Source organism: Pholis gunnellus, assembly GCF_910591455.1.
Source record: "Pholis gunnellus genome assembly, chromosome: 8".
Classification (NCBI taxonomy): domain Eukaryota; kingdom Metazoa; phylum Chordata; class Actinopteri; order Perciformes; family Pholidae; genus Pholis; species Pholis gunnellus.
The window spans coordinates 17,569,901-17,708,498 of record NC_136534.1 but is presented as its reverse complement, the minus strand read 5'-3'; the positions used below and the strand labels follow the sequence as shown (position 1 = coordinate 17,708,498).

Sequence of the window (138,598 nt, the reverse complement as noted above, 5' to 3'; positions counted from 1 at the left end):
AAGTTTGTTTTTGTTAGTTTAACACCCAAAGCCTTAAAATACTATGTATTGTGACACTATGTTCTTAGTGTGTACATAAGTGTAGAAGAATGTAAATTGTTGTATATGTGCTTTTGTGTATTATGTTGTTTTTTTACAATATAATGTAGATTACTTTACCAACTTTATCACTATAATTTTTTCATTCCTAATTTAGTATTTGTTACAGTATTGACTATTTATTTAAGTAACTTGGTGGAACTATTTATTTCGTGCTGCAGTGGAGCAAGTCTCCTATGTTTTTGTACTTTTATACAGTTTTTATTCTTATTTACTATTATTATACTATCGTGTTTAAATTATTGTTGTTACATCAAGATGCCTCTTCCACACACTGATTGGCCTCAATGTGAAATATGTGCCTTGGTGAAATAAATACTAAAGAATGTGCACAATGGATTTGAGTACATGTTATTTGATAACCTACCCTGCAATGGTAACTGTGACAGATGGAAGTCAGGGCAGACACACACACAAACTACATTACCCAGAACTCTGTGCGCCAGAGTCAGAACATAACAGATACATATGTATTGTAAATGAAGCTTTATAAATTATATTTACGATATTTAAGACGTGGGAGTGTGGATGCATCACTGATAAAGTGCTTTCCGACAAATTTGGAGGTCCGACATAATTCAAAGTGAGGTTTAAAAACGTCAATCTGTCTGTTGAAGCTCTTAGCCAATGGGAGTAGCGCATCTATAGTAGCCAACAGCCAATCGACGTCGCTGTTCTTAGAAGGCGGAATCGGGTGGAGAACTGCTGTTAGTCTGCGCTGTGTTTATTGTTAAGGTTGTGTGGATTAGCACTGCGGTACCCAGTACCTTTTCATAATATCAACAATATAGCTTTAAGATGAGTTAAAGATGCGCGGTGAGTACTGGTTCAGCCTGCATTCACTCGCATCCGTATCGAACAGTTTAACGGAGATTGTCGGCGTAGACGGCTGCTAGATTAGCTTTAAATTCAGGCCAGTAGCTGATTTTGTTGATACTGTGAAAACTGATATTTTCTGTGCGTGTGGTCTGTCTGCTTGCACAGCTAATCGGCCGCAATTAGGATACACTTATAAAGTAGCTTCATGTGTAACATAGCTGTAACCTTCTGCGTGTGTTTTGCTAGTACGCACCGCAGTGCGGGGACGGACAGAAACGGACTGACTGCCAGAGGATAGACAGCAGGGGGGATGGGGGGGGGGGGGGCTAGCTTCATTGACAGGAGGAGGGAGAGAAGGGTATGATTTAAAGGGGACATTCACACCTGGAGTTACCAAGTTATAATACTGTATTTATTTCCATTTCCCTTCATCTCAGACCTGTCCTGAGCTGTCTACTTGGCACGACAGCTGGTGTTTCCAGTGGCTGACAGGGCAAGAATTTATGAAAGACACAGAAGAAAACATGAAGAAAAGGTGAAAGAAAGACCATGATACTGCACCACAACTGATCCACGCCTGCTGCCAAGGAACACCCATCATCTGCTACCAGTTTGCGCTGGTAATGGCTAACTCAGTGGCCTTAGTGGTCCAAGCAGAACTCTTACCGCCTCAGTCCACCTCCTCCCTCTCTCATTTCCCGTCCCTTCTTGGTTCGGGAGAGGACGCTGAGGACGATGGGGACAGAGGGGAGCTGGTGGAGGGAGACAAGGGAGTGGAAGAGGGCGGGGAAGAGGTGGTTCTGGACATGGTGACGTCGTCGGTGTCGGGTCAACCCCAGCAGCCCGAGCAGTCGGACCATCCCTTCCAGTGTATGGACTGTGGGAAGAGCTTCAGGTGGTCGTCCAGGCTGACCCACCACCAGCGGAGCCACAACAATGAGAGACCATACCGCTGCAACCTCTGCCCCAAGGCCTTCAAGGGCTCCTCTGCTCTGCTCTACCATCAACGGTGCCCAGAATTAAAAATCTCTTTACCTTTTTATAATTGCAACATTGGTATAATAAAGTCCTGAAGCTGTCATTGTGATTTTATAGATTGAAGTGAATAGAAGGGAGAGACAGAAGTGTCCAGGAAACTCTAAGTAGTGTGAATCATGTAAAATGTATGATCCATACCTTTATTTAAAACATCTATGGTGCCAGTGTATAACTCAACATATCACAAGAGAAGGTCTAGCAATGTATTTGTATATTTATTATGTGTCAAAGTTATGTCTCACACCATATTTATGTATAATGAATTGTGTTATCCTACTGAATAGTTGCGTTTCTTTTGCAGGTCTCACTCAGGGGAGAAGCCTTACAAATGTCAGGAGTGTGGCAAAGCCTTCAAACGCTCCTCTCTGCTCCAGGTGAGGTGTCAAACAAAATCCATTTTATAAACATCAGGGAAAAGGAAATGCTTTCAAATGAGCAAGAGATTTCACATCTGTACCTCTGTCTGTCTCCAGGTCCATCAGAGTGTCCACACTGGGGTGCGTACCTTCTTGTGCCCCTATTGCCCTCTGACCTTTAAATGGAGCTCTCATTACCAGTATCACCTGCGCCAGCATACTGGAGAGTGTCCCTACCCCTGTGACACTTGCCCCAAGGCCTTCAAGAACTCAAGCAGCCTGCGGCGACACAAGAATGTCCACCTGGGCCTCAAGCCTTACACCTGCTCAGTGTGTAACAAGTCCTTCACTCAGTCTACCAACCTGAGGCAGCACATGAGGATACATACAGGTGAGAGGCCCTACATCTGCGGTGAGTGTGGACGAAGCTTCACACACTCGTCAAACTTGGCGCTGCACAAGAACTCGCACTCCAACCTCAATGCGGGAGGGAGGGAGGGAAAGAGGGGAGAGACCGCGAGGAAGGGACATGAGGTAGTGGAGGTAGTGGAGGTGGTGGTCGGGGCAGAGGAAGTGACATCGTCCATGTTGACGGACATGGTGGGGTTTGTGAGCCAAGAGGGAACTGATGGAGTAGGGGTGGGGATGGAAGAGGTGTTCCTGTCAACCACCCCGTCCGGGCAGAATCCGAGCCTTCTCCCCCAGCTCACCCTCACCTCCTCTGGGGAGAGCATGGGTGCTTCTAGGGCCATCGGGACAGAGGTTCACCTGAGCACACACACCGGGGCCAGTTTGCTGCTGTACAGCTGCGGCAGCTGCAGCCACACCTTTGGCACACGAATAGATCTAGAGGACCACCAGGTCATCCATATGGCTCCAGAGGGACACGGGGCCGGAGGAGAGGCCGGGCCTGGAGCAGGGATGGAGGTTGGGGACGGGCTGGTGGGAGCTGGTCACCTGCTGGCTGATTTTGAGGAGGTGGTGGAGACTACCACGGTGGCTGAAAATGGACACTCGACAGAGGTGCTCCTTGGTCTGACGGAGGGAGCAGAAGGCAGCAATACAGTAAGTGATTGGATCAAACAAAGAGAAAGTAAACAAATGGAAACAAAATGGCAATTCAGACTGATGATTAGACGAAGTTGTATGTTGTACAGTGTATCTACTGTTTGTAATGTGGTATGGAACAGAAGACAAGAGACAAGCACTCATTTGTCTGCTTAATCTAATATAAATCAATCTAAAAACCCTTACCCACCCTACACAGTGCTCGAGTCTGATCTGAAGATACATTTTATTTATATGTCGAACTTCCTTTGGTTTGTCCTCAGAATGTGGGAACCACCCAGGCCCAGTTTGACCTGCTGCAGAGCTTCACCGAGGTGACTCAGAGCTCTGAGACCGTTCAGCCAGAGGCCAGAACCACATGGGCAGGGCTGTCATGTGGCTACTGCAATAAGACCTTCAAGACCAGTGGAGGCCTCAATAGACATGTGTCACTGGTGAGAATGACTGTTACAATTGCTCTTCTACTGACACTGGTATGCAAATTTCAGCGCAGCACTGTATATTGAGCACCGGGATTCATTTATTGCATTTGGAATGCGTCTATCCTAGAATAATATTAGCCTCTTGTGTTCCGCTTTTGTTTGTCCAGATGCACTCTCTCTTAACACAGTCCCGCTCCCAGTTCAGCTGCTCCGCCTGCGACCGCTCCTTCCCCCTTCTGTCCTCACTCCTCACCCACCAACACTCCCACACGCCTGAGCAGCGGCTCCTGGCCGAGGCAGAGGCTGAGATAGTGTGCCCCGCCTCCCTCTCCCTGTCTCTCCCCCTCCCCTCCTCTCCCAGCCAGGCCGACAAGCAGCAGGACCAGAGGGAGATCCACATCAACATCATCACCGTCGGGGAGGAACAACCGGCCAAACCGACCAAAGCCCCCAAAAGGACAGCAGCCAGCAAGAGCACTGCTGCTGGAGGTAAAGACGTTTGCAGTGGAGATTTGACTCTACAATAGAGAATATGAGCCGAGCTATCTGTTCATGTGTTTTGGTTTGATATGCTCTCTCCCTGCACAGCTAATTATCTCACTGCAAAGTTAGCCATGCAGTATCCAATATCAAAGAGGTTGATTGATACATTCATACCAGCCAGGGAAATATGACTTTATCCTTTTTTCGCTAAATTCTACTAGTCAATCAACAGTTTTTAATGTATTATATGTTATTTTTCGTTTTTAATTTTCAAAAATGTGACACTCTGTTTCCTGCACTTTGAAACAGAGAGGCCGTACCGCTGTTCAGAGTGCGGAAAAGCCTTCAAAGGTTCATCTGGGCTAAAGTATCACATGAGGGACCACACCGGGGAAAGGCCCTACCGCTGCACCGAGTGTGGAAAGAGCTTCAAGAGGTCGTCTCTGCTTTCAATCCATCAGAGGGTAAGGCTTCTCTTCCAAGAAACTGAAACACAAGGAGAGTTTCCAAACGAGAGATGCATCATTTGGGAGCTAAATTTGATAATTTATGTCCCCCCACAAATGAAGATTTATCTAGTGAACAGGGAGGTGTCGAGTATGGTTCACATCCCAGCAGATAAATGCAATATATACGACAGACGATTAGAAGTTCAATTAACAATCCCTTTGATGAAATAACACACTGCAGTTCAAACTTTCTTGTGACAAAGTGGCTGTTATCACACAACACTTCAGTTGTAACTGCTGATTGCGTGCGTCACACGTTTTTCTTGGGTTGCATTTAGACTTTATTGGAATAGACAATGAAATGGTAACACTGGATTTCATTCAGTATTCGGTATTCAATTTATTTAGTTTAGCCCAAAATCACAAATTTGCCTCAGAGGACTTTACAATCTGTACACATGCGACATCCTCTGTCCCAGGACCCTCACATCAGAACAGGAAACCCCCCCCCACCCCCCCCCAAAAAAGGAAGAAACCTTAGAGAGAGCAACATTGCATTCTTTAAGTTTTACTGACTAGAATTAACACTTAAAAACGGTATTTATATGTGTAATAATAATAATACAAACTGTCCAGCGAGTACTTCTAGATTTTTGTATGGCAAATACGTCTAGAGATTCTTATTTTTTATTTTTTTTAAACATCCACCAAAAGGTGTACATTAACATTTTTTCCACTTTACCCAGGTACATACAGGCGTTCGGGCATTCCAGTGCCCTCACTGCCCTCTCACTTTCAAATGGAGCTCTCACTATCAGTACCACTTGCGGCACCACACAGGTGAGAGGCCATATGTGTGTAAGGAGTGTGGCAAGTCCTTCAAGAACACCAGCTGCCTGCGTAGACACAGTCAGATGCACTCTGGACTGCGGCCTCATACCTGCTCCATCTGCTCAAAGTCTTTCTCCCAGACGTCGAACCTCAAACAGGTCAGCACCGTCCGTTCACATTCAGCCGTGATCTCGTGTAGATTGTTAGCTTCTTTGCATGGAATAGATCTTTTTTTTTCATCTCATCAACTGTTCTTCACTTGTCTCCCCTTCTTCTTTTGTTATTTCTTCGTGAGCAGCATGAACGCACCCATTCTGGCGAGAGACCCTTCCAGTGCACGCACTGCAATAAAAGCTTTACACACTCCTCCAACCTCCAGCTCCACCTTCGCACGCACTCCTCAAGCAAGGACTTCAAATGCCCGTACTGCTCCAAGGAGTTTGTCATGCACTCCTACTTGCAGAGGCACATCCGTACCCATGGCAGTGGCGTTCCACTGCCCTGCCCCGGTGGTGGAGGTAACGACGGAGTGGCTGTGAAGGCCAGTGTTGGGGGAGTAACGACCACCACGACCCTGCTCAACCCAATCACCTTGGAAACCTCAGGAAACCAAGGCAGCCTGATTGTGTCCCAGCCGGCGCTTAATATCCCCCTCAACACCTCCCAGAACTACTTTATGATTCAGACAGCCAGCGGCCTGCAGCTCATTCCTCTGTCGTCCCCTCCACCAGCTCCTCCACCTCCACCACCGCCGCCACCGCCACCTTTGTCCCAGCCCCAAAACTTCTTCATTCTACAGTGCCCCTCCAATAATGGCAGCCAGTCCAGCTTGATCCTCGTCCCCACCGCAAACAACCCTCCAACAGCTCCGGAGCCTCAGACCCTCCCCGTGCTTCAGACTATCCAAGCGCTCCAGCCCGTCCTAAACCAAACACAGACTCAGATGTCCCACTTTCCGGCCATATCACAGCAGCAACAGCAGCAGACCAGGTTCATCATCACCAACAATAATAACAGCAACAATGCAAACACTCCTGTGGTCATGTCAACGCGCGCTCTCTCGGCCAACTCCCTGCTGACCAAGCCCATATTAGGGAAAAGCACGCGGACTGCTCGGGGCAGACGGGGCCGCAAACCAAAAGCTAGTCTTCAGATGTCTGCAGCAGCTCCGGTCAGCCAGACGGCAGGTGGAGCTCCGTCAGTAACGAACTGTAATGTGACCAGAACCACAGAGTCATTCCCATCTTCTGTAACCACTGTACCTTGCACTGCTGTCCCAATTCTTTCATCTTCCACCACAGTGGACACCTCAGGACCCTCATCAGCTGTTACGATGGTTACACCAGCCACGACCGTGTCGTCGGTTTCTACTCCGGCTACTCTGGAACCTCACACCACAGTGGGGCAAATAAGGACGGGGGATACCATGACAGGGAAACAGTTTGTGTTGTGTTTTGATAGTGAAGGACGGGCAAAGGAGGGGATGAATGTCGAGGAGGGTGGGCATTCGTACGTGTTACAGTTCGAAGGGGATGCATCAGAAGAGGCGGGGGATGGAGGAGTGGGCGGGGAGGGGAAATCACTTGTGTTGCAGTTCAAGACCGATGAGCAAGGTGAAGGAGCAAAAGGTGGGGATAAGGGAGGGATGATGTCCCTTCTGCATGAATGGGAGGGAGAAAAGCTGGGGCAGAGAGAGATTGGAGAGGAAGGAAGCCAGGGAGAGTCTTACGTCCTCCATTTCCACACCGAGGCACAGGACAGCGGTCCATCCGGTGCTACCTTCAGCCAAGGGCAAGAAACCAGCCTGCAGCTTTCCTGCACGCCGACCCAAAGTTTGGTGCCACTTGACGGACAGGAGGTGGTGTTTGAACTCGGGGGTGAGACCAAGATGGAGCAGGACACCGAGGAAGGTATGCAGATGATAGCCCTGATAGGCGAAGGGGGAATGATGGGAGAAGAAGGGGCCGGTTGCAATTCTGCAAGCGGGAGGGTGGAGGAGGGTGGAGGCGCCATGGGAGGCCTATTTCAGCTGGAAAATGGAGAGGAAATTGTCATCATTGAGGTCAGCACCAGTAGTTTAAGAGAAGGAAGAATGGACAGAGGAGGGGATGGAGAGATCTCACAAAGTAGCGAGGTGAAATACGAAAGTGTAACAGTTGAGGCAAATGAAAAGTCTGCGAAGGAACACAGCTCTGCAGCCGATACAGAGGCACAGACGTCAACCGAGGACACAATGAGGAATGGACCTATACCCAACTCTAAAGAGATGCAGTTCTGAGAGTGTGCATGTTGGAGAAGAAGAAAGAGTGTGTGTGTGTGTGTGTGTGTGTGCGAGTGGATGCCTCACTATCTGCGGGCTCAGTGTGTTAGCACTTTAGTGTGCGTTCTCCTGGGGCTGAGGGAGAACATGCAGTTAGATGAGTACTGTGTCGTAATCCCATGGTGCCACATGCTAGAAATGTTATACATTCAAATAGGCTGTACATGGACCTCGGAATATTCTGAAATATATTAGATTAAATGATACTGTCATTGGCAGTTTGTTTATTAAGTAAATACGTTTTTTTGTGAATAAATGTTGTACATGGCCCACTTTCTTTATAATGTCAATAGTAAATAGAAGTTCATTATTAATAAAACTGTCAATACCTTTCATCATTTGTTTCTTTTTGTGTCGCTTTGTAGTTTGAGTTTGTCCTTTTTTTTTTTTAAACACACAAAGGTCATTTACGCTGTTACGTTGCGGTAGCCTTTTACGTAGCCTTTACGCTGGTGCGGGTTGCGCTTACGCAAATGGCGTAGATCGACACATTGAAGACGTGAAACGGGACCTCAAATAGAGTACGTGTGTATTCAGAATACCTCCTCTGCACAAGAAGCGACTCTTGTCAACCGACCAAACGTGCAAACCCTGCAAGGACTCCACAACAACACCGAGGGATACGTGCAGTGTTTCCCCGTTTTCAGTTTGATTTGAGCCGCGTGACGGAGAAGGTAAGCGGAAACGGGGATTCACCGCACGAGCAGGGGTCTAAATGTGTCAGCAGTTCGCAACAACCATATAAGGGTTTGAACAAGGTCTTATCGCTTTCGACTGTAACGTTGCCTTTTGGTGATCACCGTTAAACGTGCAGATAAATACGAGCTAGAATGAGTGATGGTGACACATGCATGCTATAAATCCTCCATAATCCCCCTCTGGCTTTGTTGTTTTGAGCCAACGTGGGTGTGATGTATTGCAACTACTGGCTCATTGTAAGCATAGTAGCAGATTTCACCCATTTCAGTATAGATAACCCTATCAGGTCTACAGCAGTATCCATTATCTGCCTGATTTTAGGATCAAACATCCCCAAATTGCATTTTGCCGACAACCTTCTGTCCATGTACTCTGATTTATGTGTGTTTCTGTAGGGTCCCTGTGTGTAGAAACATTAGTAGCACCAGTCCTGCAGTTAGAGCTCAAAGCCTAAACATGGTGAGGCTGGAGCTGGATCAGGTGGTGATGAGGAGGATGAAGGAAGACGACATAGAGATGGTCAAAGCCCTCATCAAGGTTGGTACGAGTTTTAAATGGCTTTCATCACGGTGGGAATTCACTCCTTGTGATGCTTGTGCTGATTTGTTTTAACTTGCATCCCTCCAGGAGGGCTGCGAGGGCACAGAAAACCGTCTCATCCTCCACGTCCTCACTCGTCCGCTCTGCCTCTTCATCCTGGCTGTTTTCTCCTCAATGCTGCGCTGCCTCGTGCATTCCTTTATCCTGGCCCTTGCTATTCCTGTCTTCCTGCTAATTATTTTTCTCAAAATCACCATGCCACGGTCCACGGGGGTTCTGGGCAGCAGCCGGCCCTACTGGGACTATGTGGGTAGCAGCTACAGAGGGACACAGGATGAGACACTGGTGAATCCTTACTGCAGGATCAGTGGCAAGACACCAGGGACTAGAAAGGTCAGTCTACTGGTGTGCTCAACTGTGTTTTGCGTAGTTTTCACTTCATTCTGCGTGACCTAATGTTGCAGCCAAATAATCATATTTTTATTGCACAGCCAAGGCGCAGAATCACACCCAAAGACAAGGACAAAGATGTGTCAACAGAGAATGTCACCCCAGAGAGGGAGCAGGAAGCAGGGCACGTCTGGGTGGCAGAATGCGATGGCGAGATCCTCGGCTGCATCTTCAAGGAAAGCGAGAAGCGAGCGGACGTCACGAGGATCTGCAGGGTGGTGACGGGATGCTGGTACCGCAGGGAGGGTCTGGGCCGGCTGCTTGTCCAGAGTCTGGAGCAGAGAGAGGGGCAGGCCGGCGCTCACAGAGTGTACGCTCACGTCCCTTACCCGTCCAAACTGGGGGAAGTCATCTTCAGGAAGCTGGGCTATCAGCAATTTGGGGAGGGGGCTGATGAAATAGAAGATGATGAGGAGGAGAGGAAGCTTGAGCCTCCAGAGAGAGGCTTTCTGGGATACCCCCTCACTAAAGTGTTTTACAAAGACCTGTGACTGAGTGATGATGGACTCATGGAGAAGAAAAGGAGGCACTGGAATTGCTAAAGGTGAAGAAGCCATATCACAAGTTGTCATTGCTGCAACATGTTTGGATATTTGTTTAAGCTGATCATTTATTGAATATTTGTGTTATTTATGTGAGTATTTATTTACTGTATGTGTTGCTGTTCTGTTTATTTTCTTTTTTTAAAATATCATCTCTCCATTCTTTAAAAAAAAAAATGGTTATGTAAAAATGTAATATTAACACCATGAAGCCACAGTCATGCTGTTCTCTCATTTATACTGAAATAAAATATTTATGTAAAATGTGTTTTTCCTTGATATTTGTTTGCGTGGTTCTTTTCTCAAAAACGTCCACACAGTAAATGATGTGTGATTGCACACGTTTGTTTGTGTGTGAAAGTGTACAGATGTGTAGGAGGAAGTACGGTTACTGTATAGGAAGTATGTGTGGTTTATGTGAATCTGCAGAACTCATGTCGTTCACCGTCACGTACAGTATGTTGGTACATGAGTCTGCTAGAACAGCACTCCCTCCCTTTTTTCAGCTTTTCTGTCATTTCGTTTTCTTTGTTGAATAAAAAAGAATTGGTTATTGTAGTTGTTAAATACATATTTTAGGGCTATACTTCATAAATTTGAGTTTTTAACTACTCTAAGCAATTTTAGGGCTTCACTTTGGGCAGTGGTAACGTCATCAAATCAACCTATTACGAATATAGATTAATTTATATTGAAAATAACTTTAGCTGCAGCCTTAAAATATTGATCAAAACCACACAAATTTAATTCTACTTGGATATCTGTTTCCAAAATTTGTATTGCAGATTGAAACGGCACATTTAATACACTATATGCGTAGGTAATCTGACACGAATACGTGTGGTTTGCAGGTGACTGGCAGTTTTATGTGACAAAGTGGGGAAATACACAGCCCCAGTCTGAGGCTAACCTTAATATGGTTAGCAGCTCTCACACTCGCATTGCGTATCTACCTTCTGCAGACCTCAGGCGAAGTCAGTATAGCATCAATGCGCCACAGATAAACACCACAGGATGTTTGTACAGTTTGAATGTGTGAGAAGGAGCCATATCACACCTGATGTGCAGACAAAGATAGGCCTACTGTTCACTCAGTGCAAACTCAATCATGCAAGCTGTAGTGGAAAATCACTGTCCTTTAATTAACTTTGATGAAAAAGCTGAGACACCCAGTAACATAACAGTGCTGTTACATGCATGAGTAAGTGTGTGGTCAGGCCTTTTCACCTTGTGAAAGCTGTACTTTACTTGTGCCACTTCTTTGGTCATCATCGGAGTTGTTTCTTCATGACTGTCAAAGAGCAGACACCTGTTAGCTGGGCCTCTACCCGCCCGATCTGTAGCTATTATTGTTGTCAGGAAACAGATGTGAGTTCACACACTGGAAAGAAAGTCTGTTTGTGACTGTGGTCTTGTGCGTCTGCACGGTATGGCTGTGTGTGAGTGTTTGTGTGCGCGTGTGCAGGGTGTGGGCGGGTGGGTTTTGGAAAGTATGACTTGGCATTTCCTACACCCGGTTTCTGCCCCTGACTATGGGTTAAATGCACAGTCGTGTCTGGCCATACTGTACTACTACACCACATACACACACACACACACTCATCAGAGGGGTGGTAGTGCATGTGAGCGTTCATGTGTGACTATGAGATGACCTTGGTCAACTGTGGTCAAACCCAGTGAGCTGGGTGGGAAGTGGTTACATATAGTTTGGCATTTGATCAGCCTCTTGAAGTCGAGAAAAGACACATGCACACCAGCTCAAATGTGCAGAGACATTAGGCTTAATGCACCGTCAGAGTAATGCAATATGATGTGAGGTCGCTCAGAGCATGCAGACACACACACACACACATGAATCACTCTAAATGTTGGGGCACCACACAATCATAGGATAAATTAGATAAATTAGTTCCAGATGATGTATAACATATAGACTGTGTTAATGACATTCTCATACAGATGGCTAACACACACATATGTGCGCACATACACACACACACAGAGGAGCTCCAAAAACAGCCACCCTGGGAAACGGTGAATTCCCCAAACCACAGAGTGCATGAGAGGGTGAGGGGAGTCATGGGAAAGCAGGATGCCTGCATGCAGTGCCACTGAGTGAGCAGACTGGGCCAGAGCTAAAACAGACAGAGCAAAGAAAAGACGGGAGCAAAATAATACACATCCTGATTTGGCAAGGACGGATGACAGCGTCTGACGGTTCAAAGGCTCGTGAGTGAGATTTATCCACACACTGTGGTCGGTCAGCTGGCCAGCCGTTCTAGCACACACGTAGGGTGAGGGAGGTCGATTACAGTTCTGCTCCCAGCCTGACACAGTTTGGGAAAACCCAGATCAGAGGACGAAGTAGGTGTCAGGGCCTTTCGAGGTCAGGAGACGCCTATGGCTCCACTAAATCTTGGGGCCCCGAGGAGGTGGGGGAGACTAGCTCCGCTGGAAAGGCTGAATAGCAGGACGGGACTGTGGATCAAGGTGAGATGGTATCTGGAGGTTTTTACTTAATGATCTGGGAAAGTTAAAGTGGAGAGGCCCGAGACTGGATGAGTCTTAAGTGTTTGGAAAGTTCCAGCCAGTTGGCTCAGTTTACTGACGTCTATGAAAAACTCCAAAGGTTACACATCACGTCAAACAGTCCTCCTCTCATGTGTGGTCACTCAGATTGTTTAGTAAAATCTTTGTAGTGTAATCTGCCTCCCCAATTAAATCCCTTTATGGCCTTGTACCAAAAGAAGGGTTTCACTTCAATCACCATGTGAACTAATGTTAAAATGTTTTTAAAAAAACACAGGAAAACCATGATGTCATTAAATAGAATTTGGAAATTGAGAACTTTATTTATAGCTTTAACTGTTTTTGCAGCAAAACAATTCTGTCCATCCAACTCTTTAGTATCACGCCTCCTGAACTTACTTTGAAAAATCTGTCCGTCCAACCAGAAGCTGCCTCTGTATGCAGGATGTTTATGTTTAGATGTATATGTTCTCAGTTCCCTCCATTTAACCCCCCCAACAAACACACACACACACACACACACACACACTTTCGCTCTTTGTCATTTACCTCCATTTATTGCCCACGCCCGCCGAGTGACAAAGCGCTTCTTTCGAAATGATTGCAAAGCTAGACAGGTGAGCAAAAATGGATACATTCTATTTATATATGTCTTTCTATTTGACAAAGACTTCTTTAGATTAAACACACTTGCTATCAAATGAAGTGACGTTTTTTTGACAAGTGCTGATACTTTGATACCAATAGAAAATATTCCTCAGTGAAATTGTTTTAAATAACTATGGCACTGTATCACCTTTGAGTGTTATCGATTGAGGTTTCCGTATTAATTAGTGATGAACAACTGTCCTAGTTTCGCTAAAAGTTGTGAAACTGAGAGTGAGAAGAAAAAAAGCAGTGAATGTTAGTCGTCTTCTGACTGTCCATCACTCACATATGGTTAACCACAGGTTTTACATGAGTTTATTGTGCTAACTTATTGGGGTGAGTCATCTGACTAATAATACGTTAAATTGTAATTTCATGAGTTTCTTAACAGACTTCACAGACTTTCCTGGCATAACATTTCTGAATACTACTAAGATTATTTGTCACTAAAGATGTTAATTCACAGAACAGCAACACTTTTGAGAATTGCATTATTACTGGTGAAATGTTGACTGGTAAAATCAGAGCACCAAGTTTTTGTAAATGGATCTGGTCTTTCGATAATCTCTAGGTAAGCTGCCCACATGTCAGATAAAAAATTAACCCTTTCTCCCTTTGTCTCAGTGTGCTTTTGCCCCGAAAAAAGTTCATCTACCATTACAAGAACATGCGCTGGGCAAGGGGCCGACACGAGACTTACCTCTGCTTTGTAGTGAAGAGGCGAGTGGGGCCAGACTCCTTATCCTTTGACTTTGGACACCTCCGCAACCGCAGTGGCTGCCATGTAGAGGTAAGTTATGTGGGTCAAGATGGGGAAGCATGTGGGAAGGGCCTGTTCAGGGGAGTAAGTATAAGATTGTATCCCTGTTCTCCTATGTCTCTATAGCTGTTGTTCCTACGCTACCTGGGGGCCTTGTGCCCTGGTTTGTGGGGTTACGGAGGCACTGGAGAGAAGAGGCTCAGTTACTCCATTACCTGGTTCTGCTCCTGGTCTCCCTGCATAAACTGCTCCATCAGTTTGTCCCAGTTCCTCAGCCGGACGCCCAACCTTCGCCTCAGGATCTTCGTCTCTCGCCTTTACTTCTGTGACATGGAGAACAGCCGGGAAAGAGACGGCCTGAGAATGCTGAAAGAAGCTGGCGTGCAGATCACAGTCATGAGTTACAAAGGTGGAGGCATGAATTGGTGTACATGTGGTAGAGATGTAAAGAGAGAGAGTGTAATTATAGAGTCAGAAACTACTGGAAAGTTAAGCAAGCCAAATTCCACATAAAAATCCATTGTTTTACTTATCATGGTTGCTCTCTGGATGTCAAATATTTTAACTGTTTCCTCTCTCTTCAGACTTCTTCTATTGCTGGCAGACCTTTGTGGATCGCAAGCAAAGCAACTTCAAGGCCTGGGATGAGCTGCACCGAAACTCTGTTCGCCTAGCCAGAAAACTCAACCGCATCCTCCATGTAGAACATTTACCATACTACATGTTTGTTGTTTTCAATCAACAGGTGTAAGTCAAATTAAAAGTAATTATATGTTTTCTCTCTTTCTTTCTCAGCCTAGTGAAACAGAAGATTTAAGGGATGCCTTCCTGCTTCTTGGACTGTGAAAAATACCTCTGACCTCCTCAGGTGTTAGCATTAAGTCTATTATTAAGTCTGCAGAGAAAAAGACATGTTGGCATTGGTCCATCACTACAACTGCTAAAACTGAGAATGAGAAAACCTGAGAAAAAATAGCTTAAGTTGTGGCAAGGCTTGTAACGTTAGCTGCTGCTTGCTTATTCTGTTGCAATATGGATATATGAAATAAAAGAATAAGATACATTTTTTTTTGTGTTGTTGATGTATATATATATATATATATATATGTATGCGAGTTTGGGAATTTAGGCCATCGCCCGCTTGTTTTCTTTGCAACCAGAAGTGACAAGAGAGGGTGAAGCTAAGTACAATCAAACTCTGAATAAAACATGTTTTGGGACCAAAATTGTTGCAATTAACTTTCATGAACTAAAAGTTCTGAGACAAAACCGTGGAAGCGACCAGTCAATCACAAAGTTGCCATGCCCTAAAGCACCTGGCTTTATGGGCCCATAATTTACTAAATTAACATCATGCTGTATTGAAGAAGACTGAGGTTTACTGAGGTAATAAATCAAGTGAGAAGTGAGGTCCTTTTCTCAGAGACTTCTATACCATCTGAATTATTATTTGTGCAACAAGAGGAGTCGCCCGCTGATGGCTATCAGAACATTTAAAGCACTTCAGCATTGGTTTCACTTTTCAGTCCCAGAGATTGCCATCTGGGTCAAATTATTGGTATACATAGGTATTGTACATTGCAGCTCCTTATACAAGTCAACACTTTGTGTTACTCTTTGTTACTGTCAGGTAAATGTATGCTTACTTCTTTCAAACTCCACGCCCCTCTTGGTAATATACGTTGTTTTACAAAACCCAAACTACTCATTTGATGTCACTTGAGTAATTTTCCTTGACTTGACACAGGCTACTCCTCATGATGAGTAAAGCAACCTTTGTGCCTAAAATCCGTGGAATACCCCTTTAAGGGCATCACTGAAAGAGCAGCAGTGAGAGGCTGGGTCGACAGTTTGTGCGCAAGTACACCGTCTATTACGGTCAACGTAGCCGTAAATGCCGCACGGACACGCCACTCACCGTCACTACCACCACCGCCACCACCACCACCGCCGGCGTGCACCGACTGAGTAAAAGTCAAGATGGCGACCGAGGGTCAGGCTGAGTACGAGTCGGTCCTCTGTGTCAAACCCGAAGTCAGCGTTTACCGAATCCCACCGAGAACATCTAACCGGGCTATCAGGTGAGTGAGGAGGAGCGGCGGCCCGACGGAGACATTCCTGACCCAGCATCCACGAGCCGCAGCCGTTGGGAGCCGTTGCATTGGCGACCTACAGTACCAACCGTGCTCATCCCATAATCTCGCAACAACAGCGTTTTTTGGGGCTGTTTTTTTTTTTCGCGTGTGGTGTATTAACAAGGTCATCATGGTAAATAACGGTTGTGCTTTATACCTGCACTGCGTTAGCCCACTAAACAGGAAGTGGGATGGATTGGCTACATCCCTGTGTCCGTGTGTTTATGTGTGCTGTCGACCAATGGCACAGAGGATAGATGCTGCTTACGCTGCGTGAAGTGTTTTTATAGCTAGAACTAGCTCAGTAATGACACCTTATCGCCACACAGAATCTCAGCTTGTTTCCCTGACAGTATAAGCAAGTGCAGCGTCCCTGGAGCTGTGAAGAAGTCTTGCTCGAGGACACTTCAGTAGGGTCGATGCTGTATGGTGACTAGGCGCTTTAACGTGGTTAATCAACCTGAAAGACAGCGTTGTCCTGTCAGACATCTCTTGCTTGCAAGTGGCCATGCAGGAGATGTTGTGTTGTGTTGTTGAAAAGCTCGAACGTTGAATTGTTTACCCCACATCTCATTGGCTGGTGCTCCAGCTGCATCTTGAGTGGACATCACACCAACCAAACAGTAGCACACGCCTGAGTCTCACGAGACACATGATTGGTTAACCAGTGACCATATGTACAGTGAGTGAGGGTGATGATGTAATATATCAGCCTTAGGTTGGCGTTAGTCACGTTCTGTTTACATAGAAAATAGCCGAAATAGAACTACAGTGTGTCTTAAGCGTTGGGACGAACCGCAACACACGCGTGCACACCGAAACACGAATCTCCAGTTGCTTCTGCTCTTACTCTGTGTCAACATCAGTCTCAATAAACCGCTGTCACCACATCACCTGCATCACAATGCATCTCCCTGTGTGTGTGTGTGTGTGTGTGCGTGTGTGTGTGTGTGTGTCCCAGGGCTGCCGATTGGAAGCTGGATGCTCCCGACTGGACGGGACGCATGCGTGTGACGGCCCGGGGGAAGCTAGCCAGCATCAAATTGGAAGACAAAGTCTCTGGTGAGCAAAGAAGCAGACAGAACAGTGCCATTGTTCACTGGCCCCGTCGCTGTTGTAAATCACTTCAGTGTGTTCGCCATTCCCCCTTCTCTGTTACTCATCTATTCCAAGGTGACCCAGCCCACGTCCAAGCATGCAGTTTATTTTGAAGGGTGATAATCTCTTTCTGTCTGTGCCAGTGGTATTGGCATGCTTGTTGTCCTCAGATTATACTTTTTATTGCCCCATTTATAATCAATATAATCTGAATCTCGGAAGTTACATCCATCCTTAAAAGCTTCGGCTTCTGTCCCTGTTTTAAATCCCAAAATATCTTTGCTGAGTTTTGGCTTGGTAAATGTGAAATATGTATTTTTCTTTTTGCGTCTCTTCATGATCCAAATTCCCACCGGACCATTTTGGCCAAAAAGACGGTGAACATATTTCTTTTGATCTAACCTACAGGGGAGCTGTTTGCCCAAGCACCAGTGGACGAGTACCCCGGCACCACAGTGGAAACAGTCAGTGACTCAAGCCGTTACTTTGTGCTCCGCATCCAGGATGACAACGGTGGGTAAACAGTTTGTTGCTAAGACATAAATATTTGGTAAATGTGCTCATGATTTAGAACACGTTTTGAACGCCTACTGAAACTGTTAAACTGTAGTGTAGAGGGTATCGTGAGAAACTGTCAGGTTTAGTGTGTGTTTTGTTTGTAATACCTTACACGCCCCGTACTCATCTCTATCCTTTTGTTTGTTGTGTTCGTTCCTCTCACAGGCCGCAGTGCGTTCATAGGCATCGGGTTTGGAGACAGAGGCGATGCCTTTGACTTCAATGTTGCACTTCAGGACCACTTCAAGTATGCAGCTGCTTCATAGATTCTCATGAATCATAACCAATTCATTAGGGAATTTATTTATTATAGTTTGATAAACTATCTTGTAATCCTTTTGCCTCGTCCTCTCCAGGTGGGTGAAACAGGAAGATGAGTTTAAGAAGCAGGCGCAGACTCCAGACACCACCCCTAAACTGGACCTGGGCTTCAAAGAAGGACAGACTATCACTCTCAATATAGGGGTAGCCCTATTTTCATTCAATTTAATTGGTAGAGGGTTAGAACATTTGTGGAACAGCAAAATTGCTTACAGTTTGACGATTGAACCTCCCAAAAGTATACAACTATTTATCTCCTTTGATGTGTTTTCTCTACAGTCTACACACACACACTCACTCTGACTTTGTACCTTTTCCAGCAATCAAAAAAGAAGGACCGGTCTCGCCCGCAGAGTTCCGGTGGATTTGGGCTTCTTCCGCCTCCTCCTGGGGGCAAGTTAGCCCCACCTCCTTCATCCAGATCTACCAATCATAACACACAGCCATCTGCAGGAGGAAGTGACACCGGTAGGTAGTTCATAAAAACACTACAGTATGGATAGCCGGCGAGGTCATACACCCAGGCCCGCCCTGTGTGTCTTGCCTGTGCCCGGGACAAGGTGATTACCAATGTAACACGAGTAAACATGTGGATTGCACTTAAACCCAGCATCGGTCATTTTTATACGCCAGCAATGCAACAGAGGCAGTGACACAGAGAGGGGCCGAGATGCGGTGAACATCGAGTTTAACAACAAATGTATCTTTGTAATCCTTCTGACGGATTTCTTGGTAAACACAATTTAAGTTAATGAAGACTAATTGTTGTTCCTGCTCAGCCTGCTTTAGTGTCGTGTAGTCCATTTCATATTCCACAAATTCAGAATGAAATCATCGGAACAGGTAGAAGAAGGGAGCACCCCATCTTAATTTGATCAAAACAAGGCTTCGTACTTAAATATTGTAGCCCCCATTTCCCATCATGCCTAGTGCTGCACCGAGTGGTTTGTTAAGTTTGCTGTTTTAAGTGTTTTGGTCTGTTCAGAACCAAGTTGGTTTGGTAATTGCCAAATCTGTGCCGGGTTTCTAGAGTTAACCATTAGTTGTTGTGGCTATTAAATATCTGGACTCCAGGTAGCTCGTTTCCACTCCTACATCTGTTGCAGTGTTGCTTGATTGAGCCGTTTCTTTTCAGTTGTGCTACTTTTGATTAAGTTTCTCAGTTAAAATAGTGTCATGTAGAGAAACCTGGGGTAGTTTTGGTCAGTTGGGGAGGTGATTGTCATTAAGTTATCAATCAATCATCGTTAGGGGGAAGGGAGGACTTACTCACCTCGACTTCACCATCTTGACATTGACGTGGCAATTTGTGTCCCAAAAAATCCATTGCATTGCAGCTTTGCTTCCACGGTCAACCTGCAGGTTGCTGTAGATCGGTGCAGCTGTTTGATTTAGACGCAGAGTGTAACCTCAGAAGTCATACAGAATGAAGGGTCACGTTAAAGGTCGGAGGAAAGTTATTTCGATGTTGAAAGCTTGTATTTCCTTTGGGGACCGTTGTAAAGCTGTTTCCAGTGGAGCGCGTGCATCCACAGTCTTCACAGTGAAAGTGGTGAGTGCAATGTTATGCTGACCTGTAGGAATTATGACCGATAGAGTTTCCTTTAAAAGATATCGTCCGTCCCCCCACGTCCTGTCTGGCCCTCTGTAGTATGGACGCTTCTGCCCTGATCACTGAAATCACACTGATGGATTTGGGTGTTCAAAGCACGTTGAGGTTGATTATCCATTGCCGGCTGTTGAAAGACTCATTACAACTGTAACCTTCTAATGGTTTTAGTTGCACAAATGAAATCCCATTCGTCTCCATTGTCTTTGGTGGTGGCAGAGGTTTCAGAGGTCGATATATCAAAACCTCAGCATAAAATAGTGAAACCTTTAGATACCGTTAGCTGAAGTAGGAGAGCGCTGTTTATTTATTCGTCTTCCCCTTTAGCAAAACACTATTCCAGACTTCATACTGGGTCGAATTACTCTTAAGCTAGAAATAGTCTTGTTTACAAACAAACCATCATATCAGACATCTATATTTCTGTTACTATTTCAGAGATGCATTATGTTTCTGTTTTGATCTTTTAACCACCAGGTTTTTTGCTAGATCTGGACGCCAGTAACTCAAACTCAGCGGCTCCATCAGACACCACCACAGCCAGCTCTGACCTGTGGGGAGACTTTGACTCTGTATCCCCGAAGTGAGAAGGGGTACACTTTGCTTTTTCTCCCTCTTATATCGCTCTCTGTAAATGTATGCAGCACTTTTTTTTGCATTTTTTTTCCCCCCCGTTGTGGGGTCCCGTTTCTCTCCCTGCCAAGCAGGGTAACCTGTACCCTGTACTAGTTTGTTCTATTTGTGTTCAGACCCTCGTGGCTTTTGGTCTTAGCCGGAGAGACACCCAGACCTCACGGTCCAGTCTTAATTGAGGCCGTCACGCTCTCCATCCGTCTCTCTCCTGTTTGAATTCTGCTTTTGCCCATTTTCTCCTCTTCTCAACGTTTTATTTGCTGATTTCTATCGTGGAGTATACACAATAGAAATACGAGCCAGGGAGACATAATCTGAAACATCTGATGATAAAATCTAATTAAATATGATAATGAATGAATTTTCTGTACAGAGAATATTTATTTTAAATGTATATATTGTCGGTAGTTTGTAATTATTGTCAATGGTGTTGTCACCTTTATGTTCTGTAGCTTATTTAGTCTCCAAGTCCCCAGCAGTGGGACTGACTATATGCACTGACTGGCAGTCTACTGTCTATGTAGTTAGTAATGCATACAGTCTGCATTTAATGCAGGGGTTGTTTAAATAGACCTACACTGCTGTTCAAAAGTATGACGTCAGCTATTATGTTGATGTGTTTCTTCTTACCTTCAATAATGTAATAATAATAATTCAGACACCAAACGTATTGTTTACATTTGAAATAGTTTGGCTCGCAAAAGAAGTTTGATAAGAATTAAATGATTAAAACTTAAACGATTCAAATGTTTAGTCGATGTCCCCACGTTTTTTCATGCCAGGGGGAGAATACTGTTGAAACCATTTTTCCCCCAAATATCCTTTTGATTTTGAATTAGTGTTTCAGTCCATAAAAGCATAAGTGACCCTCGATCATTACTAAACCACAACGGTGCTTGCGTTTGGGCTCTAATTATTTTGGGGAGCCGTATTTCTTTGGGCCCGCTGCAGTCAACTCAGTGGAAGAGGTTTCAACTGGGATTTGTCCGGCCATAGTATGTTCATCTGATATTCCAATAGAGCTAAACCCAGACTAACCTTCTATTTCTATTGCCACGTTTTAAGAAGAGCTTTGCTGAATCAACATAACTGTTTGTATTCCAGCTTGTTATAGGCTTTGTTGTGCACTAGACACTGAAACAGGAACATGTTGATGCTAAGCTTCCAGTTTCTTTAGCTTATGGCGGGTCATTTCAACTGTTGCTCAGATGGATCTTTGTCTCTTTCTGCCCTTTCAGTTGTCAGTCTTGTTGAACAATTGTTTTCCATGTACAAAAAAATGATCATTCTTTGCAAACCTTTCATTCAAAATAACATCTATTTGAAAAGAGGACTTTCTCCAACCTAAAAGCATGAATTTATTTATCGAGCTTTTTCGACAGGCGATCTCTAACTTTTGAACAGCACTGTAGGCTAAGAGTTTACCACACAATGATTTTACTTGAAAGAAGCTGATTTACAGATTAGTTGTGCTCTCTAGCGCGCTCTAGTGGCTCTACGGCATCATTTTTGAGATGAGATGTCAAATTGAGCTGCAGCTGTTGAACACATATTTCACTGGGGATGGGTCCTTGGCACTGTGTGCATTGTTTGAACTGGGAAGTAGAAAAGTTTAAAGTGATAGGGTGCTGGCGAAAGAAATAGAGGCATCAAGCGCTTTTATCTTTGCCTCAAGGGGAAACTGAAAAGATTTAGTCCTCGTTATGTCATCTCTGCTCAGCCCAGCTGTTAAAGCTGCGACTGGTGAGTCATTTAGGTCACGACCTCTCTCCTCCTCGATGAATAGGTCTGTGTTTTTGCACCGTCCCGTCTGTCTTGGGGGGGCAGCTTCATCTCCTTGATTCTTCATGAGAAGGTGGTCAGGACCTCAAACACAGCATGTTGTACTGTACAAACTGAGTTTTTAACTGTGAACTTAAATTCCACGCTAAGATGTAACGTCGTCGATGGTATTCTGATCCAGACGAATGCAACCTGGGACCAAGCCAGTCTGTGTTTGATGCAGTGTGTTGTTGTGATATAGTCATGTACAGAGAGATAATTATGTTGCAGTGATATCACATGTGGTGTGGTGTGGTGATGATGATGATGATGATGATGATGATGATGATGATGGATATTGATTGGAACACACATAGATCGTGTGAGTGTAAAGCTCTAACCAATGTTTGTCAGTGTTTGTTTACTGTTTTAAATTATATGCATCTCTCCCAAATGTGACTTGTTATTCAAACTGTATATGTGTATGTAAATGTATATGCAAAGAAAAAAACATAAAGATATCACTCAGTGACCATAACTTTAATTTGTTTGTTTTTTTTCTCCTGAATAAACAGAGTGAAAAATAACAAATCAATAAACAAATGACTCATGAACAAATGTAGTTAAATGTGTATTTTTGGATACGTTAGTGCACATAATACTGGATTGTCAAGGAGTACACAGAGCGGGTTGTTCTTTGTACAATGAAATGACTCAGTGCTGCTAAAAGCCCTTTACTACAGTACCTCAAATGGATCGTAAACGGTAGAAGACATGATGTGTGTCCAAAAACACACGAATGAAATGAGCTTCAATGTTCACACACAAAAGACTTAATACATAAACATGGCTGTGACTCAGCACACATGTGTGAAAGAGAAAGAGACTCCTGGGTGTTGAGTGGTGGATTTTACGGTGTTATGGGCTGTTTTTATGACGACGTCCCTGGTTTGTGTCTCTAAGAGAGGCTCCATCCTCACAGGTGGTCACACCGCCATCCTGGGGCCCCATCAGGCCTTGTTTGCCCAGGTTTTGGGGTTGCCACGGCGATTGCGACAGCGTTTCCTATTAGATGACCTCTGGACACGCCTGGGCCACCCGGACAACTCCCTGCACAGTTCGGCTGTAACGTGCCAAAAGACAGATAAGTTATGATCGCGTCTCCACAAGCTTGTTTTTCACTTGCAGAGTGTCTCACCTTTCAGGTACTCGTCCTGCTGGCACACTGTCCTCACACAGATCTCGTTGTTGATCACGTAGACACGAAGAAGGCTGCGTCAGAAACGGGAGATCATGATTGTAGTAAGAGAGCTGCAGTGGTTGAGGTGTACATTTTGCTGATAATGCTAATATGCTTGGACGTAAAGGCCCTGACTTGATTTATTCAATCGGCTTCTTATTATGAGCAATTTTACAACTTTACACTGTTTTAACTACAGCTGAGTCAAAATCTGATGACATTTGAGGGTTGCATACCTTAGCCGAGCGGGTCGCTGAGTATCAAATTTGATTAAACTTATTCCGCACAGTCCTGATAATATATATATATATAAACACTAAACAGTTTACTTTACTTTTTTAGGACTCCATGACTTTAACTCTTCATGGTGTATTTTAACACCATTTTACTTATGTCACTACTTTTACTTTAGTAAAGAGTTCTTTTTCCACTTCTGATTTCCGTACTACTTCATGTGTGTCTAAGAAACAGTCGGATGATGCTAGAATACGACACATTCACTGCTAACTGATAAAAGTCATTCTGCAGGTAGGCTAAATTGCTAAATTAGAATTGGTATTTGGTAGAAAGATCGCAGACACACCTGTAGAGACAAAGGGCACCAATAACTCTCTTGACGGGCCGGTGAACCGAGTACATCCTGGTGCAAGGATACATCTCATCCCTACAGTCTGCAGAGACAGGAGAGACGAGCCGTGTTTAAATTGGATGAACCACTTATCGCGAGATGAAGCATGCAAAACTTTCGGTTTCACGTGGCCTCCTGAGAGGCAGTTCGGAGGTCATCTCCAATCTGCTGTCACTCACTGGCTGGCAAGGTGCCTCCAGGTGCATTAGTGCTCTCTGCAAAGAAGGAGACAAACAAGATCAGATTGGGAAAACACCAGTGACCCATTGCAATGACTCACAGACTGACGGACGTCATGCAACATAACCCGTCCGGAGCTGAAAGTGTGACTTATGAGGAGAAGAGCATTACCGGTCAGCTGGTCTTGGGCTACAGCTGCGAGCGCTGTGGAACAGAAACCACATGAGGGGAGTGTTTCGCAGCACAAAAACAAACACACGGCGACTCAACCGTAATTAAACAAGATGATTTGTGTGTCCTGTTTGGCAGCGTTACCGTGGAAACTGCAGAGGAGCAGGACCACTGGAAGTCGGCCCATTCCTTCAACTTGTAAGAGTTTGAGCTTTACGAGGCTGGAGGGAACCGAAGAGGAAAAGAGTCGGAATGATTTCACAGAGTGGAACTGTTCAATATCCTCACTCGAGATTTTTGTTGCTGTTTATGTTTCCTTTAATCTCATTGCATATAAATGCTCCCAGGTCACTGTAATGTTTTCCCTCAGGTCTTTTTTTCCAGCCAAAAACACAGAGAGCAGTGCTGTGTTTTGGATAAGTTGTCATCGTTATAGAGGAGTGCTCTGATGTCATTTTGCTGTGGAATAATCTGTTCTAAAGTTTATTTCTGTAGACTGCCGGACTGCTTGTGAACCGCTCGACAAAGTAGCAGAGGAGCAACTGTAAGAGAGAGTTTTAAGTTACACTTTAAAGACATTTTTCTCCCTGCCTTCTCTCCTTCTCTTACTCTTTCTCCTTCCCTCTCCCGCCCTGCATCATTCCTCTCGTGATGTGTCAATGTGACTTTGCAGTCCAAGACGTGAGTTCTCTCAAAAGAATGTGTTTTTTTTGTGCCCTATTTGAGCGCCCCTCCGCCCCTCCTCTGATACAGTTGCACATTCTTCTCCAGCTTTCTTTTCATTGAACATAATACTGCTCTCCAACTGTTTATATACGATCATCACAAAGCCCCTCTGAGCAATCGACAGTTTTGTCACAAGTTGTGCCTTTTCCTGCTCTGATAAACCCAGAGTCACACATTTGCAATTACTGAATTGAGAACTCTGGATTGTCTTGTTTAACTCAGTGCATGCCTCTGTTGATCTGTTTGTGAGAGTGCCATGTTTTTCATTGCTTTTACTCACTGAACTATGCATGCAAGCGCAAATCACGTCACAATGAAATATAGATTCTAAAGTAAATCAGACAAGCCCTCACTCTTCACATTTCATGTTTACATCTCATCAATAGGAAATATCCTTCCATTGATATCTTTGGATGTGAGATATCCTGCATGTGCCGATGCTCCTCTGTGCATTTCCTACGGTATGAGATGAAAATAGGTCAAATAATGAACTCATACTTACAACCTTTGCTGTCGTCCACAACTGCTTTAGTTTTATGAACCTTTTGTCTTCTCTTCTTTCCCCTCCTTCCCTCTCCTCCCTCCTCCTCCCCCCTCCTCCTCCTCCCCCTGTCTTCCAAACCATCACAGTTTTTTTGTTTTTTACTTTTTTGTCCTGCCCCAATTTGGTAAAAAAACAATGTAGCATGCAGCTACAATCTAATGAGTTTGTCCTCTTTGGATCACACACAGGTCTTTATATTGATCTTTGGATAGATATACATACCCACTGTTTTGTATCTTAGTGTCTTGGTGTCTCATCACCACACAAAGCTAAATATTTAGTCATCCTCCACAAAAAGTAGAGGCAGTTTCTGTTGTTCATTAAACGGGCTCCATTGCATTTGTGAAGACATTTTAAATCTTTATACCCAAAGTTTTGTAAACACTAACTGTTCTAATTTCAGATGATAACGTCAGAGATGCAGGCTTGTCTGAATACAAATGCTACTAATTTATTACTTTCTCCTGGAATCTGCTTGAGAAAATGCAATAATGACGCAATTGAAAGAAACAAATGCCCACGAGGCATTCAAACACAGCGGGCCTCAAATTTGACTTTTGCACTACTTAATGTAACCAGCAGGTGAAGCCGTGCACATAGAATATGATCTTTGGCCTAAACATACACTCTAATGCAGGGATCAGTCAAAAACAATGACAGAAATGATAGAACAGCTAATGCTATTAAGTGGGCCAAAGCCTATAAGATTAGCCATCCTGACCCAGGTCTCTCTGCAGTAATGATCAGCGACAGTCATCCATGACTCGAATTCTCCATGGTAACTACAGTTTGTTTGGTGTTCATTTAGTGCTTAAATGATTGGTGATTGGTTGACAATTCCTAAAAACATTAAACTGATTCATTTTTTATGTCACTGATTAAGCAAAAGCACAAAATATTCTGTTTTATATCGATGTAAACTGATACTGTTGCTCAAACAAAAAGAGACATTTGAACAGGAAGTGGTGAGGGGTGTTTTTTTTACAGAATAAACTACCAATTAATTAATGCAAAATACAAATACAAACAATTGTTTTATAAGTTGCAGCTTTAATTTATTGCCACTGGAATAAATCTTGCTCAGCTTGTTCTGTTTTCGAGAATGCATATCTTCGAGGGAAGTGTCCAAAACACAAAATAATGTGAAAGGTATCATGTCTGCATAGTAATGTTATTTATACTTCATTTATTCTTGTGAGTGGTTTTGGAATGTTGTGCATTAACAGGTGATGCCTTTATTTGTAAAATAAGCACTAAAACTTAGTTATAACTTTTTTCTGCAAACATAATTGCTCAGTTGACCTCATTAGAAAAAGTATCACATAATGTCAAAGACTTATTATCCATGATAAGAAGTCCAGGGTACTCAGCTACTCATCTGCTCTTCTTTGTTGTCTCTTGACACTATTTTTAACGAACAACTAAAGAGAAGTGTATTAAATCTAGCACAATTTAATTCATTCATGAACTTCAACCATTAAAAGATTCAAACAAATCTTGCAGACAGTTTATGTTTGCATGTGTGTAATTAAACATTTGTCATATCTGACCCACAATTCCTTACCGGTGTACTTAAGCTATCCTTCCAATATCCCAAGTGGTATCTGTGCGAAGATGAAAGTGACTATCAAGGCTATATGGTTCCTGACCCTTTTGTCTCAGAGGCTCTTTGTGTTGAAAAGTTGTTTTTCATTGTGACTGTTATAGCTGCATTGGAAGGGAAACTTGACTCTGCACGGACTTGGCTAATATAAATATTGCTACACATTCCTTTGAAGTCGCAACTCTCACTGGCTCCCACCCTACGGTAGATCATGTCATTTCAAGAGGGAGACACTCTTCATCCCCTTGACATATCGGGGCTACACGGACTCCAGGGTGAGTGCATGTGGGGGCGGCCCTAACAAGGTCGACTGGGCGAGTCCGATGACAGCTTGACAGATGAAGGCCATGTAAGCAAAAGAGAGGAGCCAAGAGGGGTGATCAGTCCTTTGAACACATCATCCTGCCTCTCTTCCTTCACGCTGCTCAGGTTGTGAGGGGATCAAAAAAAGAAATGGTTTAGGAAAACATGCCAGATAGTAAACACATGATAATCTTTAGACTTGTTTATTAGCTAGACAGAATTTCTAGAGGCATGCCAGCTCTGCAATACTCTACCACCGACCTCCTTTTCACCCCAACACTCCTCCCTCCCTCTCTCTTCTCTCTTACAGTCTAGCTGGTAGCTACTGCTGCATTTTCTATGCTTGACAATACACACACACACACACACACACACACACACACACACACACACACACACACACACACTGCAGCAAGTGAACTCTCCCATTAACACTTTGTGATCCTTTGTAAATGCTCACTCATGACGCACGACTAACTGGATCCAGTGTCGCTCATCAGTGCTTCTCACGCTGCTAATGTGACGATTTGAGGCTCTTCTGGTGAATCAGTATCATCACTCTCGATCCTCTTTAAGCATTTAAAGTAGTTGAACCTTAACAAGGAGCCAGGTGACAGAAAGTTGGAGGTGTAGGGGGAAAATGACGCTGTGATGTCCCAAGTGTTTTGCTTCACTGCGGGGATACATTTCAGACATTCGGCCATAAATCTTTATTTGCTACACTCTGCCCATTAATCTGTCTCTTATATCGGTGTCTGTTTTTGCTATAACCCTCACGACATGTGGCATCTTTTATCAGATATCTGTCTAAATATCTGTTACAGCTAACAGCATTTTCCAGCTGCTTGTCTCCACATCCTTCACCCATGCCACCATGTGGTGATTTATGTTGCTTAAAGAGAAAAACATTTCTAAAGACAGATGCAAGGGAACTCACTTTATATCAAATATGGAATAAACATGTTGAAGATCATTTATAGGAGGTTGAATGTGACACCATGCCTTTACGAAGTGTAAACTTTGTGCCAAGGTGAGCTTCATTCGATACTGGCAGTATGAAATCTGAATTTTGCTGAGATTACAAATCTAAATCTGATGATCTCGGGTTTCCACATTTGTGAGGTTGTTTTTCATCTTCACAAATGTCTAAAGGTCCGTCGTGGCTTTAAAGTACAAACATGACTTAAAGTAAAATGAGCTACATCCCTCTGACATTGTGGTTGGATTTTAGTGAGGACCTGCATGTTTATAGCGTGTCCTTGTTTCTCCTGTTTTCATCATCCCTGTGATCCGTCCTCATGGACCTCGAACAGATTTGCACCTCGATCAGCATCTTTCTGTTGGCACTCTATTGTCTCTGTGGTCCGCACCATGTGTTTCCATTTGTCAGGCTGTGGTCCTCCATTGATCCCACCAGAGTGTCACATGAGCCTTGTGTCCTCTGTTTCCTCGTAAACAGCGCATCCCAAACAGCGGTTGCTAAAGGAGATAGCGGTTTTAATGTAAGCATACTTTACTTTGGGACACGGCTAAAGAAGCTGTACTTGCTTGTTACCAGAAAAGAGAAAGTTCAAGGAAGGGACTGAATAAAAGTGAGACAGCTGTCACGGTTGGACAAAGTAGATGTGACTACAGAAGCGAAGATGAAAGCGAAAAACAAGGCCAAGTGGCATGAGAGGAGAAACACAGGAGGAAAAGTAATCAGAAAGAGGGCCAGGGATGAAAAGAGAGGAGAGACGAGGGAGTTAACAGGTCACAGTGTTCCACCAGATTGTGCTGTTGCAGGCCCGCAGGCGCCAATGGCAGCCGGACTTTTGCATTTCTGTAAAGTGCGGATAGTCAGAGGGAGGTGATGATGTGCATGGTGTGTAAATAGATGGGTCTGGGATCTATTTTTAAGTCCATCTGGAGTGGCCCTTAGCAGGGGTTGGCACAAGTCCTACTGACATACACACACAACCAGACTGTACATTAGCAGCTTGCTACCAAGCCGGGATACAATCCAACTTGAAACTGAGACATTGGGCACATTGCAATTTGAAATACATTTTCTATGATGCATTTTAGTGTTACTTATGGCAGTGGTAGTAAATACAACTCCCTCCGTTGTGAAATATAAGTCACTTCAAAGTTGTATTTTCCTGCTCCCAAGTTCTTTGCATCTACAGTGGTAGACGGTTGTTAACATCAAAAGCATAATTCAGCGGTGCCAGAAGTGTGCAAAGTGGCTGTAAGCAATACTCACGCATTCTTTTGGAAGCACTGCTTCAGGAATGCGGGTGATTTTTCAACGGGTAATTTTCCTGTGACAGATGTAGGACAAATGTCCCCACGGAGATCAACCCGTCACGCATAAAGATTTCACGAGAGGTTTGTTTTACCGTCAACATGTCAACAAGTATCCAAGTTCAGTACAATAAAATATGCTATAATAGAGGTGTTTTTAGCTTCAGTGGGGAACAATTTTTTTTTATAAATTGTTTAAACATACATATTTTCTGTATACATTTCTTCTTGACTGTTTGCAGTACTTTTTACATTTTATCTTGTATTTTTTCTACATTGTTGTGCACTAACCCGCAAGACAAATTCCTTGTATGTAAAGACCTACTTTGCAATAAACTTGTTTCTGAGCTCTGTTTCTGACATCAGGTTTTCTCGTTGCAGGTCGTACTCTGCCCTGGATTTGCATCACTTAAACTTGGAAGAAGATCATGCTGGTATCACTATCAGGTTGTATTGTTCAGTCCTATTTTAGATGTGCTTCGTCTGCAGCACCTGTTGCTTCACCACGTCAGAGATGTCACTTCTTTCCATATGTACACTTTCTATAGTCTCTTGTAAAGGTTTCATAAGTTATCAATGATTATTTAAAAAACATTTGTGTGCGATGTGTTATGTTTTAAAATTGTTGCCTTGTTTATAGCTCACATTGTTGTATTACTAAATTATTATTATTATTAAAACATTACACAATTATTTACAGGGGAAAGAGCCTACTACGTTAACCATGTAACATACAGCTTAATCTTATAGCTTATTTTATCTGGTCACTTGCATTAATCATATCAAATTGTTACTTTATTTTGTATTGCTACGTTTACCATTACGTTTATTTTTAATTCATAATACATCATTTATAAACCCTTTTTTGTCTTCTGATCCCTTCCTGTCCTGCATCACAAACATTTATATTTCAGTCAAAAAGATCAGCGAGCTCAGGTTGTTGGGGGCTTGAAGTGACAATAGAAGCAGTAGAGTGTGCTCACAGTGCGGTGTTTTGGTGTTCAGAGGTTCAACTCCAGATTTACAATTGTATATGAACCATGAAGTATTATTCTAAAATGCTAATTATCTCAATCGTGTAATTAGATACATCATTGTTATTGCGCGTGATCTATATAATTTACTTGATACGACACTGTATGTGTAACTCATGAACTGCTTCTCATGAGAAGTTATTACAGGGAGTTTATTTTACAAAATGCCGATACAGATGTTTAAAGGCACCATAATACAACTTTTAGTTTCAAACTTTTCTTATATTTTCTATACTTTCTAGACTCTTTTCATTCTAAACACATATATTCACATATATACACAGTAGAATACACAACTACAATGAAAGTGGTAAAAAGAAGGATATGAAAATATAGCACCTTATAGAATATACGTTTTCACTAGATTTAAATCTTTAACCATACACAAAAATACATTGCTGCAATGTTTTTCAAACATGTTACATTAATTAAAAACCTAAAACTGTTTTATAAATTCAAAGCTTATCTCTCCCCTCTTCCCTCCCTCACTAGCTCTTCTTGTATACCGCCTTCCTCTCTTATTTTTCTGGCCTCCTTCTCTGCCTCGTCTACCTTCCTCTTCTCCTCGATCTCTGTCTCCATCAGCCACGGCCCTCCCAGGTAGCTCAGGATCTCCTCGGGGCTCCCTCTGTGTTTGGGTTCAGGGTGGAGCAGCTCCTTTAAAAGAGTCATCACTAGTGGGCTGAGGCCCTCAAACTGTGAGGGAGGAGGGTTGTCCCTTTGGTTCTCCTCCATGATTGTATAACTGCCTATTTCCTCCTCACCCCTCCACTCACCATCCCTCATCTTCTCCTCCTTTTCAGTCTCACGCTCGAACCACTCCTTGAATCTACGATAGCCGTGGTCGTCGTGGGTGCTCTCCTCCCAGGGGAAGCAGCCGGTTAAGAGGCAATAGACGAGTACACCGAGGGCCCAGCTGTCAATGCATGGCTCCACCGTTATCCAAATGTCCTCCAGCTCCTCCTCAGTCCCATCACACTCCCTCTCCTTCTGAGCCTCCTTGCCAGGTTCCACCTCAGGAGTGCAGAAGGGAGACTCGTACCAGACGGCACGAACAGTGCAGCCAATGGCCCGGGCGAGGCCAAAGTCACCCAGTTTGACCCAGCGACAGGAACTGTCACACAGGAAGATGTTCTCAGGTTTGATGTCGCGGTGGACGAAGCCCAGGGAGTGGAGATGTGTAACGGCACCGCTCAGCTGGGACATCACCCTCTGGACACACTCTTCATCCACCCCGACCTAAAAGAGAAAGACAGACTGGGTCAGTTGCATTCTCAACATCAGAAAACATACTCTCCGTCACGTATTACAGCGTTACATATTTGATAATTTGATGGTGAGGTGCGATCAGAACATCGTTGGCGCAAAGATGAACAAAATCTACGTCACAAAAATGGTTGCTGACGCTCTTGGAAACCCTCGCTTTACTTAGTTCACTTCCATGAGAGCAGGGTGCCCTTCTTCTTATCAGTACTCTATTATGTTACTGGCAGTGACACAAACACAGAGGAGGGCGAGCTGGAAACCTTTATCAAGCATGTCTCAAGTTTTTGCTGACATAAATGAGAGCTCAAAAGGGCAAGGTCAGCAACTACATTTTCCATAAAATCCCTACGAGAAAGCCACACTGCAGACATTAAGTGTAAGCCTTTTGACAAGCTACTATAGCTAATGGATGGATGGGAATTAGTAGGATATAGATGTAGTGGTTGCAACCCAACATTTTAGCTTTTGTTTTGCTGAAACTAGAGGAAACACCCTTCATTATACAAGAAAACAGTATGTTAGGCTGGACACGCCATGCAGGGCATTAACAGCACATTTCATGCCACAAATCAGCCACACTGACCTCTGACACTATCACACTGTAGAGGTCACCGTATAGACCAGCTTGCTGGGCAAAGACATAGTAGGACGGCGTGGAAAAGAAGATGCCAAGGGCCCGTGTCAGAGAAGGATGGGTGCAGTAGGAAAGTGAGAGATTGTATTCACGCAGGAAAGAGCTGAGCGAGGTGGACTGACGGGGGAAGAACTTCAGAGCCATAGGGGTTCCTGAAGGGGGTGAAGCAAGACAACATGTGTTACAACATCTAGCTTTGGTCAAAAAGCTGTCATCAGCGATGATATGCGAGTGTTTTCCATCATTGACACTGTGAACAAATATAACTTCCCCTTTAGGGCGACTCTGTTACGCAGCTAAGCCCCAGGTGCAGCAACCTAATCTCAGAGAACGTCCCAAAGCGCTTCATTACAGCAACAGAAGTGCAAAAGGTTAAGTGAACACTATCAAAAGACAGATCTCTCCTCACGTTACTGCGCCGCTTACCCCACCTGACATGTGTCATTTAAAGAAATCTGAAGTGGAGATTTACCATTTCACCCATATTAGATTTGGCAGTAGAAGTTTAAATTAATTAATCAGTCTTAATTTAAAATATTAGGATTGGGAAATTTGAATGGCAATTTCTTACACTCTTGCAGACTGACTGAAATGAGATGGTCATGACCTTCGAACTTGAATTTTGCACTAACCTCTCTTTCTGTGTACGGCTAACATGACCTTTCCATAGGTTCCCTCTCCCAGGAGCTTTACCACCTGGAAGTGATCGGATACCTTCAGATTGACCATGGACTGCGCCGACAGGTAACATCGCTCGTCAAGTTCCTGAGCTGCTGCAGCCTGGACACACACACACACACACACACACACACACACAGACGCACAAATAAATCCATATTCATGGTACTGATGATTGGTTCAGTGGCGTCAAAGAGGAAGAAGATCCACTGCTTGACAGAATGAAGTCTGAATCCGTCACCTGAACCTTCTACAACTGTAAATCTCAAATATATCATTGGTTACAATAATACTATGTCACTAATAGTATTCTCGTGAGGTTTGTTGTTTTCTTTAAGTTCTTTGCTTGCATAATCAGATTTAAATAACCATCCACATGCCATCCCAGCAGAGATTAGTGGAACATTTATTTTGTTATGTTATGACTTTCTGCAGAGCTGACATGATCTCCATTGTCCTATAGAGGGGATATTCATTTTGAATAAATTACGCCTGTTTCTCTGTCTCTGCAAACAAATGTAACATTTCTGGTGATTATTGCAGTAACATCGATGAGTTTTTCTGAGCATTGACATTTTCCAATCACCAATAAATCTCTGATGGTGACACGAGATCAAATGGTGCCATATGACTCTTTAGGTTTTATATGAGTTATTTAAATATATACAGTATAGATGACAGCCACTTCAAAACTGGATCTCATTTATGAGTTAACTGCTCCACAAATAAATGGATCTGATGTGCAGCCATAAATAAGACAGCAGGTTTCAGCCAGTCTGAGAGTGCTGCTTGGCACAGAGCCAATGATGGGCCGCTTGAGGATCAATGTTATATAGAGTGATGTATCTGTATTGCTTTGGATAAAAGCATCTGCTAAATGACTGTAATGTAATGTAATCTGTGCACCAATAAGACATTTAAAGAAAACAGTGCATTTGAGACAATTTTCAAATGCAAAAAGAGTCAAATTTCCAAACATGAGTTCTCTGTAGGTAGCCTCATGGTAAAAGTAACGCATAGACTTAAATGCACTTTAATTTAACTTCTAACATGGACAAATAGAATTATATTATTATCTCATTCTTTATTGTCATATAAACAACAATAACAGAGACGCAGTTGTTGGCAATCTAAATCTTAGATCTCAGCTCTCTCAGGCTCCCTCCACCAATGCTCATATATATATATATATATATATAACAAGAAAAACACAAATAAAAATGGCACTATAGACATAGAATAGTGCAGAAGTTAAATTATAGTGATAAGATATAAGATGTATAAAATATAGCCATGTTTATGTCCATTCATCTTCACAGTTTTGAACTCAAAGCACAGTGTTAAATTCCAAAATTCTAATCTCAGTTGAGTTTCGTCTACAGAGTTGTTAACACTTGTCCGGGTTATCACATTATTACATTCTTCGTCAGCTCTTCATTCCTCTCATGACACATTTAAAATGAATGTAGTTTATTATGTTTGGAGGCTCTGATACATTAACCGTCACAGATGCATTTGCTGCACCAGGTGCAGCCTGATATTTGCTGTGTCCTTGTGAACTGAGGTGATTATTTATCAAACCCTATTAGTTAATGGCCCTTGGTATCAAGCGACAAGTGATCTGAGATTTTAAAAGGGGCTCTGCATGAGCTAAAGCCATTAACAAATTTGAAGTCCAGTACAAGTGCTCAACATTACAAGCTGAAAATCCTCTCAACGACATTGTATTTCAAACCTTTGCAGCCTCACGGTAATTTTGCAATAAAAAAGGTTCCAATGCATTTGTGCCATTGCTGCATGTCATCTCAACATATAGCTGCACAAATACACACTTGTAATATGATACATAAAACCCCAACGGTTTGCACACACAGGAAATAATTGCATGCTTTAGTTGCCATTGTTTCTGTTTGATTTTTTGCCGCACACTGTGATGTTTTTATGAACTTGTCATATAGGTTTTGCATGAAACATTTTGCAGCTAGATTCACGCTCACAGGAACAAAGTGCAATACTTACTGTCATTTTCTGTTCAGTTGGTTGATCTCTGCTCACTTTCTCTCGACTCTTTTCAGCATCTAAAGACTTAAACTCCTGGCAAGCTGCTGCCACTGCAACGAGCTAATACTGTTCTGTGCTGGAGCTCAACTGTGTGCCCCTTGCTAGGCTGTTAATTAAACTGGAATTGAAGCTGATATTTTCCCCTGTGCTCCGTGGGTCCTTTCAGAAGCACAGCAGCTTTATAGAGGAGGCTCATAGAAGTTTGCAGGAGACCTGGATATTGACTATGCTTCTCCCCAGGAGACACACACTGGACTCCCTCCCTCTGTTTTCCTTCTCTTGTGCCAGCTCTCTCTATCTCGGCCACTCTCCTGTTATGCTGGCAAATACGAGTGAACCAGCTACAAGGCATTTCAAACCTCTCTCTCTTTGCCATGTGCCCCCCTCACCCCCGCCTCCCTCCAACTACACAGCAGTGTTAATATACCACCATTTCCAAACTGTCAGTCAGCCTGACCACATTAACCCATTGCTCTTCTTCCTCCCCTCTCCTCAACTGTCACTCACTTTCTGCAAATCCAAATACACCCCCCTCCTCCTCCTCCTCCTCCTCCTCCTCCTCTTCCACGTATCTCAGTCTTTCTCACCCTCTCAGCCAGTCTGAGTCAGGAATTCCCCACACAGTATAGGATCTCATTTAATCAACAGGTATGCTGGAACGATCGGAATAGGCCAAAAGGCTGTACCCGTGATCCCTAAATGTTACTGGGATTACTGGGTACAGTTAAGCATGCCACTTTATTGTCCAATATCACCTTTCTTTCCTCCTGTACTATAGTCTGACTCTGCAGGAGGATGTTTATTAAATTTCCCAATGACATCCTTTATTCTTTCGAGTCTACATGAAGAACATCTTCAAGGTTTTTATGTGCAAGTTCTTTTTACATCATCAGGCGACAATTTCCCCTCATCTTCAACTCTCTTGTCAGAAAAGCCATCTTGCTTGATCTCTTTCCAAATGCATACCATTGCCTACTATCAGACACTTAGCAGCGAACAGTTAACAGCTGAAACCATGCCTTGCAAAACACCTCCGTTCTGTGTTATGCTGTCTACATGCCAGCTCTGTTTTCTACAGCTGCAGGTCAGGCCTCATCTCCAGCTCCCATAGCCTCGACACCCTCCTCCTCTTTCTGTCCACTCAGATAGATTTCCCTTGGTACTACAGGACTATTCTTTCCACTGGCTCAATGGCTGTTTGTTATGTAACACAAACATTGGCTGCCATCACGACGGCGGGTCCCCGCTCAGGTTACTACCCCTGCTGTGGTCATGTGGCTGGCCGTGACCAACGTGTACTTCCATGTTTGTGCTCGCACCATAGGGTCCTTTGGCCCCTGCTATGACAACCTTACCACCACCCGGACTTAACTTTCATCACTTTCAATAAAGTTGCTGCCAAGAGAGTGTCACTTTCATTCACAAATGCAGGGCTTAAAACACATTCATGTAAAGCTTAGACGCACACAAACGTATACTACGTGAATGTAGCACATGAATGAATGTGGAGTCTTGCACACATGCACAAGAGCACACACTCAGGACAGCTTTGTTGACAGTTACTGTCAAGTTATATAATCTACGTCTTTGCTATTTGGTTACACGTTCGTATTTTTGAGTTCTTTTGAGTTCTAAAAAAGGAAGTTGTTTTTGCTTACTGGACAGATGAGATGGTCTTATCTTTCAACTCTTGCACTTTAGATATATAGTGTGCGAGTACAACGCACATGATATATTAACTGAGAGGAGACTGCAAGATTTTGTCCTATATTTTGTTATATATTATGTCCTAAATTGACATAATATGTAACTTTAGAAAATCGTAATTGTTAGCGATTTACTAGTTGAACAGGTAACGTAATGTTTCAATTTCCTGGTAAGTGTTGTGAGACCAGTGCAATAAAATAAATAACATAGTTTGGAAAATATGGAAAAAAATCTCATGGAGAATTGGTTTTATAATAACTATATTCTAGTGTTTTTCTTCTTATGTAATTCATGACATCTCCTATAAATAACAATGTCATGGTACAATGATTAGATCCAACCCCAAATCTTTCATTCATTCTCAGTGAAGACAACATGACATATAAAAAGCACACTTTTGAGGAACATCATGCTGTGGGTCATGTGTTGGTTAAAATGATAAAGTAAAGCTGCAGATACAGAAGCACAAAGATCTATGAGCATCATCTGGACCAGATTTGACTGCTGAATTACATTAGTTTCTTAAGATGTTCTCATTAGTTCATTTGGGAATCATTCTGTTTCGCTAACATGTGCATCCAATTTTCATCGTGAGGCAAACTAATGAATCTCACTTACATCCACAAACGGATGATCTGAATGATTAGAATAACATATATATTCATAGATTTACATGGAGATTTAGATTTTTGATTTGATATCACACTGCAGAACATTGATTTTGTTTCCTCGGATCAACCATGCCGTCTAAAACTACTCAGTGAACATAAAGGAAATATAAAGTTTCTCTGTGACATAACAGTGGAGCAACACATGTCAAAATAGCTTTTAAGCCTGATCTTATTGCCTGCGTTTGTTTGTTTGTCTTCATGAGATTAGTGTTTCCAAAGCAGATCAACAGTACATTGCAGTTATATAGTTTGCTTGAGTCATGCTGCAATGATTCCTTCAGTCCCCTCATCCCTGGAGAGAAGGCAAAGATGAAAGGATAAAGAGTTGGAAGATAAAAGGGGAGCTTGTAACACACATGCACCACAGCTGTTACTGTGTTGTTCTGATCTATGGGGCTTACCATGTTATATTTATGGATCCACTTAAAAGGCAACTCTGAGGGACGTTGTTCTGGTTTCACTTGATGTTAGAATTAGTTCAACGATGCCTCTTTGTGGACGGTGTGTGCTATTACATTACTGAGGAGAAACCACACACAGTGTCATGCCTTCCTAATGAAGTTCAGAGAGTGATTTTGGATCGAGGTTGGTCTGAATTTAATCAAGGCTGTGTAAGATTGAACTTAAAAGTGAAATACATGTTGCTCAGTTTTGTATGACTCAATATGATGTGACCGGCTGCAGATTAGTTTCAAACCACTGAGGATAATCAATCAGCCTGCTTATGAGTCTCCAACAAAAAGGCTTTTGTTTGATGAGCAGTCATAGTAACTGAATAAACATGATGTGTTTATAACTATTTGTGCAAAGACAAAGTGTGTAACTTACAGCTCCATTGCCTGAATAGCAAACATGAATTCAAGAAATAGCCTTGTGTGTGAAAGGATGATTTTTAAGCTGTATGGCTGCTCACTCAAAGGACAGTTTAAGTACAGCTGGCATATAACTTACACACATTTTAACAAGGGCAATACTGATTGTGACAATGGTGATAATGTCTCATTTTGACTTAGGGCACCATTTTAACAATGTCTAAAGTTTAGATAAGTTTAGATCATAATGAATCACAGGCAATGAGTTATGGCTACTAAATCAGAAATAATGGAAGGGCAATTTTAAGGCTTTTAATATATTATCACATATATTATCACAAATGAATACAGAAATAATGTTTATGTTTTGGTTTTAAAATGAAGTTATATAACTATAAAATATCTCAACACTCACAATGATGTCTTTCATGGGTTTTTGGCCCAATTAAGGCCAGTCATTTTACCTCTGATAGGCCTGTATGAAAGTACACCAAAATTAACAATTTAAAATTTTACAAAAATACACAAGAGCGTGAACGAGGGTGTGATGTCTTCCCCCTACATAGACAGTGGGTGGATTTTGAATAAATAAGGAATTTAGGCCAGACAATTAATCAAACGTTGCGTCCCTCTTTCTCTCTTTTGAAGGCTTCAACCATCTTTTCATTTGGGACTTTTTTTAATTTTGACTGTTAAAATGGTCATTAATTATTCATGAGTCTTTTACTACCATCACAGCAAAACAAAGCTACAGGGGGTGCGGTCTTTCCTGTAGTCGAGAACGGAAGCGGAAATTCGGCCATCTCCTCGTACATTCAAGCTACAACAGGGTCAGTACACACTTGATTGGATTTTTTTATTATGGTGTGTCGTCAGTATTTATTGACATTTTGGCTTTTGATTTAAATGTGTACATCCAACTCTGTCCTAAAGCAGGACGTGTCCTTGTTAAAGCGTGTACAGTTTAGCAGTCCTGGTGCGAACTAACTAGCAGGAGCTAGCTAGCTATCTGCTAGCTTGCTAGCTAATCTTTTCTAGCAGCAACAAGAGAGCAGCAAGTGATTTCTTTTATCAGTCAAACTGGCAGGTAAACCTTAACGTCCGTTTGTAAGAGGTGTGATTCGATGTTGTGACGAGAATATTAGATTTCATTTGACGTTAGTTTGTCTGCCAGTTCGTACCCAGCTACACCCTCCTGTACGTCTCTTCATACTTCACCCAGACTTTACTCCAAACCTCTGGTGTCAAAGTGTTAGCCAACTGTTTCGATTAGCTTATGTGAGAATGGTAGAGTTCTATTGCTAAGTGGCTAATGTAGGCTAACAGTACCAGATGATAACGTTTGATGGCTAATTAGTTTTTTAGTAATTGCTCGTAAACACTTGTCTTTCCGCATACACATTTTCTGACAGCTGTGTATAATGTCAGGGTACCCATTGGCTCTGTGTGTGTGACACCCAACGTACGTTACCGGGTTGCTGGTTAGCTAGCATAACGTCAGTACTCTGATTTCTTAATGTTACATTACGTTAGCTAACTTGGTAACGTTGGGTGTGACAGGGAACGCTAACGGTTGTTGTCGGTTGTTAACGTTATCTGTTTGTGCAAACAGGGCGTGGGTAACTTCTTCGTGGGGCTGTTCAACATCAACTGCATGCAAGTGATAGGGGGGATACGTTAGCTTAGCTTTAGTGACAACTCTTAGCCTTGTTGTTTGTCTATGCAAAGCTGCACATAATAACACAGGCGTGTCTGTGATTTCTTGGTACTTAATAATCTAGTTAGCGGTCTGTTGATCTAAGTGAGGCCTCTGTCAGTCACACTACACGATAAAGTGATTGTGTACTTTTTGTCCCTCAGGTGTTTCAGAGTAGCAGAAATTGAACTTATTTAATTAAACCACCTGATGTTTGTCACAGATTGTGTAGATATTTGAGACAACCTGAGATACAAAAGGCACGGTATGTTCCTTTATCAAGGGTTAGTTGATGTGTTTGAACTTTGATACAGAGCTCCAGGAGTCTCTGGACTGACTTTTGCAATAGTTGCCTTATGTTCAGTTATGTAACATGGTCTCCTATTTGTCAGACCTGCAAATCTAAACACTGACATGCTATGCTGTATGTGTCGGCTTTCATTAAAACACTTTAAAAGTATACAGCACCGTTGTAGTAGTACAGCATATTTGTCATATGTCTGGTTCACCAAAGTATATTTACAAACTGAACCAATAGTAATTTCCAAATGCATAGATTCTCTAAACATTTTCGTTCTTGTTATTGAATTAATTAACTTTTTGAAATTGAAAACAGTACACAGGCATAAAGTAAGTTAGTTTATTTAAAACTATGAGAAACGGGTATAAAGCACGTTGCTTTTTACATTGCTACGACCAGAATGAATTCAAGTTTTAAAAGAATTATAAACAATTATTTTGGTGAGAAAATTCAAATTGTTGTCAGTGAAAGGATGCATGTGGTCAGCAACAATGTGTAAGCCTGCTGCGTAAGCAATCAAATACAAACAATGCCCACGGAGGGATCCAATATTGTGCCACGAAATCATTCTCCGCATGCCGTTACACTGCTACCAGCAGCACACAGGACTCCATGATGTTAATGTCACATTAAAATCCTGCTAACAGAATCCATCGTTCATTGCACAAGACAATGTTTCTTTCCCCACTTGTTTATCATCCAGTCTTTGCTTATAACATGCTCACTCTACACACAAGCTCTTGTTGAAAGCTAAGTAATGTAGCAGTAACGGGAGCTTGAACTGTATGTTCTGAGATGCGTTTGCACGTCTTGTCTTGTTAAGTTCATATTTGCATAATATCTATTGGCATAAAAAGTCTGTACTGTTATGACCCGTGTCTTTATCCACACTGTTGGAGTAATTCATCCTATGCAAACTCTCAATCAACTGGATGCTAGAGCCAGGTCATATGAGTTCAAGATGTGTTATCAATCTAATTATAAGAGATTTTATCATCTGAAATGAAGTAAATGGTTACATGTTTATATCTTATTCCTAAAACATGCTGCTCCTTGTGAGTCCCGCTGGTATGAGTGTGAGAAACGACACAATTATTACTAGTTCAGGAAGAGTCTTAACTCTTTTTCTTAAGAGAATAAAAAGGGCTTCATGACTTTACTTTGATAAGTAAGATGAAGTATATAACTAATATGTTGTATCTGAGACTATTAGGCATGTGGATCAGCAACAGGTCATGTGATTTTGTTGCTGAATATCTGCTTTGTCCTTATTTTCTAATGCTTGTGTTAGAATTAGACCTAGTATTAAGTTTGAGCCCGTTGTTGTCTGTTTGTTGTGATTTGGCAGTGATCTCTCAGTGCGTTTCGGGGTTCTTTGTTAATGTTCATCTCAATCTTGCTCCGTAGTTTTCATCTCCCTGCGCCTGAGGGTTTTGGGACCCAATGTTGCCACTGGAAGAAACAGACAAACTGAGAACTAGCACTCCGTGAATGAGTGGCACACAAGCCAGACAAACCACAAGACACCGAGAGGAGCGACCCGTATTCTGCATCGTTCTTGTGTAACAGGTGTTTGTGACGCCGTCTCCCTTCCCCTGTTCATTGCAGCAGTCACATTTCACAATGATCTCTTTCACACTCTGATTGTTCTTCTCAAGGTCTCTCATCCAGACTCTTACCCTTGCATACATCTTCTCTAGTCTTTGGAGCTTTTTATGGTCGTTTTGAGTCTTTTTAAGAGTCTTTTTTTCATTTGTCTTTGTTTAAAATACCGATGTTCTGTGCCTCGTGTCGCTGTTTGTTTTGCCCTAACTATATTTTACTTCTTCTTCTTCTTCTGTTCAGATTGCAACAGAAACCGACGGCCAGACCGTTGCCATGTCGACCTCATCGCTACGGCGACAAGTAAAGAACATCGTCCACAACTATTCAGAGGCTGAAATCAAGGTTGTGTTTCCTTCTGCTGATCTGGCTTTTCTCCTTCTTCTTCTCTTTTTCTTTTCTTACACCCACACACCCCATATGGCTTAAATGTAGCCCATGTATCTGCTTGGCATGTACTATATTACACAACGTAGCTGCTGATAATCTAATATTAATTGGAAGCCACCTCCTCACTCTTTCCCCTGGTTAAACATAATGAGCTAAATCGAATCATTATCTGTTCATTAGGGTTGCCTCTCTCTCCGGCTTGTGTCATTATTGAGTTTGCATGGCTACTCGGAACATCTCGGACCATTTAAAATGTCACAAAGTATCGTCCCGAAATTATTCTCATCACAGACAGGTTGGATGGAGGATGATTTGAAGTTTGTCCCTTCCCCGTGTTGTCGTCCAGGTTAGAGAGGCGACATCCAATGACCCGTGGGGTCCCAGCAGCTCTCTGATGTCAGAGATCGCTGATCTGACATACAATGTTGTGGCCTTCTCGGAAATCATGAGCATGGTGTGGAAGCGCCTCAATGACCACGGCAAGAACTGGAGACACGTGTACAAGGTTTGTGTTTGTGAAGTTGGGAATAAATGTTGTGCAACACTTCACCCGTCGCTGAGGATGCAGGATGACGATGATGATGCTCCAGAAGTATCTTAAATGTCGCTTTACTGCCAACTACAGAGTAAACTACTGAGTGTTTGATGTATAGGTGTAGGAAATGAGATGGATGTGGAATCTAACAGCCCACAAACTGCTTTAATATTTGCATTTCTACTACTTGATTTTCCAGACCTTTTCTACAGTTGGTCATTGGTTGTGATCTATATTCCCACCAGGCTATGACTCTTATGGAGTACCTGATCAAGACCGGTTCAGAACGTGTTGCCCAACAGTGTCGAGAGAACATATACGCAGTCCAGACGCTCAAGGATTTTCAGTTCATAGACAGGGACGGCAAAGACCAGGTACAAAAAAACACACCCAATGTCCACAAAGCTGCACAGAAAATTGAAAGTGATTAGCGAGTAAGGTCCACTTTTGTGGAATGCAGGCGCGCTTTGTCAAACATGCCACATCTGAGTCATTCAAGGACATTTTACAACGAGTTTATGACCTCTGGTGCAAACAAAGCCAGCCGGTAAAGCTTTTATCGGCTGTTAACTGTTAACAAACTGTTAGACTAACAATATGGTGTGCAGGGTAAAAGCAGCCCTGGTAATTTAAATAAATTATGTCTGTTAATATAATATTTACTTTTAAAAAAACTGCTGCATGTGATTGTGTGCCTGTGTGTTTTTTTCAGGGGGTGAACGTGCGAGAGAAAGCCAAACAGCTGGTGACGCTGCTGAAAGATGAAGAGAGACTAAGAGAGGAGAGGATCCACGCCCTCAAAACCAAAGAGAAGATGGCACAGACCTCCAGCGGTGAGATTGGTACTTAAAATAGATGTTTTAAAAGATTCAACCAATGCCCAAAGTTACATTATTACACCCTGAGAGAAAGGTGGGCTCACAGTAGCATTAAAAGGCCATTAGCTCCAAGTGGCTGATGGCCTAATACAAGCTCTCATCTGTGCATATGCTTTTTTCTGTTTCTGCCCCAGCCTCCTCAGCTCCCTCAGCACCCAGCCTGGGGGGCAGCCTGTCAGTGGGCTCCCACTCTGGAGGGGCAGACCCTGAGCAGGCCTGGCCACAGAGCACTGGGGAGGAAGACCTGCAGCTCCAGCTGGCCTTAGCCATGAGTAAAGAGGAGGCAGAGCAGGTAACACAAAGCAGCATATTCAAGACAAGCACGGCTACATTAATGCTTTCCTAAGATAAGCTTTAAAGCACAACTGTAACTAACTACCGCTAAGTTTGCAGTTTGTACAGTCATGTGGGACCGCCTGTGTACACGGAGGGATATTACTGATATTATTCTCGACATACATCTAGCTTTGCTCTCACCATGTGATGCCTGACCTCCCCCAGACTAGCAAGGACCCTCTGGAGGACGCAGAGTTCAGCTATGCGATCACACTCAGCAAAGAGATGCAACAAAAGGTCAGGGGCAGAGAGTGTGCCCTGCTGACTGGCCATCCAGTCATCAACTATCTGTCTTTCTGTCAATTGGAATTTCTCAAACACACATCAAGCATCGATCAATCAATTAATCTACGCTCATATTTGTCATGTGTTTAGTCTTTCAAGATACAAATTTGCATCAGACTGCAGTAACTTGTTTTGAGATCATTTAGTTTGGTGTAGTGTCACTTTCCATGATGGAGTTTTCACTCATAAAACATGTCGAAAGTGAACACCCAAAGAATTGATTAACGCTAATTGAATTTGAGATTGCATGGCATTGGCAAATATTTATCCTAATTGACTAAATTCCACACTGATTGGTTTGTAAGCATTGATTCTTCTTTGCTTCCTGTCCTCCTCCTCTGATAGCATGCATTCAACTGTAGTCTTGATTTCAACATGCTCTCTTTCCTTCCACCCGTCTCCTGCTGTTGTCACTTCCTCGTACCGGGTTCACCGAGTGCAAACCGTGTTAGCCTGTTGTATGCAAGTGATCAACTACTCCTGCACATACTCCACTTTAAAGGTTGATGTTATTGTTGCTTAGTGGCACAATGCGTAAGACTTGATTCCTGTAGCAGAGAGGGCCGTCTCCTCATGGATAAGTCGGTGTTTTGCTGTTTTCATACTCAATCCTCCTTATGAGAGGTAGGATAAAAGGTGGTATTTGGTAGGGATGTCCTGGGGCGATCTGCAAGGGGTGATAGAGGCCTTTTTCTTTTCTTGGATTCAATTCCACTCCTTTTCTTTATTGTAACTTTCTGTGCTTGACTGGGCTTAGCTAAGTGACTGGTACTTTTTCCTAACCCACAGTATTATGAGCAAGTGAACCACGAGGAGCACAAACAGATTAAGATCAGCCAATAGCATGTCAGCAAGTGAACTGACCACACCTCAGTTTGTGATGGTTCAGATCATATCCATTTCTAAACCTCGCCACAACGCTTCTACAGCTCTGTTTTATTTTGGGTAGCCATGTCACCGCAGTCCTGGATGAGCTTATTTTCTTTGTGAAGTCGAGCATCATCTGATTTGTGGAAAACGGAACATTTCAAACTCATAAATAATGCCGTGATTGGTTGATTTCTCTTCATTTTCTGTTGACTGAAGACGATGATTTAAAGATCAGGTTTTCAGTTTCCCCTCCCAGCAATTCAGACTTAAATCGTGGAGTTGTAAACTGATCCTAAATCTGTACCTGTGGTGTGCTTTCCGAGGTTGTGTGTCTCAGGTTGCTGACATCAGTATCTCTGATTGGCAGGAAGAGCGACTGCGTAGAGGCGATGACCTGAGACTGCAGATGGCCCTCGAGGAGAGCAGGAGGGCGAAAGCTAAGCCTGAGGAGGTATGTGTGAAATAACAATGACGTCTGTGGTAATATTCATAACTACAGCATGTTCAGTTGAATAGATCAAGGAGCACACGTACCCAACGGGTGAGGTATATTCTGATTGCCTGTATCCTTTTTGGGGTTTGATACTGATTTCAACTTTTTGTTTTAAATTTGGTCAAACTTTAAGATTCTTGAACTGGCATGATAGACTAGCTTAGTTCAGTCTCAATCTAACAAACAAATGTCTCTGTGCTGATTGCAGATTGCCCTCAAACCTTAAAAATGAGTGTTTGTGACTGTAAGCACAATAAAATCATAGAAATCTTGTGGCAGTTTTGTCAACATTGACGCCGCACAGACAAGGAACCAAGACTGTATTGTCACAAGTTCAATCTTATTTCTTTCACTATCTATTTGAAGTATGCATGTCTGGTCTGCAATTCTCTGTCTCCTTCTAATTCTCTGATTTGTGAATTTCCTAAATACCGCTGTAGGAACAGTAGTCCATAATATATTCTCTTGCACAGGGGGCTCTAATGGAACTGAGTGCCGCGGACCCCTGGGGGGCCGCCGGTGCCACCGCCGCCACTGTGTGCTCTGCCGGCCCTTCGCCTCCCCCAACAGTTCCTGCCCCTGCTGCCTCAGGTCCGTGGGGCGCAGCCCCCGCAGACCCGTGGGGCGTAGCGTCACCCACATCCCCTACAAGTTCTGACCCCTGGGGTGGGGGGGCCCCACCCACTATAGCCCCACCTCCGGACCCCTGGGGAGAGACGTCCAACCGGGTTAACAACGTCGACCCCTGGGGCAGCTCGGGTAAGCCGCTACAACACTGGTCGCATATCAACCCTGTAGCCGGGCAGGTTTGTGGGAATCAAAGCAGAAGCGTGTCCTGCTCTGATGATCAAAGAGGATGTGAAGACCTCGACCTTTACTCCTCTTCACTCCACCGTTCCATTTCCTGTCATGTTCCATTTTCTCTCATGTCACCATGCTGTCGTATCTTACACACTCGCATGCTTTCAGTTTGTGACGAGGAAAGCAAGCATGCTAAATCCATTCTCCCTCTGTGTCTAAAGCAGGGATTTGTATCCTCTTGTTTCTACTCAGGACTGACTGGCTGTGTCTCAACCAGAGCTGTCTCTTCTCTCACCCTTTTGTGCCTTTTTCATGAATGGGGTAGCTGCTTATCATCTCTCCTTTACCTCCACTGAGCTTCAGATATTGAGTGGGGTGAAAGTAACATGGTGGACAGCTACAGAACTATCTGCTCTCACCTGTCCTTGTCAAGTTAGTGGGACCGCAGAGGTCGAGGAGAGAAACACCAGTGTTGGAACCCAGCCCTGCTCCCTACTTTGTTGTGGATTGTAAATGTACGGTGTGGTGTTAACCCTCCCCTTCCCCTGCGTCTCCTCCTCCCCTCCCCTGTAGCTGTGACCCCCCCCAGTGCCGACCCCTGGGGTCCCCCAGTACCACCCAGCACGTCCTCCTCGGGGGGGCCAGTAGACCCCTGGGCAAGGGACGGGCCTGTCCTTGTCTCTGACCCTGTCACCTCCGACATCTGGAGTGGCACCGCCAAACACACAAATGGCACAGGTACATTCACACCTAAAGCTACACAGACCCACAAACACTGAGGTACTGGTACACACTTTAAAAAAAGGGATTTTACATCTCACACACTTGCATGCACACAACAGTTGTCTTGTCCTACATTTCACCCTCGTCTGTTGTAATGCAGTTCTATATTGTGTTATTTTGTAATACGATTTACGGTTTCTATTCACCCTCCTCTTCCTCCTCAGGAGACCCAGAGCGACGAGGGTCCCCAGCAACAGGCTATGACAGCACAGGCTCCCCGGTGCCCTTTGACCTCTCATCTCTTGGTCCTTCACTTCCTGTTCGTAAGACTCCCGAGTCCTTCCTCGGCCCCAACGCAGCGCTGGTGGATCTGGATTCCCTGTTGTCGTCTAAACCCAAACCCAAACAGCCGCCGCCTCCTTCCATCATCTCTTCCTCTTCTGCACACAACCCCTTCCTCCAGAACACAGGTTAGTGACAGCTGTCGTGAAGATCTAATTAAATGTCTCGTACCACAATGCACTGCCATTAACTCACAAGTATGGAGAGAGTTTGGCTAAAACAAACGGGGTTCTTCCGAACACCCCAAATCAAAAGCAAACGATTAACAGACGAACTATTCTCACATTTTCTGGAGTTGCTCCAAGCTAAAGCTTTTTGGGGGAAATGTCAATGCAACTATAAAAGACGTACAATACGAGATATGCTGTACAAGAAACCTTTAAAAGCTTAAACAAGAAATGAGTGTAAAGCTGATCCTCTCGGGAAAGAGCAGTGACTTGATGTTCAGGAAATGTTTTCAATGATCAAGTAAGGAAATATTGTTGAAGGGAAAGTAAATAATTTACAGGAAAGTGTTGCAGAATTAATAGTTGGTAACTTTAAATTGAATGTTCTGTATGAGTATCCCATTGCAACAGTTTGGTGCCGGTCTGCAACTATCAATTATTTTTATTATCGACTAATTTGCCAATTATTTTCTAGATTATTCACTTGGTCTATAAAAGAATATGTTTTTAAATATACTTTTTATGTGTTGATTTTCTCACCAGTGTCCGTCACTTCCAATAAGTTTTTATCACAAATTTAAAAGAAACAGTCGCACGATGTTGTCTGAGCACAGTCAGAATGTGCTTCTATTCGATCAGCAACACTGATTACTGGCATGACCTTAAAAGTCATGTGACTGTCCTCGGCCTGTACCATACACCACGAGGCATATTTCACTCAAACACAAATCAAATTCATGGCTCCTTCAGTCATATTCAGCTTAGAGTCGCAAAAGACCGAGAAAAGTGGAAAATATTCACACTTTAGAAGCGTAAACTAATGAATGTTTAGCATTTTGATTATCAGAATATTTTGTGATTTCATTTTCAGTTTATTAACGAATCAATTAACTGACATTGTTTCCAGATCTGAAAACATTGATGGAGAGAAATAAAATAAGTAAATTCTGTTGAATATAATGTACTGGCAGATATCAAAAGACTCTGTTGTGTTGCCTAACTGTCACCTCTGACTCTCAGGCTCTTCTCCTGCTCCCGGCATGGCAGTGACTCCAGGCAGCACCATTTCCAGTCGGGGGGTTTCTCCAACACCGGCCTCCTCCAACCCTTTCGGCGTGGCTCCACCCATGACCTCCATCTCACCTCAGCCCTCATCACTTGGCCTGAGCGGCCTCCGCTCCAGTCCCGTGCCTCCCAACCCCATGCTGGGCATGGTGCAACCAGGAATGGGCCTGGGGGCAATGAGTGTGGGAATGGGGGCTCCGGGTATGGGCCTGGGCATGATGCAGTCCAGCCCCATGGGCATGCCCTTCAGCGGGCTCTCGCCAATGGCCCCCCCAGGTTCAGCTCTGTTGGGGCCCGCAGCACCTCCTCAGCTGATTTTGGGTGGGCCCACTGGAACAGGAGTGATGGGAGCAGGAGGATCAATGGGAGGTGGAGGAACGACGGGAGCGAGCACCAACCCTTTTCTCCTTTGAGGAAGTGTCACCACTACTCTGCTCACCCGTTTCAACCTCCTCTGTCGTACCTGCTGCCCCCCTCATTCACTCCCATCAACACAATTTGTGTCCAAAAAGAAATAAAATGTGTACATCTCTATATTTAAAGAAAAAAAGAAAAAAGAAAAAATTCAGTTTATCTTTTCCTTAAAAAGCACTATTTTATTTCAGAATAATTTACCACATTTAGTTCCTTTCATTTCAGTATGGGTTGTTTGTGGGCGGGAAATAGAAATCTATTTATTTTGTTTTAATCCTGTTCTGTATCGTATCTTCATGTTGTGTTTGTTTCAGTCCTATCTTGAGATGAAGGTAAGTCCGTGAGAGCAGGAGGCTTCTTTAATAGTGTCACTCTACTCTGTTGTAATATTACTGCACTGAGAGAGAGGTGGAGGGAGACGGGACATAGCCACTAACAAACTGAACAGAGAAACTGTACCCGCCTCTTCCTCTTCTCCGCCTCTAGAATGAAGACAAACACTGAATCACTGAAATGAAACGAGAGCATGAAGGATCATTTTGAATGAACTCCAGACGGACTGAAAAACCTGCATTAACATTTCAGGCACCATGTGGTCAAATCGTTTCAACTATTTCACTTTTAATTTAATTTAATGTTGAAATGAATTTATTTTTTCCCAAATTTTTTTGGGAACAAATAAACAAGGAAAATCACACGATGATGCCATTTAAATCAAATGCTTATTTGTTTTCCCTTATTATTGTAGAAAACTAAAAAGAGAGCTCTGACGTGTGTGGTCTGTGTGTGTGTTGAATGTGTGTGTGTGTGTTGAATGTGTGTGTTTGCAGCAATGTGTGAATGTGAATATGAATGCTTATTTGTGAGAATGCAATAGTGCAAATGCCTGTTTCTGTGTAAATCTATCAATATGTCTCCAATTTTCTCCCGTGTCAGACCTTATTTCAGTGACTCAGAAAGGAAGAAATGACATCATTATTTTTGTTTTTAAAAATTGTCACTTGTATAAATACTATGTCATGTTGGGATTTCAAATGAGGTATTATAAGGGTCACACATTTCTCTGCCAATCATGTTTCACAATATTTTTGTTTTGTTAATCAGAAGCATTAGTTTTTTTCCAATCACATTTCAAATGGGATCCCTGGTGTCCAGGTGTCCCAGAGCACCACTGTCCACATGTTTCATCTCTCGTTCCTTCAGGGAGGAGAAAAAAAGACAATTGTTTCAACAAATGAAAGGAAGAAAAAAAAAATGGGACTTGACGACGTGCTCCATGCTGTTCTTTTAATTTAGTTTGATGAATTTATTGTTATTTTATATCAACAAGAAAAAATATCTCTTTTATTGGGTAAGGTTGAATTTTGTGTGGTGATGACTGTGAACATTCACATTTGAGAAGTAAAATGGAAAAAAAATCAAAAGGAATTTATGAAATAAAACAAAAACACAGGGTTTGGCTTGTTTCATGCTTGCTCTGTAGTTAATGTCTAAATCACATATGTTTATTTTTTTCTGTTATTGTGACACAAATCATTTTACATGTTCATGAATCTAAAATCCAAAAGAAAAACACCCTACCAATTACCCGCAGAAGAAAAGCTAAACGTTATTACAGCGTATGAATTTGAATAAAGGCGAACAATTTTACAACTTTTTCCACCCTGTAATACAGCGTTCAGTCATTTGTGACAAACTTGATCCCAAACTGTCTCTCTGAGAAGCTCCGAGTGATGCAGCCGCCGCATAGAGTTTAGTGAAGACGCCACATTTCTCTGAAAAGTTCTGTCGTAATCGTTTCTCCACGCAGGCGGCGCGGCTCAGCCGAGCAGAGAATCCCAGTCAAAGTCATCCTGGATCTCCTCACTGTTGCTGTGCAGACTCACTAATGGAGGACGCTGTCGTGGTGTCATAGACTGATGCTGCATCCCAGCTGAGACAGAAAGAGAAACGTTGACTGAGGTAGCACACAACAAAAAGGAAGTGAGGAACTGATGTCTATTTAAATAACTTCTCCTTTACATTCTGAAAGTAAAAAAAACAAACAACTAAAATCATGTTTTTGAAGATGAGGGTTTGGGTCTTACCGGCTGTGTTTGCGGGCTGTGGTCTCTGAAGGCCCTGTCCCTGCATGTGCAGAGCCCTCCGGGGCGGCTGCACTCCACTGGCGGGGTGAACTATGGGAGAGTAAGGGAGGGGTGAAGGGTGAGTGAGGCTGGCGAGGGTAGGAGGGGGATTGGACGTGAACGGTGGGACCTGTACGGAGTGAGGTGCACCGAGGGCTAGTGGGGAGTTATTCCCGGATGTGATCATGCCTCTGTGAGTGAAGAAGCGATTCAGAGAGTCGCAGAGGGAGGTGAAGAGCGCCGGGTCCAGGGCCCAATCGCTGAGCTCCGCCTGCCGCATGCTCTCCAGCAGGTCTAGTGACAGAAAGTGAGGGCCTTTTAGTACAAAGAAAGGGAAATATTTAAAAAAATACAGATGTTTGTACCCAACATTCCTATCCTTTTGCAAAGATCTCAATAATCACGTTATTCATTATGTCATTATCTGCCACCAACTACACGTTCTGGCTCATAAAATGTGTGTAAAAGTTGTTACTTTAGCTGCAAATGACAAAACATGTTGTTAAAGTGACATCTAGCTGTGAAGCTGTCTTCATTTTCATCTGTTGAGGTTTGAGTTCTCCCTGTAACTGTGGCACTCACAGCGTTTAACAGATGTTTGACATTATTGAATGATCTGCACATTATTTTCTCAATGAATCAGTCAATCGTGTTTGCTATAGAATTCCCAATATCATTTCCCAGAGCCCATGGGGGAATCTTCTTGATTTATTTGACCCATCAGTCCGAAGATGTTCCGTTTGCTATCACATAAGACACAATCAAAGCATCTTCAGATTTCAGAAGAAAATGTTTGCTGTTTTTACTATAAAAATGATGAATCAATGATTAAAAAATAACTTTAATTTTGCCTGATGGACTTCACATTTCAGCTCTTGTATTCATGAGTCTAATATTCACAGTCTTAAGAGTGTTCTGTATAACCATATAAAAAAATATATCTCAAAACCTCAGCAGATAAAACCCAAACAACCCCCAGAGGTGAGAGAATATGTGATTTTGTGAACCGACCCTTTGAACAAGACTCTGGTAAACGACACAGACCTGGGTGACCAGAGAGGTCAATGTTTGCCCAGTCTAGATTGCTGGCAATGCGGAAGCTCTCCTTCAGAGAATCTGGGTTAATGAACCAGTCAGCTGGCACCGCTAAAGTGGAGGAGAGGAAGGCAACTTTAGAAAGCAGTGATAGTTCCTGTGTTGTGTTGCTGCTTTTAACTCAAATACAAGCTTTTCTGGGCTTGATAAGGTAATATGAGACTCACTGTATTGTGGAATGCGCTCTGTCTGAGGAGGGTGTCCAGCTGTTGGAGGTGGTGCAGGTGGTGCAGGTGGTGCTGATGGTGCTGATGGTGCAGGTGGTGCAGGGTGAGGAGACATTGGGAGCAGAGTCGGAGTGTGGAGTGTAGTGTCATTGTTCAGAATAGCCAGAGGAGCAGCATCCGCTGGAAAGAGCATAAAAGAAAAGTATTTCATCCAAACCGTCCACGTGTTTAATGTATACTTTATAGAGTCAATGGACACACAAAGTACTTACACTGTGAGCCTCCCCTCTCCCGCATGGTCTTGAAGAGAGACTTGAAAGACGCATACAAGTCCGGTAAGTTCATCTCATCGAAGGTGAAACGCAGCAGAGGATCAGTGGAGGGGTTTACAGAGACAACAGGAGGGGCAGCAACAGACGGAGGCGAAAGAGTCGGTCCTGACCCGGTGCAAACAGACACCGGCACCGAGTTAGGAGCGCAGGAGAAAGTGGGAACAGATACTGAATTAGGAAAGGACAGAGTGGCGTCGGAGAAAGAGGGAGCCGCTGGAGAGCACATGTTGGCAGCAGACAGAGGCGTAGCAGAGGCAGCGGGAATAGAAAAAGTGGGGCCGGATGGATGGCGAGGAGGGAAGGAATTGATGGAATACGTGGAGGCAGCGGGATTGAGCCCAGCCGAAGGAGAGACAGATTGATGATGGACGGGGGGAGTGGACACGGGGCTCGGCATGTAGGGGGACGCTTGCTGTGAAGATAACACACTAGATTAGATGCTGCAGCCCAGCTGCACTGTGATGAGGAGGGGAGAACGTGACTCTACCTTGCATGGGGGAGGAGAGAGGGAGGCAGGGCGGGAGGGCTGCTGCTGCTGGAGGGCTCCCAGCTGCTCTGTGTGAAGAAGTTGGTGGTCTGTGTGGGAGGCTGGTTGGTGAGGAGGAGCTCTTCGCTCGGCTTGCGTCGCCGGTGTTTGAGGAACCTGGAACAGCAAAGCGTAAAGGTAGAAAAGGTATTAAAATCCAATAGCAAAGCATTACTTTAGAAGTGTTGGTCCACCCAAAATTATGATTATTAAAATACAGAAATCTTTTTTTTCATGTAGCCATGCTTTTATATGCCTGGTTTTTAGATTTCTGCCTCCAACCCAATGCAATGTAAGTGAATACTGACTTATCCCCAAAAATGTATGTCCACCATTTTTTTTATGTTAACAATTTCTTCATAGAAAGTAGCTCTTACTAAAACTTCTGACTGCACATTATCAAGATTAACCAGGACATTATTTTCTGGAAAATGTATCATTTTACTGCACTGGATGCACAAAATCTCATGTACTCAAAGTACCCTTTAAAGTAAATAGGTATCAGGAAAAACTGTGGTACCGAAAACTGGTTATGTTAAGAGTTTTGTTTCAGTCATTATAGCACGTTTTTAGTTTAAAATGAATTAAAGGAGACTACTAATTACAGCTGTCAGGTGAATGTAGTGCAGTAAAAAGTTAAATATGGGGATAAAATGCCAGAATGTATTTTTGTGGTTTCTCTACACTTTGGGGTATTTTACGCTTGAAGAATATAGTTTTGCTAGTTAATGAGTCATATCAAACCACATACATCCTCCTCTGGATAGGGACGCTTCAGTGCCCTCACTTGATTCGCCTCTGCTGGTCCATCCATCGTCCAATAGGAACCCTACAAATACAGTACAAGTGTCCAGCTTTACTCTCTTTTAAGCAATCCATCTCACATGATGCAAGCAGCACATATATGCTTACAATGCCACAAAATAAAAAGTTTATAAAAAAGTAGTTCACCTTGCCGGGGTCACTCTGTGGCCGAGGAACTTTCCTGAAGCATTTATTGAGGGACAGATTGTGTCGAATGGAGTTCTGTTAAGGACACAAAGTGTTATAAAGTGTAATAAGTCAGTCGTGCACCAGCCAATATTACAAATTACCAAACCAAGAACTCCAAACTTATACTTTAGTAACTGTAGTACTTACTTTCCATCCGCGGCCAGCTCGGCTGTAGTAGGGAAACGTGTCACTGATCCAGGTGTAGATGTCATTCAAACTCAACTTCCCTTCAGGTGCAGCTGCTATTGCCATGGCAATGAGAGTGGCATAGCTGTGGGGGGGTTTCCCTTTGTAGTTGGAATGGGAGGGGTCCGGTAGAGAGGGTAGGAAGTCTCCTCTCTCCCTCCCTCTGTCTTTTTTCTTGTCCCTCTCGCCGCCGCCGCCTCCTCCTCCTCCTCCTCTCTCTTTCCCCGAGCGCAGGCTGCTGATTCCCAGCTGAGGCAGCCAGTCAATACTGGTGAGACTGGAGTTCAGTTCAGAGGACATGGTCGCTCCTTTTCTCTCTCTGAGGAATCCGGAGAGGAAGCTCTGGAGCAACACGTCCGTTTACTTTGGACACACACACACACACACACACACACACACACACACAGAAAGGCTTTAGTAGATTCCCCCTCTGCCTGTAATGTAACACTGTCAACCATTGGGTTCCTGTACTTCCACTCAACAAGTTCAGACACTGTGCTGCTGTGGAAACTATCCGCTCACAAGCAAAGACATTGGATGAACGTGACAGCATCTATGTGACTTTTTCACCCACACTTTCTATTTTACGAGGAAGAAGAGTGACTTGCTTACCTTTTTTGTAGTCTGTCGAGGCCCAAGGCCTTCAAAACTGTAAATATTTGATGTCATCAGCTGTGCTCAACTGCTGACGAACTGGTGTCCGTCCTTCCCTTCAGCTCTCGCTCTTCGGCATGTTGATCCCCACGCAAGGCCTCCAGTCACACCTTTGGTTTGTGAAACTTTGTGTTCTTTTGGATAAATGCATACAAAAACTTACCGGAGAGCTTCCTTTTCCTCTCCCTCTCTCCTTCCCCTCCCTTTCAGACTTTACCAGAATTACGTCACTCACCCCTCCCTCTTTGTGACATCACTCTCTGCTCCCGCCTCTGGGAGCTGGTCCCTCCTCTTCAGCCGGTCACAGCTGGAAGTAGAAGTTTCTGCAGCTGTGTGCTCGCCACGATATCAATAAAGAGGAACAACCTGTACGTTTTGACCCAGGACACCCTCACCCTATCAAACGAGGCACGAGGCACGTTTGATTCAGAAACATGAACACAGAAACAGTCCAGATTTATAGCAGCATCACTTTATTGAAGCAGTGAAATTCTGTACAGTACATCTGGGACAGAATGACAGGTGGTGATGATCGTCCTACAGAGAGCTGAAGAAGGAGAGGAGGCCGGTGTCGGGGGACGGGTGGGCCAAAAGCTTCTGGATCTGTTGATAAAGAACATATATGATTGTCACTTTCATAACTTATGCTGGAGCATTATCAGAAGCCAAGATGGCGGCTTTACAACTGAAAGAAGAGTCAACTTCGGGTTTCAGCACTGCAGTATGAAGTGTCACCTCAAACTAGTAAGGTCACCTGTAACTGGTCGACAGTGTCAGTAATAAAGTATGTAGGCTGTGTATTTTTGGCTGCAGTCGGAGGGTATCCTGCAGGACTTGTATGTTTATGACACGTCTAAACGAACAACAGTAACTCAGGAGTGCAGCTGTAGTAGGCACCTCCTTGAAGTTGGGGTGTCTGGCGTCTTGAACCAGCTGCAGCAGAACAGCCTCTGTGGTGGTGAGGTAAGCTCCGCTCTGCTTCAGTCGAGACAGAGCAAACAAACGGTCCGTCTGGCTGTGGAGGGAGACACCAAAGTAGTCAAGCACACACCTGTGCAGTTTCCAGACCCCCCCCACACACACACACGATTATGATGCTGTATAGCAGATAAAACAAAAAGTACAAGATACCTTCTGGATGAGACAGCATCAGCCACAATATGAACCTCTACTCCCTTTTCAAGCAGGTCATATGTTGTGCACTGTGGAGAAGACAAGAAGCTCAAGTCTTTCATTCATTAACTGAAGCTCTGTGGCACATAAATACATTACTTAATAACTGTATCATCTGTCACAACTGTTTTGGTCATTTTTAACTGCATTCATCACTGGAAGTAAGCTCCCCAGTTGTCTTTATGTTGTGTTTTATGATGTTGATGCTGCAATGATGTGATCTTACTGCAATACAGGCGTGTGCCTCTATTCCACACAGTATGGCCTGCTTGGGGTTCCCCAGGGCCTGCAGCTCCGCCTCCACCGCCTCTATCATCATGGTGAAGGAAGTTTTAGCATGAGCGGTCAGGTCTTCTGCGCCCAGCTCAGGTACTGTGGGACCCAAGCCTTTAGGGTACTGCTCTGTCAAAATGGAGGGGATGCCCAGAACGCGACTGGCCTGTGAGGAAAAACGGGGAGAAATAAGGAATACTTAAAAAAAACAACTAATGTCTGAGGCTGATAACTGGTATGACTGATAAGACACTGAGACAGCGGTGTGATGCAGAGTGTTTCCAACCTGGAGCAATCTGGACGCATTGCTGACGATGTTGGTGAACTGGAAGATGTTGGGTCTGAACTTCTCTTGCATGTCACACAGCAAGAGCACTGAATCCTTGGTGGAGAGCCGGCCTACCCGTGCCACTGCAGGAGCAAGGTCACAGAAAGGATGAACAAATGTGTTCACATACTTTAAGGGACAATTCCAGAGGTAGTGTTTAGTGATTGTATTGAAATAGCTCTGAAGCTTTTAACAATGACACCTGAAGAAATAAGCATTGAATGTCATGTTTTCAATGTGGTGGCTACTTTTGAGCTTTATTTGGAACTTCTGATTATGTGTATTGGTGCAATTTGTGTCTACTAAAGGAGGAAAGAGGTTATCTTCCTTGTACGAAATATTTCCTCCATTGTGTTGCATTGTCTTCATAACGATGAGATAACTATACTATCCTGGCTTAACTCAAATCAATTGGAGCAACATGGTGATGACTGCGATCCTAGGTCATTGTTATTTAAGCGTAAAACTTACTGTTGTCTGAATGGTCCGATTGTGAGGAGAGAGAGAGAGTGGTTGACCGGTTCAACAGGACCGTGAAGAGCTCAACAGTCAGGTTAAAGTACAACGTCCCAGGTGACGCCTGTGTAATCAGAAACCAACAGAAAATGTGACGTTAACTATTTGACTGCCAAGTAAAATAATGCATTCAATATAACACAAAAACGGCACAATATCAGTGGAACACTTACGTTATCTAGACATATGTGTCAAAATGAAAAACAATAACTACTCTAGCATGTAGCTACGAGGACGCACAACTTCAACAGCCATGCATGCATCGTCAGAAGGGTATTGACCAATAGAATTACTTGTATTGGTGATTGACGTTTCTGTGAACCAATAGCAGCTACTGTTCACCGCGAATCGCCTTGCTAGTTCAGGTGGGCGGGAACCATGAAGTAACCCAAAGTAGTCACATGAAGATGTCTGACAACGCAGAATCCCCAATAGAAACGCATAAAGAGGAGTCACAACCGCCGTCAGACGACTCGACGACAAACGATGATAAGAAAAAAAGTAAGAAAGTGTAATACATTAAAAAATCTACTCTATAAGCGAATAACAACTATCTGTTTACGAGTGTTGTTGATCGTGCGAGAGGAAGTATTTCCGGGTGTATGACGTAAATAATGATTGACAGAGATTTAGGCCAATAGGAACTCTTCTTTTTTTCTGTTTAACCAATCAACATTTAGCTTTTAACACAGTACTGCCGGTTTGGGAAATGGCTAAAGCTACTGCTACTATTTATCAAGGCAACATGTCTTTTTGCTCTTATAGGATACGTTCTTTTCCGAGAGGCTATTTATTTTCATAATGCATCAAATATATATGTTACGTTAATGTCAATAGCAAACTACACATCTTGTACAAAACAATAATGTAATGTATTAAAGCTAAGCTAACAAACTCCGGTTAGCTTAAAACTGTCAAACTGTCACAGCTCAGATATATGGCCAAACTTCTAACTATGATCTATTGATATTACTTGGTCATACCATTTATATTTAAAGTAAAAGGTGAAATAAAGTCTCGATATAAAAGGTCCGATGCAGGTTTTTAGTAATAAAGCCAGTTTTCTGTCACCAGACCGTCATCAAGGCAAATGTTTGACAACAGTGAATCTCAAATCTTATTCTTACAACAAGTAAAAGGGTTTAATGTACATATACATGGAGAATGTAGTTCACAATTGTACCAAACAGGAAAGCAAAAGGAAATTAAGATAGTTGAAATAAACATCAGAAGTGATTTAAAAGGGAATATTGCACGAACAATAACTGTAGGCTTAATAACAAATTGTTTAAACACCCAAAGGTTGTGCTCATTTGTAGAGTCCTTATTGCATCGCCCGTTATAAAGGCATGTCATTCTGCAGTTTCTCTAATTCTTGATTGGAAGCACATCATCATCACATCAGTTTTTTTGTTTTTCCATTGTGCAATAGTGGGTTATGTGTCACTGGATTCAACTTCTCTAGAAATTCCTCCTGAACAGTTGATGTTTTAGATTTGCCCGGACCCGTCTGAATACCCGTCTTTCATTTTCTCCATTTTTTGTTATAGTTGATGTGCTGCTAAAGGCAGTAGGAGACACTCCTATAATGAAAACAAAGAAGTGGACCGTGGACAGGGGGAGGACGGTACAGTCCCTGTCTCAGTTCATCTCTCGCTTCCTCAAGCTTGACGGCAATGAACAGCTGGTAAGAATGTAGTTTGTACACTTTCCAAAATCATGTCTTGGACAGAGGCTTTGAAAACGTGCTTCAGGTCTTTTAATTACTTACATATAACTGCATCTGCTTCTGTTCTTCCAGTTCATTTATGTTAACCAGTCCTTCGCCCCCTCGCCGGATCAAGACGTAGGGGTCCTCTTTGATGTGAGTACATGTAACACAGGTTTTAATGCCCTGGGACTGGAGTGTGTTTCCAGACATAAAACCATTTAGCAATGACGATTTAAAAGAGAAACCAAGAGCAGATAAACAGGAGTCACTTTTGTCTTCTTTGTTTTTTATTAATCCACTTAAAACATGATGATAGATGTTCATTCTTGACCTGTGGAACAGGATGTGTAACAAAATAACTCCAAAGTCCACTCACTGGCTTCTTCTGAGCTTTCAATCAACCGCAACAAAGAAATGCTCGATTTCAGTTCAATTCACTGTTTGAAATTGCAGACAAAGCTAGTAACTGGACCGTACACACACACACTTTAACCATGTCATACAATTGCAACACACATCCACACAATGTGTATTTATCAACAACAAATATTTAAATATTGTTTGTTTTATTGAGTGATTACCGATGATTAGTGTTTACCAATGAGAACTTTTCAATAATGTAAACATTCTGTAAATATTACCTTTTATTGGAGACATACATATACAGGCTCTAACAGATAATGTAGTGATACTTAGAAGACTTAACACAGTATAACTTAATGTTTTTACCATACTTGCATTGCCTCTTAGCCCTAAATGAAATATTAGAATAGTTGTTGAGCCTTTGGGGCTCAGCCCATAGAAGTGAAATGTTCATGTGGAGCTTTGACCAGCAGAGGGAGCAATGAGAGGTAAGAAATGCCAAAATCCTTAACCACTGATTATAGTAACATCAAAGACCTCAAAGACCAAAATTCACAGAAGAGACGTCAGTTCTCTCTGCTCGACCAGTCAATGATATAAAATTAAATTTAACAGTTAACGGGTTTTTTTTCCACACAGTCTTTTTGGAACTGTACCGTCGTGTCACTCTTCTGCTTTAATTTTTGATTAAACATTCAGCGTAATGTATTTTTTTTCTCTTTTTCAGTGTTTTGGCAGCGATGGAAAGCTGATTCTACATTACTGTAAATCTCAAGCCTGGGGTTAAACTGTCTTCACCTCCCTCTTTCTTCAATTCATCCTCCAAACATGCACACAATGTTCTTTTTGCTTCTCTCTTTTTTTTCTTTACATTTTTCTGTACATACATATTGTAAATAAATGACTGTAACTATACAAAGCTCTTTCAACTGTTTTTTTTTTTTTAAGGAATCACATTTGGCACCCAAAGAAATACACTTAACTTTGGCTTTGCACAGCTGGTGTTCAATAGGAGGAAAGAAAGGAAAAGCTCAATCCTATGGATGCGTTGGTTCAAACACCTATTCACTCTTTTCGGGTAATAATTGAGCACCTAGTGAAAGTTAAATTTGCATAGAGCTCAGACTGGCGTTAAAGGTTTTTGGGAGGTTGCGAAAAGGGACAGACACAGGAAGAGAGGGGGCACTACAGTAACAGATGGACTTAGAGGGATTACATGATTCAGGATGGGTTTGTGACATAAATTCCAAAGAAAGACAGAAAAGAGAGTAGAGTGGCGTGGAGACAGACGCTCAGTCGCTCCATCCGTCTTGCATCTCCGTCTCCAACTATTGCCAGGAGGATTAAAGAGACGAGTGCAGCTGGAGAGGTAAAGGGCCACTCCTGGAGGAGGAATACTAGTGACAGATGCAGAGGGCAAAGATGAAGAGGTTAGTGACACGGACAATGGGTTCAAGATGGAGCAAATAAAACCAAGTTCTTAAGGAGCTTTTTAAGCGCTCTTGTAGAAGGCGGACATAACGGACTGCAAGACGTGAAAGTGTTTTTCTGTGACGGCAACCTCATGTTTGACCTGACGTGGTACAAGGGACAAGAAAAATATCTTTGGTAGGTACTTGTCACTGATTCTTTTAAAGATAACTGGAGCTGAAAAGATTATCAGTCAACAGAAATTTAATAATTTCAGTCATTTTTTCGACACAGCTTCTCTAATGTGAGATTGAGAATTTCTTTGTTATTCGTGATGTTAACTGAGTAGCTTTGTGTTATGCATTGATGTTCAGATAAAACAGTTAATATTAAGATTTCACCTTCACATTCGTATTATGGCCTTCACTCTTTTCTCACATAAGGAGACTAAACAATCAATCAATTGTTACAATAGTATATTGCTTTTCTTATTTAAGACGAAATGGAGCATATTCTATTTGGCTAATAGGTTAAAATGAGGCACATGGTGTGTTTCTAATCAGCTGCTTAGTATTTGTCAAGACAGACAAACATCTGAAAAACAATGACCTCATATTTATGTTTCTGTTATTAATGTTGAAAAATGATTTCCAATTTTCTTGTAGGACTACCTAAAATGTATATCGGTGTTACGGTCTTTATGTAAGATTCTGGCTAAATCTAAGATAAACTTCCATCCAACTTGTTCATGCTTTTAATTTTTGCAAACCTATATTAGTCACACTGTATATGTTTAATATGCTATCGCTGAATGTTAATTGAGAAGAAATTGACACTGGAGGAAATAATGATAATATCGGGGTAAACAGAGCGCAGGTCACATGTATACAGCTAGCTGTCTTAACGTTTCAAAAATCACATAAATCAGGTATTTAGGTATTGTACTTTTCACAGATACAGTAAAAAATAAAATAAATCTTTGTACAGAAACATACATATTTGTACATATTGTAGTCTTTTGTCAACATGTAGCCACAATAATCTCAAATTTATTCCAAAATTGCTATTGAATGTGTTTATTGTCAACATTATTTTAGGTACTAGAAACCACCATTATTGGGTTGATCAGGCATTGTGCTAAATTCAGTTGGTTTAAATAATGCTCTGTTGTATTTCAGGGTCTGTGATCTGATGGGGAGACATTGCATGAGAGAGAGACAGCAGACATGGTCAGAATGCACTTCACACTAAAACACACCTAACACAAACAGATTAAAGAAGATTATCAGGGATTACTAGCAGAAAATTCATTTAAAACTGTGGTTTATCCATAATTTCATCAAAAGAAAAAAGTAATCTCTTGTTTTTACTCCCCTCCGTCTTGTCTTCCACTGACTCAGGGTCCAGCAGTGGAGTTCATGATGAGCGGCAGGGTCAGGCCTGAGTGAGTCAATCAGGAAGCAGGAAGATATTAGCCGGGGTCACAGGATAGCACACGTTACTTGCTCTTACATAGCCCGTCTGGAGGACGTATGTGTCCTCAGGCGCTTTTATGGCTCGCTGATATTCGACAAAGTTAGATGTCACCATATGGACACCCTGGTTTCAGCCTTTATGTGCTCTATTCAACAATTTAAAGGTGCTTTTTTGCCAGGTGATGGATTGGGTTTAAAGATGTCCACTATCGCCTCTTTAAAACATACTAGTCTTTTTGATGATTTTTTGGTACAGTCATACTGATCTAGTAAGTGCACACGCAAAAAGGGTCTACAAGTGCTGAAGTCAGGGGATGTATGGCCACAATCATTCACCACAAGGACCAATAGCAGGACATCACATTGACGCTGTCAGGCCAGCATTCTGTTATGTCCTTGCATTTCTCCTAGAGTGAACCACCGTCCACCTAAATCCCTTCTTGTTCATTTCCTTTTTTTCCATCTGTCCTTTCCCACGTGTATCAACTTTAGAGCATCTTATCCACCTCCCTCCCCTCTCGCTCTCGTTATCTTCCTCTCTTTTAATCACATTGACTTCAAAGTATCACCGTGTCAGCTTTGTTTTGTCATCTTCTGCCTGTACTGTTACATCATAATTATCTTTCCATTTAAACCTGGCAGCTCATCACCTCTTTAAACCAGCCCAAAACATCTGTGCCGCCCTCACGGCTCCATCTGTGACTGCAGCCCTACCCTCTGTCGTGTTTGTCCTATTCCCACGTGCAGCATCTGCCCCATCTTTGCCTTTCTCCTCCCCCCCCCCCCCCTCTCCCTCTCTCTCTGTCCTCCCCCTGCCTCCCTCTTCTCCTGTGTGGCCATGCTGGAGGGTATGTCCCGTCGATCTCGCTCCCTGCTCTCCCTGACCTTGACCACTCTGGCTCTGGCCCTCTCCATCCTGGCTCTCTGCACCTCTTACTGGTGTGAGGGCACCCACAAGGTGGTCAAGCCACTCTGCCTGTCGCCCGTCAAAATGAAGAACTGTGGTCAGAACAACAGCGAGCCTTACACCACAGGTAGATGTCCCATTGTCTTTTAGCTCTCCACATCATTTGTGCAGCTTTATTATGCTTTATTGTGTCTTTTAAGTGTAATGTAACTTGGATTGATGTTCTATTTTTACTGGTAAATTTGTTTGCATTCGTTTATTTTAATATCCACTTTTTGAGGAGCTTGATGCTGCTCCCCCCTGATTTTGACCATTTTTTGAGTCTCAACAGATCATTCAGCAGACAAGGCGGAGATGTTCACTGACTGTTAAGCTAAACGTCCTTGAGCAAAAACACTTTGGAAGATTATTCGTGTACATACACAGATTTAGCATCCCATAAACAACAATGTTGCATTCATTTATGAGGAAGCATTCAAACCCTTGTTATGTTGGTTGTCAAACGTTATTCTGCAAAGTAATTAGTGAGTACAGCTGTACATCTTTTCGATGTACAGTACTACAGAGTAAATGTACTTTGTTATGTTCCACACTGGTGAGTAGAAGTATTTCAGAATATTAAGCTTTGAGCTGGCCCAAAGCAAAAGGAGACAATACTAAACTACAAAAAGTTGCCTGGTGACTTATCCTGATGTCTGTTGCAACACGTTTACGGGCATGACACACGTCGTTGTAAACAGCATGAGCTCATGGATTCATTTGATTTCCTGGCATTAGGCTTTTGCAATAGATCCGGTATAACTTGAATGTTGAAATGTTGTTTCTGACGAGGTACCGCCCATCATCGTCACAGGTTACTCTGTTTCAGACGTATACGGATGATGCTTCATCCTGCTCCAATGATAATCAAAACAATCCTGTCTCAAGGTCTATTTGCAGGCTTTTCTGGAGCTTTCAACTGCATCGCACGGCCTTCATAAGCAGACTCTATCTAAGTACAGCAGATCAAGTACAATGACCAAACTCTGAGTGTGATTGAAATGTCTTTGTAATGGAAAAAAAGATACAAAGTTGACTTTAAATTAAGATTAATTTAGTAATCTAAATACAGTACTATTCCCAAGGTCAAGACTGAGCCTTACCGCTCAGTCTCCACAGTGCTTGTTGAGGCGTCTCTGAATGAATGTATCCCATGTTGAATGTGTGCACACATTATGTCACATCTTTGTTTGAGTGTCATGTGGTCAGTTTGTCATTGTGTATCATTAAATCTTCCAAAATGTGTCGAGGGTATAAATTGCAGCTTTCTGACTTTGACCAACATTTTGGCCTTGACTGTTGAACCTGATTGCACCACTATTGGATTTCTTGTTCGTTGCACTGTGTCACAGCATAACAACCAATACCTCAAACTAATCTGAGTGGATAAACTCACTGGCTTCTCCCCAAGTGAGAAACTGATTGTCCTTGGTTTGGTGTTTTTTAATCTCTTTTTGAATATACCTTAGTCCCACAGTGAATTTAATTATGGTTTAGTATTAATCTGCAGGGTGTGAGGGTGGATCCCAAAGGTTTATTCGTCCATGGGGGTGAGCGCACTGCCTGCTGCTTGGTTTTTGTTTTCTCAACAGATATGCTTAATCCACAATGGGATGAACATCTCTTACTGCGTGCAGGAATCATCTTTCATAACTACATGTACTTTGTTTACTTGTACAAAAAGATCTACCTTCATAGTGGTGCATTTAAGTCTCCCTTATGCTTCTAAACATGATGTTGCTGTTGTTAATGCTGGTACCTGATAGGAAAAGGGTCCTGAGTTTGTTTAATGTTTGCATGATATCGCTAGTGCAGGTCTGGATTGGTTTGGAGAATAAACTTTGCCCACAGATGTGTGTAAGTATGAATGCGTTGCTGTCTTGATGTTAAGAGCTGTGAAGAATTGGTCCACCCAGCGCATGTTTGGTTCTACTCCTGCCACCAACTCATTATCCATAATCGGAATAAGCAAGTGGAAAAATGTATACTAAGATGCTCTTCTCATTGTCATCCTTTTGTGCTGTCACACAGAGAGTCCTACCCAGAACCCCTTCAACCGCACACTGTCTCCAGCCAGGAGGGACGAGCTGGCCAAGATCAGACAGAGGCAGCTGGCCAACGCAGTTCAGTACATCTGGGAGACGGGAGAAGACAAGTTTGCTTTTAGATACTTCCACACTGGTTTCTGGGAAAGCTGTGAGAAACACAGCGATGGTGAGGCCACAAAGCACACGTCCAAACACACGTAGACTAACACACGTGCACCGGGTCACATTATTAGTTATACTCTCTATATTCGTATCGTTTTCATAGTTTCTTTTCAGTCTCAGTTCTCCGCCAAATCTTTGCATTTGTCCTCAAAGAACAATTTCTCCTGTCTCCATTTTGTTCACATCTATAAATTTGTTTGGCAGGGGAGAAATGTCGAAGCTTTATAGAGTTAACACCTGGAGAAACACAAGGTGAGTTGTGTATCAGCCGATATATAAAAAACGTGAAATTATACATTTAGTTTTTATGTGGATTTGTGTGTGTGTCAATTCTGTTTGTATTTTCAATGTTGCAGGTGTGCTCTGGCTCTCCGTTATTTCAGAGTTTACGTACATCGGTCTGCTGGGGATGGGCTTCTTACTGATGTGGCTGGAAGTCTTGTGTTCCAAAAAAGAGATGCACTCGCTAAAAATTAATGCCTATGCCGCTATCTGTACTGTGTTATCAGGTAAGGCGCAGTGGATCCTTACATAACGAACTAACAACAACCTCCTCCGTATATCAGTCTCTATTCACATGGCCATCTTTATTTTTTCTGTCTGGTTTGTTTGTTTCTCCCCCCATATAGGTCTTCTTGGGATGGTGGCCCATATGATGTTCACCACGGTGTTTCAGATGACAGTCATTGTGGGCCCCAAAGACTGGAGGCCTCAGTCCTGGGACTACGGCTGGTCTTTTGCGTAGGTGGCCTCTCTTTTAGGACAGCATACAAGCCTGTATTGTTAAAGCACGTACGTACTTGTTATTTACATGTTTGTCTTCTCTCTTTAATTATGCTAAATCTCCCCCTGTTCCCAGTCTTGCCTGGGTGTCCTTCAGTTGCTGTATGGGGGCGGCTGTGGTCACACTCAACTCCTACACAAAGACCATCATCGAGCTCCGTCGCAAACAGAGGCTCCGTTTGGAGGAAGCAAGGGCCGCCACTCATGCTCCTTCCTACGACGAGGTCGTTCCAGGAGGCGGGCTCTACTCTGTCAGCGGCCTGTTGCAGTGTCCAGACGGCATGATCGACGTAGCGTGGGCCCCGAATGGCAGTGTGGTTGGAGTGGGAAATGGGGATGTACCAACGCTGGTTTTGGTCGGAGGCTGTGGCTCAGAGGGGTGTGAAGACTGTGAGAGAGAGATGGATGAGATGGATGATGCCATGGACCGAGTTGATTCACCTTGTTAGGGGATTTTTTATATCCATCAACTTAAAGGCCCTGAAAAACTGAAAAGGGAAAGATGCTGTCACCGTGCTGGAGACGGAGCTACGTGAGCAAATAGATCCTGTTTTTCTTTTCTTTCACTATGACTTTCAGTGAAGTTGGGAAATACTAATTTGTGGTTGAAGGCCGGTCAAATCAATGCATATCAAACTGCAAAGACTATAGTATATGAATATGTCACACTGACATGCAAGACTGCGTGTTTTCTGGGTATTTCTCAGTGCCTCATGCTAGGAAAGTAAATGTGTCTCAATATGTAAAGGCCTATACATGTTTAAATTATTTTATTGTATATATATCAACATGCAATGTATAAGGACAACGATCATTTCACTGCTTAGACAGGGTCGATGTTTCTTCTCCTGTTGAAAACCTTAACAGATCAGCCTGTCCTTTAGAGTAAATACACAATATATTGTCATTAATGTGAGTGGCGACATGCTTTCTTTTTCAATCTCCTCTCTCGCTTGTGACCAACGTTTGACGCAATGCATGTATACCAGAGGCTACAACAAACACAGTCTCTCTGCAGATGCACAGACGAGCCCATACGATACACACACAGTGAACGAAAGATTACAGAGATTTTGAAAAGTCTGCTCTCTGATGTTGAACAGAAGATTATGTGTAAACCAGTAATCCCGAGTTGGATGGAAAGAAGGGGGAATAGAGTGAGGAGAGATGGAAAGCATGTGAAGGGATGGAGGGCTGGAGGGGGGAGCGGGTTGTGGGGGGTCAGCCTGAAAGTTGGAAAGAAACACAGACACGCACACCGACAGGCCGCACACACACACACACACACACACACACACGCACACATAAACAATCTGCACCATGAAAAATTTCAGGGAAATAATTGTTTTAAACTGGATTTTACATTCCGGTATTTATTGTGTTTAACGTAAAATTATACAGGCAACATTTTCAAAAAAGTGTACCAAAATCTACTTTAAACGTTTGTTGGCTTTACGTGTGGGATACTCCTGGATTTACTGTAAGGGATAAACATAATTGAAAACGTAAGACCTAAAGCTCCATTTTTGTTAGCATTATATTATACAGTATGTTTCCAGGTCATAGGAGAATTCACTGTGATCTGGGAAATACAAATAAATTGATTTTCAAAGCACAGATTTATGAGAAAACCTTTAATTGATTGTACAGTAAATAGACATCACGTAAGAGCTACAACCTCTTCCAGACATTTCCAGTTCTGTTAAAAAAAATGAATGCGCTAACAATCAGGTATGATACTTATATAGTTGTCATTACCATTCATTTCTCTGGAGCCAAAATGTAATTTAAACCATTTAAAAGATTAACAATAGGACAATATTTATCATACATATTCTTTGTATATATAATATGTACTGCATCAATATAGTCACCATAAATCTTTTTATCTGTAGACACATTTTAAACACTACGCCATAATTTGCCTCTTTTAGCCTCTATTTGATATCCATTTATCATCAATATGACATAACCAATACTGCAGAAAGGAGTATTTACACAGAGGGGTTGAGTGGATCAAAGAGGAGGGGGGAGGAAGCATCAGAGGCTCAGAAGGAAATCAGGAAGCAATAACAGTTTAAAAGTATCTAGTGAGAGTGGACGAAGTAAGGATGACTTTATTCTTTAGCTGGTTCATAGTGGATGAGACGCATTGCATTCTCATTTTCAATTACTCCTTGGATGAACTCTCCTTCGGCCAGTCGCTCTATGAGGGAAACAAGAAAGTAAGAGAAAACAGTAAAAGAGATGTAGAGTAAGAAGTGTGAGGTTGAATAACACGTCTTTTTCTTATCTTATCTAAGAAATCCATTCGTATCTCCTGTGTGACTGTGCTGGTCTGATTGACAGTAGCATGCAAAGCAGTGGAATCACGTTAGGCTCCATGATACATAGCTGCTACATACATAATAAAGCTTGCATGACACATGTGATGCTGTAACTGGAGGGATGTGACCCCAGGTGGATTTATTGCTTGTATTATTGTTAAGCCAAAAAGCTGTAAAATGTAATCTTCACTACAGGATGTAAGAACAGCTGTTGAGGAAAGGTAGAAAGAGCTTACACTGATTTCATCTCTCCTCAACATAAGTACATAGTGATAAGAACACAGTGACCTGTCATGTACGGCTGGGGCACAATGTATAGACATGCGTGTGTTATTTCCTTTACCGTTGTCTTTCTTTTCGAAGTACGACCACAGCTTGTTGGCTCTTTTCTCGGGTGTGTTCTCATCCTCTGGTAGCTTGCTCTGGTCCTCCTTGGGGATCAGCTTAAATATGGCCTGAGAGGGGGGTTGGGTATAAGATCGGTGATAACACTGCATCATTTCTCTCGCACAAATTATGTATGAAAACAGCACAACACAGCACATAAAAGAAATGTGTGCAAGCCAAGAAGCGTGTAGCCTGTAGGACAAGTGAGTAAGTTCAAGTTAATTCGTGTTTTGTGGTTTATAGAGCGTCGGATGCAAAACAACTTGACATTTCGAGAAAAGCTACAGGCCAACACTTTTTCTTATGTCTAGTCCCTGATTGCTGTCATTAGTCATCGTATACTCTGTCAAACTTGGCTGAATACAACCAAATCAAGTACCCTACAATTAAATCTTACATAAAATGTAGCCCGCAATCCCCACATGACAGCTGATCTGCCTCCCAAATGTAGCTAAGAGAGCAATCCTGGAGGGCTTGGGCATCACAATTAAAATGGAGACTCTACAAGTTAAAAGTGAATGAATTAATAATCAAGCCGCCCATGGCGCCAAAATCAGGCCTGTGTGTCATTTCTCAGAGATAATGAACTTTGGAATATGCCACTTAGAATCCAACGGATTGTAAATGACCAAATGACTGTGCACTTTAGGTTCAGGCCTTTAAGTGTGTGTCCCACTTAGAGGGGAAGCACTCATCTCCCGCATTTAAGACACCTAGATTAACATGGATTAGTGCCAAGACTCAGGCCAGAGGCCAAACACCAAGATGTCCTCTCTTTTCTCCCTGGACTGTCCCTCCATCTTGCCCCTCTGATCTTGCTGTCTATATAGTTCACACTTATAGATGAATGGCATTTACTAACTTATAAATAATAAAAACAGATCTATACCAAGCAGTCACATACAAATGTGGATACCCTGAAGATACACTGTATTTGCACCCTCTCTGAACTAGTCTATTATATCCTATTAGTGTAGTATACTACACTGGACGTAACTATTGGCTAGTCCTGCCTTCCTCACTTACTTGCTTCCCACTTCAAATCCAAAAATGAAAACAGACACTCTGGATTATGGTTCTGTAATAATGATGTTAGTTTAAGTGCATATAGTAGATCTGTTAATTGACGACCTCTCCACAGTCTGATTCTGTTGTAGTTTGTTGAACTTTTGGCAGCGTGGCTTTAAAAGCCGTTTGGTTGTAAACGTGATGCACGTGAACTCAGGCTAGTTGGCCAGGAATTAAATCCCATTACAATATCAGCTGGATAGACAGGTGATCTGTCTAAACCACTTAATGCAATATTATTTGTCTTTAAAAAAGAAGATAAGAAACTGTGTAACCTCCATCTGACTGAGTTTTGATGATTTGAAAACAATGTTTAACAACTATTATACAGTGAACAGCATAAATGCATTGAACAGTCAAAAGTGGCAGCCTCATGAATAAAAGAAACATGGATTCGACTCAGGGCTGATGAGCAGTCCCTCTATAGGAACAGAGCAATACAAGAGTAGCCTTGCTTAAGAGTACGACTGCCTACATTATCTGAGAGTTAACCCTGTAATCACAGAGATTATCAGGGGTTTGGGGCTCAAATAGACTGGCTAATTGGGCTGGCACTTAGTACTGAGACCTACTTTTCAATAAATAGCAACTAATTTTACATGGACCTCAAAGGATGTGGCCAAAGTACCAGGAAGACCTAAACATATAATGCGGCCCAACAATAATCCTCCGAAACTATTCTACTTCAAACAAGAATGACCATAGAGTTATATCAACACCTCACACTAATAGAAATGTAAAGGAACATTGAACATTATAAACTTAAAAAAATAAGTAAAAGCTACAGGGCAGTAGTATTGCATGATGTCAAGTAATCCTCTTATTTCATCTGTCTGTTGTAGCTTTGACCTCCTCGAATAAAACATTTCCCTGAGGACTATGGGCAACAGAACAACTTAAATGTCTGATATTATATGTTTATAGCGACGGTAAAGATGAACATTATGGTAGAATAAAATACTCTTTCTGTCTTTGGCACTCTTAGTCAACAAGGTTTGATACTACTCTCCATAAAATATGAATGGGAGTGTTTAGGGCAAGACACATCATCACACTATAGAAATAGTTGATACCATTATTATTTTTTTGTCATACTAGAACCACAATTTAAGTGTCTAATTATTTCATTCTCATCTTACACATCACTGTATTCCGCCTCACCTGGCAGATCTCCGTCACTTCTGTCTTGTTGATGTATCCGTTCTTGTCTACATCAAACAGCGAGAAGGCCCACTCCAGTTTTCGTGTCGTCTTCCCAGTGGAGGTCATGTGCAGCGCGATGATGTACTCCTTGAAGTCCAACGTGCCGTCATCGTTGGTGTCAAAGGAGCGAAACACATGCCGTGCGTAGCTCTTGGCATCGCTGTCAGGGAAGAAGCGGCTGTAGATCTGCTCAAACTCTTCCGGTGTTATGCGTCCAGTCGGGCACTGCTTCTGAAAGTTCTCGTACCACTGGGAGATCTCAGTTTCAGTGAATATGGTGCTGAGCTTGAGGTCCTCCAGGATCTCCTTTGATATTGCGCTACTGGTAGTATTTCCCATGGTAGCTGCTGTAAGTGTCTTAGTAATCTGTCAGTTCTGACAAACTCACAGGCAAATAGGAGTTTTTCCTGTCCTGTGCCACCTGAACTTCCCCTTTGTTGAAAATATTTCTTCACTGGCTTGACCGCTTCTGGCGAACCCTGCAAGTGATTGCAAAAAAAAAATATTTACAGATATGGTACAGTCCACATATGAAATCCTGAATTTGATCAAACTAAGAAATCACATTGAGGATGATCCAAATGTAGGGAAGGCTTTACCTGTGTGTTGTGAGGGTAGAGGATGGCTGGAGCATTGAGTATGTGTCTCAAGAGTAAGACAGTGAGAGATAAGTAGGGCAGAGGGGAAACACAATCCTAGTGGGTTAATTCTGTTAATGCGGGATTTAAGGTGGCTGAGCTTTTGACTAAAATGAACCCCCATATCCTACTTTTCTCTATTGGTTCTGGAAGTCTAGAAAGATCTACAGCATATGGCAGTGTAGAGTTCATTCCTCTGTTAAATTACTTATAAAAAGTAAGAATTCTGAGTTATGCCTTGTGGTAGTGTAAGTCTTACAGAATCCTATATTGATCAATCAACAGAGGTCCAATACTTTTCACTGTGTCCTTTGGGTTACAACCACTTTGTGAAATTGACAAATATTTTGTTGCTACAGAATCATGAAAGCTTTTTCATTACTTTTATACACAGATCAACACATTAGCAGACATGTTGTGGGAAACCCTTTTAAGCTGGTACCAGGTGGGTTTTTTCAAAGCTACCTTTAAGTTCTTCAGCAGTATGTCAGACATCTCTGTAGTTACCTTTCAAAGGGTTTAGTTGACCACTGACATCTAATTCCAGACTACCATCTGTCCAGGCAGTTTAACTCCCCTCTACCTCCAATCCCACCCACGCCCTTCCATCATCTTCACTATGTGCACAACCTCCTTCCTGCCTACGTGAGCTATGATGTCGTTTCACTGACTTTTTTTTGTCACTAGCCTGGGTTTGTTTTATTGAGCCAAATGTTTAACCCTTTTTTCCGTCTTTTCTTACTCTGCAAAGTTATGTTTTTGTTGTTGGGCTGCCAAATTCTCATTATTTTTAGCCTTTCTTGGTCCTGGGCTTGACTTTTCCTGACAAAAAGTATTGTCTCGTGCACTAAGGGCATCCTGTTCGACATACTGACAGACACAAACATGCTCATTACTCTACCTTCATTTTCACTGGTTTGACTCTTTCACACCAGTCCCTTGTAACTCAGGCCCAGTCCTTTCTCTGTATCGTCTCCATCTTTAGTGTCAAAAGCCATCACCATACTGGACAGTAATCACGACATCAAACTGACTTTGGCTGACACATTTACATCATCAGAGCACTATCTTGATTTGTCATAACTGTTGTTTCTGACTAACTTGGCAGTGTTTGTGTTACAAAGTTACACATGGTTGTGAAACCGGACAGATGAAAGCATACACCGACAGCTTTAGCAGCACTTCTTATTTACACTCTGTTTTTTACACTGCATGATGATTTTCATCCGTGTCTTATTTTTGCAGCAGGATTTCCTTTGCTCCATAAGAATGCTCAGTGAGCCGTCTATTGGATTACTCGACCCCCGCCCCCTCGCACCCAATCCAACTTTTAGCCAATTACTATCATCATCATCATCCTCTGAGTGCCATTGCCAATAGAATTACCCCCTCCTCTCCACAAATCACTTGCTGACACTTAACCCGAACCCTAGCCTCAATTAATTGCTAGAGCAAGCAAGGATTTGTGGCCATAAATGTTTTTTCTACTTGTGGTGAATGTGAGGATTCATATAATATTGATGTCTAACCACAATCTATAGCATCTAAGCACTAATAATTCTTTAAGTAAGTGTAATTGTTAATACTGAAACTTACTTAATACAGAAATTAGAAATTATGAATAGCAGCTATTACATTGCTTTGCGACAATAAAAAGGATATATATATTTACTTTGCAGGCAGTGAAGTATTATACACATTAAAATAGTGCAGTAACAGGTCGAACTGTATTGATAGTAGAAGTCGACACATCTATTAATATCTGCAATTAGGCCAGTGTCTCTCTACTGGCAGCATCCCATTTGGCTAGACAGCATTAAAGTCAATTAACTGGTGATATCGAGCTTCACCTGTGAGCCAGCTCCACGTCAGCGCTGACATATATATTGTAAATCCGACCCACTCAGTGTCAGCAGGTCACGCCCACTCATTTGCTTGTTTTCTGCACTTGGTGAAAATAATTTGTTTGCAATTTCAGTTTTTAAAATTTTAAAATGTGTGATTGATTTTGAATTGTTCATGTCCCAAATGAAACGACCCGATGACGACGTGACTTGTCAACATGCCCTCTATAACAGCAGAGAGAGCTCTATCGTATTCATGCCCAATATTTCAAGACAGTCTCATTGTTGAAAAGTACATGTCATGTTTCAAAGTCACACAGTTTTAGAAGTGAAAGTACTGATGACATAAATAATATGCACCCTGCTACAAGTGACATGAGAAATTGTAAAGCTGAACAGGAAAAGAAAAAGAAAGAAAAAAGTCCACTCTCAGCCCAAACAATGCCTTGGTGGGACACGACTCAACTCTTAAGACTGAAAGAAAGAGGAAAAGAGGAAGGGAGTTGTTCCTAGATAAATATCTGGTAATGGGTTATAATGATGGCTAATGACGGACAAGAGCTTCCTACTGAACGCAAGGGAAGAGAGGACCAAACAAACAGTGACAACAATCTTGACATTTGTGTCCACCATCTTGTGAGGCCGTACATGATAAAAGTAACAGCACTTGGGGCCCCCGCTCACATTTCTACACTTATTGTCCGAAGAGAAAGTCAGCAGCACTTTAAGGCTTTTACGAAATCCCTCACATACCTGGACAAAAATAAAACACATCTAGGAATTTAAGGCACCTTCACTTACATCTGAGGTCCTGATTCGTCACTGAGGTAAGCAATGCCATACTTTTTACAGAAATACATTTCTAAATATCTGGTGCAAGCCAGGGTCCAACTCTTTCATATTCTATCCAAAAAGTAAAGATATGCAGGTATCTATGGGAAACTTGTGTTCTTTTGATTGTAATTTAGTATTTAGAAATGTAGTGGGCTTCAGCAATTTTGTCCACATAACGTCATTTTTCAATTCCAGACCTGCTATTGTCCGTTGGGTTGAAGAGAGTAAGGCTTATGTTGAGGCTTATTGCAGTTTGATGACATGAGGGCATTATAGTTATCGTGCAGGCTCCAATCTTTGTTGGTCCACAGAGAAAAAAAGATTTTCTCCTCTATTTGTATCTGACCTTTAACTCAGTTGCTTTGTGTCTTAATTCAGTTAAGTTGAAACACTTGCACCTATTTTTGCGATTTTCCTTTTAAATGATCCATGATAAAATAGGATTATTATTATATATTTTCTAAACCCAGCAAACCAGTGAGTCAGTCTTTACATACTTATGCTGTAGACACAAACATTGTTCACACCCACAGACCTTTATTTCAAATTGCTGTGGAGTTCCCAAATTTTCCCAAAATACTAAATATTTAAAGCAATTTTTTGGTAACCGTGTAAATGATGTAAAAGACATCTTTTGGTGAAATAAAACTACATTGTTTGAATATTTCACTCGGTGTAAACATCAAAATAGCTTCAATGAAGATTTGGAACTATAGGGATGAGATCATTCTCCCAATCTTTAAAATACAAAAGGGATAAAGGGGGATATAAAATGGGGAAACCGCATGGTACAGGTTTTTTAATCAGAACTATGTGTCATGTTGTAGGCGTAAGAAAGAAGAAGAAGCTTCAAGAAAAATCACTTTTGACAAAGCAACCATGACAGCCAAGATGGAAACACTTGATCCTGCAACTCTATCAGATGTCACTTCTACTGTCACCTACGACCCCAAATCTGAGACAGTGACCTTACCGGGAGGGATCGTCTCGGTGGCGGGCATCGCCGTCGTGACTGGGGGTGTTGAGCTGTCTTGTGGATCCTGTATGCTGGCCTTTGGGTTTTGGGGAACTCTCATCGGCTTCAGTTGTGTGGCTGTGGGGCTGTGGGACCAACTGAACCGGTCTAAAGGAGAAACCTCTCACTTACTGGGACTGGGATTTGTGATTCTGACCATCAGTTTTGTGATGGTGGGAAGTGTGGTGGCGTTTTACCTCCTGACGAAGAAGAAGAGAGAGATGTCCAGAGAGCGGAGAGGGGAGGGAAAAGAAGTTCTCGTAGAGAGTGGGAGGGTAATTAAAAAAGTCACAGTATAAAGAAGAATTATTGACAGAGTATGAGAGAAACTTGTGAAAAGTCTGAGAAAGTCATACTGGACAGGAAAAAATATTCAGATGTTTTACAACATTCACTCCTGCTCCTCCCTCTCAATTATGTAGAAATGCTGTTTTGGTCTCAAACATAACACAACATATTCCCTTATACCAACAGCTATCTTTAGTTAATTTGATTATTAAGATTTTACAAAAAGTGTACATGTTTTGTTGTGTATGATTTGTTGCATTGATATATATATTAAATTACCATATTGCTGCCTGAGAAACACTTTATTCATTTTTACTTTATTTACTTTACATCTACTTAAGTGAAATAATGAATACAGGACTATTACTTGTAATGTTTTTTTTGCTACTTTTATTCAAGTATTTTTTAGTTCCTCTTCCAGCACTGCTTACCACAGTTTTTGCTCATGATGCATGTATTTTCTTTTGTTCTCAGGACTGGCTATTGTACATGAACCATATATAGACAGATCATGCAGTGTATGTAATAAATTAGCTACATGTCAAATGTGTTTGTTTGTGTGTGTGATAAAAGTGCAACCACATTAATTCATTCAGAAAACAAATATGCAGTGATGGACTTTTAAAAGGTAAGACCTTTAAAGAAAGCGATATAATCAGCACAACTGATTAAAATGACTAACTTCAGAATAATACTAAATACAAAAAGTATTATACAACAGCAGCATCTTGAACTTACGTTGAAGCTCTTTATACGGCTCTGTTCTAATCATAAACCTGACATTGTTTGGAGTACATTTGTTTGTTTGCTCTTTAATTTTTTTGTACTTTGTAAAAGTCATAGACTGTATAAAAGAAGCCAACAGTATTATTGAGTGAGTGAACTGTCCCTTTAATATAAATAACTGACAAGGTGGATGTGGAAGATGTACTATGTTATTATGCTCTGTAATAAATGCAATGCAGAGTGGGAGATGTGGGAGAGGATCTTATCTTAAAGGGCTACTAAGTGCAGGTCAACCATGGATGTATGAAGAGAACATAACAGAAACCAACAACATCAACAAAACGGGTGAAGACAGAGAGAGAGGACCAAGAGGTGGGAAATGTGTTACCTCCATCTGCTGGACTTTAAACGAACTGTAGCGTACTTCGTCAAGTGACATTGCTGTCTGTGATTAGGCCTTCATGTTGGTGTCTCCTGTCACTCACTGTATGAAATATACAGTAACTACATTTGTCCAAGCTGTTTTCATCTATTTTACAGGACATGTTCTATGTAATGATGACATAATGAGGGTTTTGCAGGGATGCCGCTATAATAAAAAAAAAGAGTTGCCTCCTTTGCCTTTTAACATTACACCTGAATCACTTCACCTAAAAGCAGCGTTTCACAAAACAAACATTGTTGACTTTCTGATACCATTCTTATCTCATGGAGCAACACGGGATAATAGACTCTACTTCTCAGGTATGTGAAGTATTTCGACAGGTATCAGACTTGGACCGCATTACTCCGATCACCTGACAGCCCGCTGCAACCTCCGTGGTCACGTGTCATCGTTCAAGTTTCAGGAAACTTTTTTTCCCCTTCTGAAAACACAACTGCCCATGTCCCGCCTCTTCTTCCCCGCTACTGGTTACAGCCGACAATTACAGCGCTCTGATTGGCCGGACTGGGGACTCGTCGCTGCACGTCAGACTCAAACAACAACCCCTTTTTAAACTCGTTTTATGTGTAATTGATATCGTCCTCCGAAGAAAAAACAGCTGTAAATTCAGTGTTTTGTGGCTGTGAAATGAAAGTTACGGAGGAGTCAGTCGTTCAGGTGAGTGTGTTAAACGGCAGCCGAGCGCGCGCGACGACTCGGCTCGTTCTTTGGTCATGTTACAACTTTGTAAGCTTGTTGCCAAAAGATCTGCCAAGGTGTCCACTGTCAGTCATGTTACTTATTTATACAGTATGTCAATGCAAGTGTTTCATTTTCAAACGTCTGTGTTTCTTCTGAGCTTACCATGAAGGCGAAGTAGCTGACTTATCGACGCATAAAGACTTGTTAGTGGGTTCACATTGAACTTTTGTGTGCAATTTAATTCCCTTTACACACGCGAAAGAAACTGTCGTTTGGGTTTGTCTCTCCTGTGCTGTACATTACGTACATGCTTATGAGCGATGCGGAGGTATTGAACAGAAAACTGCATTGTGTCTTTATTCTTGAGCTAGAATAAACAACAAAGGGTATTTAAAGCTTATTAGCGAGACTCTAAAACAAGAAGATATTGTCAGAATCATAAATTATATATATATAAATACAAAAAATATTTAACAGTTCAATATATATCCAGTTTACAATTACATGAGACAAAATAAAGCAGGACATCTTCCCAACTGAGAAGGTGAAACTAGGGAATGTTCATTTTTGCATGAAATGACTCAAACAATGAATTGTAGGTGATTTCCATATATTCAGTCTATGGGAATACATACAACTAACATGTGTCTGCCTTTGATAATGGTGACTTTAAAGAGAAATCCATGTGGGCATGAAAGCGTGTACAAGCCTGAACACTAACGTGTTACTCATCTTAAATGAATCTTATTTGTGTAAAACCAACCATTTCAATTCAAATGTCAACCTTACTGAGCAGATGGTTTGTTTGATGTTAAACAAACTATTACTGTTAGTCACAGATTGTAGCAGGAAAGCTCATGTCCATGTTCAACTATTTATAAGCTTATGGTAATTAGTGTGGGGGGGAATGCATGCCTAAGCTTGCATATTGCACAAAACAGTTGACATACCTCTTGCATATAAACTTAGCTGCAGTGTAGAAGAGATTAATTATCATTGTATCTAATTATGCTTTCTTCTTTTCTTTCCCAGGATGGACTCTAAAACGCCCCCTGACATCAGATAAACTTCACAGTACAGTAACGACTAGTTTAGTGCAGTCTAAGATGATGCTGCCTTTGTGAAGGATAAATGAAACATAAAGGTGTGAAGGATGGGTGGTGCTGGTGTTAGCAGACATGTTAGAAAGCCAGATACACTAGTTGTAGTTGGTGGTGAAGAAGTGTAGTCAGGAGAGCAACAGAATTGGCTTATTAACTTCGGTGTCGAGGTGAGGAAACCGTTAACAGTTGACAGTTAATACGGCAGATAAAGATAATTGACTGATGGAGTACAGTGAGAGAGTGCTTTGCGGGACAGGGGAGGTGGAGCTGGACCCCAACATTGTGAGTGAAGAGGCAGGAAAACTGTACTCAGAACTACAGGTACATTTTCCCTTCTATGCCATTTATTGTTTCAAGAAAAACAAAAAAACCCGCCCTGTTTCTCTGAACGGTTTCCCGCTCTGCTGCTTTGCCCCGTCACAGACAGTCATTGAGACCCATGGTGAAGGTGTGGTGGAGTCGCTGGTACCCATCTTTGTGTGGGTCCTGGAGGGGCTGGCCAGCTGCAAAGCCCAGCTGAGAGACAGGGAGGAGGAGGCGGAGAGAGAGAAAGCTGAGCGGGAAGAGCTGCTGGAGAGATACCAAGCGGAGAAAGCCCTCAGGAAAGAAAGTCAAGAGGTGGGGATTGAAGAAAGTGTTGATGTAGTGGTTTTTGAAAGCGGTGAATGTAGGCTGTTGTCCGCGCTCAAAGCTAGTTAACGCGTTTTGTTTTCTTTAGAGGTATCTGGAGCTGGATGACCAAAGTGAACTGGAGAGGAGAGCCATGAGGGGGAGGGAAAAGGAGAGAGAGCGGCGAGGGAGAGAGCTAGAGAAGAAAGCAAGACAGCAAGCGGATCATTGTGAGTATTTGAATGTGAACGGTGTGAATTTCACTTTTTTTTTCTCATTCATGTGTCTTGTGCATGTCATGACTAGATACATGTTTGAATCTGGCAGAAGAAGAGCTACAGCCTATGACGTTTTCAGTCATTCTAAAGCGACATGATATTTTGTTGTTGCAGTGGTGGCCTTGGAGGACCAGAAGGCTAATCTGAGTAGAGAACTGAGCACACTGAGGCATACTCACAACAAGGTCAGATCCTGTTGTTTAGTCTCTTGTATCACTACACAGTGACTTCTTAAACAATATCTTTCAATATCTAGAAGTTCTTCGGTCATTCCTGTATATCTTACGTATCACTGATGTTCTCTCCTTCAGCTGGCTCACACATATCGGGAACTTTTGGAAAAGAGAAAGGATTCTGAAAGAGATTCTCCTTTAAGGTTGTTCTTATTCAGCATTTCTTCATCATACGTCATTTTTATACTGTAGAAAGTGTATCACAAAGAAAGGCTATAAGTGAAATGAAAGATGGCAGTTTGAGACCATTTTGCAAATGTAAATTACTTTTGCTTTGCGGTCACACCTGGGAACTCACTTGTACATTTCCCATGTGTCATTGTTATTAAATGAGACTTTTGTGGAAAGAGTTAGCAAGAAAGCTATAATTTCATTTTTGAGCATTGAGTCTGAAAAAAAGGTTATTTAGTGGGAATTTTCAAAATAAAATACCAGTTGCTGGGTATTAATCAAAGGCCACAGGCTATAATTCAGCAATGGCAACAGCTCTGCAAGAAAATGGTGCAACATGTAAGAAAGAATGTTTATTGTTTATTCAGGTGGCTTTTCTTTACTATGTCACACTTTTAGGAATCATGTGGGTCTCAACAATAATGATTTTCCAGAATCCAGCGTGAAGGAAATGGTAAACATATTCTGACCTTACACATAAAACTATATTTAATTGATTTTAATACAACATTTTGGCGGAGAAGTAGCTTTTGTTTCCTCCCTTTGTTGCAGATGATACAAAGACCACATTCACAGTCTGGTCCCCCCTGTTTGGAAGATCTAGTAGCCAAGAAAGGAAAGGCAATTGACATTGCAGCAAAGCCCGCCGCAGATACATTTATCAATGACATCATAAGCTCCACTCCTGAGCTGAGGCAATTTCATGGCAGTGGAATTGAAAGGTAATAATCTGAAACCATAAACTATGTTTTTCTGAATTGCAGATTTTAGTGAAATGTGTAACCATTAACTAAACCCTAGTTCACGCAGAGCAAATCAAAGATGCACCTAGTCTTTCACATTTCTTACTCTTTCACTCGTATCTTCATCAGCTCCCCAGTTAGATCAAACACCAAAAAGCCACCGAGAGATGAGTCGGAGACCAGCGTGAAGGACGAGATAAGGGAGGTGGAGGAGAAGGAGTGCACAGTAGAAAAGGTGCAAGGAGGAGAGAGGCAGGAAAAAGACATGGAGGAGGAGGTGGAGGAAGATGATCATATGGAGTGCAAGCTGCGCAACAATGACTCTCTGTTCTCTGAGCTGTCTGACCTGAGCCTGGATTACGTGGAGAGTGTAGACCGAGGGGCCAGAGTCAGAGGTAAATTCACACGTTTAAAGAGCTTCTATCACAAACTTTTATGTGCTTTCGCTTCATCCTAACGAAACAATAAACTGCCCAGGAATCACAGCGTTTCGCATAAAGAAACTGAATAGCGGCTTTGTTCTGCCATGTGCAGCGTTGAGGCACAGAGGAAGTGATCACAGATGTCAGAGGTGACTGAAGGTGTTTTTTTTTTTAAATAATCTGGCAATTGCGAGAAACTATATATATCCTACAAACAAGAAACGCAAGTACAGTTCAGTGAAAAAGTTCTCGTGCCGTAGGTTTCATAAAGCATCACTTCCTTTTTTTACTATTTGGCACCATTTCATTTAGTTATTTCTTGTTGGGTTTGAATGAAGAGTAAATATGAATAACTGTTATTATCACCAATATTTCTATGTGTGTTCAAGCATTCCTTTGTTCTCTGTAGGCAATGCAGACCAGATTGAGGAGATTCTTTCTCAGTATGAGGAACTGAAAGTCACCCAGTAAGTCCTTTACTTCATTTCTCTGACCTTGCTATGACTGGTCCAGTGTGCAGGGGGACTTTCCAAACACTTGGGTTTCTTTTCTTCAGTACAAACAAATGAATAAGAGGAGAAAATGTTCCAGTCACTGTTTTCTCTCTTCACCAAAGTGATTGTCTTCATTATCTGAAATTACTAATCTTTCAACGTGTTTCGTTTGTATTCTTTCAGTGAGTTGGTAGACGCTGCCCGTAAGGCTTTGATATCTCGGGTCGTAGAGCTCACTGATGACCGGTCCGCTCTTCAACTGGAGGTGACCTCTCTTCAGGAAACTGTCTCACGATTAGAGGGCCGGATGAAGGAGAAGGAGGAGGAAATTAAGAGGTCTGTTCATTCTTTAACCGTATGACACATTTTTTTGTTATCATAAGTATGATATAATATTTTATACTATATACTGTTGTTACAATAACTGTGCTTTATATCCACAATTTTTCCTAGACTTCGGAAAGAACTGGAAGCGTGCCAGTCTGAGGATCCTGATGTAAGTCATTTTCAAATCTACTGTATCTCTCAGCAGTTACATCATTGAAGGTTTTTGTTTTTAATTCGGTAGCTGCAAAGCGAGCGTGTGATGTATGAAACTGATGCATACACTCCATTAAATAGCATAAATCTTTCCATTCAGGCCTCTCTACCCACATCCATGCGGAACTTCTCTCGCTCTGAAATGTCTCGTGTGGTCATGGAGAAGAACCAATACAAGCAGCGTCTGTTTGAGCTGCAGGAAGCTGTAAGACGTAGTCAGACACTCAGGTACCTCTGCTACTGAATCGACATAGTTGTATATATATGTTTGTGTAAAGTTGATGTCCGTCCCAATAGAACATTTAGTTTAAAACAAGAACAATTGTGTTCCAGGTTTTTAATCTCCAACCTGATTTTTCTCTCTTTCTCTTTTTTAGAGCAACAAAAGATGAGAAGTTAACAGAAGACAGAAGGTCAAGTGTTTGGAGAAAGTAAGTGTTTTTGTTATGATTTGACATTATACTGTATATCCATCCTCTTGTCAATTAAATTTGCAGTGAAGTCTTTATCCTCATAACACACTTAAAGTTGGCTGGAGGAGCCTGGTGAACAGTGCTACTGTGTGTCAGAGGATACAGAATGCAGTTAAACATCCTTGTGATACTGAAATATTCTTAGTGCAAAATACCTTAAATAAAACCAATAGCATAAGAAACAATATACCGTGTATTAAAAAAACAATTGGGTAATGCCAAGATGTGAATTTTTGCCAGATTGCTCTCTGTTGATAAAGCAACCTATAGTCAACAAACACATTGTGGGAATGTAGCTCAGGTTTCATTTGGTTAGAAGTAATTAAAATACAGATGTTGGCGTTTAGGAGTTACACAAAATAACCGTCCTTAATATTGCTGTAAAGAATCCTGAGCATTGGGAGTGTTTGAATAGGTAAACAATGTCAGCTGAGCAACACATGCCGGAGAGGGAAGAATGTTTGCTGTCTGTAAAGGTACTTAGTGTTACATGGACACATAGAGCGACTGACATAAACACGTGTGCTATGCACGTTTGGTAACTGCTTTAGTCAGACATTTTATGGTATTATATTGATAATTATTATTATTTTTTTTTTAAGGTTCAACCGCTTGTTTGGCCTGACCAAGGTACCTCTAATCCCGCCTTCTGCATTTGCCTTGCCAACTTCTCCATCGCTCACTCGCTCTCCTCTGGGGTCTCCACAAATCCCGGCTGTCAGTCAAACTCATGCTGAGTAAGCTCATGTTTCTGGCCATGCCGCTCTTGCATGTGCTGTTCTATTTACGTCGTTGTTTGCAAGAAAATGTAATCATTAAAAAAAAAACGACTCAGTCAAGCTGATTAATAACAGCAGAAGCATTCTCTCTAGATCTGCTTCTCCTGCTGCTCTCTCTCCTCGTGTCAGGAGGCGAGAACTCTACAGAGAAATTCGCACCCACATTTGGGGATCGCTTGGAAAACGGCAGATACACGGCTGGAGCACACCGCTGGCCAACACACAGGTAGAAACACACACATGAGAAATACAGCAATCTGAGAGGGTATGTACAAGAGTACATGATTTGAAAATGGGCTTAAAGCTCCCCGGGCTTTTTTTGAGCCTGAAAATTGTGCAAAAAAAGAAATCTTGCCTTCTTAATACAGAGTGTTTAACATATCCAGACCCGTACATTAACTGTCATCATTGTAGGACTCCCACGAACCTGTGCCAGAGCCTAAGGACGTGCCTGTTCTAATGCAGCTCAGACTGCTGGATCAAAGAGACTCCACAGCTAAGGTAGATCTTTTCACTGCCTCTCTCTCCAACTCAAGAACCGTGGAGCCTTTACATTAAACGTCTGGTGCATTTAAATGTGGGCCCTCGCTTATTTTTCTCTTCAGCTGAACTGTGCGGTCGCAGTCACACCTGAGATCTCAGGAGAGGCCACAGTAAGTCTGTCATTACCCTGATTATGTAACAACGGTAGTCATACTCGTAATCACCATGTACAACGCCATCCGAGCATAACTAACGCTGCCCATGGACACGTTGTTTCACAACACTCATCTCTCCAAACTCCACATCCGTCCTTCTCTGCCAGTGTTCTGTGTGGGTAGTGTCTGGCCCTGCCTCCTGCAGTGACATTACCGTGATTGATCCAGCCCGGTCCAACACAGTACTGGATCAGTTCTGCCTCCCCCCCACAGCTCCTGCTCTCTGCATCTGTGCTGTGCCTCCTATAGGTCAGTGCCAGCACAATGGGCCGCAGCAGCTGCCCACAGACAACTTATCGAATGCATTCTGTTCTTGTATTATCTCCTCATGTACCAAACTGATAACTGCTTACTTCCTGTCCTTTCTGGTCTTGTTATGTCAGGGGACACTGGAGGAACTGTGTGGATCGGAACTCAGGAAGGAAGGTAGTGTGTGCTGAATAAACATGCTCTCTCCAATAAATAGAACTGTCTCAGTAAAATGCATGTTGGCAAAGCACTCTAACCCTCTCTCTCTCTCTGTCCCCCCCCCCCCCCCCCCCCCTCTTCTTTCTCCCACTGTCTCTGTCTCACAGTATACTGGTACACTCAGCCGCTGCTGGCAGGAGGCGCTGTCTGCAGTCTGTTTCTCTCTCAGAAGGTGTTCATTCACTCAAGTGAGTTCTGTTTGAAACACGTTTGTGTTCATATTTGAATATTAGCGTAGTGTGACTTTGGGTTATGTTCATGTCTTCATCAAGAAATCTTTGAAAATACGCTGCTTTATCTGACAGGTATTCCCAGGACCAAGTCATAGCTGGTTTAGCTGATGGGACTTTAGCATTTTTCTCACACAGTTCAGGTAATGCAAAAACTGACTGTCTCAACTGATCAATTTCTTCATTTAGCAGTCTTGACAAAAATGGATGCTGAGTGGCGTAAATAATTGAACGATGAGTGCTGCGTTTGTCAGGTGGCTGGAATCTGCAGTCACACTCGGTGATGCCTCTCGGATCAAACCCTTTGCAGCCCATTCGCTGCTGCCTTGCAAAAGGTGGCCGCTTGTGGGTGGGATATTGGAACAAAGTCCATGTGGTTGACGTTGTCAGCAAGAAGGTTGAGGTAAGAAACAGCGGAGGTACCTCTGTTGCTTTGGTCTCATGTTCACATTGTTGTTAACTCAACCGTCATTATTCATTATTTTGCCCTTGCAGCAAACATTCTCAGTCTCTGAACGCAGTGAGCAGCAGGTCCGTTTCCTGTGTGCTGGTGGAAGTGGTGTTTGGACATCCTGCCGACTTGACCCGATCCTCAGACTGTTCGACTGGTCCACAGGACGGCCGCTACAGGAAGTCGATTTTACTGTTTTGGTCACTAAAACATTAGGTACTGAGACAGTGTTTCTTTCGTATTTCAAATTAATCTAAAATGTAAAACTAATATATTTACAGTTGGACATGTACAGTGCGTAGCGAAGTAATTTCCTGTAATGTTATCAAGCACCGTTTAAGCTCATAACAGTTCTGCTCAATGTTAAATCATCAGTTGGACACTTTATAATTTTGCAGTGGTGACTACAACTAACACTGTTGTTTCCCTGTTCTTCAATTTCTCATTGAGGAAATACATTTCTACCTGTTATATTTATATAAATAAAGTTATATTTTTTAATATTTCTTTTGATATGTTATACAATTATATATTTTAGCAATCTTTGTGGCTTTAGCAGTACGTGCAAATTCCTCTGTAGGTGTGTTGCAGCAATTCATAGTCAAACTGGCTACCTGCTATAGTTTAGAAAAAGAGCAGTTATTGTTACAGCCAGGAGGATAATATGGCTGTCAAAAGACTCCAAACACTGGATTGATTGTGTGATTATGCCTTATCTGAATTTTTTTTTTTTAAATAACATTTTGTTTTGCAACTTTGATCTTAAGCTCATTCCTGCAGCTCAGCTAACATTCTGTCTCCCTCTGTAGGCCAGGCCTTCCTGACACTCTCCCCTCTCCAGATCTCGTCTCTCACAGTCATCTCTGGCCGTCTGTGGGTGGGCACAGGAGGGGGGGCCATTTTCTCCATCCCATTAACCATAAGTGAGTTTAATTTAGATTGAGAGCATAGGTACTTGAATCTTTGTGCTCTATCTGAAATAAACTGATGACCGTCTACAGCCTCAGAGGCTGTTTCCATCCCATACTGCTCCATTTCATCGGCCCAGCTGTGTTACCACGGACATAGACAAGCTGTCAGGTTCATCATCGCTGCACCTGGTAAGAATCTGATTGTTTTAAACCGAACACGCTAAATGTTTTTGACAACTTGTTAATTCAGGGAGATCCTTCCGAGTGCGCTTGCATGCAGCATCTGTCTTGTGGTGACATCTTTCCCCAACAGGTTGTTTGATCGTCTCTCCTGGCAGCAGCAATGTCACTACCTCTCAGCTCATCCTCAGTGGAGGAGAGGGCTACATCAACTTACGGATTGGTGAGTTGAAGGAAAATATCATTGTTGTTTTAAAAACTGTCTGATGCATTGGATTGCATTTATTTACTGTTTAGTCAGTGCTTTGTTTATATAGTGCCTGACCGAGCCGTACACTTTTTCAGGAGACGATGCAAATGAGGGATCTGTTGAGTTGTCCCAAGCTACACCTCAGCGGTCTGAACGCAGTCACATGATCATCTGGCAGAATCCCACCCCCTCTGTGCCCAGCTCTGCCCTCTGACGTGGATCACCTCCTAGTTCTGTCCTTTTTGGAATGAGATGATGACGGAGCAGTCATGTACTGCACACCAGCAAAGCTAGAGACAACATTGGAAATGGTGCTTTCATGGAGAGAGAGTGTGTGTCTGTATGTATGTAAATGTGGTTTCATCCTTGTTTACCTTTTTCATTTTGAACATCTATGTTTTGACTGGATTTTCCTGATGAATGTTGATACCTTACTGTTTGTCTTCATCTAACTTTGTATAATTTAGTTGCGTGATTGTTATTAGTTTTCCTTTATTTTAATTTGACCTTTGCACTAACAATGCATTCAGTTTTCCTGACATGCAGCTCTTTATTCCTCCCACGGGGCATCAGGTGGTGTCTGTCCAACATCTTTTGATCATAAAGTTTAACTAAATAATGTGGCTGCTCTTGAAGCTGTTGTGTACATACTTTGTTGTTAACTGTGAACTGGAAACAGGTGTTGATCTTCTCTCAGTGTACTGTACTGCACAGACAATCGGACGCTTCTTATCTCCTGATGTGGGGTCATTTCTTTTGATTCTGATGTTTCTTCTTCCCCTTCACATTGCATATGGTGTAACTACAAACAGCACATTTTGAATGTGTCTGTGTAAAAAATATGTGATATCGCCTCTTCTAAATGAACAACTTCAGTGCTTGTTGTCAGAACCTATTTATTTTCTCTATCAGTTATCTGCCTAATGTCTCTGGATGTCTTCATTTGTTTTATGTTTTGATTTGATTTCACTATCTTTTGTAAAATAAGGGAGATAAATTCAAAGTGTCAGTATTTATGTGCAATTACAAGTTTGTGTATTCATTGGGTCTCCTTATGCTTCTGGGAAAGTAAATTAAGACTTGAGTATTTGTTGACGCTGAACTTGCAAACATGATTATTGTCATTAAAATGTCTTAAATGGTTAATGCAGTAACTTTCATTCTGAGTGACTTTGCCTTAAACTCAGTAGACGAATGGACAACAAAACAAATTAAAACAGCAGATTCATCTTTTTAATCTTCATAAATTGGAATTTATAGTAGAGCATATTACAGTGCAACCCCGAGTGTAGTACACATAAAAACAAGTGTTTAAAACAGGTCAGTCGGTTAGTTGGCATCTTTGGGCCCAACTTCCTATGTCGGGCTGCTGTGAGTCCTGGGGATCCGTATCCTGCGGCTCACGGAGCGGGCAAGGCGGTCCATAACTCCATTAGTTCTCCCATAATCCTTTTTGGAGGTCAGACCCTCAATATTGCCACTGTACCACATGACCCAGCCTGCCAGGGACATTACTACCAGCAGAGCGCCTGTGTACACCAGCAGATCCCCAAAGTCTCTGCCTTGGATCTCCAGTGGAGCGAAGACTCCCAGTAGCAGGGATATCACACCCAACAGGTCCATGAGCACTGCAAACACCAAGGCCAGCTTACAGTGGGACAAGCCGTCATATTTGGTCACCATGGCTGCACTGTAAAAGATAGGGGAGGATGTACTGAGGAAATGTGGACTTGTCTCAGGACATGTCAGTTCAATAATAGTAAAGACGGTCACAGACTGATATTCTTAACTAATTAATGGCATTTACCACTTACACAGGCAAGTGATATTTGCCCTCCTTAAACACACAGTTATTTTAAAGTAACACAGCAACATAAACAAGTATATTTACAATACTGGCTTCTGTTCGCTCACGTTTTACACTGGTGCTGCATTTACAGTCAAAACAGGTGCCACGCCTGTCCTGTAGCCTACGTTTCAAAAGCGCTCACCAAAGTCATCATTTGTACGATTACATTTTATGCAAAACAAAATCTTAAACTTACCGGTGCGTTACCAGTTAGGTAGTAAATCAAATTCAACGGCGATTACAATGGAAATCGTACGTTTTGTATTTTTCCGGATCGACGCTCTAAAGCCACCAGTGAACACTGAAACCTGACACTTCGCCACCTGCTCTACCTGTCTGACGTTACCTGTCAACAGTAACGTCAGACAGGGAGAGCAGGTGGCGAAGTTAGTGCACATGCTGTCCTTTTGTCAAATAATTTAGTTTTAGACCAATAATTATTTATCAAGTAGCCTAAATGAGCAAATGACTCGTGAAAATGTTACTTTACTGCACACAAAATTATAATGTTTTCAGAATGCATTAATTATACACCTATTTCAAAAGACTCATCGCTTTAAATACTGCAATGCGTTATAATACACTTTACTTTACGAACAAAGCCTCTGCGGGACTTATTTTTCTATTATGGCCATTTACCAAAGACGGTCATTACAACCGGAAATGACGCAGGAGACTGTTAAAAAAAATAAAAAGAGCGATAATTGTTATTGTTAGCTTGTTAGCTAGCAGACGAACTGGTGAATGGAGATATGACAGAGTAATAACGTCTTATTACATGTGCACGATTCAGTTATTACAAACGTACAGTGGTATGTACCAATTTCTGCACAGTATATCGGTCGCATGGGGATTCTAGTGATGTCTGAATGACGGAAAAGATCACTGAAGTGTACTGAAAGGATGGAATTTTAATTTTATATTCGCAGCTAAATTCTTGCTAACGTAGTACGAAGCTAACTCTGATGTTAACTCCCTTACATAGAGTGAGCGCATCTGGCCGCTAACGTTACAAACTAATACTGTACATACTTGTGCAACACATCAGTGTATACATGCATGACCAGAGAGGGTATCAAAACCACTAGCTAAGGTTTGCTAGATGTCTGGGCTTGGATAAAAACACACATAATGAAGGCTTGTTGGTGAACTGCAACGTTGCATTTTTTTCCCCATTTTTTTTTTTTTTAATAAATGTGACCACAGGCACTATATTTCAGTCATTTGTACGATGCATTCGCGTGAAATATACCAGCAAGTTATTCTGCATTTCTTTAAAACCAGTAACTAATCAAACGTGTTTTTTTCCTTGTCTGGGCTTTGAGATGGAGGACGGAAACAGGACTGATGCTGCTTCCACATCCAAGAGCCACGCAGGCTCACTCCACCTGCAGAGTAAGCCTTTTAGAACTGCAAATACACATGATTTCCAACCTGTAGGCATTCAATAGACACTATGCATGTTTCCTCCTGTTCAGCTCCCAAAAATGAGGACGCCTATGAAATTTCCATCCCCTATGAAGAGAGCAACTTTGAGCAGCAGGGGTTTTTCAATCAGAGTGATCAGAATTTTGAAGGTGAATGTTAGAACCAATACTCACATTTACCTGTTCAATAATTCTATTCTTCACACAAAGTTTTCCATTTCCCAAACAATCCTGTCTGTCCGTCTCAGAGTCGCCCCCGTCTGCTGCCTCGTCTCAAGTGAACAACTCGTACATGGTGATCACCAACCTGCGAACCCAGCTACAGATCTCTCTGGAGAAAAACTCTTGGCTGCAGAAAAGAATTGAGGACTTGGAAGAGGAGAGGGACTTCCTCCGTTGCCAGCTGGACCGGTTCATCTTTTCCACAAAGAGCCAGGGACAGGAGCAGAGTCAGAGCCAGTACAGTAACGGTGAGGAGACAGGTGTGAGATGACAACCTGTGCAATGAGAATTTGAGTATAAATTGATTAGAAACAAAACTTTTTGCAAGACAAGGTATCTAAGGATGGAAAACTATTTCTATTTGTTTCTCTGTAGGTTATGAATCGAGACGATTCAACTGGAGGGTGAGAAGAGAGGAAGATCGTCCCGTCGGTAAAAACAAAGATTTATGCACTTAACTCCTAAATTAAACACAGTTAAATATAGTTGTTGGTTCGATATACATATCTATTCCATCTAAGATTGCAGATTCTCAACTGCCTTTCTTCTCTTCACAGAGCAACAGAAGTCAGAGTCTCAGCATTTCCCCTCACGCCAGTTCATCCAACGAAGACCTGGTCCTCCAACAATGGTGCCTTCCAAAAACCACGTCTCCAATCCACTAACCAATCAGCTTGCCTCTATAAATGCTTTGTTCAACTCCACACAATCCCAGGCCCTCCTGCAAGGCCATAGCCATAACACTCCCAATACCACAGCCAGCGGCAGCAGTGGCAACGGCAACAGTGCTACACGGTCATCCATGAATGAAATGAGTGGGCATAGCAACATAGGGCCAGGTAATATAAATGGCACAAACCCATTACCGTAATAAATCGAATTATTGGGAGTGAAAATGTTTCCTGTGGCTTTTGCTGAGAATCTTTTTAATGTTCTCGTCAGGTTCACTTTCACTCTTGGGAGAATCTGATGAATACTTGGAGCAGGATGGCTACCTCGAGGAAGAGGAAATGATAACGGGGGAAGATTTACTGCAAGATAGCATTCACAGCAACAGACACCAATTGAAGAGAAGGCGGGTCTTCCGAGCCCCTAGAGAGCGGCAAAGAGGTAAGGGAGGGCGAACAATCCTGCAACAAAACTCCATATTTAAGTCGTATATATAACTGCTGCGGTTAACTCTCTTGTACACTCTTGGTCTTCAGTGAAAGATGCTGCTGGAGTGCTGTTCCGCTACAAGAAGATCCTGCTTACATACCAACGTCTGAAGAATATGTCGAAAGCCTTCCAGATCCACGGTGTGGACCGCAACACGGTGGCTTCCACCACGCCCATTGCTGAGCTGCTACTAGTTGCCCCAGAGAAAGTGGCAGAGGTGGGCGAGTTTGACCCATCCAAGGAGAAGCTGCTGGACTATGCCCGGCGCTGCTACGCTGCCCTGGATGAGGAGACACTTAGCCGGGTGCAGGCTCTGAAGAAGAATAACCTGCTCCTGCCCATCTCCTACAGGTTTAGACACTGAGGAGAGAGAGAGACAGCAGAATGGGATTTTGTTGGTGGTTAAGTTTGGAGAGAAGAGGCAGTTTGGTTCTGATGCAGCAGGCCAGCTCACCCTTTCGAGCACAGAGATGTCCAGAGGCATTGGGAGTTATTTAGCTATCTCCGCGTCCTGGATATGGCCACAAGAACTATGGCTGAGATCCTTCGCTTTTCAAACAAATAAACGTTTCACTTTTATTATCAATATGATCCTCACCATCGTTCCTGTTATATTGAGGAAATGGGAGTGCCTGCTGCATTCAGAAAGAGAACAAACATGGTTCTCGATGTCTGTGTGATTCAGAATGTGTCTTTACTATTGAAATTGCTTTTCTTCAGCACTTAAATGAGTGTAAACCGACTTAGCTCGTTTTTTGTTTTTTTTGCCCCAAAGTTTGCAGAGACACGCATACCTTCTCTTTCCTGAACATCTGGACCAGCTTGTGGCTCGTAGTTCAGGAATTGATTGTCTATCATTTTAGTTCCCGACAATATAAACTGTAAGCATAGCAATTTTTTGAGCTTTCACTCACTATGTCTGTGTGTTAAAATGATGCTGCACTCCATATGTTTTGTAGAATTATACTGTACTTTTAAGGGATTATCATCATTTCCTTTTGTTTATATTGCAATATGTGACTTTGTTGTATTATTTTTGACGTTGTCATTATATCCTCAACCATTTTCACTTGCCTTAATCACATTTTTGGGATTTCCTTGCGCTAGACATGGAACAGTTTTGGGCTACTTTCACCACCTAAATTAGAATCTTGAAGTCATATTCAGCCTCTTTCCATTTGTTCGGCTTTAAATTAGAAGCGAAGGACACAGATGCGACAGATCATTGTTTTTTAGTTAAAAAATCAAAGACAAACAGAAATATGTTTGTGATATTGTATGTGTTTGACTCATTGTAATAATAACCGTTGGTCCTGGGCTCTGCTGCATTACTCTGATGTTCCATTAAGGGTTGCGCCAACCCTTTTTTAAATGATCTGTACTAAAATACAGTAAGTGTCTTCTAATGCTTCTGGTATTTAGACTCTTGCTATAATGCTTTTGTGACCTTTTGTAAGACGGTGCAAAGCTTTTACTTAAGCTATTTGTAACTTTGTGTAACTTCTGGTTCTGTGAGAAACACTTTAATCATTAATCACAAACAATTTTACAATCTGAGTCAAAGAATCAGCAAAAGCATCTATCGTACCAATACTCCACAACAAACTCACGTGAAAAGAGCTCCTTGATGGTCTGTAGTTTGTAGAGGTTTTGTCAAAATCCATAATTTTCAAAGCGGCAGACATGTTGATTATATTGTACAATAATGCGTGGTGTTTGAATCGGTGCAGTGAAATTATGATATCTCTTATATTAAAACAGATTAGAGAACAGTGGAATTCAGCGACTCTTGGCTTAAACAGTGAAGTAAACAGTTATGACAGTTTTGCCATTTTCACTATCTGATTGTTTGTATGGCTAAAAAGCAAGCAGTACAACTTCTAAGCAGACTTTGCAAAATCATACCAGGGTACAGTGTTGATCTATTTGTCATATTTGTACGTCTGTATATGTATGTATGTTGACTGAAATGTGTATCTCACTGAAACAAGGCCTATCCTTCACCAAATGTATAGTAAGACATTCATTATGGCATTTGATTCCTTCCAAAAATGTAGATTTATTAATCTGTAAAATCCAACATTACCACTCACTGGTTAATGCTTATGATTGGGTAGTAAAGTCTATTGGGAGGTGTGCCAGACAGGGGGCTCTCCTTTAACCTCTGGCATATTTCACATATAATCCCACGCGTTACATATACATAAAATGATGTGCAAAAACAGATTTTATTTATTTTTCAAGCATCAAAAACTGGGCAACTACATTATGCAGTAAATGGTCTTTCACCTAAAAGGAAATGTTTCCTTTGAGCACTTTGTTTGTTAACTCTAGTTTACTTTATTAAACCTCAGGGGGAAATACTGAATATGATCATTATGACATTAGGAATATCTGTGAATATCTTTGGTGAACATTTTAATTATATAAACACACACTTAAAAAAACTCCTAATCATAAATTGACTTGAAACTGGTGACCTGCCAAATAAAATAGTGATCCCACCTTAAACAACACAGCTTTAGCACAATAATGATAACGTAACCATTTAAAGAATAAGGGAGGGGCACACGTGAAATTGACTTATTCTCCGAATGTATCCCAGCAGGATATAATGCTCTTCAACGTAATTTGTACTTAACATGACCGGAAACTTGTCATTCATCAACTTCCGGTGTCACGGTACCTGGGAGACGGCGCAAAAAAGCGGGCATACCGAAATCGTTATTGTTTTCGCAAGTCTTCTAGCATTTAAAGGCGTATACATTTGACGTATATAGTTAAATAACCGTGCATGTGGACCAGTGGCCGTCTGGGATTTGTTTTTGGCTTGGAAAAGAGTCTTAATTCATTCGACTTTCGTATTCGCTAGCTAGCTAACTGGCTAACGATCCTCCACACTAGTGTCTGGAGCAGCAGGCCTTCTTCTTCTGGACTTTGCTACAAGCTAGTGGGCTAACATTAGCAAGCTAACCCATGCGAGCACGTTTTCTTTCTCAACGATTCTCTCTGTTACGTTGTAAATAAATACCACACCGCAGATGCGTGTGTTTGTTAACTTCTGCCGTTAAAAAGGCTGCAAGTTAAAGCTAAACTCAATTGAGCTATAACGTTACATCGGCGAGGCTCCTGTTTTTAAGTGTTGTGCACTTTGTTGCTAGCTTAAGCTAGCCACCGCCGACTGAACAACGCAGCCGCTGAAAGCGTAACAGCCTTCGACTCAGAGATGTCGGACTTCGACGAATTCGAAAGACAGCTCTCTGAAAACAAACAAGGTAATTTAACCGATTGCATATCAATTTAAAACTATAGTGGCACGATTGATTGATTGTAATAGCCGCCATCGTTTTAGCTAGCTAACCTGGGTATGTCTAATTACTGGAACATGGTAAGAATTATTAACCCACGCTCTTGAGCCATTTGATATGTGTTGCAGTGTTACTAACGCTCGTTAGACGGTACAGTCGGACCCGATGTGGCTAATTTCGAACAATGAAAGGCTTCTGTAATATTTCGGCAGCAGGCCTAGCTGCCTTGCGGTAACCTGCATTGGTTCCTTTGGGGCAGGGCCAGGCTATATCCTGGAAGCCACCCTGCCTGTACCAGCTGACTGAATGAGGGAAGCTAGCATTCATTCGTTGCAGCTGTTGCAGTGAACATTTCCAGTGTTATTTAGCGTCATCTATTTTTGCCTTCAGCTTTCTCACAACCTGTTGGTAACATCATCAACCATAGCCACTGTCCTTATCCCACAATAAGCTCTCTTTAACCCAGATTTACATTAACCCCAATACACTGCTTCTAGCTAGTACACAACGTTAGTCTATGAGTTGGCCAACTTACACACTGTGACACTCATCAAACGTTTAAACTACATATATCTATTTGTTTAGTGTTCTATTTTAAACAGTTATTGTTAACTACTCATCATATTACCACCATGAAAGCTGTACATGGCTAACATGTCATATACAAACTTTAGTATCACCATATGAACTACGGTTATGTAGGACAGATTCAAAATCTGTTATGTTGCTCATTGCATGTCTAATTTCCATCTAAGTGCAAGTATTATCAGCGTCTTTGACTATGGTAATTATTAGTATCTATGGATTGCTATGTTTTCATTGTTCCACTGGTTAGGTGTGTATTACACTTTATATACCATTCTTTGAGTAAAAAAGCACTCTATTCCTGCAGCTGAAAGAGACAAGGAGAACCGCCACCACCGCCGGTCCTCCTCCCGCAGCCGCAGCAGAGAGAGGAAAAGGAGGAGCAGAGACAGGGACAGACGCAGCAGGGACCATCGCGGGGACAGTAAGGACGACCGCAGACACAGACGCAGGTGAGCACCTTTTAATGAAACTACACCAGGACCGGAAAGCTGTGAAAACGTGTGTCTCCTCATCACACAGTCTACCCTACTGGTGTTGCAGTTCATGTAATTACCACTGGGTAAAAGTCAAGTCTTTCAGTCAAGCATATGCCACCGCTAATACAATATTTATGAATATGATATATATAAATGCTTTAAAATGCTTGTTTTACAGGTGTTTATAAACATGCACATACTTTTTGGAGTTGGGTGTGTCTGAGTGTGTGCACCTACATGTATTTGTGCCACACTAGGCCCCAGCATGCTTACTCCACACCCGTGGCTTGGTCTTGGCATCTAACCAGTTGCCTACTGTATTGCAAATGCAAACGCAAACTAACTTAAGTCCTTTCCCTCCAAGCCCACTCCCATCACCCGTTCACAAGTTTGGGGGTTTCTCTCTCTGTAACATTGACCGTAACCAGTCTGGGTAACAAGTGTGAATTCACAAAGTGGTGACTGTTAAGTGTAGCCGTAGATCTTCCTTTAGATGAGCTAGACAGTCTCCACTGACATTTGACTGTGCTTTAGCTTATGAAATAACGTATTCACTAAGAGTTTTGACTTTCATGCAGTCTATTTTGTATGATATTTTTATGTTCTCTGTCCTCAAGCCCTTTGTCACAGGTGCTAATGACATTGTAGTATTTTTGCCTCAAGCCCATGGGACAAACTCTTGAATACACAAACCAACAGCTGCTTCAATCTTTTATATTCATGATGATTTAACATAGAATATCAAGTCATAAATGGTTTTATTAAGAATTTCAGATCCATCCTGGAATCATAAATCGCACAGGCTGGTGTTAATAGAACTGAAATGAGAAGCATTGCTTTGTGTTTTTGTATTATATGCATATTCGCTCTGGTGTCACGTTACATCAGATCCAGTACCTGTGTGATTGTCTCATGGTGAGCCAGAGTTGCATTGCCCATGGTTGTGGGAACATTTTTTACGAGTGCAAGTTCTTCCCAGAACACTGCTGAAACCGGTGATAAGCATCTCCCATTGTGACAGTCTGCTGTCAGGGAAACATACTCTCTTTTGGACACATAATGCCACATCTTTTTGGATATGATTAGGAGTTTGGAGAATTTTTGGTAAATCGAGTGTTTGTCAAATGGATCAGTGTGTTTGTATAAAGCTGATTTGTTGAAGCCATACTTCTCCTGAGTGACTGCTTGAATGCATTATTTTTAACGTGGACGTTTGTGAAGCTTGTCGCTCTTCTTCTCGATGGCTGTGAACGTGACCTCTGACCCGACTGTTGCTCCTGGTCTCTTTGCTAATTTAAAACGACTTACCGGTGTTCACTTGGTGTTAGCAGAAGATTACAAATTTGGCCCCTCCCCTTTTCAGCTGCTGCATATTTTTGAGGATATAATTTCTGCTTTCATTGCATCATTAGTTGTTTGCAAATGGTTTTGTATGTCACCTGTGAGGCTTACTGAATGCACCGGTTTGTCATTTGAACTTCGGAGATTTTGCGTTTTGTTTTTAGAAACGCACCGATTGCCAAAGGATTGCGATAGCTTTTTGTATTTGGTGAGGTCATAGAAATGCAGGTTCTAAATTTGTGAAGTAGAAATGTTGGTGAATGTCATGATTGATTTCAGAGAAATGTGAAACCCTTCCAATGTCATTCCAGCTCACCAGTCGCCTTCCCCCCGGAAACTGCTGGAAGGTAATAAAGCAAACCAACATGAAGTCGGTTTGTGCATCATTGCAACAACTGCAATTTAATGACCTGCCCCTGATTCTATGTAGTGTTGACTCATTGTGTAAATATGTCTGGATTGGGTTTTCTGTCCCTTTTGTCATTATGTGTACACGGTTTTGATTGACGCAACCTCACAAAGGTTACCAGATGTTTTGCATATTTTTTGAGGACATAGCCTAACATCTGATCTAGTACTTTACTGCTGAGCTAATGAGGGCTATCTTCTACGTGTTGACTGCATTTATTTCACCTTCTATTCCTTCCTGCACAGCCGTTCTCCACACCGTGAGAAGAAGAAGAACAAGGTGAAGAAGTACTGGGATGTCCCTCCACCTGGTTTTGAACACATCACTCCCATGCAGTACAAAGCCATGCAAGGTAACTATCCCGGTTTCTTTTTTATGCATTTTAATGGGGTTACTAGTTTCAGAGTTGACAAATTGTTTTGTTGTTAGCCACATGTTTACTACAGTAGTTAGTGCAACCTTTCTCACTGCGTCAGTAACATACACGTTAAGCTACTGTATGGTTCAAGTTAGAAATCCAATTAGATTGTTGAATGTTTCGTGCCTTTGCTCTCTAGCTGCAGGCCAGATCCCAGCCACAGCCCTCCTGCCGACCATGACTCCAGATGGCCTGGCTGTTACTCCCACACCAGTACCTGTAGTGGGCAGCCAGATGACCCGGCAGGCCCGCCGGCTCTACGTTGGCAACATACCCTTTGGTATCACAGAGGTAAGGAACGGGACAGCGTTTGGCTTTTGAATCGAAGTTTATGAACTCTAAAAAGATTTCTTAATGTCGCTGTGTCATCCTCGGGTTTTTACTAATTTCAACACAAATTGAAATAACTCTGTTCCTTAACCCCTCCCCCTTTCTGTTCAGGAGTCCATGATGGACTTCTTCAATGCTCAGATGCGTTTGGGTGGTCTTACTCAGGCCCCTGGAAACCCTGTCCTTGCAGTACAGATCAACCAGGATAAGAATTTTGCTTTCCTTGAGGTGACATAATGGGCCCTTTAACGCGTCATTTGTTCTCCCTGGGTGTGTCTAACAATTTAAAATGTAATCCCCTCTAATTTTTTCTGTGTAGTTCCGTTCAGTGGACGAAACAACACAGGCAATGGCCTTTGATGGTATAATCTTTCAAGGCCAGAGTCTCAAGATTCGTCGTCCGCACGATTACCAGCCCCTGCCCGGCATGAGCGAGAACCCCAGTGTCTATGTGCCTGGTACACAGCCAATTAATGGTTTTTAACCCTAAGTACTTGTGGCATAATTCATGAGTAATCAGTAATACATAATTCACAGGGGCTTGCTCTCTGTGTATCTCTCTTGATTGTTCTTACTGTTGTCTTCATGTCACCTGCAGGTGTGGTGTCTACTGTGGTGCCTGACTCGGCTCACAAGCTCTTCATTGGCGGCTTGCCCAATTACCTGAACGATGACCAGGTCAGTATTTCTGAAAGAAACTGGGCTACAGCTAATGTACCAAACTAGAACTGCACAATACATTTATATTCCATTCCAAAACAGTGTTAACTACCCTAACCATCGCTATTAGTATTAGTGGATTGGGTTAGAAGATTCTTTTGAGTCCCGCATCACTGCTCAGGAAATTTGAAGGGCCCCAGATTACCTTCTGTGCAGCATTCTCGTTGTTGAATTATGCTTGCCGTGATAAAGCCCTGTCAGCAATAGCAAAACTAAACTTTGGGCTGTTTTCTTCACATCATGGCTGGAATCAGTGGACATTTTTTTACCCCACTCCTTTGTCCTCTGTGTCTCAGGTGAAGGAGCTCTTGACGTCATTCGGGCCTCTGAAGGCCTTCAACCTGGTGAAGGACAGTGCTACTGGCTTATCTAAAGGATATGCCTTTTGTGAATATGTTGACGTCAACCTTAATGACCAGGTAGGCAATGCTACAGAAAAACGTTGTCCAAATACTACATTGTCATTTTACATTTCCAAACCTGCTTTTGTTTTAAGTATAATTCAAAAACCTTGATGTTTTTTTTTTTAGGCTATAGCTGGGCTGAACGGCATGCAGCTGGGAGACAAGAAGCTCCTGGTGCAGAGAGCCAGTGTGGGATCCAAGAACGCCACTCTGGTGAGTGTCCAAAGGCTCACATGGCAGCAGGGTGGGGGGGGCGGGGGGGGGGGGGGGGCAGCTGGAAGGTCTTTTAGAGTAGACTGAGACGGGGCCTCATTGGACAACCACCCCTCCTAAAGATGCAGATATCTAAATAAACGTATCAGTGTGTAACAAACAAGGTCATCTGCATTTTCAATAGATGTAAAGAAGTGTCCACTCCATATTCAAAAGTAAGAAAAACAGGGTGATGTCAGAAAGTTATTGATTTCTGACAATTTCCCACTTAGTCTGTTCAGTAATTCCGAATGACATTGAAGATGTCTTGCAGCTAGTCCTAATACTCGGAGCACGTTGGTATGTGAAGTATGCATTTGACTCTGTTCTAACCGTTCGTTCTGTCCTTGCAGACAAGTATAAATCAGACCCCAGTGACGCTGCAGGTGCCGGGTATGAATAGCTCCGTCACTCAAATGGGTGGCCTGCCCACTGAGGTGCTGTGTCTGATGAACATGGTGGCGCCAGAGGAGCTGCTGGATGATGAAGAATATGAGGAGATTGTGGAGGATGTCAGGGACGAGTGCAGCAAGTACGGCCAAGTTAAGAGCATTGAGATCCCTCGACCTGTGGACGGCCTGGAGGTGCCCGGGACTGGCAAGGTAGGAACTGCTGTATTTGATTCGATCATCCAGAATTTGAGTTGTCTCGAGTTAGATGTCGTGAAAAAAATGATTGTAATTGTCATAATTCTCACTCCTCTGTAGATCTTTGTGGAGTTCATGTCCCTGTTTGACTCCCAGAAGGCCATGCAGGGGCTGACAGGAAGGAAGTTTGCCAACAGGGTGGTGGTGACCAAATACTGCGATCCAGATGCTTATCACCGTCGAGACTTCTGGTAGAGGAGGCATGAAGAGAAGAGCGGGTGGGGGGGAGGGGAGGGGAGGGGGGAGGGAACATGTATTGTCTATTTTCAAATCGGCCCCCTGATTGATTTAACAGAGCAACGTTTCAGGTAGATCTAAGAGAAGTAATCATTTGACAAATGGCTTTGATGTTATCTAATTAATCATTTGAGATCTATGTGAAATGTCCAGCAGTTGGAATTGGAGAAGAGCGGGGAGTGTTTATATTGAGTCCATAACGGAGGGGGCTAGGTTTGGGTGGTAATGGTGTAGCTGGGTGGGTGGGGAAGTCAAAGCTTTTTTGAGAAATGTGTGTAATAATAGGTCCAGGATGGGGTTAACAATTTTTATACTTTGTGAGACAGGGCCGTCATTTTGGGTGGGAGGGGGGTACCACACTTTAAGGTTTGTATTTAAATGGAGGCAGCCTGTTTTAAGTACATTAGGAAGAAGTTGCAGTCGGGAACTAACTGGACTATTCTGATGGAGAAGAGGGATGGAAAAAAAGAAACAGGAGTGTTTATTTGTGAGAGGGAGATGTGGGGGGGTGGAGAGGAGGATGAGGGCATTTTGGTTTGACCATCTAATCTAGATACGCAGTAGCTGTAACATTCACTTCCGTTTTTCCGCCATCATTAGAACAGTGAGAAGAGAGTCCACATTTTTCAGTTTTTTTTCTGATTTGACTCATCTCTGTGTTCTTTCAGTTTTTATCAGACTACTGCCCCCCTCAGGACGATTGTCAGAGAACATGTTGTCTAATTGGACTCTATCTAAATGTCAACCGTAATTGTTCCAATGCTGTGTGTAGCTTCACTGATTTGAGCTGTAATATCACCTTATATTCAGGCCGCAGAATAACATGAGCTGCTGAAAAAAACATTCTCCACTATACCATTTTGAGTTTCTTTTTTCTGTAATTGTTTTGTCACACCCATCTTCTGTGCACGGCTTTTAACAGGTGAGGTTGTTTGTCTCAGCAGTTCAGTCCTGATTTAATTAGAGGAAATAATACAAAGAAAGATGGAGAGAGGCAAACATATTGGTCTTTACCAAAAAGCCTTAATGTTATTACATGTCAATTTGCTAGAGAAATAAATTTGGCTTGCCCCTCAACCAATGATGTCAGTACGTTAATAAATGTCACTATCTTGTCCTTAAGCCTTGCATCACTAGTTTTCTTCTATCCTTGTGTCCCAGCAGATTTGGGGTGTAAGATGTGTTGGACCCGGTTGTTTTTTTGTGTGTGCAACGTCTCGCCTCTTTGATAAGACCAAATAAACACATGACTAATACCCTTGACTCATGTTGTACTACAGGGTGAAACCAAAACCACACAACTTCTTTGTCTTGTTAACTTCCAGTATGATTTGTATTGAAGACAAACTAGAGAATTTGATCGCAGATGGCTTGTACACTAAATTATTCAAACTAATACTGTAATGGCTCGTTTGAGACATTTGGGCTCTCTGTGGATGAATTGGTGAATGACAGCCTGCAGAGCGTCTTTCTATCCTATACCTAACTAAATTTAAAACAAAGACAATTTCACATTTTTGTGTTTTGCTTTAGCGATATGTTGCTGAAAGGGGATTTTCACCAAATCTAAGAGGTCTGTATGTATTTGCATAAAATCAGTTTTTCTCTCATCTCCCTCATCTTCTAACCTTAAATCTCTGAGGACCACATGTTCACACTGTACGGGCCTGAGACTGCATTTTTTTGGGTTGCTGAAGAAAGATTGTGTCAGTGATAACTTATGAGATGTTACTCCTTACTTTCTGAAATCTGCTTTCTCAGTGTCATTTAATTTCTTTCCTCTCTGGAAAAATGTGATTTCTTAAATGATTTAAAATCCTAAAAACCACATCTAGTTTATAAAAAGCAAAAACGGTCTCTCGTTTGTCCAATTTGTTTTCAAATGTTGATTAAAAACTGAATTTACATGATGTTTTTCTTCTTTATGCTTCTCTTATGCACGCCAGCATCCACCGACCAGGCTGGAGCACATTTCTTTATAACCAGTGAGTGATAACTTTCACAGTTAATTATGTAGATGGTGCAGAGTGAAGCTATGCCCAGACAGTTTAAGGATAATGTCCAAATGATGGAGCGATTTCAGTCACAAAAAGTAGCTTTTTGTCTTTTTATTACTTATACTGCAACATTGTATGGGTGATTGTTTTACACAACCCCTCAAATCCTTTCAGCTGTTTGCATTTATATTTCTCATGGTTCCTATATCCAGAAAAGTAGTGTTAGTTTAGTAATTTCCATATCTGGAAATGTATGAATAAAATATTGGTTTCCACACTATTGCCCCTTTTCTATTTTCCCAAATATGAGATTCAGAGTTTCTAAAAATAAATATATAATAAATGCAGAATATATTTCATGTCTTTTGGAGCAGGCAGCTGGCACGTGCCAAGTGCCACCAAGAGGACTGCCTTGGTGATAATCCTAAATTGAAAAAGAAAGCTAGATGCTTTGTGTAAATTGTTCGACTCCATAGTATAATTTGTCAAAAAAACAATCCTAAAAATTCATAATATAGTGTGTTGAAAAAAGTCATAGTATAGCATGTCAACAAAAGTTGTAAAAAAGTCATAGTATAGCATGATAAAAAGAGTGATAAAATAGTCAGCATATATAGCATGTTGAAGAAAGTCACAAAAAAGTAATAGTTTGGCATGTCAAACTAGAAAATGCATTTCCTGCTGAAAATCCGTTGGAATGCTGAAAGCTGAAATTAATCACAAAGAAATTGCTGAAAATACAGAAATGGGAGACTACCTGTGAAAAATGTTGAAGGCCAAAAGGATTAAACTGCACTGCTGAAAACCCTTCTTGTTGAAATGGCAGACTTGGAAGCTAAACTGTATTATCGAAAGAAGCTTAGAGCTGAATTACAATGCAGGAAAAGCTTGAAGCTAAACGATTTTATTGTCAAAGTAATAGTAGTAAAAGTAGGAGTAGTAGTGGTACTTTGATCCCTAGGTGGAAAAATAACATTTTAACTTACATTTTTGTGCACATGTTTGTTGTTGTAATACTTATTTCGGCCACAAGAGGCTGAAGCACCTCTACCTCATGTTCTAACTAAAACTAACAGAATTTCTTCCAGGTGAGTGTAAACACAAGGTGCATACATTATTGTGTTTTAGCAAGTTGTGTCAATAAAAACTCACCTGGAAGTATTTAGAACATGAGGTATAGGAGTACTTCAGCCTCTTGTGGCCAAAATGAGTAATACAACAAGAACATCAATTTACCTGCTAAAAATTATAATATATAATACAATTTTTTAAGTAAAATTGCTAAGGAGGTAGAAGAGACGAAAAATAAAATTAATACAAATAAAATAAAATTGGATCAACTTAAAAAATGTATTTGAGCCAATTAAAAAAAAATTACATTGATCCAAGTTTAAAAAATTAAATTGAATTACAAAAATTAATTTGAAGCAACTAAAAAAAATGTATTGGATCAACTTAAAAAAATTTTATTCACCACAATCTAGGTAATTAATGTATTTTATATCATAGGAGAACAGGTTTAAATCTTTTACGATTGTTAAACACAGACCTTATTTCCCTCATCTAACAAAAAAACATAAAAAAAAAACATTGACTTTGAGATGAGGGAAGTGCGAAACTGACTCATTGCACTTTATTGAATCCTGTCTGCAGAGGTGTCTCAGAGAAATGATTTGAAAGCATACTGAGCATCCTGAAATAAGAGTTGGAATGTCACTATATTAGGGATCAATTTCAAACAATTATATTCAATCTGAAATTGGGCAATACAAAGCAGGCTACATTTCTGGTGGCACTAATCTCAGCCCATACAAGGGTTTTTAGTGTTTGACTAGACCTAGACCTGTAGACCATCCCTTTTATCTAAAGCATGTTGCCCGCCATGGAAACTTCACATTGAAACATGTTGCTACTACGTGATAGGCGTACCCCCATAAAGAGGATGCCCAGTGTACAGCGCTTCCCACAATAGGAACAACAGATTATTATTGTTCAGGGAGAAATGTTGAGGGTTAGCATAAACCTACAACCTACATACAAATCTATGTTGACAATATTATGAGCTCACACTCAACCAACTTCAAGCTAGATGAGCTTGCTGTTATCAGACTCATAACACCTTGTCTGCAAGTGTGCATCAATAGCAAAGCTACCCAGCACCGTTGCGTTTGCCATTAACATAACACTACCTGAGCAAGTCCTCGGTTTGTTGCCACAATCGGCTGGCAGTTATCGTTCTTTACCGTGAATCACTTGAGATCACTTTGGCAGCAAAAGGAACCAACGTTGTTGACAATCTTCACACGAAATGTTTTGCTAAACGTAGCTCAAGCTGAGTGAAAACGTGGTATCAAATGAATATCACAATCCTGATAATATGATGGCTGACGTTTAGCCACACGTATTTACACATACACTGATATTGAACTGGGTTAAAAATAACTTGAACTTGAGGAAAACATTCAGGTACGCACGCATGTACGACAAAAAGTGGTGTGAAGTCATACACATGCGTACTACTGAATGGTTTGAGGCGGTGAATCCTCATGAAACTGTCTCAATCTCATTGTTTTGTGTTTTTAATTCCTTTAACATTAGCAAACCCATGCTGCTTCTATTTCTTTGTTATGAATAAAGGTTAGTTGGGTAAACTCAAGTAAATGTGTTCTTGTAATACGACAGTTAATGATTAAATCAACTAATGATACAGTTCTTCTTGACTAGAGAGCCAACAAATAAAGTCATACAAAACATATTTAAAGGAGACATTAATCTCTGTGTTATTTATTTTGTTTCCCATGCCATGCGTATATATTTTCAACAGAGAATTTGTTATTTATATCAATTAGGTTGATCCAATCAATGAGCTCCTTTGGGCTTATTTTCCTCTCCCTGTGCATTAATCATCGTTGTTTGCATGTCATTTGTTTGATTTTAACCTGTGCAAATAAATGAAATTGGGGCTGCTGGCTGTGTCAACATCCTCCAAGAAATTAAGTGAAGTTGTTTTTATCTGGTCTTTCCCTTTATATTTAAATCAGTCCACATGAGTACACAGTCTTGGTCAGCAGCAGTACATGTCAAATGCTATGTCCACTTGGAATTGTAACTGTAACAGTTACAGGACAGCAACAAATCTCTGACATCAACTAATGTCCTGTGTCAGCTCTATACTGCCCATCTCCATCTGCATCGCTACACCCCACTGCACAAAACCCAGCAGCAGAGCCACTGATGCAACACTCTCTACGCTGTTCTTCCCAGAGGGCACAGATAAAACAGCAGCTCTCCCGGCCAACAGAAGCCATATCCACCAGAGGAAACATGTAAAACAGACCCTGCCTCTCTTATAGGTCAGGACACTGCGGTTTGCCTAACACAAGACCTATTAAACATTAGAAGGAGCCCTCCCAAGGCCTGATGCTGCAGTGAAGATTGTAAATACATCTCCCTCTAGTGGTGAATGTAACACTCTGGTGATGGTCATTGTCATTCTGGGCAATGCCTCCCCATTGATCCTCATTCAGAAAGATAGAACACTGCAGCAGGGGGAGAGTGCAACACTGGAGTAGGATGGATTCAGTACTCTGTGTACATATGGCAGTTTGCACTCAGTGTATGGGAGTTAAAAGAATTTGAACGTTCCACGGAAAAGGACTTTTGACATAGAAATAACTCACAATGCACTGGCACAGAGATATTTCAGGTTTATTGTGAAAAGCAAGACATTTTGACAAGTCACAATAGGACAAGCGCAGGTGTAGATAATACAATTACTTAAATTTAGCTGAATTGGTTTCGGTGTCCTGACATCGTGAATGTTGCCTCACTGTCACTCTGGGAGACTTCAGCAGAACAGAGCCAATGATAATATTGTATATAAAAAATAAAAAAAAACATTGACTGAAAATAAACTACAGTGCCCATGTTATCCTGTGTGGCTTAAAGACGCATGACCGATTTTGGACAACAATACAGAGCGGATCAATTTATCGTTTTTGTCTTAAATGGATTTGTTGACAATAAGAACAATACAAGATAGAGAAGAGCAAGACATAAGACGTATGCTTTAATCGGTCAAATGTTCTCAACATTCTTTGCAATGTCAGCGTAAATAAATGGTTGCAGCTGTAATGTGCACATGTGTGGTCAGTGTGCGCATGGCTGCATACACGAGAACACATGTGTGCAGTTTAGCGTGTTCAAGCGTAAACCAGTACTGCTGACAGGGCCACTTGAGTGATGTGGAGACAAGATTGTTCACATCAGCATACTGTAGATTATTGATGGCCTTAGACCGCCTGTGGACACTTTCTATCAATCTCATAGGATGGGGTAGCAGAGTTAGGCTGCATAATTAGAAGCAAAGTCATTTTAAGGAACAGACACACATACGTGCGTTTCAAACAGATATCTAGATGAATCAATTTATCCTGGCTGTCATGTACCCAAAATGTTTCTTTCTCTCTGCGGAAGTCCATTTGCAAACTGCACGGTGGCTTAAACGACAATCTCTCCTAAAAAGGAGCAGGGACTTGACTGTTTTGGACATTGTAGGTGTTTATTTTACCTGTCACAGCCTACAGCCTACAGCCTGTTTCGTCCCTTTTCTCCGATTCTCTCCTGTTCTGTCTTTCTGTCCCTGACTCACTCTCAGTTTGCATCAACCCCCCCCCCCCCTCATCCCCCCTTCCTACCCTCCCTGAGTATGGCTGGCCGCTGGGGTTGGCCTGCCTCTCGCTGTGCCACGTATGTAACCTAAACTGTAGAGGAGCCAAGCAGGGCTGGGCCACCACGAGTAAAGCTTTCCACGAGACCAGGCTGAGTCTCTGAAATCTCTCTGGATCTTGTTCAGTGAGGAATGAAATGGAGCTGCACAACGATTTTCTTTTCTAAACCATTTGATTTGGAGGCTGTGTAGTCCATATCTGCATCTACCTCACACCTTTAACCTCCCTTTCCCATCGTTCTGTTTTGCCTTGCACTTATTTTTTCCTTCTCCATGTTTGACCCTCTCTGCTGGTCTTTGCGTCTCCGTTTCCTTTTCCCTCTCTGTCTCTGTGTCAGAGTTGCACTTACCTCACAGTATATTGTGTTGCTGTAAAACGCAATCCTGGCCCCTCTCATATAAACACAGGCTCCTCCTTCACCCTTACTTAATTTCATTAACAGGTGGCTGTCTAAAATAGACAGGCACACGCACAAACAAGCAAACAGCTACATCACAGATACAGACATGTTTTTAATCATTCTGGCATGGCTGTGGTCATGTGACCGGGCCACCTGGCAGCACCTCTGCTCACTGATTTCATATTCAAACCTGTGTGTTGTGTGAACAGGGTGCTGTTGAAATTATAGATGGCGTCTGAGGGGAAAGCAGCAGTGCAAACAAAAAAAAATGTAATCATCAACAGTGTTAACCAACCAGGCTGCAGCCCCCTCCCCTGTTACACTCACTTTCCATAACCCTCATACCCTCCCTCTCTCTCTCTCTCTTTCTCTCTCACTACCTCTCCCATCGCCACTCTCCCCCTCTATTAAGTTTCAAGCGTCTCTTCCTCCTGAACTGAACAACACACCAAACAGGTCAGACTTACTCTTCTTTTCACTTAGCTAGTTGTTGCTTTCTTATGCCCACATGTCACACGGGTGGCTGTGTCTGTCTTTGGTGAAATGGTGGAGAGAGATCCTCATTTTCCTCTCGTAAAATACCCCTGTGTGTGTGTAAGCTTATCATCTGCTCAGCTGCTGCAGAACTTAAGTCGGTCCATTATAGTGTTGGTTGCATCGTCAACCTCTAAGACACACATTTACACACAGCTTAGGATATTAATAAAGTCCAAAGTACGCATTTGTCTGTTTTATCCCATCCAGTAAAGTAGCCTGGTGTGCTCTGAACTCTCTGATCATCCTGTGGTTAATATGGATGTAGTGTGATAAAGGTTTGTGACTACTAACTTGGCTGTCAGCAGCTGCAGTCTTGGTATTCTTTATAGCGGTTAATGCTGGAGGAGTATTCAAATGCATGGCTGCTATTCTAACCTTTTGGATCATTAGAGACATTTTATAAAGCTCAGCTCTTAATATTAGATGATTATATTCCTTTACAGTTCTTACTGTAAATTAAGATCGGGCAGTAAATTGATGTTGTTTATCAACTTTTGGCAGAGTAATATCACGATGATATAATCTTATCATGTTGTTGTTCTGCAAATTGCTGTCGCCCAAATGAATGTCTCCGAGCTAATTGGAGGCCTGTATGAGGAAATGTTGGGAATATACTGCAAAACTCTTAATATACATACAGCATACTGCTTGTTATATTTATACAATGCTAAATACTGCACATAAGAGAATTGCACTTAGTGGCTTCATGTGGTGCATTGCCTATACAAAACCTCTGATGCTGTCAGGGCAAAACTATGTTAAGTGTCTAAATTAAGTGATCCACCAACTGTGTGTGGCCTGCTACCTTCCTGACTGGCCAGGCCTCTTGCCTATGTGACCTGGTGGACTGCACAGCAGAGTTAATTACTGCAGCCCCCTCTCTGTCAAAGAGTTCAGGCATGAATTATCACCTCTCATACACCCTGTGCAGAGCAGCGACGCCGTTGTGTCCTGTCACTCACGTCGTTTAAACTGCTCTAAAGGCCCCTTGCTCACAGTTTGGAATAACAGAAACAACTCCATAAGCCTGGACCCCCTTACAGTGAATATGCCACACACCGAAACACACACACACACACACACACACACACACACACAGAATCTCAAAAAGACAGTCATGGCTTTAGATTCCAAGTGTTTGCTGGTACACGTAATGCAGGGTGGGACGTATTTGTGGCAACCCATTATCCCCTCAGATCAAAGGGGGATCTGTGTTTAAGCCAGAGATAGTGTACCTGTTCGGGGAAGAGCGGTTGTCAACTCCTCTGGGAAAATAGAAAATGGGTGGTCCAGTCTGGCGCTATGGGTTTTATCTCTCACCTTGAACCCACACCACCCGACTCCACCGGCTCATCCAGCCCAATTGTTTCTTCATCTGAAGCAAAATCTGCTTTTCAGGGAGACGCCATATGGCTTATCTATTGTTGGCTGAGAGCATGTCATATGGCTTTTAGGAAGGGAATACTGTAGATGCTGATAAAGCTCTTGGAAATTAAATATTACGCTTGTGATGAAAGGATTTTGCTCTTGTGAAGCATATGCCGGCTGCTCTTTCATCTTTCTGTTTCATCTCTCAATTTCAGGGGACTGGACAGAAAAACAGACACTGGCTCTCCTGGTCCTTGCCTCCGTCTCCTCCCATTTCATAATTTCCTTACTTCATCCACCCCTTCCCCACCTTGTTGTAGCTCTGTTCACATCTCTTTCTGTCTAATTTCATTGTTCTGCCCACTTGTTTTCACTTCATCCTTTGTTCCCCTGACTGCTTTTGCTCAATTTTACCACCCATCACAGGATAGTTGATAGCTGTGTCTCCTCTTATTTGTTTGCTGTTTTTAAAACAAGACTTCCTAACCTTCACCTTTTTTACACACCTCTCCCCATTTTCTTCCTACTAAACCAGCCTTCCATCTATTATTTGCTCCTGTAACATTTAGCCTAAGTGGCCTGTTCTTCCCTCTGGTCTTCCTTGAGCCTGGCCTTGAGATCAGTATGTGGTCCAACTACTTCGTACAGCCGGATGAGGATGGTCGTATCGGGGTGGCAGGGGCTGGACAAGGTGGGGGTTTGGGTGGGATGAAAGGTGGAAGGGGACAAAGGAGGACCCAAAAGATGAGTGACAGCCAGGAGGGAAAGATCAAGCTGGCCTTCTTTGTGTCTATCATTGGAGTGACCCTGACGGTGCTGGGCATGGGGACAGAGTTTTGGGTAGAGCTGGCCCAACCAAAGAATTTCAGCGGCAACCAGACCTGTCAGATGGCCCATTACGGCCTGTGGAAGGGCTGCATCCGCACCCTATGGGTGGCCGACATAGACCCAGAAAGGACGAGCTGTGGCCCTGCTGAACTACCTGGAGGTGAGACCTCTGACTGGAGTGTTTGTGTGTCCATGTGAGTTTGTGTTCTTCTGTCTGTCTGTCTGTCTGTCTGTCTGTGCTGTCTAGAAGATGAGCAGGTGAGGTTTCTGGAGGGCATATGTCTGTTTTGTTTCTCCAACTGTCTGCTCATGTATGCTTCTCTGCAAACTGAATTGCCCGGCCATGCAAGTCTACCTTGAGGCTGCCTCCACGTTACAGTACGTGCCTCAGCATGAAAGTGAATTAATAGAAAGGGGTCAAAGGATGTTTCTGAGAGGTAGCAAGTCGTTGACATCATTGAGGAAAGAACGTGTACTCTTAATCGCCACGATTTTCCTTTGCCATCACCACTGATGTGAAAACAGAGGGAGCAGGCATAACTAATATAATGTGTGCCCTCTGGGAATACGCTTACATTTGTAGGTCTTTTATCTGAGCTCATAACGGACTGAGGAAAACTATGTCAAAAAAATATGAATCCCACCAGCAAGCTCCAGATTTTTGAGCAACATAGTCATGATTTTTTGACATTTAACGTAATTTCTTCTTGTATATATACACACTGTATATGCAAATTCACTGCAACCTTGTGAAGGGATGTGGAGAGGATACTTGTGTATGGGAATCTGCCTGCATACATATGTATCTAGGTCATTCTACAGATAATGTGCAAATTGAATCATTAAAGAAATACGATGCATGGAAACAGAGCACCAGCAGGACCACAGTAAAGCCGTTTTCAATTCTAATGCTACTGTAACAACACAAAGCAGCATGCAGGTACTTGTAGCATTATAAAATATAATCTTTGTGATTCATAACATTGTCAGTGTAATGAAGCATCGATTTCAAGTTTCTCCCTTGACTGGGTACCTAATCATCTCCTGTTGTACACACAATACAAACAGCCATGTTTAGAGCTGTGACAGCTCCTTTCTAAAAGCCCTTTATTCATCTTGACCATGGTTAGGTTCTCCAGAGGGCGTTGATTATCTCCACAATGACCTACTTCTGTCTGAAAAGCGTGTCTGGAGACTGAGAGAGGCAGGTATTGGTAGAAGTGAGATAGAGATAGGCAAGGCAGGCTTTCGAAGGTTCTGCTCTTGGAATCTCTGCCTATCCCAGGGAATCTTCTGTGACAGAGCAGAACTCTGAAGAAAAAAAATCATATCCTCATCCAGCAGAGATAAATGTGGATCACATATATACATGAATACTATTCACATGAATCATCAGCTTGAATGAAGTGTCACAACATTGTTGTTCTATTCAGATATCAAGGGATAATTCATCTTACCAGTCAACATGCCCTGCATCTCTGGCTGATATCAGATATGAATGTGTGCCTCTGAGATGGTCTTTTGGTGTGTGAGAGCAGCCAGTATGCTTCTGACAATCTTTCTCACACGTCCTAACACTGTTGGCCCACGCCGCCCCGGCACAGATGGCCGTGGGCTTGTCATGTTTGGAGGAAAACAACTGTTTTTGCCATCTCTGCTTCTCCGTTTCACATCGCTGTTTACATGCCTTTGGCTCCCGTCCCGAGAAAAGTGCGGCCCCGCAGATGCCGTGCCTGTCATCTCAAGACCAGCTATCCATCTTCGCTGGCTGCTGGAGAGGAACATGACAGCTCAATAATCACAGCCTCAGCAGGGGAAGCAAGAGCAAAGGCAGTTTACTGTGATAGCATAATGTGTTAAAAAAAATCAGTAAGCTAATAAATGGTGTGTCTGCTTCAGTAAAAATGTTTGCAAACGTCTTCAGACACAAACATATTTGTGTGTGAAACAAATGTGTGACTGAGTGTGCGTGTTCACAAGCATGTGGTCATCTTGGACCACATAATATTCAGTGGGTGAAAGTCATCACTATGCGCTTGTGAAGCCAAGTGGAATCTGACTACTTCACAGTTTTTGTCTAAATATAGAGAGGGGGAAACGAAGAAGAGGGACAGACAGGGACTGAGGGAGAGTGTATGTCTAATGCAGTATTAACCAACCCCTCTGTGTTTCCTCCCCTTCTTGACATCTCCTGCTCACCTCCTTCTCCATCTGTGGCTCCCCTCTCTTTTCCTCTTTACTCACCACCCCTTCCATCTGCCCCCCTATCACTCCTCCTTTCCCCCGCTATCTCATCCTTTGAGTCTCTATCCATATTTCCTGCATCCTCTTCATCATTTGCTCATCCCACATATCCCTTTCCCCTCAGTCTTTCTTATTGTACAGCCACGCCTCCACATTTCTATCCTCCATCTGCCCCTTCTTTCAGTCTGGCTCTCTTTTTTCTCCTCTGCCATCCACGTATTTTCCTGTCTTTCACCCTCTCTGGCCACACCATGTGTGCAGTGCTGGGCAGTGTGTGTGTGTGTGTGTGTGTGTCTCTCTGGGTATTGCAGCTAATGCTCGACACTTGGATATAAATAGGAATGATGCCTGGAAGGACAGTGTGCATGGATGCATAGGAGGCACATAACAGAAGACCAGCAGCTATCCATAGGAGTGTGTGTGTGTGTGTGTGTGTGTGTGTGTGTGTGTGTGTGTGTGTGTGTGTGTGTGTGTGTGTGTGTGTGTGTGTGTGTGTGTGTGTATATATATATATATTGTTGATTTCTTTGTGTGATCATTTTATTTACCCACAGAAACCAACTGCACCTACTTCAAATTCTTCACCTCTGGGGAGAATGCGGTCATATTCAAGAAGACAACTAACAAGAGTGAGACATTTTACTTCCCTACACATGCAGATTGAACAGTTGCATTGCAGCGAGTATCAATAAAGACATTCGCTGGGGTGCTCAGAGGACCATGCTGTTGGTTTTTGCATGTTTCAGATCATTAACTTCTGCTGCCACCCATTTTGCAAAGAAAACCATAAGCTATCAGACTGATTAATGTGTTTACCTTACTGTCCAGGCAGCCAATGGTTTCAGTGCAGTTTGAAGATCAGCTGGCTGAGACGTGATACTTACATTACATTGAGTATAAAGTCAACTTTAGTTTTTGGTCAAACGTTTTAAGCAGGTGCCGTTTTGGTGCATTCAAGGAAGTTGAGACATTATATATGAGCTTTGACAACAAATTGCAATCAGAAGGTGTGTTGTTTGAGAATTAGACCCAGAAGACATACACTTAGGAAAACAAACCATGTGGATTACAGGACGAAGTTATTAGCCATACTAACAGCGTTGCGGTATGGATAGCAATGTCCATCTTTTGGTTGGTCCATCACTTTGGTCCAAACTTGAAAAATCTCAACAACTACTGATTGGGTTGCTTTGAAAGTTTCTTCAGACATTTTGTTTCCTACATGATGTATCCTGATGACTTTGGTGATAAACGTACTCATTTCACCGTGAGGTTGACATGCGGTTTTGAGTGAAATATCATTTAACTATTTGAAAGATTGCCATGAAAGTTGGTACCGACATTCATGTAATGTTGTTACATGATCCCTTTAATATTAATATTTAATCTAGCACCATCATGAGTAATTAGAAATCAATACTTCAATGTTTGACCAAATTCCTGCACAATTGACGTTCCCATGATTATTTTGTGTTTAGTTCTAATGTTTTCATACTAACATGTAAAAATAAGATGGTCACACACACACCCACCTCCAGTTCCAGGTTGAGGCTAGTAGCATCAACAAACCTGCATTCATCTCTCCTGGAGAGGGCATCTGCGTTTCCAGACCTGTGTTCAATAGAAAAAAAAGTAATGCAATTCCAAGAACCACCGTGTAACTCGTGCAGTAGTTTCTTTGGCTGTTAACATCCATCTTAGCGGTGCATGGTCTGTTACCAGTGTGCATTTTCTGCCCGGGAGATAATACCGCAACTTGGTTAGAGCCCATTTAATTGCCAGAGATTCTTTCCTTTCATGTTTTAGCAGCTTACGGCCAATATAGGTCACCATATACCTGTAGGTCACTGGGTGTTCGTCCCCTCCCTTGACCTGAGACAACACGGTTCCAACCCCTGATCCTGAGGCATCTGCACGGACGGCGAATGTGTCCTTAAAGTTTGCTGTACTCAAAACCGGCTCGTTGCATAAGGCCTTCTGAAGGTTGGCAATGACAATAGCCCACAAGTCCCAGGAACGTTTTTACTTGCCGTGAGTTGGCCTCTCCCAATAATGTAGCCGAGGTACTCTGCCTCATCTAGACCAAGGTGACACTTTTTGGGATTGGCGGTCAGGCTAGCTTGCCGTAGTGCTCCCAGGTCAACTCTCAGGTGGCCTACACGGGAGGTCCAGTCAGGACTGTGGATTATTACATCGTCTAACGAGGCCGCTGTGTTACCACGACGAGGCCGGAGCACCTTGTCCATCGTCCATTGGAATGTGGCTGCCGCTCCATGGACTCCATCCAGGCAGGACTTTATCGTGGTACAGGCCTTCCGGGATAGCAAAGGCCGTCTTCTACTTGGGTCCTTCTGTGAGGTGAACCTGCCAGTAATATTTTGTGAGGGGCCTAATCGCTCGATTAGCTCAGAACTGGAGCGGTAGAGTCATAGGTTTAGGAGTTGAACCGTTTAGCCCTCGTCTGTGGGTTGTGAGCATAATGGGCTAAAGTGGCTTCTTTCAATGCATCATAATTATTCACCTCTGGGAGGGGAAGGTCCCGACAGGCTTTTTGAGCTTCCCCTGTTAAGAAAGGGGCTAGTATACCTGCCCACTCTGCTTTAGGCCACTTTACTGGGTTCGGTAGGCTGCTCTGGTTTTATCAAATGCTGGCCCAGAGTAGTCATTGCATCTTGTAAGGCTCTAAAGCTCTGAGGCTGCTGGGTTTGGGTTAGCACTGTACTTATTTTCTAGTGTATCTTTAGCAACTCAGGGGACGTGGAGACAAGATCCACAATAAAACAGGAAACTCTGAGGCAGTTGGTCTGAAACAAAAAGTGTCCTATAATAAAGATATTGGGGTAAAGGGAATGGGGTCAAACTTAACTAACGTTTCCTCCATTTCAGTGTCTTTGGTCTTTAGCCTTCTCCCAAGGCAAGGCAATTCCCTGTCCTGGGTAGAGCAGAGAGAGAGAAAGAGGAGTCCTTTTTGATTAACGGCTGTTCGATGCTGCCTATCTCCAGTGGTTCAGGAGATCCTCCTGGTCTTCAGCCCAGCCCTTCCCCCCAGCCTGTCTGCCGCTGCTGCTTAGAAGCTGGGTGAAAATATGCCTGCTATGATTACCTGATGGGCTGCAGGTGTGACCAATGCCATGTGCCTAGTGGCTGCAGTACCTGAACAGGGTAGAACACTCCCTCTATCACCTCCCCCAGCCTGAGCTTGGGGATCCTCCCCCTGTGCTGGATCTGCTTGGCTTTTTCCCCTGGTTTGCCACAAACTATGTAACCTTTGTCATTGTGAACATGTTAGCATCTGTCTATGTGTGTGCCTAAATACAGCCTCACAGAGCTGCTAGCATGACGTTAAACTCTTCAGTCTTGTTTGTTTGAAAATGGTTGCTGTTTGTCGACCAGCTCATAAGATGCCAGGAAAGAAAGACTCATCAAAAAACTCTGTGGTGCCAACTGCATTAACAAAATGTGTTCAATGATAATTGTTTCCCGTCAAGCAAGTTTTAAGTCTCTCCAGATTCATTTTAAAATCTTATAGGCGCACACTTGCATCAACCAATTGCTGCCATGGATGATAAAAAAAACAAAACATGAATCAATCTAAAAACTGTAAAATGCATCTGGGCAAAAAAACAAAACAGCTGTCTTTTTGTGTTGCTTTCATTTTTATCTATCATACATCCTTTTTGGCATCTTCTCCCTCCAAATAACAAAAACTAAAGATGGAATCTGCTGTGTATTGATTAATAAAATAATAATAATAATATCTGTGTGGCAGAGTGTCAAAAAACACAAAACTGGCTCTGTCTGTTGTGAAAAGTCGATCAGCTTTTTGGGTTGCACTTGTTTAGGTTTGCAATGCCAATGAAATCTTTTTTAGATAGAGACAGTTTGGGAAGTGGCACAATTCACATCATGTTTGTATTTTCATAATCAAGGCTAATCTGTAAACCAAGTAGAATCAAACTTCTAGCCATCTTTCCTAAATAGCTCTTGCTGCATACCATTATAGATTTCAGCTTTAACTGCACTTATTTTAACACATTCTGACATATCCTTATATACACTCTAATCCCTTTTCTCTTTTCATTTCTTCCGGCTCTCCTTCACAGAGCTGAATCTAGCAGCAGCTATCTTGGCCCTTTTGAGTTTGACCATGATGGTAATGGGCTCCATCTGTATCGGCATGTCCCTCAGCAAAGGAGTACCCTTCTTTCTTAAGCCAGGCTCCTTCTGTTTCATCCTATCAGGTGGGACCTCAGTATGCTATGGTACTCATTACATTCAAGAGTGACAATATCCCTAACTGACTGATATTTGGCAAGATGATTATTTGGTATTTATGAACAGTTGTTTGTGAACGTTACCGAGTTATCTTCTAATTGTATTTTATTTGAACGTCTCTTTTTGTGCAGGTGTACTGGTCCTTCTCTCAATCCTGATATTCCACCAGTCTGTGCTGTCCTTGCTGTCCAGTGACCACTCCATACCTCTACACCATGAGCTGTCATGGTCTGTGGCCTGTGTGGGCTCAGCGGGAGCCATCCTTATTTTCGGAGGTTTCCTCTTCATTATCCTCTCCCTTCCTTTCAGCCCGTGGCAGAAATGCTTGCCACACAATAATAACGCCACCTAGCACTTGAATAACAATAAAATATACATACAGTATTCTTGATTTCTTGTTTGAGAGCAAGTGGGAACGTCCGTTTCTGGAGGCCGTAACTTTACTTGCTCTTGGCATCTAATTTATCAGAGAAGTCATACTTAAGTCTTAATAAAATGTATAAGGAGAAGTCAGCAACACATTGGTGAGAGAATGTGCAAAAATTGTTTCAGTGTTTTTTTTTGTAGACTGTCTAATTTTTAGCTCTGAGTAGTGTTTACTTCTACAAGTGTCACAAATAGGCTTGTTAGCCTGCCTATAGCTGTACATCCACACAAACCTAGGTTTTCTGCTAGCATAAGAAGAGTAAATACAAACTTTATACATGCTAAGAAACTTATTTATTTTAAAACCTCTGTTTAATATGGAAGCCCATTTCTGCTAAGAAATTTTAAAAAAGATGAAAAGTTTGCAACAATACTCCACATTAAATGACAAAATGTATCTTTTGTCCAATCCCTTGAGAACGAAAGAAGCGTTTTCTGACCTGACTTAAGCCAAAGTGTCTGTGAGCACATACTGCATACTGCTAATTTGTGGTGACCGCGCGGACAGTTAGCGACAGTTATGGACATTTAAGACGTAGCACAGCAAGCTACAGCAATGTGTGGAACGTGTCCTCAAAGCGAACAGTGTGAACAGAACTACCACGTGTCCGCAGCTGTCCACAGCTGTCCATGTAAGAGTCTTTATCTGTCTTTTAAAACTATTACACATCAATGCTTGAATATAAATCTGTTGTATGGTGCATCGATGCCGTTGTTAAGGTTTGGTTTTGATCAGCATGACTACTTTAGGAGACCTTCATTATAATGGTAATATAATAAAGCAGGTTAGGGAACGATCATGGTCCCTTGTCCAATGTTCTGTCCGATGTTTTGTTGACCAATCCATCCCGCCACCGGTCACACTTACTACGGCTGCTAGGGGGCGCTGTCACTTGACCGTAAGCATATGTCCTTCTTTGGGTACTGATGCTGTCATTCTTTTTTACAGGACAGTCTCAAAGTGAGACATACCAAGTCAGAAATGTTGACTTTTTTAACTTTTCATGCTTTTTTTCAGGCAGAAATGGGCTTCCATAGCTTAAAATTCCTAAAGTGCCATTAGAACGTAGCATAGCAACATATGTTTGTGATAATGCTAACAATCAGTATGGAGGAGGTCCAGATTACTTTCAGAGAAGATACTTCTCACATGTATATAAAAGGCAATGAGTATTCTCAATATTAGAAATAAGTACTATGAAGCTTTTTAACCATTACTATTTGCTTAATATGAGGCTTCATGTCATTATTTATTACTTACGTGTGTTTTGCAACTATAGGGTGAATGCTGCTTCAGTATGAATGCATGTTGAATGAAATCAACAGTGAAAAGTGATTAAATTACCATTTTGTATATCAGAGAATTGTATGGACTCACTTTATAAGCTCAACTTTGTACATAAACTGAATGACTGTGTTTATATTGTGTGAATGGTCACTGTATTGCTGTCTCCAATGACATTTGCAGTATGCAGTAGATACACTTTAGTTTTGTCATCGGATGCTCACCTTGTCTCTCTACCAGGAAATGCAATTTTACAAATGATATGCTCATTTCTACTCATATATATGTACAGTAAGTGGCACCAGTTTTGCTCCTCATTAAAAGGATTTGACATTAAATAATTGCCTCCCTTTTGTTGCTGACATGGCAGCCTGTCTGCTCTCAAACTTGACATTCACCCATTTCACCACTTCACAGTGTGACTTCTAACCTCTCTGCCAAAGATCCACCTCTCCCAAACCCGCTCCTCTATATTTAGGCTGGAGCTCATCGTAATGCATTTCACTGCAGAGGATGGGAAACCTTATCCTTGAATTTCAACTATGTAACCCCCCCCACCCCCCCTCTATCCTATCCTCGTAGCTCTGTGCCCCCTCCTCCTCCACCCCTGACCTCAGTGCGTCACTTTGCCTGTTGTTTCCAGGCGAGCCTGTTGGGCACTACTCCTCCACCCTACCTCAAACTAACCCCTCTGCCCCACACACACACAAGGACAAGGGGACTATCAGATCAGAGATGTCCCAATAACTATTCTTGCACCTGGCCAGCTGGGGAATGAGTGGCACCTTCCCACACATGCTTTTAACTCTGTGGGCAGAAACCAAATCCTAATGACACACTATCCTGGTTGTATATATATAGCTGTTAATAGTTCTACGGAGACTGTGTGACATGTGGTACACAACCACTACGGTAGCTGCATGTTTTTACATCGAAATGGGCTTCCTATATGTACAAATCTGAATGTCCATATATCTTAAGCTGTACAAGGAGTGATGCCTGAGTAGCAGAAGACGTTGGCAGCCTCTCATCCTTCCTCCTTTAATCTCAGCTGCATCACTGTGACTAAAACTAGACTGTAGGTATGATAATAGCAGAGGAAGGTAGTCCAGGTAACAAGTCCTCAGGCTCCAGGAGCACTAGGAATCTCAAGCCCCTAAGGCGTCGTGTATCATCTCTTGTCTCTGAAGATTCCCACTTTCCTCCCTGACGGTGATCAATCCTCTGAGGTCAAGCAAAACCTGCCCAGTGGACCTGATGGGAGCAGTAGACCTTCACAGTACTTTATTGTTCATTCAAAAACATGCAGGTACCAGATGGGCCCATGAGGAAAAAAAATGATGTGGTCAGGTAGGGCGGTGGGCACAGAAAAGTACACTGAATTAACTTTTTCATTATCCTATTTGATAAATACCGCCCATCTGGCGCTACCCATATATTTGCAAATATTATGAGACTCATGTCTGACAGCGAAGGTCGAACTCTTTTTAGGATCACAGCACACCAAAGATTAGCTGAAAGACCTTGAGCTTGAGTAACTACTAAGAGCAATGTTTGCTTACTAATGCAGAACAATGTGTGTGTGTGTGTGTGTGTGTGTGTGTGTGTGTGCGTGCGTGTGTGTGTGCGTGTGTGTGTGTGTGTGTGTGTGTGCGTGTGTGTGTGTTATAGCCCAGTGGTGGGAAGTAACTAAAGTACTTTTCAGTTTAAGATTTTACACAAACAAAGCACATGATCAATGTATAATGTATGATGCATTTTTATAGAGTAAGTTTACCAACAACCTATAGAGCATTAAAATGGGCTTCACCTGGCACAGCTACAGCATTAAATTATGTTAGTTAATGCATTAAAAATAATATTAATTTGATACATTAGTATATTCAGTTGCTGATGCTTCTTTACTTTTACTTAAAGATCCCCTCCACACATGTTTAAAGACAAATACAAATATTCGGCTAAGACAGAATTAAAATTACATCTACTTTTTCCCTCTCATTGGAAATATTGTTTATTTCAAATATTATAGACACAGTGTCTGCTACTTCACTGTCAAGTCTATTCTCAGTATATGTGCACTGGAGGTTTCAAGTGTCCACATCACACTTGATCAAGTTGCATTTTGAACCACAATTGGCTACCAAAGAGATGTTACAAAATCTTGCTTACGTACACGTCTTAATCTCAGATTTATGTTGAGCACAGAGAAACGTTCTGCAGGTGAATGTAAAAAAAGACTGATAGTGTCAAACAGCACACATACATCATTCTGTACATCCCATTGAAATGACAATAAGCAAAATATGTTTTTTAAGTGGAGGGGCGACTTGAAGTGTTTTCAATGCAGGATTTGAACTGATAATGGATTAGTTTTAAAGTGTGCTATTGCTACTTTGACTTAAAGGAACTCATCACGAAATTCAGAGCAATTCTATTGATCCACACGGCTCTCAACATGGCGATGGCTGAGCCAGTGGCTCTCAGCTATGAATGAATGTAAGTCCAATATCCATTCTTCCTACTATAGCTCTGTTTCTACCAACTTCTGACTGAAATATCAAGCTCGTTAGCTGCTAAATGCTCTACTGTGTTCGCCAGCAACCTGCTAACTCAGGTTGTTTGCTGGTGGTGCTGAGCAGCTAGAGTACAGTAACCAAAAACGTTGCTATGAGAGCGATGAGAATAACTTTGACGACCAGACAGCTAAATCAGCTGAAACTCACTATAAATCTCCATAAATCCAAGCCTTGTTCATATTAAGCAACTCCTTTCACTGTCACATTGTTTTCACCTTGTCATTAGATACATGGTAATTATAAAAATATCAATTATAGGCGCTTTAAGTAACAGGTATGAATACTTTTAGATTGTCTACAGATGCTCTTGAAAGATACTCAAAACACAGGTATATGCTCACTCTACTTCAGAAGAGAGCCCACTCTCCTTTCTTAGCAGAACAGAAACAAAAGACAGCAGTCTGTGAATATGTCTGTTATTGTTTTTTTTATAAACTTCGTGCAATACAGTGTTTAAGTTTATCACACATTTAGATAAACCATAATCATTTGTCTAGATATATCTATTCTCAACTACATACTATTCATATTGCCCACATAAATGCTATCTGTGTGCAGGTTTTATCACATTATTCTTTTTCTGAAATGAAATCAAAGAAATGAAAATGTATAGAATCTGGAAGCCTCTGGTTTGTTTTGTTTCTTCATTATATCATGTAGCGGTGTGTCCATGGTTTCAACCTGGATCTGCAGTCAGTCGGGACAGTTTAGAAGAGGGGGGGGGCGGGTGGGAGGGCGTTTACATGTGTTTACATTCTTGACATAAACAGATCAGGTCAGGAGTCAGCGCTCAAAGGGAAAGCACAGTGAAAAGAATCTTGTAGAGGTTTGGGGGGGGGGTCCTCTGTGGTGAATCTGCTGTTGGTCATGTGATAAAGTTGAGGAACACTGATCATGTGACCAAATATGGGCGGGCAGGGGGAGCAAGTATGGCAGCGCAGGGTTGGTGGATGAAACCACCCAACAAGAGTCCAGGGAGGGCACCGGGAACAAAACAGCCCAAAAATGCATACCCAGTTAAAACAGTGGTCCCGAAAAACGTATCTATAGACTTTACAAATATATGTATGCGTAAATTACAATGTACATGTATCTTTTCAAAAGTTTTTTCTCTATAGTGTTTTTTTTTTTTTTAAACCCTTTCAACCCACATATACATATTGTCTTTTTTTTGCCACTGAAAATGATGAGTTGCATGTCTCACTTTGGGACTCTTCATAGAAAAAAAATGATTAGGTTTTTTTGTTTTTCTGCTCAGGCAGTAACCTTTACCTGAATCTGTACAAATGTATTATTCTATTTCTCTTTTTTTCTGCTTCCTCCAGTCAGAGGTTTCTGTTAATGCCCAAGAACAAACATCTTCAACACGACTATAGCTACAAGTACTACTGTTAACACTGATTAGAATGGAAATAAGACTAACAGAGGCCCATAGAAAACTCAGACTTATAATAACAAGGAAGTTGGTCAGTTGTCTCAGTCACTCACATTATTGTTGCATTTCTGTCAGTATCAATATTGGAAGACAATTTACAAGTAGTCAAATCTGACTTCATGTTATAAATGAAAATTATATAATATGGGGGTTAAAAAAAAAAAAACAGGCCCTCATTCTCCCACATATTGTGCACACTCATGCTTGACACTTTGACACAGTTACACACAGCTCACTGAGAGTCCCAGTGGCTCTGTATGGAAGAAATTCACAGTAAAAGTCGTAGAGATCTAAAATTAGAGTGAAAGTAACATGAAAATTAAAATTTTCATTCCAAACTATAGTGTTTGCAAATACGGCTAGCCTGTAATAACGCTAAGAATAATCACAACAACAATTTTACATTAACGATGATCTGGTTAATTAGCGGTAATATTGCACAAAAAAATATGTGAAACATTTTCATAATAGCCCAAGGTTAATTGTGTTTGATCATTAACAAAATAAATCATTTCTAGCACGTTAAAATATCAAAATAGTTTTATTGTGAAAGTTCATTGTTGTTGTTATTATCACTCTGTTATTACTCATCTTCCTTTTGTTCTCAGTGAGATTGAGCAGACTAAATAACCGTGAACATGGAGGGAGAGATTTAGTATTTCACCTGTCTGTCTGTCTTTCTATCTGTTTCCTATTGAGCCACACAAACACAGCGCGCCTCTCTAATTTCCCTCTTTCATTACTACCCATCTTCCTTCTCTCCCTTCCTTCTCGCCCTCTTTCACCCTCTCTCTACACAGGCGTTGTCTTCCTATTGAGGGTGTTAGAGTTGCTCTCCCTGTCCCCCTTCAGCCTGTCCAGAGTCCCCATCCCTCGCTCCCTGTCTACTGTGGACGAGTTGAAGGGTGGAGGGCCGGAGCCCACCGAGTTGGGCATCGGCGCGTTGGAGTTGGAAGAATTGGAAGGGTTGTGGGACTTAAGCGATGGAAGTGTACCACTCATCATCACCCCCCCTCCACCTCCATCCTTTGGGAAGCAGTTGTGGAGCTGGTAGAGCGTGGCCCTGTCCACCGTTCCATACATGGGCGGCAAACCCCCCAGTTTGGGGTCACGGGACAATGTGTAGAGAGAGATGTCGCCTCCAGCCAGGGCCGTGTGGGAGCGAGAGTGGGGGTTTGGTAAGGTGGATACTGAAATTGGGCCCTGGGAAAGCAGCGCAGAGGGGGGCAGGCCGAAGTTCTTGCCCCCACCTCCCCCTACAGGTGAGGGGTCTCGGGAGCGGGAGGGGTCGGTGGAGCGAGACGAAGAGCGGGAGCGGCGGCGGAAGCGGTAGCTGGGCAGGCGGAGCATTGCGTGCGTGGTGCTCTTGAAAATGTCGGTGCGTGAGCGGCAGCGCAGCTCCTTGTTCTTCTCGATGTAGATGTTAACAGCCAGCACCCCCACCATCTCGGCCATGATGAAGGAAAGACCTCCAAAGTAAAAGGACCAACCGTAGGAGTACTGCCACTTCTTATCCTCGTCTTTCTTAGGGGAGATGTCCCCCAGTGCGGCCGAGATGTACACAATCACACCAATTATGTTACTCAGACCTGAGGGAGCACAGAAATATGGTATTTACAAAAGAGCTAAATAAGCTCAGACAGACTAACTTACAATACTAATAAAACACATTTTATTGAAATGATGATTTGTGACATTCTCAATGAAGACAACTGCCAAGATGAAGGTTGAATGTAAACACCTCTATTAAACTGGCAGAATAGTCTAAACACAACTAGACACAAATAAAGCATGAAAACTGTTTGGGCAAGTAATATACTGTATACACTCACACAAGCAGTCACACACATATAAGCACACATTATTCTTAAATTACCTGCAGCCACAAAGAGAATTCCTGCCCCCAGGATGATGTTTCTTTTGCTCTTATAGAAACGGCTAGCAGCGATACAAAGCCCTCCCATCAGCAGCAGGATGGCACTGAGGATCGGGAAGATGTTGGAAGCCCTGACTACCCCTAAACAGAGGAGAAGAAAATGGTGAATATCAAAAACTAGAAAAGAGTGTAAATATATGTATAATGGGACTTCTGTGAGAAAGGGACTTCTGTGAGAAAATCTGTCTTACAGATATAAAAGATAATATATTTTTATGACATCAGTCCCTGCTTTTGATAGTATTTGTGGTTTCCTATGGATATTAGTTTACGTTTAAAGGATTCAATTGGCAAGACACAAGCAGGCTTTTATTGTAAGGAAGTCATAGGAAACACAAGGTATTTGTTGCTGAACCATCATCATTCATCAAAAATGCTTCTACAAAACAAGACAACGGTAATGTTGCAGTATTCCTGAAACAGCAGATGCTCAACGAGTGTTATCTGTAGTGTTGAAGGTGCTAAATACAAGATTGAGAGTTTTTCTTTTACCTCTCACGTGGCTCTCACGTGGCTCTCACGTGGCTCTCATTTTGGCGATGGCTGAGCCGGCGGCTTGCAACTAGCAGTGCAAACACGGCTAACAGTGCAAACTATGGCAACAGTGCTGACAGAGCAAACAGTTTTTACCTGAGGGGGAACTGGAGGGTGCTATACGCTTCTGCAACGACTCCGTCGGTCGGGACAACGCTATCAGCTGTAATGGCAGTATAAGTGCAGTGCAGAGCGGCAGCAGTGAGCTAGCCAGTGGGGCACGCTCTAACATGCACTAGAACGTACGCGGCAAGCTTGGCTATGTCAACAAAGCTAGAAGTTGTCGGTTTACAACACACACAGAGAGCGACTTCATTCTCTGTTCATGTAGACATTACTCCACCGCAACTATAGCAAATAGTTGTTTGCTGCTATATTCTGAGTCTATGCTCTGAGTCCCGTATAGCGCACCTTTAAATTGCACTTGCGCTAACCACGCTTGTCACCAAACTTTAAGAAAACTGGTGCTGTACTCCAAGTAGAGTAAAATGACCAACAAACACACTAATACCACATAACCCAGGTTTGGACAATACAAGGATGCAGCATAATAGTTCTGCTCCATTAACAACAATACTCAGTGGAAATTAATTACTCAGTCCTAGACACGCGATTGAATCAAACCCTTCCCATGTGGCCTTTAGTGCTTTCAGCAGGTCTGCCAACCACATACACACACACACACAAACTCACGCACACACACACTCACACACGCACACATTAACACTCATCTCTAGGACAACTAGGCCATGGGAGAGAAAATGCCACCTAAATGCCAGCAAAATGCCTCTGCAACATTGTAAACAGAACACAAGCTTTTCCTTATGTATGCACAGGCACACATGTAGCATATCATGGAGCAGAAAGACATCACTGCAGGGCACTGAGTACGAACTAGGACACTCCATCTCCCCTGACTTTCTGTACACAATGTCACGTTTATTTCTTGCAAAGACAATCTTGTGAGGAATGAGCAATAACAAAACCAAGTGTAAACAATATTGGAATTATATTTTACACTATTTTCCGAGTTCTCTCTCATTCATCATCCATGCCTAGTAGTGTTGGTATTGACTTACGTAGAACGTACTCTGCCCCATCATGGTCAAAGTCTGCATCTTCTGGGAAGTGGTTGATCTGAGAACACACTCCTCTCTTTACTCCTGAGATATGAGAGGAGAAACAAGGGTGACCAGACACAACAAAAGACAGGAACTCATAACTGTAACCGTAAGAAGAGTGAAGAGCAAACAGTCTCCTGAGGAAAAAACTGATCGGTGACTCAACAGTCATAGCTTTGTTAGAAAATCTCTTTTATGAATCCAATGTGCCAGATGATAAACTTCAACATCATAATAAAAACATCACAAATTCTAAATGCAAGTTAGTAACATCACATAGATCACACACACACGTAAATACATACAAGTATGCAGACACACAGGTAGACAAATAACTACCCGCCGGGGTCTTGCATGTAGACAGACAGACGAACGGAGGGATGCACGCACGATGATGACAGCACACCACTGTTGCTGATGGATGGATTGTGAGAAAGATGGATGGAAGTGATGGAATGAAGAGACACAGACGGAAGGAGAGACGGACAGATGTGGGATGAGCTGGTCTCTTTCTCACAGCGCTTATATTTCCACAGGTTGCTCTGTAAAGAAACGGAGGTACATCAGTTGAACTACACAAATCAGTGTTACCATTCTCAGACAAACTGTTTCTGGTTCATTCTTTGGTCATGAGATGCACTTTGACAACAGACTGGTTCCAATGTTTTGCACACATCTGTTGCTCTGTCTTTTTTTGACATAATGTGCAATATCATGGACAACAATAAACACTTAACTTCAGATTCAGCATTGTACACACATGTAGCTATTTGCCACTTCTCACACATATATATGATATCTTTCCGTTAACCTGTTTACATTTTTGCCATTCTGTATAATTTGAATTTTCACCTTATTGATATTTTACATTTGCACTCAATGTATTTGCATTCTTTCCAACTTTCTACTGCAACTGCTGCAAAACAATTTCCCTTGTGGTGAAGAAAGCTCTGTCTTATCTCATCTTATCTCGACGTGCTTATCTTCATCAGTGAAGGGGCACTTGTACCCCAAAGGGTACTGGTTCTGGAGGGTTCTGCAGTTGCCAGGGGGAACGTGGAAAGATTTTGAATGGCTCAACTAATTTGAAAAACAACAAAATGAAGGCTTAATAAGATAAATAAATAAGTCTAAAATATAAATGAAATAATTCACACATTTAGTGAGCTTTAACACATCGACAAAGTGCGCAAAAAAGTAAAAACTGTGAGCTGCAAGTAAAGGAAAATGCTTGAAGTTAGTTAAAAGCGATGGATGAGTAATTTAAATAGTTGGATAGAATATAAAAAGATTACAAGATTATTACTATTTAAAGTTATTATAAGATACATTGTTGAAAGATCAAATTAATATGCACATTGGTAAAGTAGATAGCTGAAAGTAGCAGACAAATGGTCGAGCCTCTATACTCCAAGTGTGAACTCAACCAAACTGACCTCAACATTAAGAGTTCATTGTATGTATTATAGCAATATCCATTTTTATATCATGAATAGTATTATATAATACCCGGTTAATAATAAATCAGTGAACTCATCTATAACCTGATGCTTGGTGTCGCTGAAGGGGTACCTGAGTCTAGCTGACAGAGCTGTGGGGGTAGGTTAAATACGTGCTACGAATAAAAAAATCAGACAAATAAAAGAAAGTAATGACTGACAGGTAATTCAGTGCAACACCACCTTCATTAAACCTGCAGAAGGGCAGGAGAGGAGGACAGGACACATCTCTATCTACAGCATAATGTGCCACCCACCCACAGCCATAAATCTTTTAGCTCTAGCATGTCCTGCATTTCCACTCCAGCTACACCTCACTGCATCGCTGCACGACTACTGAGAATCTCTCTTGGCTGAATACTCCACAGACATCAAGGATACTTGACCTCTAAGCCATGCCAAGATACTGTCAGCCTTACTGCACCACAATGTGAGAGAAAAAAAACTGAAAGAGAGGAAACTTCAAGGAGGGGAAGAGGAGGAGAAACCAGTGAAAGATTAAATTTAATGTTTGGGGGAGTGAGACAGAGGGATAGCAAGTGGAGAAACTGAAAGAGTCAGGCATCGGAGGGAGTGGGTGGGGGTGCACTGCAGCAGTGCTGCAAGGGCTAGAGCTTATCTCTAATTGGCTGCTTTGCTATCAGGAAGCTTAGAGATGAGGACAAATTAGCTTTGTACAATGACCAAGCCCAGGATGGGCTGGGGATGCTTTATAAGGAGAGCCAAGAGGTTTTCCTGGAGACAGAAGTCTGCAGCAAATGCACAGATTGCTAACTCTCACCACCCCTTTGGCTGTAGCTGCTTCACTGTTAGCTCCATCCCAGCCGTTGCTGTTGAGTGTCAGCCAGGCAGTGTAATGTATAATGAATTAGCAGCTCGTGTTGATGACCACTTGGAGTGAGAAGTCGATGGGCGTCAGGGTAAACGTGGGCCTTTTGTTTCAACACTTGAATTAAATTACTGCAGCCTGAATCAAACACAATGATTAATGGATTATTTTGAGTAAGGGTTACGCTTCAGTATCATGTAATTATACTGCAATTATGCAAAATTGTTTTCTTGTCACTATGGTACGGTGTACCAAGTACAAATTGAATGTGTACATGTTGATGCAAATAATGATTACTGACATTAAAGCAATGCTGCAGCTTCTCAAACAAAGTGTTCTAAGGTCAAGTGAAAGGCGGACACAGCTGAACATGTTTAAACTGATCCCGCTTTGCAATGCAAGAAATAAAGAAATAAAACCAGCAACACATGGTGACTGACAAAAAATATGATTACACTTAAAAGCTTTGACATAGCCAAGAGATTTTCATCGCACTGCGATGAGTTCAGTTCAGTTGGATCCATCACTACCTCCAGTGTCCAGTGCCACCCACTGAAAATTGTCGAGTGTTAAATAGTCAAATCACAGCAGAGGCAGAAAGACAAGAGTTTGTGATTACAACAAAGTAATCAGTAATTCACTGTCTGCTCAATCTGAATTATTCTGCAGGAAAAATGGGCAAATATTACCCATCCCCTCTTACTTGACACTTGAAATTTAGAGTAGAAATAACACTTATTTAGAATAGTTTGACATTTTGGGAAAAACGCGTATTCACTTTCTTGCAGAGAGTTAGAAGTGAAGATTGATACCACTTTCATGTCTGTACTGCGTTATTATAAATCCCACTCTTCTGGAAAGACCTGCCCTGTGCAGCATTCAAGCACCAGGATTGGTCAAGCGTCCATGCTCGCCGCGGTACTGGTAACCTGATTTTTGTCTGTCCTACGCCTTGTTCAATGGGCTATCCTGACTCTAACTACTTCATTTTGTTTATGCCTAACCTCAACCAACCATCTCCGACTAAACCAGCTACGCAGGCCGGATCTTGCCAAGAAGACTAGTGGGATTTGTAATTACGCGTCTGTACTGTAAATATGAATTTTCAGATCTTACGAATTGTTGTTTTATATGCTTCACTTTCTGTACTGATTTGATAAACAAGATATAACATGTTAATTAGTGAGTTTTAGAGGTGCAGGTACGTAGGTGGACTTTGTTACCTTTGGACAGAGCCATGCTAGCTGTTTCGTCCTCTTTTGAATCTATATGCTAAGCTAAGCTAACGGGCTGCTGGCTTTAGGTTTATATATGTGGTATCAATCTTCTCATCTAACTCTCAGAAAGAAAGCAAATAAGCGCATTTCCCAAAATATTTCTTCGATCTTTCGTTGACTCGTCTTAATTTTCCCTGTTCACAAGTCCTAAAAGTAAGACGGTCTAGTCTGACTACATTTGGATCTTCAGTAAATGCTGAACCAGAGCTGTTCTTTCATACATTAACTTTCTCTGCACCCTTTTCACAAAAATCAACAGCTTCAACCAAAGCAAACTTGTTCCTGCAAGCATCCCCTTCAGTACAAATCCCACCCATAGACCCAATTTTTCCCGCAACTTCTTCTTTACCTTCCAGGCAGCATATCCTCCACAGTCCAGAGTGGGTGAGCGCCCCTGGATCCTTCTTGTCCTTGTTATGGGGGTCATCCTGGGAATGGTTGGCTGTACTGTTGCAGATCATGGCACGGGAGTACAGCCAGTAGTCCGTCCCTATTGCCACCGTCATCAGGCCGAAGGCAGCGAATGCCCCCACGGTGGTGAGAAGGATCTGGATCCCCTTCTCACACACCATGCCTTCAGAGAGAAAGGGTAGGAGGAAGAAGTTAAAAGGACAAGAAAGAATGGACTAACTAAGCAGAAGTGTGTTACAATCATTCACCAAGTGTAGTTTATTGAAAAGACGGCAAACGTTCAGGTGAGATGATGAGGGACAACAGGAGGTGAGGTGCACCGATGGAGGGCAGAGAGGGTGGCGATGGGAAAAGGAGCGAGGAGGAGGCGGATGTGGGAGGTGCATAAGTGGCTCTATGATGTGTCCTTGGAGGAGAGTTGGATGACTCTGCTGACTCCGCTTAACAAGACAGAATTGATGTGAAACACAACAGATCACACCCTCCCAATCTCAGTGTACTCCATATTCATGACCCTGACACCATTTCCCTCAGAATCAGCACGGCTGGAGATGAATACACAAACACACACTTAGCAGATCTATTGAGATCACCTTGTACCTATACAGTCTTCTTTAGGAAGCAAATCGTTGCACCTCTTACATACAAATGTGCATGTAAGCTCTCACACAAAAAGCATCACACAGCTAGTCACATTGACCCATGAAGTGGCCTATAATCGTAAATATTCTCCACTATGTTCAGCATCAGAAGTTTTTCTTTCATTTTAATAATGATGATTCTTACAGACATTAGAACAGACTGAAGCAAAGTCTCAACCAGTGAAGACTTACCTGCCGGCGAGTTTCTATCCTTCGACTCAATTTTGAAATCTTTCTTTTCCTCGTCAGTGAAGAACGTGCTGTCCCCTCAATCCGGACAGCATCCATCGACTGTTTTCACCCGCTCCCCTCTCTCCTTCTTGCACTTGTTCTCTCTCTTTTGCCTCTTTCTCTTGCTCTCTCTCTCTCTTATTTTCTTTCTTTCTCACTGGAAAGCTGTTGCTGGTGGAGGTTGTGGCTTGGACGGTTGTCCCGCTCTCCGTCCGTCCTCTGTTAGCAGAAAACTTGCACCATGGTCACTGCTCTGCTGCTGCACATGGAACAAAGCAAAGGTAAGGGGATTTGTTTCACTTTCTTAGCTCAGGCCATGAATTTACAGATGAAAAAAAAAGAGTTCAATATTTTACAATTACAAAGAGAGTTTAAATAGTATATAATGAAAAGTATAATCATATCAGAGCTGCAGCAACTCCATTATATATATATATATATATATAGCCCGCTAGAACGGTCACAATGGCAAAAGTACACCTAAAAAAAGGCCGCTGCTCTGACAATCCTGCAAAGTTAATTTGAACGGCAATGTCTGTACTACTCCAATTTCATTTATGTGTATTGTGCTAATTAATAAATATTAGCATGCTAACACAATAAACTGAAATCGTGAACATGGAAAACATGATACATGATACATGATAAAGTCAGAGTGTTTGTATTATCACTGTGAGAATGTTAGTCTGCTTGCATTAGCAACTGTACCCGACTACAGCCTCACATAGCTGCTAGCACGGCTGTAGACTCTCGTTGCAGATTCATTTCCATTTGATTGAGTAATCATCATCAACCCACCAGCACTACATTCTACACCACAGATGCTTTTTTTAAATGTTGTAAGCCAATATTGAAACATTGTTTGTACAGATTAGAGTGATTATAAGTGACAGTATTACAGGCTAAGGACAGAATGACTCCAGAGCGAGTTGTACTGCATCTAGCCTGAATAAGAAGAGCAAGAGGGGGAGGCAGAGAGGACCAACCCGACATTGTTACCATAGCAACATTGAATTCCAAAGTCTGGATCAGCATAGAGCGAGGGGGGGAGAAAGGGAGAGGGGCAGGCAAGAGATAGAGGGAGAAAGAGGCAGAGAGCAAAGCGGAGAGAGGGCAGAGAAGAGAGAGAACAGAGATGGGAAAGAAAGAGGCAGAAATGGGGGGGAATATTTCAAATCACTAGCATGAGTGTTGACTGTGAAACACAGACAGACACACAGACAGACCAGTGCGCTAATGCTCTATCAATAGATTTGTGTGTGACCATGGTGACACAGATGCTCCCAGACAGACACACACACATGCACACACATGCACGTGCACTCAAAGACACACGTCAATAAAGACAAAGCAACGTCAGTTACTGAAGAGAGAATGAGAAGAAACCGCTCTGTCGGTGTGTTTTTTTGATGAATTAAGGGAAAATGAGGATGCAATAAAGCAGCACACATTATTCAACAAACATTATTTAGCAGACATAATGCAGTGCAGTCAAGTCTGTTAATATTTGATGATGCAATATGGCACCGTGATCAAAATAGGTTACATCCTGTTTGCATTGTGAGACCCAAAACAGAGCTGCCTCAGAGACAGAAGGAGAGATGGGAGGAGAGACGGTGTGTTGTGTGTGTTTTTATGTGTGTGTGCACATTTCCTCTCCAATGCATCTGAGGATGGGTCTGGTCCAATCTTATTGAATCCCAGTAGGCCTAATGTTCCCCTCAGCTCCCCTCAGTTAGACAGTTAGCCTCCTATCTCTGCGTTCAGGCTCCTTATTATGTAAACTGTCAAATGACACCACCACAGTGTGGCTTATTTATACATTGTGGGCTCATATGTGCAAGCAGACAAGTGAATGTGATTGTGCATGTGCGTGTGTGTGTGTGTGTGTGTGTGTGTGTGCGTGTGTGTGTTTGTTTGTAGTATGACCTTCCAACCCTATCAACATACTGCCTCTCCCTGAGGTAAATACATTTCCAGAAGGGATTACACTATCTCCAAGACCTAAATAATGCAGTATATATTGTGTATGTGTGTGTGTGTGTGTGTGTGTGTGTGTGTGGTCTTTGACTCCAGTATTTAATGAATGACCTTAACAATAACCTCCTAAGTTATTACCCTTAGCAAAAACTCCCTTGTGTAGGAGATCATAATTGCCATTTAATTATCTGTAATTTCTATTTTCCACTAATAATTAAGAAAGAGGGGAACGAGGGGAATGAGAGCAAGAGAGCGTGAAAGAACAAGAGTGCCAGAAAAAAGAAAGAAAGTGTGAAAGTTTAACTAAATGGTTAAGACTAAGGGATTGTACAAAAATTGCTTAAAGATATTAAGGTTTGAATTTGGGTACACAGTGCTCCTCATCAGGCTAAGCGCTGCTAGCACAACCAAACAGTCATCAGTTAACTTTCTTTGAGGCTAATGTAGGCGCCAGTTTAAAGCTGTCCATCATGAGTCTTTATTACCAAGTGAACTAAGGTTCAGTCCCCCTCACCATCTCAATCATTTTCACACAGTCCCTAACAGCAACATATTTGGCAAGAATATTTTAGGGTAATTTCAGATTTACTGTAAAATACGGGTTGATTTTAGAAATATAAGGACATGTTTGCCTTTTCCATAGAGCCTACTCACTTTTACAGTGATGCTCTTATAGTATGTATGCATGCAACACTCTAGTCTCTAGGCCAGCCAGCGGGCCAGAAAGCAGGATGTACTGCTGCAACAAAGGCCAAGGGCTTAGCTTTGGGAGCTAGCTGCTACAGCGACAATTATGGGACCAGATCTTCACTCGTCAGAAAACTTACTATGTAATCAGATCTTTCAGTGTGACTCATTCCCAGCATGCATTACAGAATACCTCGTATAAGATATAAGCACACCCAACGAGTTGTGGCTCCAATAATGCAGCCATAAATCACATAGGAGATCTGAATTTTGAAGCAGCTGCTCCATTAGCTATTCATTGCATAAATCAACTACCAAACTGCTTGTTGAATAAATGATGACATCTGTAATAAGTTTTTCCACACATGTGAAAGGCAAATGATCCTGTGTGGGCATGTGAGAGTATTTTCAGTGGAGATACACAACAACGATTCAACAGCATGTTACATGTCCAGGAGAGAAAATATAGCCGAAATCAGGGACTCAGTTAGTGAAAATGTACGCTGGCTAATACTGATCGCTTGACCAAGAGAAAAAAAATGCACTAGGCCTACTTATGATGACAGCTCTAAAAATACAAGCAGCGTATTCTATTTTGAGTGCTTGATGCAAACATGTCTAAATATTCAGAGCAGTGACTCTTGGTAGCTGTGATAATTTCTCTCCTTAATCATGAGAAAAAGCTACACACCTGAGCTCATTGTTGAGATCCCACAGCTGGCAAACACACACACACACAGACATTTACATTTCCGCACACTAACATGCATGCCAGCACAGACATACACACGCAGGTGCATAGAAAAAGATCAACATGCAAACAAACCCTTGGCATGCAAGCACATATGCAGCCTCAAACCCCCACAACTGTCAAAATGATGACAATAAAATCATAAAATAGGTCATCTTTAAAAGGCATTTCAAAGCATAGCCGAATTGCCATTAAGCCCATGTGAAGAGTCTACCAAGATCCTCAGACTGCATGTGACCAAGTCTCTGCCTGTCTGAGCAGAACAGCCTGAGGAGGCAGTGACAGTAACACCTTGGTCTAAGAGGCTCCCAAAATAAAGTGTCTCTGGATGACCTGACACTGGTGAAGCCATGAACATATGCTTAAACACATGCACACGTGCAGCACATGCTTAAAGACACCCCTATTCAGTAAGTAAAGTAAAGTGACAGCAGATCTAATTCAAGACGGCTCTTTGAATTTATGGTTTTAATAAAGAAAGAAGTGAGTCGTTAATTCATTATCCTACCATTTAAGTGCAGCAGAGGTGAAAGAAATTAAGTAAGAAAAGAACTGAACATTTGCAGATATCAAATGTACTAAAATTAAACGGTAACCCTTAATACAGACGGTACGGCTGCAACTAATGATTATTTCCATTAGTGATTAATGATTGAATCTGTAAAATGTCCTAAAATTCTGAAAAATACCAAATCACAATTTAACCGAGTCCAAGGACAAACTGTCCAAAATCCAGACATAGATGATTTACAATGACAAACATCTGAGAAAATGAGCAAATGCTCATCATTGAGAAGGTAAAGGTCTAGGAGTTTTCCTTAACAAATTATTTCATAATATGAATAATTTATGTTGGTGTGAAACAAAAACATGAATATGTTTTACATTTTGAGGAAACACATGACCTCACATTCTTGTTAAGAAAGGATGAGAGCAGATCAATACCACTCTCAGATATTAAAGTGGTATTGATCTTCTCATCCGACTTTCAACAAGAAAGCATGTTTACCAAAATGACTATTACTTCAACTCAAGGTCCACCCACTAGCTTTTTCAAGGGCTTTCAACCCCATCTCATTGTCTTCATTAGTTAACAGTTTAAGAGTTTATGACAAATGAGAAAGCTCGTTCTGTAGAGGGAACATGGTTAAAGGCTCCAGAAAAAGCAAATCAGACCTTGAATTTAGATTTTTTTACTTTTTTGTCAGATTAATTGTCAATTTATTTCTGTACTATTTGCCATAAATCCTTGAAATGGTAAACATCGTACTAAGTTGTCTGAACTTTATCTTTTTAATGTTGTAATGATTGAAGAACCTTTGGTCACAGGTCACATGTTGTGTATCTCCAGTCTAGTGAGCCCGCTCCCCTGTCAAGACATGCTCACACTTATGTCTGCCGTATGTTTACACTGCATGCCTTTGCACAGACAGGTTGCCTACAATATATCACTGACACGATACGGTTCAATCGCAGGCTCTTACAACCCTGCTCTCAGAGGCTGCACTAACTTGAGCGAAGCACTTAAAAACACCAAAGCTGGAGGTTAATTGATGCATGGGTCACAACCATTGAGACAGGAGTCAATTAGAAAGCTTCGGATAAAAGCCTCTGCTCACTGGAATTATAAGCAACGTTGTGTATGGAATCAGCAAATACAGGAAGCCCTGTTATCCTTTTAGTAGAATCATAGGTTCAAATTGACTCAACTTACCAAGCACAGTAAATATGCAGGAGTTTGTTTTACTGACATTGGTGCAGAGAGCAGCTGTTCCACATGTATCTGATTGAATAGTTATATTTTGATAATTAGACCTGTTATGGGACCCATATTTAAAATGAGGTATCTGAGTCTGTCCTCTTGTACAATGCAGGGTTTCCTCCTGAGCTCCCTGAAGAGAGGAAGGAACATTGTGAAGCCTTGCTGTCGACCATCAAGAAAATTGCAGCAAAGTCATTGATCCTCTGAAGAATATAGCTACATGACAGATGTGATGATCATTGCAGAATTGCTTCTCCTCAGAGAGAGAAACAGAGTAAGAAGGAGATGAACGACTAACGGCCAACCAGCTATGAAATAAGAGAGAAATAGCGAAGGCAAAACAAGTGGAAATATTGAGAAGTTAAAGACATTGTTTCCGATTGTTCTGGACCGCTCGTGTATTAGACGATTATGATTTGGCCGGCGCTTAAAACAACTACAGCCTGTGTGGGCTACGCACCAGTATTGACTGCAGTGAGTCACCTTACAGCGTAAACAGCAGATCTTAGAGGAGGCTGAGGGGTTTTGAAAGTAATCCAAAATCCAAAGAGACAATCATCAAGGCCACACACTGTACAGATGGTGTTTACCACGTGGGAGGCGGAGTGGCTGAGGGGGTGTGGCCAACAGACGGCAGAACCGACCACATCTCAATTAAAGATTTGCTGATCATTGATGGAGAGTTAATGGCAGTCAATGGCAGCATTATGTTGCATGAACTTTGCCGTAACTGTTTTGAGACATGTTTGATGTATCACTGCGCAAAAGTTAGCCGAACATGCCCTTTAAAGGGACAATTCACCCCAAAATCAAGTAGGAAGTATTCATAGTTCCCTCAAATGGCTCACAACAAGGTCAGTGGATAATCTTAAGTAGCTATGATTTCTGGAAAGAAAGATTGCTGTTGAGTTTTTTTTGGGCGCTTTAAGCACCACAAGCCCAGTGACTATAGTCCCATTATATTGGAGAGAAGGCAGACATTTCTACGGCCGATATCTCGGGGACTCACACCAAAACAATCTAGATGTCTAAATATCACTTTATAAAAGGTAGGTAATATGCATTTTTGATTTTAGGGTGAACTTTCCCTTTAAGGTGCAACTTAAACTGAGACTGCAAACTAGAGTTTTAATAAATTATTTGACCTCCATGTTTTACAATACCTCTATTAAAGGTACAGAATGGCGATTAATTAATTGTGCAATTACGTTTTTCATCCACAATGATCTATTTACAAATTGCATCTATTTGTAATGAAATAAACAGCAAACTACAATTTAACAATCAATCACCACCCACATTGACACCGGCAATTTACGGCTAAGTGCCATGATGGAAATATCCAAAGTACAACTTTATCCCTGTGACACGGCCCACATCAAGTGAGAGCTACACAAGCTGGATCTGCATGATAATCACAAAGGAGCAGGTGCTGCTGATGGACACTTGTGCTGCTGCAAAAAGAAAAAGGCCAGACCCCATGCTGAAGAGATGCGGCACCTAAATCAAAAACTCAGCTCAGAGGGGAAAAAGCTTGTATAACTGCAAGTGACCACAATTTGGTTATTTCACATCAGATGGTGATAATCATTCAGAGACGTTCCTGCAGCACCCAGTGAAGACAGGTATAGGTTGTCTTTGACAGTGCACGGTGTCTCCTGAATGCTGCAGTGCACACTCCTATAG

The 138,598-nt window shown here is 42.2% G+C and overlaps 17 protein-coding genes across 26 annotated transcripts; 11 read left to right on the top strand and 6 right to left on the bottom strand.

Annotated features, from left to right (window-relative positions):
- Positions 1-1,724: 1,724 nt before the first annotated feature.
- znf628 (zinc finger protein 628) lies at positions 1,725-7,843 on the top strand (the record flags this gene model as incomplete). The annotated part of the gene is made up of 8 exons (XM_079165500.1): positions 1,725-1,927; positions 2,258-2,330; positions 2,430-3,377; positions 3,644-3,814; positions 3,970-4,291; positions 4,595-4,749; positions 5,481-5,723; positions 5,864-7,843. 8 exons carry the CDS (start codon positions 1,725-1,727, stop codon positions 7,841-7,843), a joined length of 4,095 nt encoding a protein of 1,364 aa, XP_079021626.1.
- Positions 7,844-8,456: 613 nt separating this feature from the next.
- On the top strand, positions 8,457-10,362 carry nat14 (N-acetyltransferase 14 (GCN5-related, putative)). The gene is made up of 4 exons (XM_079165307.1): positions 8,457-8,559; positions 8,980-9,121; positions 9,212-9,517; positions 9,616-10,362. The coding sequence occupies exons 2-4, from the start codon at positions 9,041-9,043 to the stop codon at positions 10,063-10,065; spliced, it is 837 nt and encodes a 278-aa protein (XP_079021433.1). The 5' UTR covers positions 8,457-8,559; positions 8,980-9,040; the 3' UTR covers positions 10,066-10,362.
- A 2,847-nt stretch (positions 10,363-13,209) lies between these two features.
- On the top strand, positions 13,210-14,918 carry aicda (activation-induced cytidine deaminase). The gene is made up of 5 exons (XM_079165232.1): positions 13,210-13,262; positions 13,918-14,083; positions 14,180-14,462; positions 14,638-14,753; positions 14,849-14,918. Exons 1-5 carry the CDS (start codon positions 13,243-13,245, stop codon positions 14,897-14,899), a joined length of 636 nt encoding a protein of 211 aa, XP_079021358.1. The 5' UTR covers positions 13,210-13,242; the 3' UTR covers positions 14,900-14,918.
- Positions 14,919-16,027: 1,109 nt separating this feature from the next.
- Positions 16,028-20,361, top strand: LOC306699549 (adaptin ear-binding coat-associated protein 1-like; the record flags this gene model as incomplete). Its single annotated transcript, XM_079164184.1, has 7 exons — positions 16,028-16,134; positions 17,150-17,250; positions 17,695-17,799; positions 18,010-18,091; positions 18,201-18,309; positions 18,486-18,633; positions 20,252-20,361. The coding sequence occupies exons 1-7, from the start codon at positions 16,034-16,036 to the stop codon at positions 20,359-20,361; spliced, it is 756 nt and encodes a 251-aa protein (XP_079020310.1). The 5' UTR covers positions 16,028-16,033.
- A 1,681-nt stretch (positions 20,362-22,042) lies between these two features.
- On the bottom strand, positions 22,043-25,628 carry mfap5 (microfibril associated protein 5). The gene is made up of 7 exons (XM_079164969.1): positions 25,619-25,628; positions 24,532-24,608; positions 24,388-24,420; positions 24,216-24,251; positions 23,992-24,079; positions 23,367-23,440; positions 22,043-23,291 (listed from the first exon to the last, which is right to left on the bottom strand). Exons 2-7 carry the CDS (start codon positions 24,572-24,574, stop codon positions 23,179-23,181), a joined length of 387 nt encoding a protein of 128 aa, XP_079021095.1. The 5' UTR covers positions 24,575-24,608; positions 25,619-25,628; the 3' UTR covers positions 22,043-23,178.
- Positions 25,629-31,036: 5,408 nt separating this feature from the next.
- Positions 31,037-35,741, bottom strand: sbk3 (SH3 domain binding kinase family, member 3). Its single transcript, XM_079163878.1, has 4 exons — positions 35,481-35,741; positions 33,416-33,563; positions 32,733-32,935; positions 31,037-32,122 (listed from the first exon to the last, which is right to left on the bottom strand). The coding sequence occupies exons 1-4, from the start codon at positions 35,484-35,486 to the stop codon at positions 31,346-31,348; spliced, it is 1,134 nt and encodes a 377-aa protein (XP_079020004.1). The 5' UTR covers positions 35,487-35,741; the 3' UTR covers positions 31,037-31,345.
- Positions 35,742-39,494: 3,753 nt separating this feature from the next.
- On the top strand, positions 39,495-51,065 carry epn1a (epsin 1a). Of its 4 annotated transcripts, none has more exons than XM_079165251.1 (13): positions 39,495-39,542; positions 42,117-42,278; positions 42,555-42,656; positions 43,048-43,206; positions 43,482-43,610; positions 43,949-44,069; positions 44,249-44,406; positions 44,616-44,687; positions 45,973-46,056; positions 46,572-46,857; positions 47,473-47,637; positions 47,847-48,092; positions 49,152-51,065. In XM_079165251.1, exons 3-13 carry the CDS (start codon positions 42,588-42,590, stop codon positions 49,607-49,609), a joined length of 1,947 nt encoding a protein of 648 aa, XP_079021377.1. In that variant the 5' UTR covers positions 39,495-39,542; positions 42,117-42,278; positions 42,555-42,587; the 3' UTR covers positions 49,610-51,065. The 4 variants fall into 4 exon arrangements, with proteins under 4 accessions (XP_079021377.1, XP_079021376.1, XP_079021379.1 ...); XM_079165250.1 differs by having other exon boundaries at positions 43,949-44,078; XM_079165253.1 differs by lacking the exon at positions 44,616-44,687.
- Positions 51,066-51,088: 23 nt separating this feature from the next.
- Positions 51,089-55,884, bottom strand: foxj2 (forkhead box J2). Of its 2 annotated transcripts, none has more exons than XM_079165255.1 (10): positions 55,648-55,884; positions 54,997-55,398; positions 54,808-54,882; positions 54,608-54,685; positions 53,818-53,973; positions 53,271-53,742; positions 52,999-53,178; positions 52,748-52,882; positions 51,698-52,030; positions 51,089-51,543 (listed from the first exon to the last, which is right to left on the bottom strand). In XM_079165255.1, the coding sequence occupies exons 2-10, from the start codon at positions 55,333-55,335 to the stop codon at positions 51,431-51,433; spliced, it is 1,881 nt and encodes a 626-aa protein (XP_079021381.1). In that variant the 5' UTR covers positions 55,336-55,398; positions 55,648-55,884; the 3' UTR covers positions 51,089-51,430. The 2 variants fall into 2 exon arrangements, with proteins under 2 accessions (XP_079021381.1, XP_079021382.1); XM_079165256.1 differs by having other exon boundaries at positions 52,781-52,882.
- Positions 55,885-56,147: 263 nt separating this feature from the next.
- On the bottom strand, positions 56,148-58,263 carry isoc2 (isochorismatase domain containing 2). The gene is made up of 7 exons (XM_079163948.1): positions 58,153-58,263; positions 57,935-58,043; positions 57,422-57,546; positions 57,089-57,301; positions 56,821-56,891; positions 56,587-56,704; positions 56,148-56,292 (listed from the first exon to the last, which is right to left on the bottom strand). Coding segments are annotated over exons 2-7 (594 nt in total). The 5' UTR covers positions 57,936-58,043; positions 58,153-58,263; the 3' UTR covers positions 56,148-56,226.
- On the top strand, positions 58,239-60,966 carry atg12 (ATG12 autophagy related 12 homolog). The gene is made up of 4 exons (XM_079163950.1): positions 58,239-58,480; positions 59,530-59,666; positions 59,781-59,843; positions 60,781-60,966. The coding sequence occupies exons 1-4, from the start codon at positions 58,381-58,383 to the stop codon at positions 60,838-60,840; spliced, it is 360 nt and encodes a 119-aa protein (XP_079020076.1). The 5' UTR covers positions 58,239-58,380; the 3' UTR covers positions 60,841-60,966.
- Positions 60,967-63,776: 2,810 nt separating this feature from the next.
- LOC306700055 (germ cell-specific gene 1-like protein) lies at positions 63,777-67,326 on the top strand (the record flags this gene model as incomplete). The annotated part of the gene is made up of 6 exons (XM_079164948.1): positions 63,777-63,972; positions 65,916-66,098; positions 66,299-66,346; positions 66,451-66,603; positions 66,724-66,835; positions 66,954-67,326. 6 exons carry the CDS (start codon positions 63,777-63,779, stop codon positions 67,324-67,326), a joined length of 1,065 nt encoding a protein of 354 aa, XP_079021074.1.
- A 1,668-nt stretch (positions 67,327-68,994) lies between these two features.
- Positions 68,995-72,201, bottom strand: rcvrn2 (recoverin 2; the record flags this gene model as incomplete). Its single annotated transcript, XM_079163954.1, has 3 exons — positions 68,995-69,083; positions 69,548-69,659; positions 71,821-72,201. 3 exons carry the CDS (start codon positions 72,199-72,201, stop codon positions 68,995-68,997), a joined length of 582 nt encoding a protein of 193 aa, XP_079020080.1.
- Positions 72,202-78,195: 5,994 nt separating this feature from the next.
- On the top strand, positions 78,196-88,502 carry LOC306699923 (C-Jun-amino-terminal kinase-interacting protein 4). The gene is made up of 28 exons (XM_079164733.1): positions 78,196-78,309; positions 79,366-79,757; positions 79,860-80,054; positions 80,155-80,275; positions 80,438-80,508; positions 80,635-80,699; positions 81,127-81,181; positions 81,280-81,449; positions 81,600-81,865; positions 82,302-82,359; positions 82,570-82,722; positions 82,840-82,882; positions 83,027-83,154; positions 83,304-83,357; positions 84,002-84,136; positions 84,272-84,404; positions 84,593-84,679; positions 84,784-84,831; positions 84,984-85,125; positions 85,260-85,302; positions 85,452-85,532; positions 85,650-85,717; positions 85,829-85,977; positions 86,070-86,241; positions 86,835-86,948; positions 87,027-87,125; positions 87,250-87,339; positions 87,462-88,502. The coding sequence occupies exons 2-28, from the start codon at positions 79,659-79,661 to the stop codon at positions 87,578-87,580; spliced, it is 2,958 nt and encodes a 985-aa protein (XP_079020859.1). The 5' UTR covers positions 78,196-78,309; positions 79,366-79,658; the 3' UTR covers positions 87,581-88,502.
- Positions 88,503-89,923: 1,421 nt separating this feature from the next.
- On the top strand, positions 89,924-93,087 carry LOC306700212 (coiled-coil domain-containing protein 106-like). Its single transcript, XM_079165163.1, has 8 exons — positions 89,924-90,027; positions 90,541-90,610; positions 90,694-90,792; positions 90,891-91,112; positions 91,240-91,296; positions 91,422-91,703; positions 91,807-91,974; positions 92,070-93,087. Exons 2-8 carry the CDS (start codon positions 90,541-90,543, stop codon positions 92,384-92,386), a joined length of 1,215 nt encoding a protein of 404 aa, XP_079021289.1. The 5' UTR covers positions 89,924-90,027; the 3' UTR covers positions 92,387-93,087.
- A 1,617-nt stretch (positions 93,088-94,704) lies between these two features.
- On the top strand, positions 94,705-101,129 carry u2af2a (U2 small nuclear RNA auxiliary factor 2a). Of its 4 annotated transcripts, none has more exons than XM_079164848.1 (12): positions 94,705-95,297; positions 96,223-96,367; positions 98,047-98,082; positions 98,390-98,496; positions 98,702-98,853; positions 99,004-99,120; positions 99,212-99,350; positions 99,491-99,570; positions 99,909-100,031; positions 100,143-100,229; positions 100,622-100,870; positions 100,976-101,129. In XM_079164848.1, exons 1-12 carry the CDS (start codon positions 95,249-95,251, stop codon positions 101,108-101,110), a joined length of 1,419 nt encoding a protein of 472 aa, XP_079020974.1. In that variant the 5' UTR covers positions 94,705-95,248; the 3' UTR covers positions 101,111-101,129. The 4 variants fall into 4 exon arrangements, with proteins under 4 accessions (XP_079020974.1, XP_079020973.1, XP_079020976.1 ...); XM_079164847.1 differs by having other exon boundaries at positions 99,212-99,368; XM_079164850.1 differs by lacking the exon at positions 98,047-98,082.
- Positions 101,130-108,669: 7,540 nt separating this feature from the next.
- Positions 108,670-119,539, top strand: cacng6b (calcium channel, voltage-dependent, gamma subunit 6b). Of its 3 annotated transcripts, none has more exons than XM_079164863.1 (5): positions 108,670-108,735; positions 110,400-111,172; positions 113,811-113,885; positions 117,360-117,497; positions 117,663-119,539. In XM_079164863.1, exons 2-5 carry the CDS (start codon positions 110,809-110,811, stop codon positions 117,881-117,883), a joined length of 798 nt encoding a protein of 265 aa, XP_079020989.1. In that variant the 5' UTR covers positions 108,670-108,735; positions 110,400-110,808; the 3' UTR covers positions 117,884-119,539. The 3 variants fall into 3 exon arrangements, with proteins under 3 accessions (XP_079020989.1, XP_079020991.1, XP_079020990.1); XM_079164864.1 differs by lacking the exon at positions 108,670-108,735 and adding an exon at positions 109,081-109,091; XM_079164865.1 differs by lacking the exon at positions 113,811-113,885.
- Positions 119,540-124,045: 4,506 nt separating this feature from the next.
- On the bottom strand, positions 124,046-131,715 carry cacng8b (calcium channel, voltage-dependent, gamma subunit 8b; the record flags this gene model as incomplete). Its single annotated transcript, XM_079164326.1, has 5 exons — positions 131,694-131,715; positions 130,799-131,023; positions 126,803-126,886; positions 125,130-125,270; positions 124,046-124,842 (listed from the first exon to the last, which is right to left on the bottom strand). The coding sequence occupies exons 2-5, from the start codon at positions 131,019-131,021 to the stop codon at positions 124,046-124,048; spliced, it is 1,245 nt and encodes a 414-aa protein (XP_079020452.1). The 5' UTR covers positions 131,022-131,023; positions 131,694-131,715.
- Positions 131,716-138,598: the final 6,883 nt, after the last annotated feature.

Coding starts and splice junctions, on each gene's coding strand:
- nat14 (XM_079165307.1), top strand. CDS start 9,041: ATGGTGAGGCTGGAGCTGGATCAGGTGGTGATGAGGAGGATGAAGGAA. Junction 9,122..9,211: donor TGGTCAAAGCCCTCATCAAG/GTTGGTACGAGT, acceptor GCATCCCTCCAG/GAGGGCTGCGAGGGCACAGA. Junction 9,518..9,615: donor AGACACCAGGGACTAGAAAG/GTCAGTCTACTG, acceptor TTTATTGCACAG/CCAAGGCGCAGAATCACACC.
- aicda (XM_079165232.1), top strand. CDS start 13,243: ATGATTGCAAAGCTAGACAG. Junction 14,084..14,179: donor GCAGTGGCTGCCATGTAGAG/GTAAGTTATGTG, acceptor ATGTCTCTATAG/CTGTTGTTCCTACGCTACCT. Junction 14,754..14,848: donor AACTCAACCGCATCCTCCAT/GTAGAACATTTA, acceptor TTTCTTTCTCAG/CCTAGTGAAACAGAAGATTT.
- mfap5 (XM_079164969.1), bottom strand. CDS start 24,574: ATGGGCCGACTTCCAGTGGTCCTGCTCCTCTGCAGTTTCCACG. Junction 24,421..24,531: donor GCTCCTCTGCAGTTTCCACG/GTAACGCTGCCA, acceptor TCTGTTCCACAG/CGCTCGCAGCTGTAGCCCAA. Junction 24,252..24,387: donor AGCCCAAGACCAGCTGACCG/GTAATGCTCTTC, acceptor CCTTCTTTGCAG/AGAGCACTAATGCACCTGGA.
- sbk3 (XM_079163878.1), bottom strand. Junction 32,936..33,415: donor AGCCGTACACAGAAAGAGAG/GTTAGTGCAAAA, acceptor CACCCCCTTCAG/GAACCCCTATGGCTCTGAAG. Junction 32,123..32,732: donor ACAGTGTGATAGTGTCAGAG/GTCAGTGTGGCT, acceptor TTTCTCTTTTAG/GTCGGGGTGGATGAAGAGTG.
- epn1a (XM_079165250.1), top strand. CDS start 42,588: ATGTCGACCTCATCGCTACGGCGACAAGTAAAGAACATCGTCCACAAC. Junction 44,688..45,972: donor GCAAAGAGATGCAACAAAAG/GTCAGGGGCAGA, acceptor TCTGATTGGCAG/GAAGAGCGACTGCGTAGAGG. Junction 48,093..49,151: donor CCCCTTCCTCCAGAACACAG/GTTAGTGACAGC, acceptor TCTGACTCTCAG/GCTCTTCTCCTGCTCCCGGC.
- foxj2 (XM_079165255.1), bottom strand. CDS start 55,335: ATGTCCTCTGAACTGAACTCCAGTCTCACCAGTATTGACTGGCTGCCT. Junction 53,179..53,270: donor GGAGAGGGGAGGCTCACAGT/GTAAGTACTTTG, acceptor TGCTCTTTCCAG/CGGATGCTGCTCCTCTGGCT. Junction 52,031..52,747: donor ACCAGAGTCTTGTTCAAAGG/GTCGGTTCACAA, acceptor TTCTGTCACTAG/ACCTGCTGGAGAGCATGCGG.
- isoc2 (XM_079163948.1), bottom strand. Junction 56,705..56,820: donor GATGCTGTCTCATCCAGAAG/GTATCTTGTACT, acceptor CTCCCTCCACAG/CCAGACGGACCGTTTGTTTG. Junction 56,293..56,586: donor GACACCCCAACTTCAAGGAG/GTGCCTACTACA, acceptor CTTTATCAACAG/ATCCAGAAGCTTTTGGCCCA.
- atg12 (XM_079163950.1), top strand. CDS start 58,381: ATGAAGATGTCTGACAACGCAGAATCCCCAATAGAAACGCATAAAGAG. Junction 58,481..59,529: donor AAACGATGATAAGAAAAAAA/GTAAGAAAGTGT, acceptor TTTTTGTTATAG/TTGATGTGCTGCTAAAGGCA. Junction 59,844..60,780: donor ACGTAGGGGTCCTCTTTGAT/GTGAGTACATGT, acceptor TCTCTTTTTCAG/TGTTTTGGCAGCGATGGAAA.
- LOC306699923 (XM_079164733.1), top strand. CDS start 79,659: ATGGAGTACAGTGAGAGAGTGCTTTGCGGGACAGGGGAGGTGGAGCTG. Junction 80,055..80,154: donor TCAGGAAAGAAAGTCAAGAG/GTGGGGATTGAA, acceptor TGTTTTCTTTAG/AGGTATCTGGAGCTGGATGA. Junction 81,450..81,599: donor CATGGCAGTGGAATTGAAAG/GTAATAATCTGA, acceptor TATCTTCATCAG/CTCCCCAGTTAGATCAAACA.
- LOC306700212 (XM_079165163.1), top strand. CDS start 90,541: ATGGAGGACGGAAACAGGACTGATGCTGCTTCCACATCCAAGAGCCAC. Junction 90,611..90,693: donor AGGCTCACTCCACCTGCAGA/GTAAGCCTTTTA, acceptor CCTCCTGTTCAG/CTCCCAAAAATGAGGACGCC. Junction 91,297..91,421: donor AGAGGAAGATCGTCCCGTCG/GTAAAAACAAAG, acceptor TTCTCTTCACAG/AGCAACAGAAGTCAGAGTCT.
- u2af2a (XM_079164847.1), top strand. CDS start 95,249: ATGTCGGACTTCGACGAATTCGAAAGACAGCTCTCTGAAAACAAACAA. Junction 99,121..99,211: donor AGAATTTTGCTTTCCTTGAG/GTGACATAATGG, acceptor TTTTCTGTGTAG/TTCCGTTCAGTGGACGAAAC. Junction 99,571..99,908: donor ATTACCTGAACGATGACCAG/GTCAGTATTTCT, acceptor TCTGTGTCTCAG/GTGAAGGAGCTCTTGACGTC.
- cacng6b (XM_079164863.1), top strand. CDS start 110,809: ATGTGGTCCAACTACTTCGTACAGCCGGATGAGGATGGTCGTATCGGG. Junction 113,886..117,359: donor CAAGAAGACAACTAACAAGA/GTGAGACATTTT, acceptor TCTCCTTCACAG/AGCTGAATCTAGCAGCAGCT. Junction 117,498..117,662: donor CTTCTGTTTCATCCTATCAG/GTGGGACCTCAG, acceptor CTTTTTGTGCAG/GTGTACTGGTCCTTCTCTCA.